The sequence below is a fragment of the Balaenoptera acutorostrata genome, chromosome 1, assembly GCF_949987535.1.
Source record: "Balaenoptera acutorostrata chromosome 1, mBalAcu1.1, whole genome shotgun sequence".
Lineage (NCBI taxonomy): Eukaryota > Metazoa > Chordata > Mammalia > Artiodactyla > Balaenopteridae > Balaenoptera > Balaenoptera acutorostrata.
The window spans coordinates 538,281-661,045 of NC_080064.1; the positions used below are offsets into that span (position 1 = coordinate 538,281).

A 122,765-nucleotide genomic window follows, 5' to 3' on the forward strand; every position below is an offset into this window, starting at 1 on the left:
ATGCAGCTGGGGTGCCCAGGGTCGGGGCAGGCCCGGTGGGGGAGGCGAGCGCGGCGGGAGGTGGCGGCTCGGGTGGCAGCGGCTCCCCGAGCCCTTCCGACGCGCTGAGCTCCCTGGGCAGAACCCCCTCCCGGCCCCCCACAAGCCTGGCCTCACCCTCCCAGTCCCTCCGCTGGGCTGGGCTGGGCGAGTCCCACCGTCCCCGCCCCCCCGCGGGGCAGGAATCCCCCCGCCCGCTCCGCGTCACCCCACTGCCCCCGCACTGACGTCCCGGGAGCTTGTTCAACGCAGGCCGCCCGCGAGGACTTTCCGCGCTGCGTCAGCAGAACGCACTCTGCCGCCAGGCCCTCGACACCTGACTCACAGCCTCAGCGGGGGCTGGGCCAGGGCTGGGGACCCCTTTCCCATACGAGGGAGTGGGGCAGTCAAGGGACCCAGAGGTGGGTGGGGGAGAGGTTGGCAGGACAGGAGATCTGGCCTGGGGACAGAGGGGCCAAGGGGTGTGGCCGGCAGGTCCTGGAACACCTGGCTGTCTCCCCTGAGGTTGCTCACTTGGCCCCAGGGGCTGCCCAGAGCCAGGAGCCAAGGGGCTGGGAGAAGGGTCTGAGGGAGGAGTCCTTCCCCTGTGGGTGGTCCCAGAGCCTCCCTGCCTCCTTCCAGGGGTGGAAGTGGGCTGCGCCCCATGCGGTGGGGGATGGAGGGCGAGGCAGAGCCCTCTCTCCTCCACCTGCCTGCTGTGAGCTGGGCCCACCTGCCCACTGGGACTGGGTCGGGGTCAAGGGGCTCTCCTGGGCAGCGTGCAGGCGGGAGGGGCGGCGTGGTGGGTGGGGGAGGGGCGGAGCTGGAGCACTGGCGCCACAGACGGACGGGTGGCCGGGTGGCCAGGTGTGCTGGCACCTGGAGAGTGCCGCTGCTGAGACCGGCCTCCGCTGGCCCGCCTGCCACGCCCCGGATGCCAGGGACTCCTTATCAGACTCCCCAGGCGTCAGCCCTGTCAGGAGGCTGAAAAAATACTGCTCGCCTCTGCTGGGCAGGACCCCAGGACCGTGCCCCGAGGGAGAGGGTCCTGTGAGGTGATGGAGGCCAGCGGGAGGGCTTGGAGAGAGGGCGGGAGCCATGCCAAATGAACCAGGCCATTCTGAGGCTGTCCACATCCGCCAGGAAGTGTTGGGTATAGAAACTGACCTTGCCCCGGATTGGGGACCCCAGTGACGCAAGGGCCGGTGCCTCACAGGGGCCAGCAGGATGTGCAGCCAGCCCGGAACCAGAGGCCGGAGCAGCGGTGGCCCAGAGACCAGACACACACCAAGGACCCCAGTGTCCCAGCAAGTGCCAGGCAGGCCACTGGAGGACAAGGGTTGGACAGGGCAGCCAAGCGGCACAGACGGCAGGTGTGCAGCGCAGCAGGCCTGCCCGTGGTCTCGGCTGAGGGCTTGTGTCTAGGACCGGAATGGCCCTAGCTTCTACCCCAGCCGCTCTCCCACCCAGGCTGGGAGGGGGCTGTGAGCACCGGCGGGGAGACCCCGGAGCCTGCCCCCTCCCCGCCCCAGCACACGACCACTCAGGCCCCTGGACGAGCGTTTATTGAGGGCGCCTGCAGCCAGGCCCTGCGGTCTCACAGCCTCCCGTCCTGGGAGCCAAGGACTCACAGGCCCCACCCCGGCGGGCCCAGCAAGAGAGGCAGGCAGCCACGGTGCACCTCTGTCCCCCTGGGGTCCAGCCACAGCTGCCGCCTCTTCTGCGTGATCCGGGGCACTGGTCACCGTCACCATCCCCCACCTGCTTCTGCCATTGAGGGGAGCAGGGCCGGGCCCAGAGCTGGGGCCCCACGGCAGGGCCCAGAGCCCTTGCTCCTGCGGGCCAGCCTGGGCCAGCTCCGGGCCCTCTGGGCCTCACACCCACAGGTCCTCCAGGCGGCCCTTGTTCTCCGACAGCGGCTCGCCCCGCTCCTCCTCAGGGAACGGGCAGCTGCAGGCGTCCTCGGGCGGGGGTGGCGGGGCCTCTAGGAGCAGCTGCATCTCTGCAGAGGGGCTGCGGTTAGCAGGCAGGCAGGGCCCCCCTCCCCGTCCCCAGGGCACAACTGACCTGGGGGCCGCGCTCTCTGCCTCCTCAGCTGCCAGATGTGCAGGCTGAGCTGGGTCACGGTCACGGCCAGGATGCAAGCGGTCAGGGCGAGGAGGATGGCGGTCAGCAGGCCGTGCGGCTCCGTGGGCGGCAGCCCTGGGCTGCACACGGCATCGTGCGTCTTGTTCCCGGGGAACGCGGTGGGAAACCCAAGCTTGGAGCAGCTGGGACGCACGGACACAGAGCCCTCGGTCAGCCCTCGGCCACCTGAGCAGCCCCTCAGCAAGGCTGCTGCCCTCCGAGCCGTCTGGGGGTCACTGCACCAGAAGGGACAGCAGAGGCCCCACCCTAGAGCCCGCCTGGACCACCCGGCCACTGGAAGTCCCCACCAGGACTCACTCTGCCCAAGGTTTGCAGCGGCCCTCGCGGCCCCCAGAGAAGGTCCCCGCAGCACAGTCGATGCACTCAAAGCCGAAGTTGAACTCCCCTGGAGACAGACGGACAGACAGACACAGGCTGCAAGGGCGGCTGGGGTGGCCGAGGTGAGACCCACCTGGTGTCTGGGTCCACAGCACAGGGACCCCCACCTCATCCGTTTGACAGGGGCCCCTGGTGGCCACAGGACCGGGACCTGGGATAAATCAGGTCCCCCGTGTGCCCCTTTCCAGGGCAGGCCATGACTCTGGGCTGAGTGGAGGGTCCCTGAGGGGATATGGGGGAGGGGAGGGACCTGCCTGCAGAGGCTGGAGGGTGTGTGGCGGGAGGAAGGGGTGGAAGCCGAGGCCAGGCAAGAGCCAGGCTGGGCCTTCGCTTGGTCCGGAGGCCAGAGGGCGGGAGACTGGGGAGGGTCCCGGAGAGAGGGGTGAGGCTCTGCCCCAGTCGCCTCTAGGCCCGGCCCCGTCCAACCTCACACAGCCCCCCCCCCTCCGCCCTCACTCCCCCGGCCCACATGTGCTCAGCCAGGCCTCCCCCATCGGGTCAGGGTGGGTGCAGGACCTGGGCGTAGTCAGAGCCAGGGCCTAAGGGCCAGACAGCCTCTGGATACCCCCACTGTTCTTCACAACCAGCACTTAGGCGGATCGTCTCTGGATGGAGAAGCTCAGGCCAAGAGAGAGAAGGAAGGGCTCCCAGAGCCACACCAACAGGAGGCACTGTGACCCCAATGTGGGCTGAGATGCTAAAGCCAGAGAGCGTCCCCCCTGCCCCGCCAGGGCGCTGCGAGACCCCCAGCGCTGGCGCCCACCTGCCCGGAGGACGTGTCCGTACCCCCCACTTGCGAGCTTCCTTGCACACCTGCTGCTGTGAGCTCCGGCCTGCCTGGGCCACCCCCACCTGCCACTTACCTACAGGCCGCGCCCACTGGCCAGGCGGACAGGAGTAGTACTTGCAGCTCTTACACTGGGGGTCTCCACAGTGGAACTCAGGCTGGACACACTGGCAGCCCAGCTCAGGACAGACCCCCTCAGCTGGGCAGGGGACAAACAGCCCTCTCAGCAGCTGGGCCGAGCCGCCCTCCCCGGGGCGCCCCGCTCCTGGCCCTCCAGGGAGATGGGGGTGGCAGGGCAGCCCCAGCGGGCAGCACGCCTGTCTGGAAGCCAGGACCCTGGCTCGGTCCAGCTGTGTCCCTCCCTCCTGGGCACCCAGCTCCTCCACCCACCAGGCCTGGCTGCACCCCCCAACTGTCCCAAGCTGCTCCCACCCAGGGTGGCCATGACTCGGCATGTGACCCTGAGCCGCTCCTGCCGGATAAGGGGGTCGTCTGGGAGACCTACTCCCCCTCCCCTGTCCGGGTCCTGCACTGCCCTCAGCTGCCAGGACCCTTGAGGCAGCCTGCCCGTCCCTCCCTGACCGCCGTCCATGGCTCTGCCGAACTGAGACCCGGACTCTCAGAGCCCCCTTCCCACTCCCCAGGTCCTGGCAAGGGGACACTCTGGGTGTTTTCCCTGCAATACTGTCCCCAAACTGACCCATTCCACCTGCCCCTCACCCATAGATGCAGGTCTGAGGCAGGGAGCTGGGAGAAAGAGGGGTGCAACCCCAAACTGGGCAGGAAGTGGCCTGAGTGATGGCCAAGGGCTCGCTCAGCCTTCCGTTCGGAAGGAACGGGGACAGCCCTCCTCCACCTCGGGACGCCAGACCTGCCTTGCGGAAGGCTCCTACACCCCTTGCCCCCCACCACCCTCCACCCCCAGGCCACTGGCCCGGTCTGGGCCGCTTCCGCCTCCCCGGATTGTGCTGGGATCAGGGCTCTGGACCCGGAAAACTCGCCCTGAGCACGGGGGGACGGGGCGCCGCGCTCTGCCCTCCGCGCAGGGGCTCCCGGCCCGCCTTACCTGGGGTGCACGAGCGGCAGCAGCGCGCGCTGGTCCCCGTCCCATGCAGATGGCGGCCGGGGCCGCAGCTCAGACCCCCGGGGGGGCGCTGGGCCAGGCCCAGCGCGCAGAGCAGTGCGACGCCGCACAGGGCCACGCGCGCGACCCTCGCCCCCATGGCACCCGCGGCACCCATGGCCGCGCGCGGCTCCGCGGTTTTAGGAGGCCGGCCCCTCCCAGACACGCCCAGACCCCGCCCCGCAGGCCGACCCGCCTCTGCCACTCCCCAAGGGGGCCCGAGGAATTGTTCCCGTGGGGGACCCCCAAGACTCTGCGACTCGAAATCCAGGGCATGGGCAGAGGTTTGCGGCAGTGAGACTGCTCTGGAGATTTGCACGGCGGGGCACGTGTCATCACACGTCTGTCCAAATCAAGGGACGCACGGCACGGAGGGACCCTGGTGTCAACTAGGGACTCTGGGTGACATGACCTGTCAGTGCAGGTTCGTCGTGTGTAACAAATGCACACTCTTTGGGGATATTTATGGGGGGTAGGCTTCCCCTCACTGTTGCCGTGAACCTAAAGCTGCTATAAAAGATAAATTCTTTTTTTAAAAAATTCAAGGGATGGGAATTCCCTGGTGGTCCAGTGGTTGGGACTCAGTGCTTTCACTGCCATGGGCCCGGGTTCGATCCCTGGTCAGGGAACTAAGATCTGGCATGCCCAGAGGGGACCCCAAGGGAGAAGAGAAGGTCCCATCACAGGCTGCAGAGCACCTGAACACGGAGGAGGGGGGCGTGCGGGAGACCCACGTGGGGGGGTGACCTTGGGGGATTCCTAAGTGATCATGCCCTCTGGCCCAGGCATTCTTGTCCGGAAACTAAACACGACCCAAATGTGTGTGCCTGTCGGGGGAAACACCGCACGTTCCCGCAGCCGCATCGTGGGGGGGGGCGGGGGGGAGGGAGTCAGAAATGTTTTCTATGTAAAACTTGTGGCCGCAGGGCCTGAAGGAACTGGAGTGTGGGTGGGCACCGGATGCGGGGTGGCAGACGGTGCCCTGAGTCATTGGGGGTGGGGTGCACCCCCAACAAGGGTGGACTCAGCAGGGGCCATTCCTGGCTGAGCCCCCTCTCCACCTTCCTCAGGGGGACCCCATGGGCTTTTAAAGATCTTCTCTGGCGCCCAGAGCAGGTGGGATGAGGCACTTTATCCTCTGTGAAGCCTCCAGACCCCAGACCCCACACCTACCAGAAGTCCTCGAATCCCAGCACTGAGCAGCCTCAGAACCCATCCAGGCATCAGGACAAGCCCCCTGCCCCCGCTTTCTGGAGATCAGAACAAGCTGCCCGCCCCCCACCCCAAACTGGCCAACTGGGCCTGGCCGGGCTCTTGACATGCAAGCCCCCTCACAGCCACACACACACCTGTGCGCTGCAGCCTCGCTGATGCCTGCTGGGAAGAGCTGGCGAGGAGAGACCAGGGCATTGACCGAACCCTGACGCTCGGGGAAGAGGGCGCTGCCCAGGCTGCAGCTCTGCTGGGCAGATGTCAACCCAGATCTCCCCACACAAATCCCGTCATCCTGGAGGATGTGGACGGCCGGCCCCGACGGAGCTCTTGAGCCACAGAGAACTCAGCCTCCAACTCACCGTGAGACTGTCTCTTGTCTGTCTGAGCCTCAGTTTCCCCACCTGGCACCAAAGGGCTTGGGGGCCCAGCCTCCCACAGGAAGCCTCCCCAGATTGCTTGGCCCTCCAGTTGAGGCTTGGTACAGGAGCAGGTGGAGACCTCTGGGAACGCTGCAGGGGTGGGCAGTGGGGTGCCAGGAATGTGACTCTGGTGGCGCCCACGGGCTGGAGGTGTGTTGCCGGCTGTGACCTGGTGACCTGGGCAGACCCAGAAGACTTGGTTTGAGACCCTTTGAGACCTGCAGCTGCCGCCTCACCAGATGGGGCAGCTGTCCTTTTCAGAGGGAAATGACAGGGAGTAGCAGTTTTGTGACTCAACTCCTGTTCTCAGGTCCCAGGAAGCGCAGGGCCCTCCTCGGAGAAGCAGCTGGGCCCTGCAGGAGAGGGAGCGGTGTCCAGCACAGCTCCGGCTGCTAGGGGGTGACGTGAGGCCACGCTCTCGGAGGAACCCCCAGACCTCGGCTCAGCTCCTAGATGGGGAGGAGGGTCTGAGCCATCCCTGGACCCCAGGGAAAGGTGAGGAGTGGAGAACCCGGCAGTCCTGGACCTTCTGCGTGTGTTAAAGGCCTGAGCAGTCCGGTCTGTACCAGGATGGCGTCACCCCAATTCTGGTAAGCGCCTGAGAAAATATGATAAATCCCCTACAAACGATGCTTGTCCGATGAGGTCATTTCTGTTGGCCCTTCTGGAAGCTGGGCCAGCCCAGCAGGCACCAGGGGGCAGCTGTCTGCCCGAGAGGGGCTGCCAGCCGCGGCAGCAGGAAACCAGAGGCAGGGTTGTGTGTAACCAGAGGCAAAAGCGCCGTCGGGGACGGGGCCGGCGTCTGCCCCCCTGTCCCTGAGGCTCCGGAAGGCCCCTCCCACACAGACACAGGGTTACTGCGGAGCTTCTGTAACCAGGCACTGTGGGGAGATGACTTCTATCTGCTCGCGGTATTTTCCTGTACTCTTTGAGCAGCTCGCCACATTTTTCATCATTTGTCTCAGCTCACACAAGTGACGCGCGTTCACGGGGCAGAGGGTCCCAAGCAGAGTCCAGGGCTTAACCTGGAGGTCTGTGGGGGGAGGATGGGGAGCCAGGTGGGGCCCTGGAGCAGGGAGGGGCCAGGGTGGGTGCCTGTGGGCCCCCCGGGGGGTGGGGGGAGCTCTGGCGGGGTTTCACGCGGGAGGGGCGGTTGTCAGCAGAGACAGGGAGTAGAGAGCGTGCTTAGCGGCAGCAACCAAGGAAAGTGAAGGTGACCAGCCTCCTTCCACCCACCCGTCAGCTGTTCAGAGGTGGAGCCACCAGGCCGGGGGCAAGGTGGGGGGCTCGTGGCCTGGGGAGCAGCTGGGAAGTTTGGGGAGGAAGCCCACGACCTTGACCTTCCATTCCCCAAGGACCTGGCCCCTCCCCCAGGCCCCTCCATCAGGTCCCTTAGCCTCTCTGCACAGCCTGTACACTGCCCAGGGACCACAGGCCCCAGGCCAGTGGTGCCTATCTGCTGCCCATTTCCAGGGACGTATTGTGTTCACCGCTGCAACCCGAGATCTTTCCAAGAACACGTGGATGGTTCGGTCTTCCCTTTGCCCCCGGGAGGTCCGAGGGACCAGCCAGGGGTCAGAGGTTTGAGGAGAGGTGGGAGGGCCTCCAGGGCAGCTCAGCGGAGAAAGCCAGCCTGAGAAACTGGGGGGCGGGGGGGGAGGCGGGGGGGAGGCGGGGCGGGGCGGGGGTGCAGTACACGTGTCAGGGGCGGACCTTTGGGTGCTGTGAGGGCGCTGGCCTGTGGCATGGTGCCCAGTCTTGGCCTGCAGGTGGGTGAAGGGAGGGAGCACGCTGGGAGCTCAGAGGTATGCGTCTTTGCCAGGTCCACCAGCGGGGGGCCTCGGGCTGTCGCATTTCTCTGCTCCCCCCTCCCACCCCCACCCCACGCCCAACCCCCCCGCCCAGCACCACGGTGGTCTTTTATTTCCGTTCGTAGTAGCTCTTAAATCTATCACAAACCCCGAGGGAGCCAACTATGGGATGTCTATGGGCTGTGGAGCGTTTCCACGCTGGCCCGGGGCTCCCTGCGCTCAGCTGAGCCGTTTAACCCGCCCGCCTCGCCTGCACAGAGGGGCGCTGGGGGGCGGGGGGTGGGCCACAGCCCACAGCTCAGTCCTGTGCCCCCGGGGCGGGTTCGGCCCCAAGTCTGCGCAGCTGCCAGAGCAGGGGCTGCCCCCAGTGCCAGCCAGCGGGCCTGTCCGACCACTCGGCCTTGTACAGCCCACGCTGGTGCCCACGGACGCTTGGGTTTCCCACCCGGGAACCTTTTCACATAAAGCTGCACACTTTGTTCGCGCCCAGGGTGGACGAAGGGTCAGCCCAGTCAGGGCCTCCAGTTTCCCTGAGACACGGAGCTGGCCTCAGGGGATTCAGGGGCCCTGCAGGCATCAGTGGGGGTCCCAGGGTCACCACACACCCAGGTCTAACAGGGCGTGGGGTTTGAGAAGAAACAGACACTCGTGCCCCCTCCCGGGAGGGGCCCCAGAGACCCTGAGGGGTTGTCCTAAAACCCCCTTTGGGACCAGGGCCTCAGGGTTCCCTCCCACTCCCGCTAGCACCCAGCCCAGCAGCCCCTGCCAGCCCCTCCCAAGTAGCCCCGGAGCGGGTGCCTGGGGTCCACTAGGCCGGGTTAGCATAGCATAGCGCTTGACAGGCAGGGCTCACGACTCCCCAGTGCACTTATTTTGGCTGCCACGCGCCCCAGAGGCCCTGGGATGTGCCCGGGGAGCAGGACAGCAGCCCCGGCGTCTCTGAGGGAACCGGGGGAGCCCCTACCCCACACCCGGCCCCCGTGGTGTGCAGCCCTCAGACCACTGGTGCCAGTCAGAGGCCCACATTCGCCAACATCGTTTATTGGGGGCCCACCCTGGGCGGGGAGTATGCACAGCATACGTAGCAGGGCCCAGGGCGTCAGCCCAGGAGCACCTAAAACGGCACAGGGCGGGGGGACGGGGCGCCAGCTCCTACGCCAGCGGACGTCGCTCAGATCTTGGCCAGGCTGGAGTTGGCATCGGCGTGCTCCTCTTGGATGGGGGTCCGGAAGCTGTTTGCCCCTGGGGAGGAGGAAGGGGTGCAAGGTGGGAGGTGGGAGGTGGCGGGGGTCCCACGCCTCCCGCAGACAGCGTGCTCTGGGGCCCGCTACGAGCACTCACCGGGGGGCTTGGGGGCGTTGGGCGTCAGCCTCCAGGCCCTGTGGTGCAGGAGCAGGGCCAGCGCGGCAGCCACGGGGGCGAGCAGGCCCAGGCCCAGGCCCAGGCCCAGGACAGCAGCCAGCTCGGGGCCTGCGGGGAGGCAGGGCCCGCTGGGGTGGGGTCCACCAGGGAAGGAGCCCACCGCAGGAGGGCCGCACCGAGGCCAGAGGGCAGCTCCACCCGCCCTCCCTCCCCACCCCACCCCCCTTGGGCTGGGGGAGGGCCCTGCTGGGGCGAGGCCAGGCCCCCTTACCCTTGGGGGGCTCTGCATGGGGCGTGGAGGGCCCCTGTGAGGCCCTCGGCCAGGTGGTGGTGGGCTGAGCGGGGGTGGACCGGGCTGCGGGGCCCTGGGTCTCCCAGGCTGGTGTGAGTCGGGGGCTCCTGTCCTCACAGACAGCGTCCGAGCTGTTGCTGGCCGCCCGCAGTGTTCGCTTTCCTAACGAGGTGCAGCTGAGCGGGGCAAGGGTGTTGATCAGGCCAGAGTGTCCCCCACCCAACTCGTGCCCCACCAGTGAGACGGGCCGAGAACGGGGGCAGGACCAGGGAGATGTGAGGAGCGACGGGGGTCCACCGCGGGTCACTCAGGCAGCATCAGAATCCAGCCCAAAGGCGGCGAGGAGAGAGGCCAAGGGCCCTGCCAGCCCCCAGGAGCCTGGGCCCCCCGGCCTCCCCCGCCTGCTCAGCCTGCTCCCCACACCCGCTCCCCTGACCTGTCCCCACCTGCGCCTCTCTCTCCCAAACCTCTGCCTGCTCTTTTCCTGCTCCCACCGGGTCAGCTCAACAAGGACAGGGGCCCCTCAGCTGTGAATGAGTGAGGGTCTCACACCCTCCCGGGCCTGGGCTGGGGTCTCACGGGCTCCCCACTCCAGCCCAGCAGGAAGGCCAGTGGGAGGAGGCTGGGCCAGGGCCGAGCAGGGGTCATGGGGGCGGGGCAGGGACCATCGTCAGGGGGCCTATCATGGGGGGGAAGGGGCCACGGGGTGCCGGGCCCCGGAGCTCCCAGCCAGCAGCCTCCTACTCCCAGACCTGACCCTTGGCTCCCAGACCCCAGGCCGCCCAAACCCTCCAGCCCCGGGGACACTCACTTGGTCCAGGGCTGGCAGGCCTGGTCGTTGCCCAGGGAGAAGTGTCCTGGTGGGCACGGGGCACAGTCTGCAAAAGAGTCAGCAGGCTCTGCCCATCTGCCGCCCCTGGGGGACCCAGACGCTCACCCCCCAGGGCCTCCCGCAGCCCCTCTCTGCCTACATGCCATCCACTGGCCACGACCTGGGAGGCCCCCAGCCCCTGTCTTGGCCTGACCTGCTGGGGGGAGAGGGCACTCGGCCAAGGCTGGGGTCGGGGTGCTGAGGGGAGGTGACAGCGTGTGAGGGACATGCTCCTTCCACATGGTTCCAGAGGCCCCCCTCACCAACTCCACGCTTGTAGCCATAGCCGTCCTGGGGCTGGGTGCCCGGCCTGCAGCCGCAGACCGTGTCTCTCGTGGGTGTGCATCTCTGCTTGGGCTCGCTCCCACTTCCTGGGGGTCGGGTAGGGTGGGCGCAGTTAGTGGGGAGGCCAGAGGCACAGAGCAGGCTGGAGGACCGAGGCTGAGGGTCTGCAGCTGGCTCCCCCAGACCAGCAGCCCCCTCGCAGCCGGGTGGCCTCTGGTCCTCTCCCATCCCCGGATGCCATGTCCCTCTTGGCCACACGGCCCCAGGGGTCACCCTGTGGCAGCTCTGCCCGCCCTTGCCACCCCTCCTCCAGCCTGCACAGGACCCTCTGTGGTCCTTGACTCTGGGTCTCACCCACCCAGCCACGTGGCCCTGGCCCTCTGGGAGGGGGAGGTGCCCTGTGGGTGGCCTCAGCTGACTGTGGGACTCCTGGGGCAGGGGAGGGCAGACCCCGGCGTGGTCTGGGGTTTGCTCCGAGGCCCCGTGTGACGTGGGCACCAGCGGGGCCGGGGCGCCTGGCGGTGCTCACTCTGGTTGCACTGTGTGCAGGGCTTGCAGGCCTCGTAGTTGACCGCCTCGTTGTAGAAGCCGGGCTCACACGGACGGCACACCGTGTCCCGGGCGTGGGTGCAGCGGCTCTCCATCCCATAACCTGCCGCGGGAGGCCGGGCTCAGAGTTCCCCACGGCCTGGCCTTCCCCGCAGCAGCCCCCGACCGCCTCTGGCTGGCCCACCATCCCAGGCGTGGCTCCAGGTCACCCACTCGCCCTAAGTCCACTCGCGCCACGATGCCTGCACCACGTGACCCCATCTGTAGGTCCCTACCTCCTCATCCCTGTGTCCCCTGACCCCGTCTCCTCATCCTGGGTCCCTGCAGGCACCCCTCCCCAACTCCACGTCCAGGCCACTCACCTGGCTGGCACTCCTTACAGCACCTGCTGCCACTGGGGTAGGTGTCCCCAGCACAGCTGATCTGGGCCGCAGCGCCCAGCGCGAGCCCCAGCAGCAGGAAGGCCGAGCCCGGCGCCCTGGGTGGCTGGGCTCCCACGCGCATTCTCGGCTCCTCTCAGCCCCACAGCTCGGGAGTCTGGGGTTTTTCCTTGCAGGATGTGGCTATAAGGGCTGCGGGGGAGGGGTGGGGAGGGCAGGAGGAGGGGACCAGGAGGAAGGAGGCCCCAGGAAGCGCTGGAAGGCAGCCTGTCTCCCGGCCCTGGGCTTCTCTTCCGCCCTGGGTGCCAAGGCCCCCAACCCCGCAAAAATGGCCATGGGCCTCAGGCTCGGCCCAGCCAGCAGCTGCAGTGTGCAGATCTGGGGCCTGAGTGAGGACCCACAGCCCCCCGACCCCTGCCAGGGCCACCAGGCCAGGTCCTCCAGCCCAGCTGGTCTGCACTGACCCCTCCCACTGGACCCCGCCCACTCCTGTCTCACGGGGATACTGGAGCCCCTTCGGCCAGGCATCCCGGCTGTCCCCCTGCCCTGCCCTGTCCAGCCTGGCCAAGCTGCCCAGACTGGGATGGTCCTGGGATCCCTCTACCTGGCTCACCCCTTCTGGGTCCCCCCTCTCTCTGCAGGGCAGACCCCTCAAGAGGAGCGGGGGGCCCACACTGATGCCAGTCCTCACCCCTGCCCCACAGAAGTGTGCCCAGAGCACATGGGTGAGCCAGGGCAGCACACTGGGTCAGGCATCAGGTGCAGGGGGAGGGCTGGGGGTGTCCAGGGCTCCAGGGCACAGTCACTGGCCCAAGTGTCCGAAACTAGCTCGGACCACTGTCCGCAGCCCTGGTGGGTCAGATGCCTCATGGCCAGTGCCCACAGTGAGTGCGCAAGCATGTGAGGACGTGTGTGAGGATGTGTGAGACAGAGCAGCTGAGCATCCGTGAACACAGCAGGCATCAGGGACTGAACTCACATTAGTGCCCTAAACCCACAGGTGGAATCCTGATCCCCGTGCAGCTGTACTGGGAGACGGGGGCCTCTTAGGAGGCCATAAAGGCTGGGAGGGGTCACAGGGTGGGCCTGATCCAGTGTGACCTGTGTCCCTACAAGAGGAGGAGGTCAGAGCACAGACACGCACAGGGCACGACCACGTGAGGACACGGGGAGGAAAAGGGCCTCAGGAAACACCTACCCTGCCCACTCCTGGGTCTCTGGACGTCCAGCCTCCAGGACTAGCAGAGGGTAAACGTCTGTGCTGCAAGCCACCCGAGCAGACCGAACACGTGCTGCTGGGCAAGCCCTGCCCGGTGCCCTGGGGGTGGCGTGTGCCTGGGAGCGTGTGCCAGACGTGTGTGCAGCACGCGTGTGTGGCGCTGGCTCCACATGCCGGGATGTGTGTGTGCTGCTCCCATGAGCACCTGGGCATGTGCCTGGGGCGGGGGGGGGTCCCGTGAAGACAGACTCTCTGCTCTGCCCCCTGGCCGGCCAGGGGCTATCTCCCTAAAACTTCTGGAGGCCATGCCAGGCTCTCCCTGCGCCACACCCACCCCGGGTTTGGGGTGTTCCCACAGCACCGCTGGGACAGGAAAGAGAGCTCCCATGTCCTCAGGACAGGTGGGGAGGGCCTTTGTGCCGGCCCCCCGTGGGGCACGAGGGAGAAGGAGCACAGGTGCCCACGCACACGTGTGCACATGCTCCCTCCCAGGCGAAGCTCTGATCCTGGTGGCCCAAGGCAGGGAGGCCGTAGTGTGTCTTTGGTGCTTTTAAATCTGAACCACGAGACAGGATTATCTGCTTAATGGTTAACCTGAAGTTTCAGGCTTGTTGGGGGGGTGGGGAGGGGGGGCCTCCCGCAGTGTCTGGAAACCCCCCTCCTCCTGGGGGCACAGGTAGGATGTGGGGCTCCCTGCCCACCTGCGGGAAATTCCGCCAGCCCGCTCCGCCTGCACCTGCGGGCAGGGGCCACCGCAGGGTCGCCGCCCTCAGCCTCCAAAGAGAGGGAGGGTCCGTGGGGGAGGGGCAGAGCGCCAGGCAGCCTGCTGTGCACACGTGTGCGTGCCCATGTTGTGCCCCGTCTCCCACTGACGGTGAGAAAAATTATTTTAAGACAAACCATAGCCGCTGAGGTGGAGGTAACTCGGGGTCTGGTGGGCAGCACCCCACGCCTTACGGGGGCCATGGCGGGGGAGGCCGCCCGGCCCCTGCCCAAGGCCCCGACTCCAGGCCGCGCACGGGCAGGCCCGCACCTCTGCCCCAGCGTCCCACCTGCTGGTGGCCACCCGCCCACACGCCCAGAGCCACGGGCCCCGCCCTCCCAACCCGCCTTCTGGTCTCAGTTCTGAAAACAGTCTTTCCTCTTGTTTGTCTGGAAACCGGCCCAGATGTCGCAACGCCCTGCTCCTCTGCGGCGGCCCCTCCCCACGCTGCTCGGAAGCAGGTCACGTGGGCAGCTCAGGGCGGCCCCTCTGCCCAGCCGGCCCGAGCCTCCGGACCCCCTGGCCGGGTGAGCCGTCCACCGAGGCACCATGGGCCACGGCTCAGGGCTCTGAGGGGGGCGCGGCGGGGGCGGCGGGGGGCCAGGTTCGTGGGTACATAGAGTGGAGACCCTCCCTTGTCATTTAACCCTCACTGCCCACACTCCCCCCAGCCCGCACCCCAGCCAAGCCAGCAGGCATGCCAACCCCGGGGGAAGGGCCCGGTGTAGTGGTGGGACCGCAGCCGGGGGGACCAGGTCTTGCCCCTCCCGCCAGAGGCTCCTGACCCCCCAGGCCGCCCCTCCCCGCCCCCCCACCACGCCCCAGGCCAGGACTCTGGGCGGCTCTTGGGGACTCCCCCAGTTCTTTGCCCCCAGCCCCACGCCCTGGGGGCCCAGGGCTTGTCCTCAGAGCCCCCCCTCCACCCCAAACTCCCATTTCCTCCCAGCCCCTCCCAGATGGCCTCACCCAAGCCTGGACTCCAGCTCCTGACTTTAAATCTGCAGCCCAGACCCCCAACTCCCACCCTGCAGGCGGCCCCTCCTTGTCCCCCACCAGGACGCCATCCCGCCTGGCCAGCCCCATGTCGTCCTCCCCGGTGTCGCAGGTGACCACCGGCGCTAGCAAGCCCCTGTTCTAACCAAACCGCCCACCGCAAAGCTTCAAGTGGAAGCCGCCTGGCCACAAACATCCGAAGTATCATCTCCGTGTTTTTTTTCCCACCAAAAAAATGAAGCTGGGAGAAAAAGGCAACTATATTTTAAAGTAAATTAACGTGATTCCTGTCACCAATATTCGCGTTTCCTCGGAGACTGAACGCCACGGGGCCGCCGGCTGCTGGTTTCCAGCAAAGCCTTCATCTCTCAGTTTTCAAGGAAACGGCAGGAGCTGCGTTATTTCCCACGCTGTGGCGAGCCTGTAGGGCCTGATGTGGTCAGTGCCTCCGGCACAAGGGCTCCCAGTTCTCAGAAGCGAGAGGCAGCGAGTACGCGGGAATGGAAGCGCAGCCAGACGGCAAGGGCGGCGGGGGGCCCGGGGCGGGGGGCGTGGGGGGTGCGGCCGCGGCTCAGAACTCCTCGTGCACGCTGCGGGCATAGTCCACCAGCTTGCTGCCCGTGAAGAACTCGCTGTACTTGAGCACCTCCTCGGGCTCCAGGAAGTGGTTCTGGTTCTCATCGGCGATGGCGATCATCTGCTTGGCCTCGTTGAGGGCGCTGAACTCGTTCATGGGGTCCATGTAGTCCTGCAAGGGCACCGGCTCAGCCCCGCCACAGCCCACGCCGCCCCGGGCTGAGGCGTCTCCTCACGTTCAGCCCGCGCCCGGCCACGCGGCCGAGACCCCCCGCCCGGAGGACGCCCCGCGCGGGCTGGCATCCCTGCCTCGGCAGGGCTGTGATGCCACAACCAGCTACAGGAGGTGAGGCCTTGTTTGAAATACCCTGTGAGCTGGCAGGACAGAAGCTGTGGGGCAGGGAGGTAGGAGTATTCTAGAATGTTCTGGAAGGTGGGCGCCAGGCCGGAAGTGGCTCAGGGCCAGGCAGCCTTCACTGGCATGGGTAGCTCCCCGCCCACATCAGGGTGCCCGGCCACGGAAGGGCAGGACAGGGAGAAGGCTGGCCCTGGAGCGGGGCACACGCACGCGGACCGACTCGGCCGCCGGGATGGCAGGGCTGACGGGAGGGAGCTCCGGAACCAGAGGTCCCGCCAGCTGTCAGCAGGCATCAGAGAATTCTGGCTAAAATGAAATGACTCATCCAGCGACGGGGAAAAACAAGCCCCACGCAGCACCTACACACGACACCAGTGAAGACACTCCCGAGGCAGGAGGTGGGTCCAGGGGCGCGCGGCCTTCCTGCCCCAGCGTCCGGCCAGGCCGACCCTGCTTCCCGGAGCGGCGGGCCCCACACCCACCTCCAGCTCCGCCATGGTCACGATCCCGTCGTGGTTGGCGTCAATCAGCTCCTCGAACTCTCTCTTCCTGTCTCGCACCCAGCCGTCATCCACGTCCTGGCCCTGCTGGTTCTCCACGGTGCCCACGGGCAGAGAGATGAACTCGGACAGCGAGAGCTTCTTGTCACCATCCTGGTCTGCGGGACACGGGGGCAGTCGTCAGACTCCAGTGGGCGCGGGACCACCGAGGCCACTCAGGAGAAAGCTCAACTGATGGGGCTTTGCTGCCAGGTTTTCAGTTTGCGCGGTTTCGGCCTGACCCCAAACAGCGGCTGGACAGCCCCCCCAGGCCACCCAGCCCAGGACCGGCCCGTGCTGCCCTCCGCGGCCGGGCCTCACCCAGGTCCCGGATGATCTCCTTGACCATGAACTGCAGCATGCCGCGGCTGTGCTCGGGGTGCAGGAACGACAGGAACTCGCTCTCCGTCAGCAGCAGGTCCGGGGGCGGGTTGTCCGCCTGATACCAGCGGTCTTTGAGGTTCTCCAGGACTTCCTGTGCTGAGAGACGCGCATCCGTCAGGACCTGCGCACACGGGACCCCTGCACGCATCCAGAAAATTCCGAGACACGCAGCCCGAGGACGGGGGCGGTCAGCTCGGGATGTGGTGGCACCCGGGGCCAAGGGCCTGGCCCTCGGAAGGGTCCTCAGCCCCCGGGGGGCAGATACACAGACGCCCCAAGATGCAGACGCAGACCCTCAACCAAAACAGACCCCCCACCCCGGACACAGACCCCCTCAGACACAGCCCCGCCCCGGCTTGTTCCTGGGAAGCAGGCCGCCAGCTCTGTGGGAACAAAGGCACACTTGCTTCCCTTCCGTCTCCGCCCGTGCGTGCACTGTCCACCGGGCAGGGCTCTGAAGGAAAACTCAGTTTCCAGATATGACTCACGCGTCCCCTGCGCGATCCCCGCTACCCCTGCCACTGTGGAAGGCCCGGCGCGGGGCCCCTGGGGCCGGTGGTCGGTGACGACCTGGGTGTCCCGCCGGGGAGCGGGGAGAAGCCGGCGCAGCGCTCCGCACGCTCACCCGGGGCCCAACTCCAGCTTCCGGCTGGGAACAGGGACGCCCGGGCCCGGCCCGGTTGCGACAGGGAGAATCCCACACAACGCCTGTGGCCTCACACCTCGTGCCTTCTGACGGACAGAAGAGCCGTGGCAACTACAGGTTCGCCCACTGCCTACCTGCCCGGCCACAGGGACAGGAGTGGCGGGACGGGCACAGGCTTGCCGTGTCTACCCGGAGCCTGCGAACGCAACCTGATCTGGAAAAAAGGTCTTTACAGATGAAATTAGTAAAGGATCTTGAGACGAGACCACCTGGGATTCAGGTGGGCCCTAAGCCCAGGTGTCCTTGTATAAGAGGAGATGAGATTGGAGAGCAGTGGCCACAAGCAGGGACGCTGGCAGCACCAGAAGCTGGAGGCGGCCTGGAGGGACCCCGTCCGTGGTGCAGGGGACGGCGGCCCCGGGGGGGCCCACCGAGCTCAGCCCTCCCCCCACGCTCTCCCCCCTCTGGGACCCTCGACAGCTGCTTTTCATTTCTGATGCCCCAGAGCTGTTCACCCCCTGTGCCAGACTCATGAACACACGGGAGTGAGGTGAGGGCTGGGCGGGTGGAAACACCATGAACTCCAGATCCAGGAAGAACACGTCCCGACCCCACACACCCCCACGGGAAAGGGCGCTGAGGACGGACAAGCAGGCACAGGCGGCCGGCAGCCGCCCCAGGAGCCAGTGCTAAATCCCCAATGCTGGCAGGAGGACAGGGGCCCCCCCAGGCACCTCTACAGGACACGTTCAGGGGACAGCCTGAACCCAGGACAAACAGTGGAAACACAAAATGGAGACAAACATAAAAATGGCCAACAACCATTTCAGGAAGAAAATAACATCTTATTTACAGGGTTTAAAAACCAGCAGAGGGGCTGCCCTGGTGGCGCAGTGGTTAAGAATCCGCCTGCCAATGCAGAGGACACGGGTTCGAGCCCTGGTCCGGGGAGATCCCAAGTGTCGTGGAGCAGCTAAGCCCATGCGCCACAACTAGTGAGCCTGCGCTCTAAAGCCCACGAGCCACAACTACTGAAGCCGCGCGCCTAGAGCCTGTGCGCCACAACTACTGAGCCTGCGCTCTAGAGCCCACGAGCCACAACTACTGAGGCCACATGCCACAACTACTGAAGCCGCACGCCTAGAGCCCGTGCTCCGCAACAAGAGAAGCCACCGCAATGAGAAGCCCGCGCACCACAACGAAGAGTAGCCCCCGCTCACCACAACTAGAGAAAGCCCGCGCGCAGCAACGAAGACCCAACGCAGCCAAAAATAATAAATTAAATAAATAAATAAAACCCAGCAGAACCAAAATCCTGGGTGACACCACATGAACTACGAAGGAGGCCTCTATACCGCCCAGAACAGAGTAAAATGGTCTTGACTTAGACTCTGGTCAACAATACTCTGAGAAGAAAAAAGTAAAGCTGTAAGATACAAACCCCCTGCCCACAATGGGCAGCCCCCATGGGCACACCTGGAAAGCTGGGTACCCCATTCACACCTGTCAGGCCACCAGACAGGGTCATGTGACTGCTGAGAAAAGAAAGTGGGGTCTCTAAATCCCACACTAGCAGAGGGAAAGATGAAAGGAAAAAAAAGAAATATCAATAGAAACAGAAATGAGCTTAACTCATCTATTACCAAGAAATTCAGACTAGCTCACAATATAAAGCTAACCTCTACGTAGTCCATAAAAAAACAAAATGCTTTGGAAAAACCAAGTCTCAAGGGCAGTTCACAGGTGAATTCTACCAAACATGTGAGGAGGAGGCCATACCAATCTCCACAATCTATTCCAGAGGAGAGAAACAGAGTGAACACTTCCTAACTCATCCTGTGAGGTCCTAACACTAAAAGCAGAAAGGACACAAGAAAACTACAGACTGATGTCTCGCAGGAATATAGACGCAAAAACATTCAACAAAATATTAGCAGATCAAACCCAACGACGTACAAAAAGAATTACACATTACGACCAAGTGGGATTTATCCCAGGTAGGCAAGGTTGCTTCAACGTCTGAAATTCAACTGATATTCACATCAACAGGCTAATGAAAAGAAATCACGTGGTCGTATCAATAGATGCAAAAAAGCATCTGACAAAAATCCAACACCCATTCATGACGAAAACTCTCAGCAGACTAGGAACAGAGGGAACTCGTCACCTTGATAAAGAACATCCACAAAAAACCTACAGCTAAGATCATAATGGTGAGAAAGTCGAAGCTTTTCCACTAAATTCAGATTTAAAGCAAGGATGGCCCTTCTCACCACTGCTCTTCAGCGTCGCACTGGGAAGTTCTAGCTGATGCACTAAGACAAGAAAAGGAATAAGAGAGACACTGATTGGGAAGGAGGAAATAAACCGTTTTTGTTCAATGATGTCACGATCGCCTATGTAGAAAACCCAAAAGAATCGACAAGAAACTCCTGGAACCACTGAGCAAGCACAGCAAGGCTACAGGATGGAAGGCTGACATACAGAAGCCAATCGCTTCCCTGCACAATAGCAGGGAACAAGCGAAACTTGGAATTAAAAACTAAAGAGCAAGTGCACACAGAAAGAAGGCACAGACTGCAACCCTGATGGCAGACAAGAGAGTCCCGTGCTAAAAACACCGACCCTGACAGAGAACAGTGGCGCCCACAGCACATCTACAGACATGACAGTAACGAACATCCCTGGACCAAAGAACACAGCGGCAGCCCTCACAAAGCCGAGGCGGGAAGGGCCACAGACACCAACAGGAGGCCATGACACAACCCCGACGGCCAGGTGGACGTGAGACAAACAGGGTAGCGCCACAGGTACAGAGACGTCCCAGTAAAAATCCAGCACACACGTGTCCATCACAAGAAAACGACACGCTGGATGACAATGGCAGGGACGACCCGCTGAGTAAAGACCGAACAGGAGAACACAGGAAGCACACGGCGCTCTGACAAAGCCCCCAACGAGCCGAACTCGACACCCGGCTGCGAACGAACCCCCGGGAGGGACGGGATGGCACAGAGCTGGACACAGTAACCAGTGAAGGTCACAAGTACTCTTCAGTGGCGCCTCAGGACTTAGCTAAAAGGCATCAAATTTTGTACCAGGGAGACGGGTTTTTAAAGGAACGTCTCTGAAAAGCTAAGGGGAGAGCTGGCCGGGACCGCGGCCTCCAGGCACCTCAGGCAGGAGCCCTCACTGGCCTCACCGACTCCCGGGGTCGGGTCTCGTCTGACGCTGAGGACCTGTCCCAGCCGAGACTTGCTTTCCGGTGCTTCCGCCACCTCCTCCCCGGAGCTCAAGCCCACCTGAGGCCACCGGCCGCCCCTACCCACCCACGGCACCTGGAGGGTCCTGGGGGCTCTGCCAAACGGCCCCGCAGGAGCGCCCGGCTGCGGCCACACCCACCTCGCCCACTTCCCTCTCAGCGTCTGTGCTGCCACATGCGCCACACTGGCCACGGGAGGCCGAGCCCTTACTCTCTTCATCGACGTTCAGGTCCCACTTATTCTTTATCTTATCGGCAACTTCTCTCTCATCATGGCCTTTGCTCGCCAGAAACTTCACCTTGTACTCATCCCATGACACACGGCCTGAAAGAGCAAAACAACTTGTTAGGAGGTTTAACAACGAACGCTTTTTTTTTTTGGCCGTGCCGTGGGGCACGTGGGATCTTAGTTCCCCGACCAGGGATTGAACCCGAGCCCCTTGCGCTGGAAGTGAGGAGTCTTAACCACTGGACCACCACGGGAGTCCCAACATCGAACATTTTTAAAAAGACGCATCTAGTTACTTTAAGCCGTTGATCCAAAATCCTTGTGATAAGGGCATCTGTAGAGGCAGCGGAAGCAAAACACGGCTCCAAGCTTCACGCCAGAGCCTAGCCCCGCGGTACTCGCCTGGTCCTCGCCTGCACGGCAAGCTGGCGTCTGTCTCCCTGGCAGCACTGGCAGGCCCCTGCTGCCTCTCACCTCCTGTTCCTGGGCCCTCGGCCTGGAGCCCCACCCCCACACACACCTCCAGGCACCGCCCTCCGCCGGCAGCCTCAGGCCACCAGGGTCAGGGCGAGGTTGGCCTACCGTCACCGTCGGGGTCCACGGCACGGAAGTGTGCCCTGCTCTCCGCGATGGCCTCCTGGAAGTGCTCGGCCGTCTTCTCCATGATCCAGTGCTGCATCTCCTTGGCACTGATCCTTCTGTCGGTGTTCAAGTCCACCCTACAGGCCCACGAGACGTGTCAGGCGAGGCCTCCAGGACCCCGACAGACGGGTGGACGGACAGAAGGATGGCCAGAGAGGTTCTGCAGGCAGCCGCAAAACCACCATGAACAGCAACACATCCCACCCAACGGTGACGCAGGAGAAGTCGGGGGGATGTGGGGGACACAGTGGGGGAATCAGGGAGGATGCTGGGCAGTGTCACTACCCCATCAGTCTCGGGACCACTGGGAGGGGAACAAACCTCCCCCCCCTGCTGCAGGACGGGGAGAATCATCAACCCAGTTCCACAGACCCACACACTTGGGACTCACGATGAGTCCCTGGTAACAGGACCGGAGCTCAGACACCGGAGTGCAGTCGTGTCTACTCGCACAAACACAGCCAGCGAGACAAAGAAACAGCTGTAGGTGCAAGTGTGCCGGCAGCTGTACACTCCGCACACACTCACGTGCATATGGGGGTGTGTGCATGGCTAGTGCACACCCGTGGACATGGCTCAGAACACACGTGCATGCATGGGTCGGCACACACACACATACACACAGGAGAGGACTACAGACAGTGACACCCCAGCAGCAGCGCCCACACCCGCTGCCGGGGCCTGGCGTCTAAACCCCACTCTCCGGTGAAACGAACCAGCGCTCCCCGGAGAACTGGCTGATTCTAGGGCTGAGGCAGCAACACAACAAGATGAAGCGAAGCTGGAGCGGCTGGCAGCGCAAGGAAGGAAGGAAGCGCTCACGAGGGGCGGGGCGTGGGAGGGGAGAACTACGATGACATCCGGGTGGCCAAGGCTGGCACGAGGTGAGCGGCCAGACCAGCAGCGCGAGCTGCGCCCCCGCCACAGTGCAGACGCCGCCCACGAGGCCGCCCTCCTCACGGGACTCTAGGCCACAAGGCGGGTCCTCCCCTGAGCTTCGCTCCCACCCCCGGGAGGGTGGGCTGCCCCCGAGCGGCTGTCAAAGAGACCGGAGGACAGGACGAGGAGCGACTCTCCTCGGCAGACACCCCGAGCCAGGTGACCAGGCCGACAGCCCCCGTGACGTCGCGCGGACGTCAGGTGCCCTGATGTGATGTGACGCGAGCGCCACCTCCCCTCTGGGCTCTTCTTTCCAAAAACCACAACCCCTGTCTAACCAGGAGAACACACAGCAGACAAACCCCAAGTCAGGGACATGCTACAAAACACCTGAGCGGTCCTCCTCAAAACCGTCAAGGTCACGAAAAAGTCGGCCCCCGGATGGGATCCCGGGCAGAAAGAGGGCCCTGAGGCAGCGCATGACCTGCAGCCTGGGGCGCGGGGAACAGCAACGGAGCGCCGTCGTGCCTCAGTTTCCACACATGCGCCTCGGTCTGCACCTTTCTGTAATCCTAAAACCACTCCAGAATAAAAACCTCACTTAAGAAGTGCTGTGCAACATTACTTCTGTTTGTTCAAAGCTAGGTCTGAGGCTACGCGTCTGACCTGCCCCGGGCGGGGGGCAGGGGCGGCAACAGCAGCTGGCAGGGGCCCCACAGGGCCCATGGTGGCACCTCCAAGCGGGACGGCTCTGGGGGGTCTGAGTGGGAAGGTGAACACGGGCTAGGCGCTCCCCGATGACAACCCTGCGAGACACGGGACGTGTAAGGAAGACACACGACACGGGCGGATGCAGCCGAGCGCAGCTGCAACGGCCCCAGGACACCCTGCCCCCCCGCATTTCTCCGTGATCTGCTCTCCGCACCTGAACCCCACTCCCACCCCCAGAGCGGCTGTGAGGGAGGCTCTGTCACCACTCCTCCCCACTCCAGGGGACCCCTCGGCCCGGTGCACGCGGCTGGCCCTCCTGATCCCTGGAAGAAGCCACGCGCCCTGCGGCCCCGCTCACAGCTTTCCTCCTGGCTTCACGAGCCAGTGAGGTCTGGGCGCCGGCCGAGGTTTCGGTCACTTCAGTCGCTGACAACGATCAGTTCCTCAAACTGGAGAGGGAGCACCCAGGGGGCCAGGCCGCCGGCTAGGTGCATCGGGGGACCACTGCCCCCGGCCCCGGTCCCCCACTTCACAGATGGGGACGCTGCCTGAGCTGGTCCCCCGGCCGCGTGACCCCCGTGTGCGCGCACAGCCCCCCACAAGAGAGTCAGTCTCCTTTCTGAAACCAAGAGCCACCCATCCTGGGTCCTGGCACGTGACCCTGGCGGCCACCGTGTCGCCAGTACCGAGAACCTGGGACCTGCCAGGCCAGCGCTGAGGCAGAGCCCCGGACCAGCCCACGGCCTGCGGGCACCTAACCCACAACGCGTGCAGACAGCAGACCCATCGGGCCTGGCGGACCCATCCGGCTGGTGTCCCCGGGCCAAACCCCTCACCCTCCCCACCACCTGCCCCGTGGGCCCTGTTCCCCCATCACCTCAACCTGTCATGGCTCCAGGCCAGCAAAAGAGTACAGCCCCGTCTACACACGCTCACTGGAGGGCTGATGGCGGAGCGGAGCCGACGGCCGGCCGTGCCCAGCAGCAGCTCCGCATGCGTGTGGCCAGTTGGCTCCGCGCCCACGGGCCCTGCCTCTAACTGGCACTGCGACCAGTCCCACGACCAGCAGGGTGCTGGCGCCTCAGCCCCACGCAGCCCTCCCCACGCCCTCTGAGCCCCTGCCGGACACAGGGCGCAGCTCAGGGCTGCACGTCCCGCGGCTCAAACGCTGCCAACTTCCCAGGAGCACGTGTCACAGCGCCAGCTCCGCAGCACGTCACCGAGGGGGGCCTCGTCACCTCTGCGCCGCGCGAAGCCCGGACTGGACCAACAGGGAGGCCGAGGCCAGCCACCCCACGCGCCCCGCAGGCCCCGCCGGCACCTACTTGGAGAAGATGAGCATCAGCTTCCTCCGGCTCCTCCGAGGCCCCGCGTCCTCTTCAAAGCCGCCCGCGTCCTTGCCCAGGAAGACCTCCTGGTGGAAATCCCTGTTCAGGTGTCCGTCCATCTCCAGCTTCACCCCGTTCAGGTGGTCCGGAGGCAGCATCTCGTTTTCCTCCCTGTTAGCCGCCCTCTCCCGGGCCGACGAGTGGTTGGCGGGCCGGGCGGACGCGTCCATCACGAGGACAGCCCCCAGGAGCCAGAGGCAGCGAGGGGCCAGGCCGCCGAGGGGAGCCTGCCTGGAGGCCATGGTGCCGGGGTCTGCGCTGCAGGAGGGCCTGCGGGTGTGGCCGGGAGCTGGGGGAGGGGGTGGCAGGTGAGGAGGTGGTGATCGCAGCCCGCCTACCACCCAGGGCAACGCAGGAGGCCCTGCAGCTGGCACAGCTGCCTGCAGCCAACGCCTGAGGCTGCCAGGTCCCAACCAGCACTTAATGGTCCACGAAGAGGATCCAGGGCCACCGGCTGACGGAGCCCCAGCAAATGCTTCGCTAAAGACACGTTGACTTTGTAGCACAAAAGAGAAGTCCTTGGTTTCCAGGACCTATGCTGGGCACCCTGTTTTCTCCTTTTTCCACTCCCCCCTCCAACCATGATGAGGTGGCCCTGCCTCAAGGTACGCCCCGCACCGCTAACCCTGCCCCTTCTCCAGGCCCACCGCAGCTGTCCCCAGCACGGCTGTCCTTGGAGGCTGGCCCCAGAGTCACCGTAACTCACTCTCCAGATGCCAGCTCAGCACTCACGAGCTCCGGGACCTTGACTAAGGCACCTGCCCGCCTCAGCCTCAGACTCCCCGCCCCAAGGCTTTGTGAGGGCCTGGTGCCAGCGAAGCCCAGACCCAGCGGGCCGGGAACCACCCCTCCCACTCCCCACCTCCATGGCCCTTGTGCACACACACGTACACACGTAAACACAGCGTATACACACACAGGTGCACACACACAAGTGCACTCACGCACATATACACGTATGCACACACATACACAGGCAAGCATACACACGTACACACATATACACATGTACGCCCACATGTGCTCACGCGCACACAGACACAGGCGTCCTTGCTCATGTTCACACACACGAACACCGAGAAGGCCAGAGTGCCCAGGAAGTCTGTCACCCTGGGCGTGCCCAGGCTTGGCGGTGAAGGAACAAGGCCACCCTCTGTCCACGTCAGGGATCCCAGGGCCACAGGCGCTCACACCCAGCACTCGGCCGCCCGGCCTCTCCCACACCTGCTCCTCCCCCGGGCCGCCTGCCTTCCTCCCCCGCCCCCGACCCTATGGCTCCTCCTCCAGGTCCCCTCCCCACGTCCCACTGGGCTCCTCCGGACCTTCCTGCCCCTTAACGTGTTCCTCTCGGAGCTCGTCCACCCAGCAAACACCTGCCGGCCCTCCCAGGTGCCGCGGAGGCCCCCCCTCCAGCAGGCCTGACCGGGAGCCGCAGAGGGAGGCCCCCTCAGGCCAGGGTGGTGTCCAGGGTGAGGCACGAGGGGTTCGAACCACGGTGCCCTCCAGCAGGCCAAGCAGGCGCCTGTGCTGGCTGGCAGCGCAGCCCACGGCCAGGGCCACAGGCTCTCCCCGGCTGGCAGCCGCCACCACTTGCTTCTCTGATGCCTCCTTTCTACCCTGCGTGCTCCTGACTAACGTCTCCCCTGGCAGGGGGACACCTCAGTCAGTCTGACAAGGACAGAGTAAAGGGACAAAGCAGGTGACTAAATAGTTAATCCCACTAAGGGATCATAAATAAAGGAAAAAGCATGGGAGACCCCTGTAAGTTAATGATCACTCTAGAAAGCAGGTTTGCTTAACCACAAAACCAAGCAGGCTTGCTTAGCAACAAACCATGCAACATAAGCACAAGACATGCCCCAGGACAATAAAATGGTGGAATGAGACCCACATCCTGCCCAGTAAGGTCAGTAAGTTAATGATTCCTAAGACACGCTCCTCTGCGCAGGCTAAAAACAAAAATATAAGGAAAAGGTGACACTATACTGAAACCTGAGATGCTTTACCATATTTTAGTACGCGTTACCGCCTTTTTGCTCATTTCCACTGTGCCATGACAGTCCCAGTTTGACAACGTAGGGACAAGAAAACTCCCCGCCCGACGAGGAGGAGGAACTGGTGATGGAAGGGTGACATCTACTCAAGCATGAGGAAGAAGGTGGTCTTCTCCCCTGCCCACCTTCCTCTGGCTATAAAAATGTAGCTTAGTTCTCAGGGCAGAGCTCCCACCTGCCCGCTTGCATCTCTCACAAGCGTCCTACAGTAATAAACTCTTTCCTAACTGTCACTCTGCTGCTCAGAATTGTTTCTGCGCCGACACAGGAGAACCTTCGCTCTACTGTCTCCCGAGACGCGTTCCGTCGGTTTCAGGTCCTCTGGGCCCAGGTGCTATCTGGACCCCTGGACGAGATCCTGCTCTCCCAGCTCAGCTGGCTCATTCCTTGGAGGAGCAACTCGCACGGAAGGGCGGCCTCATGTCCCTCTTCCCGTGTCTGTGAGGGCCTGCACCCTCCCCACACCCACGAGAACCCACCAGCTGTGCTCTCTGTGTGGTCGCCATCCCCCGAACCACGTTTACTGGAACTCCCACTTGTCCCTCTCTGAGGGCACCGCCCCAGCACCCATCACACTGTCCACACAGCAGGCCTTTCTGCTCTGCCACGATGCGTATATTCCCCAAGCCCACGAGCAAACCAAGACAACTTCCTCCTGGCCTTAACGCCACTCTGCTGACTGGTGGCCATAAACACCAAACAGACTGGACTTTTCTTCTGGGAAGAAGTCAATCCCACATTCTGCTTATCTTGATGGGTAGTACAGGGAATGTTATTTACATGATATTTTGCACAAAGAGTAACCCCAAAATAACCGTGTAGGCATCAGAAGGTGGGGCACTTTCCTCCCCTCCATTCACAACGTTTCTGTGCTGTGGTGAGCACAGGAGTCAGCCGCTCACTTCCCGCCCCAGGGGAAGAGATTTCAGAGCAGGGTCTGCCCCGCTGACTGGGGGACCCATCCCGGACTCCTGGACAGCCCTGGTGCCCGCTCTGGTGAAACTGATAAGAACATCGTCGTTAAAACGCAAACGCTTTTTCTAAAAGCTCCGTCCTCGGCCTCAGGAGTCGCACACGGCGTTGGCAACGACTGCCCCGGGCCGAGCCGGGTGTCCCGGGCCTCACCCGGACTTCGGACCCTCCCCACCCCCCGAACGGCGGGGCCGCGGCCGCCGACCCGGCTCCACCGACCCCCGACCCCGGCATCCGAGGGGCCCGGCCGGCAGCAGGTGCCGGCCGCCCGAGGCCCCGTCGGCCTGCGGCGCGCCCCCTTCCCGCCGCCCCGGGGCCGGGAAGGGACTGTCACGTCCTGGGACCCTCACTCACCGGCCTCCCTCGCCGCACCCAGGATCCGCCGAGCGCGACCCGAGCGCCCGCGACGCCTCCAACGGGCCACCGCTTAGGCCGCGGCCATCATTCTTCCGGGAAGAGGCGGGTCGCAGAGCGGTGCGACCTCCCCACGCCGATGCCGGCGCCGCCATCTTTCCCCCGGGCGGAAGCGGCCTCACCACTCTCCCGGGCGGCCAATGAGGAGCGTACGCGGGTCCACGTAACCCGACGGCGCGGCCCGCGGCGCTCCCCGCGCCATGAAGCTGCTGCGGCGCGCGTGGCGGCACCGAACGGCGCTGGGCCTGAGCGCCCTGGCGCTGGGCGGCGCCGCGCTGCTCTACCTCGCGCGCTGCCGGGCGCCCGTCGACCCCGCCGCGCCCGTGCCCTTCGGCCCCGCGCGCGCCGCCGCTTTTCTGGCAGTACTGGTGGCCAGCGCGCCGCGGGCGGCCGAGCGGCGCAGCGTGGTCCGCAGCACGTGGCTGGCGGCGCGGCGCGGCGGCCCCGGGGACGTGTGGGCGCGCTTCGCCGTGGGCACTGGCGGGTTAGGCGCCGACGAGCGGCGCGCTCTGGAGCGCGAACAGGCACGGCACGGCGACCTGCTGCTGCTGCCCGCGCTGCGTGACGCGTACGAGAACCTCACGGCCAAGGTGTTGGCCATGCTGGCCTGGCTGGACGAGCACGTGGCCTTCGAGTTCGTGCTCAAGGCAGACGACGACTCGTTTGCGCGCCTGGACGCGCTGCTGGCCGAGCTGCGCGCCCGCGACCCCGCGCGCCGCCGCCGCCTCTACTGGGGCTTCTTCTCGGGCCGCGGCCGCGTCCGGCCCGGGGGCCGCTGGCGCGAGGCCGCCTGGCAGCTCTGCGACTACTACCTGCCCTACGCGCTGGGCGGCGGGTACGTGCTCTCGGCCGACCTCGTGCGCTACCTGCGCCTCAGCCGCGAGTACCTGCGCGCCTGGCACAGCGAGGACGTGTCGTTGGGCGCCTGGCTGGCGCCGGTGGACGTGCAGCGCGAGCACGACCCGCGCTTCGACACCGAGTACAAGTCCCGTGGCTGCAACAACCAGTACCTGGTGACGCACAAGCAGAGCCTGGAGGACATGCTGGAGAAGCACCGGACGCTGGCACGCGAGGGCCGCCTGTGCAAGCGGGAGGTGCAGCTGCGCCTGTCCTACGTCTACGACTGGTCGGCGCCACCCTCGCAGTGCTGCCAGCGGAAGGAGGGCATCCCTTGACCGCCCCGAGCAGGGCCGGGACGCCCGGCTCCCGACGCTGCTCAGCCATTCTGCTGCGCGTGGCGGTGCGTGGAGGCCGGACTGAGTCACTGGGGGCTGCCCGCCGGCCTTCCACTGGTGAAGCTGACAGCTTCTGGCTGGTCGTCAGCATGAGGCCGGCCCTCGAGAGGACCCAATTTCCCTGGTGACCACGGGCCAGATGCCAGGCAGCAGTGGACAACTCCTAAGCCCCGCCTCCGCTAAGCGCCCATACCTGACAGCCTATCCGAGAGCATCTTGTTCTGCGTCTGGGGCCAGCATCCTGTCAGACAGAAATGTCCTGTCCCTGGATTTCAGCATTTTGCCTGGACGTGGGCGAGTCAGCAGGCAGCCCCGCGGGGCCTGACCACTCAGTGTCCTCTCCCAGGCCGGCGCCAAGGAGCCAGAGGATGGAGCTGACAGGACTTGCAGGACATGACCCCAAAGAAAAATGCCCCACCCCTCAGGGCTGGGGACAATGTCGTGTCCTGCCTCCACTGTATTGACCATACACCTGCACCTGCTGAGGGCTGTGACCGCTGTTAACTGGGCCCTGGCACTTGGAGACTGGCCATGTGATGCAACCCAACAGCTTTTATAGAAGTTACTGTTGCTTTATGCGGTTAGGTCACCTCTTGCGTCTCCTGTTGGTATCGCTTGTCACATGTACGTCTAGGATTTAAGTTCGTTTTATGTGAGTCAGCTTTCATGGTATTTTGGTCTGTGTGTTTGTCTGGAGTGAATTCGTGGTATGTGTAAATCAGAGCTTGCCTGCTATTTATAAATTTTGTGAATTTGCGAAGATAAGCGTTTGAGTTGAGAGTGGGGGGGTTTCATATATTTTGGTATTTAAGAGCTTAAGGACTTTTCTACGAGAACTTGGAATTTGTGGGTTAATCTGTTTTTCCAACTTGAATTGTAGACCCATTGCTGCTTAAGAGTTGAAACATGGAAGAACTCATCCACCTCTCTTCCGTTTACACGGAAAGTGACCCCATTGTCTCTCTCTAAAAACACTTTTCTTTAAGGCTTCCTCTCGGCCGCACAGGGCAAGTGTTTCTGGAAGCATTGATGAGGTTTCCCAAAATCTGTCTTGAGACAGCCTTGCTGTGGCATGTCCCCTTGGGGACACAGCAGTTCGTGGCACCCTTGCACATCCCCAGAAGGTTGGGGCTTCCTCTTTTCCCCGTTAAATGTGAAAAGTGAGCACTGTGGTCATTGCAGAAGTTAAATAAAGTGGCTCCCGGGAAACGGGGAGCCCTTCTCAGGCTGGGGGTGTGAGAAATCTGTGCATATTCTGTCTGGGTCCGGGCTGTGCTGCCACCTGCCTGCAGCCCAGGCTCTGGGGCACTAGGAACAGGAGGGCACAAGTCTTTGACTCGCCTGTTTACTGCCATTCCCGAGCCCTCTCAGGCTGTGGATTTTAGGAGCGGTATCTTGGCCCAGGTGGCTTACACATCAGACGGCTCTCTCCTGTGGCTTCTGGAGGCTGGGGGCCTGCGATCGGGGTGCCGGCGTGGTCGGGGTCTGTCAAGGCCCTCGTTCTGGCGTGCAGAGGGCCACCTTCCTGCCGTGCTGTGGTGGGGGAGCCAGGGCGAGCTCTCTGCAGTCCCTTCTTAGGGCATTAATCCCCTCATGGGCCCCCTCACCCTGATCCAGACGCCACTGCACCAGGGCATTGGGGCCTCCATCTGATTTGGGGGGCACAGTCAGTCCATAGTGACAGGTTTGGTTATTTTTGTCTAAAGGTAGAAGAATAGCAAGAACTCTGGGTCTCAAGGGCTTCCCTGGTGGCGCAGTGGTTAAGAATCCTCCTAGCAATGCAGAGGACATGGGTTCGAACCCTGGTCCGGGAAGATCCCACATGCCACGGAGCAGCTAAGCCTGTGCATGCCACAACAACTGAGCCTGCGCTCTAGAGCCCGCGAGCCACAACTACTGAGACTGCGTGCCTAGAGCCCGTGCTCCACAGCAAGAGAAGCCACCGCAATGAGAAGCCCACGCACTGCAACGAAGAGTAGCCCCCTGCTCACTGCAACTAGGAAAAAGCCCGCGCGCAGCAACGAAGACCCAAGGTGGCCAAAAATAAATAAATAAATAAATAAATAAAAACTCTGGGTCTCAGGCCAGAAAGAAGGGGGTGGTCTTGTGGTTGGTGACCTGACCACGATTCTTCTGCCTTGAGAAGGCAGAGGCTGGACAGCAGAGGCCCCAACCTCTGACCCGGCTCTGATTATGAGGTGTGAGCCTTGCGCCAGGACTGACTGCGTGGCTGAAGGTCTGGGGACACCAGGGTGAGCAGGATGGGGCCCTGCCCTCCACTGGGTGAGTGCTGAGGGATGCTGGCCACGGCAGGACCCAGTTCCTGCTGACCGTCTGGGATGATGGTCCTGGGATGTCTCGCCTGAACCCCGGGATTATCAGAGGAATTGGTGGGCACACATGTCCGTTTCTCAGAACAGGATAAGGTGCCTCGAGTGATGGGAGGACCTGCGGAGGCTACGTGGCCAGGGCAGAGCCGCTGGATCCTCAGATCCCTGCCCGGCACCAACGTCCAAGACCCCCTGGTAAAAAATCAAAAATTCCAGGCACCTGTCTTGGGGGTGGGGCACTTGTGAGCTTTGGCATTTAGTTGAACCGTGTGAAAGTGCCAATATGCAACCAGTTTTGACCTACAAAAGTGGAAATTTCATACTGTTCAACCTGAAACATGAAATTTCAGAACAACACACACACCCTGGGCCGACGGTGCCTGTCCACACTGTGGTTGATGAGAGGCCAGCATGTTGGAGCTGAAGGCCAGGATCCCTTCCTAGAGGGGCCCACAGCCACCCCATCTGTGTTCCTGGAGCCCGTGCACGGGCCCCACGTGGGCGTCACGGAGCCCAGCCTGCCACCGGCCTGGAGGAGTCGGCCCTCCTCCAGCCTCTGTCTCTGCTCCTGCCCCGTCTGGCCTGGCAGGTTCTCCTGGCCGGAGGGCCAAGCCCTCACCCTCCCTGCCTGCTGGCACCATCCCCTGCATGTGGACCGGCCACGGCGTCCCCTCCAGGCAGCCCTCCTGGTCTGCACCTCCCATCCGCCAAGGCACTTGCCATGAAGTCCACGCCATCTGGGCATGGGTGCCCTGTGGACCAGGGGCCGAGCCCAGGCCGTCCCGGGTTCAGGAGGCAACAGGTCCTTAGGAGATGGGAAGTCAGACCACCAAACTGGCTTTTCTGGGGGAATTTAGGGTACAGGACACCTCAAGTGGTGAACAGCCCATGGGGACCCAAAACTCAAAGTTTAATTTAAAAATACGATACGACATCACTAATTAATAAAATAGAGAAACGTGGGACCCAAGAACCTAGAGGACACGGTGCCCGCCAGGATGGCCCAGGCATGGGGGCTGGTCTGAGGCACCCCACTGCTGGGGTCACCACACGGCCACAGGTGGGCCCTCTCCAGACCCCCCCAATCCTGGGTCCACCTGCTGTGGCTGGGTTAGCAGGACCAGTGATGCGGCGGAGGCCAGGGGCTCACCCAGGACACACGGCTGCCGGAAGAGACCCGAGGACAGAAAGGGGCCGAGGCTCCCCTCAAGTGGGCCCAGAGGGGCGCCTGCCCTCGGTGCTGGGGCTTCCCGGCCTCTGGGCCCTGCAGGGCAGGCTGGCGTGCAACCTGCAGCTGGGAAGAGCCAGCCGCCCAGCCACCCCCTTGTCCCTATGCGCTCAGCCAGCCCCTGACTCATCCCAGGGGGTGGCGGCGGCCTCCCTTCCCTGCCCACCCCCCAGTGTCGCTGTATATACCAGGTTTAGCCAGTAAGTTCTGGCCTTGGGAATGTCCCCCAGCCTCATGTGCGCATGATAAAAATAGAAACATTCAGATTCAAAGACCCCTGGTGTTTGAAGAGCCGTAACCCTGGGGGGCGGGGTTGTCTGTGCCCAAAGCCACTTGCTGGATCTCGGAGGGAGACATGGGGAGGGGGCGATGCGGGAGCCCCCAGGATGCTGGCCCCACTTCACCACCTCCAAACCAGCCACTGAGCAGTGGGGCTGCTGGGGGCCTGCAGGGAACCCCGGAGAAGCCCAGCCTGGCAGTTGGAGCAGGAGGAGCCAGCAACGGGACTTCCCTGGTGGTCCAGCGGTTAAGACTCTGCACTTCCACCGCAGGGGGCACGGGTTCAATCCCCGGTCAGGGAAGTAGGATCCCACAAGCCATGCAGCACAGCCAAAAAGTAAAATAAATAGATAATAGATAGAAGCCAGCAGGGCAGCGGGGGACCTACAGCCGCTGCCCCGCAGCCTGAGCCACCACGTCGTGGGCTGTGCTTGGCCCTGCTGCCTGTCCCCCCGTCACCTCCCCACACTCAGGCTACTCTCCCGGGCTCCGGGCTGCAGTCTCCTCTGCCCTCCACGCCAGGCTCACTCCTGCCCTGAGCCTCCGCCAGCCCTCTCTCACTCCAACATCCCTTCCTCGTCCTCGGGGAGGCCCGTCCAGGTCACCCACCAACCGCTCCCCCTGGCCTCGTGCCTTCCCCGGCCTTCACCTGTGTACCTGGCTGTCCCAGGGTCTGTGCTGCCCCAGGAGTGAGACTGACCCGGGAAACAGGAGCCCCTTGCCTGCCGCCTGCTGGGCCCAACAGCTCGGAAGACGCCTCCCGGGAAGCAGAGCTGGCGCTGCTGGGCGCCCGGAAGCCATGGCTCGTGCTCAGCCAGCCCCGGGTCCTCAGGATACGGAGTGCTGCTGCGTGTGGGTCCTCCTAGGACGTGTCCCCATCCCCTCAGACCTTCTCCGTCCACCCACCTGCCTGGGGGGGGCCCATATTTAGCTGTGATCAAGGTTCTCAGGGGCCGGCTACAGGCTGTGCTGTGTCCCCCAGAAGAAGTGTCAGGTCCCAACCCCCAGGACCTGCAAGTGTGGCCTGATTGGGAAGTAGGGTCTTTGCAGGTGTAACTAAGGTGAGGACAGCAGGTGCAGCCCTACTGTAGTATGACTGTGTCCTCGTAGGAAGAGGAAGCAGAGACCCAGGGAGGAGAAGGCCCTGTGCCGACGGGCAGAGTCCGGAGCGACGCAGCTGCCAGCCCAGAAGTGCCCTGGCGGCTGGCTCCAGCAGAGGCCCAGAGGAGGCCGGCAGGGGTTCCACCCAGAGTTGCAGAGTCTGCTGAGCCCTGGATTTCAGCCACAGGCCCCAGACTGTGGGAGACGCCATTTCCCTGTGGACAAGCACAGCTCCGACGCCACCTGCCCGGTCCTCCCAACTCCGGGCGCTGGGCGGGTGCCTGCCGGGGCATCCCAGAGCCCTCAGCCACTGGCTGAGCCCAGCCTCCGCCACCTCCCAGGGCTCAGCACAGACCCTGCCATCTGGGGGCACAGGGCCCTTAGCGGCCATGCCAGGATCCCCGCGGCCTGTGCCTCATCTGCCTGGCCCCACGTTCCCGCCATCCATCGGGCCCCCCGTGCCCCCATGGACTGGGTCTCAGCCCCGTATCCGCAGGGTCTCACGGGGGCGGCCAGCCCTCTTCTCGGGCCCCCTGCCCCAGGCACCCTGTCCACATCGTGAGACCACTGACCCTTGCCATCCAGGGCCCCATGGAGCCCGCAGCAGCTGCTGCAGACAGGCCTAAAGCAGGCCAGCTGCCCGGCCCCCAGCGGGGCCCCCCTCCAGAGCAACTTCAGAGAACCCCAAGGTCAAGGTCACATCCAGCTGTTCCTTGGTGCTTGTGCTCTGGTTCCAGGGGCTTGACGAAGGGTGTGGGCTGTTTTTCCTCCTTATAAACACGCTCTGGGCTGAGCCGACATCTCTCTGCCACCATGAGTCCAGGGAGGTGGTGAAAGGCCGCCCGCCCACCTGCCCAGGCCCCCAGGCCTGGGTCGCCCCTGCGGTCACCGTCCCCACAGCCCTGGGAGCTGGAAGAAGACCTCTCACCCATCACCTGGCCTCTGTGGGCGCCCACCACGGCCAGCCTGGGCCCCCCTGGCCCCCCACCTCGGTTCTGCCCCCCCAGCTCCTCCCTCTCCCCCCACCCCCTCCCCCACTGGCCCCCAACCCCCTCCTCCGACCCCACCCCATCTGTGGATGGTGCTACTGGCTCCCCACCCCTCCCCAGCGCCCCCCTTCAGACCTCACGGCCTCACACAGAGGCAGCACTGCCCACCACAGCCACACTGCGGCCAGGCGACCCCTCCGACGGCGCTGACCACTTCAGGGATCTCCCAGAGCAAACAGCGACCGGCCGCCCCACGCGTCCCCAGGGTCCCTCCTCGGCTGGGAGTCCCGGGAACCCATCCCACCCTTCCTCCCCAAGGACCCTGAGCCTCCCTTGCCGTGGGGCCCTGGATGGGTGATGAGAAGAGAGCAGGAGGGGAGTGGAAGACGGCCAGCCTCAGTCCTCTGCTCGGGCCACAGTGACCAGCAAGACCCTCAGTGTGACCTTGTGGACGTTCCGCAGCCCGTGGCTGCAGCACCGGCTCTGCCCGGGGCCCGGGTCTGGTGGGAGTCACAGCGGAGGCCAGTGGCCAACGGCCGAGTCCCGAGTGATACCCCTCCCGGCTCCTGGAGCCCCGGAACAGGACGCGAGGAACGAGTGACGTCAGGAAAGGTGAGCAGTTCCCGTGGCGCTGGGGCAGGGCCAGACCCCACTCTGGACGTCAGCCTCAGTCGGCCGGGTCAGAAGACCGGGCAGAGGTCCGCCCCTGGCCCAAGCACCGGCAGGCACCCCGGGTCCAGCCACCGCCACCCGACTGATGAGGTCTGCCCAGGAGACGGAAGCGGGGGCCTGGGGGTACCCAGGAGGTGGTAGGGTCACGGGTCTCTACAGAGGGGTCTCCACTGGAGCCTAGAGATGGCAGCTACCCGAGAGCACACCCCCTGCCCTGGGAAGGGGGCTCTGGTGGCCAGGTGGGCAGCTGGACCCTGGAGCTTAGGAGGCCTGGGCAGTGGGGACAGGAGTGTTAGCAGGGGGCAGTCTCTGACCTGGCCACTCGGCAGGACATCAGGGACCCTCCACACGATGCCCTGGGCTCACAGCTGGTGGCCCATTGCCGCTGGCCCCGGGTCATGCCTGCTGGCCGGCCTGCAGGGTCCACCGGGCAGGGCTCAGCTGGCCACGGCGCTGGGTGGCGCTCAGGGCTGGGGAGGAGCCAGGAGCCAGGGTGGCCGTGGGGACCAGACAGCAGTTGACTCTGTCCTCTAAACGCCGAACCTCCACGGCCCTGCCGGCGGGACAGGCGCCCAGGGAGGGCCCTCGTCCAGCTCCCACTTCCCACTAACCCAGGGCCTGACCCGGCCCGGTGACCCAAGAAGAAGAAACCCCAGCCCCGGCCCCTCCCTCTGGTGGCGTCTGAGGGTCTCGGCAGCCCAGCCCACGAGGGGGCCCGGCACCCCCGGCTACAGCCGCCCGCCCGGTCCCGCGCAGAGTGCTGGGCGGATGGCCAGAGCCAGGCTCGAGCCCGGCCAGCAGCGCCGGGTCACCGTGTCCGGCCCTCTGACTGTGTTCCCAGACGGACCCCCGCCTGCACCTCCGGCCCCAGAGGCGAGAGCGGGCAGCCTCCACAGTGAAGGCCAGGCCGATCCCGCTGCGGGGCCTGGTGCGGGCGGCAGGGCCGCGGGGCAGCAGCAGGGGCTGCTTCTGGAGACACTTCGCTTCAGAGGCGGAGCTCTGCCCGTGACGCCCCTTCCTGTTCAGTCCTGTTCTCACACGCCCGGGTCCCACCAGCCGCCCGGAGGGGCTGCGGGCACAGGTGGCCATCTCTCCTGGCCTGGCCACTGCCCCACTGCCCCAGGTGTGCATGTGACTCCAGCTGTTGCAACACCAACGTCATCGCACCAGAGGAGCCCATGAGTCACGGCCCCACAGCAGGGCTGCACCCAAATCCTCCCGAACGAGGGCCCTTGGTCCCCACGCCCCAGCCCCCGCCAGGCCTGCCTGCGTGCACCACAAGACACGCCGGCAGACGCACCGAGGGGCAGGCGCGCTGATGGCGGCACGCACAGGCACAGGTGTGGGAGTTGCCAATACCCAGGCGGGCTCCCCAGCCTGTGTCCACCCAGCTCCAGGGCTGGGCCGGGGGAGGCCCCAGGGGCTGGGCCAGGGGAGGCCCCAGGCTGCTGGAGGCGTCAGCTCCTGGGTGAGCTCAGGCACCCTGGGCCGGAGACCCAGCACCTCGATGACCTGGGTCAGGGCCCCGAGGTCATGCAGGGCTTGGAGTGGCCTGAACACGGAGCCCAGAGGGCACGCTGGCCGAGCCCAGTCAGCGAGCGAGGGCCCCCCGGGTGCAGCCAGGTCCCAGGTCAGAGCGCTGAGTGCAGGCTGGAGGCCTCGGATGAGATAAGGCTCCCTGCTGCCCGCAAGGAGCTTCTGCCCCAGGACAGGGGCCGGGAGCCCCTCTCCCCTCCCCCATCACCCAGAGTCCCCGGCCGTCCCGGTGAGTCCAGCTCCAGGCCCTGGGCAGTGGCCCTTCCCCACCCGGCGTCCATGGCTGTGCGGCCACCAGCCCGACTGTGCAGCACGACGGCCTCCCCAGCTGGACCAATGCCAGCGGGTCTCCCCAGCGCCAAGGATCCTGACCGTGGCTGTTCCTGAGCTCAGGGACCGGCCAGCCAGGGCCTCCAGCCACCGAGGCCTGGACACCTGCTCTGTATTCGCTCCCGAGGGTCCTGGTGATTCAGCTCTGCCAAGAAAGCCCAGGCAGGCCACAGGGCGGAGAGAGAGGACACACAGAGACCCCCACACGCGTCACCCAGACACCAGGGACCACGGGGAGCTCCGCTTGGACCACAGGTCAGGGCGGAGCTCCCAGAGTCACCAGCGCAGCCACCACCGGGACACGTGGGGTCAGCACGGCGGGCCCAGGTACACGCAGACCCAGGGAGAGGCGCACAGCCACACCGAGGACACGTCCACCCAGGTCCCAGCGGGCCCCCTGCGCTCCCCACACCCACACACCCTCGGGCCGTTTTGGGTCCTTGGCCCAGGCCACAGGAGTCAGAAGGTCTGGGCTGGCTAAGGACGGGGCCCCGGTGGGGAGAGGCAGCCCAAGCGGCCCTTGGAGCAGATCCCTGCGCCCAGCCCAGGCCCAACCTGAGGGGACGAAGTCACACCCAAAGTTGGGCACTGGCCACAGACGGCCACAAAAGGCTGCAGAGGGCCGGCGTGTCCTGGCCGCACCCTGAGGACCTCACCCTCCCCGGAGCCCCAGCCCAGGCCAGGTGGGCAGCCTGTCCTGCAGGCCTCACCCCGACCCTGTCCCATCCGCAGCCCTCAGAGGGGACCAGGGGCCACCCCTGCCCCAGCCAGCTCCTGCGGGGTGGAGCGGGGGGGAGGGAGGGGGGCCGGCAGCTGCTCCCGGACCTGAGAGAACTTCGAACTACCCTGAGCCAGAGACCCACATTCTTGTCTGCACGGAAACTGGACAGCAGGCCGAGGGTGCCCAACCTGGACACACCCGCCCCCGGCACCCCAGGGCCGCCTCAGCCTCAGGGCCGGGAGGGGCGGTCAGGAGCAGCCCGGCTGCGGCCGGGGACCAGGGCTTGGGAGGCCAGGGCTGGAGTGCTCCCAGGAGGAAGCGCCCTCCCTCCCGGGAGCCCCCAGCACAGCAAGTCCCCAGGCCCGGCTGCAGGCAGAAGGGTCAGCCACAGGTTCTGGGAAGGGAGCCTAGAGGGGCCAACGGGGTCAGCCCAGCACCTACCGCTGCTTCAGAGCAGGGCTCGGGGTCAGGGCTCAAGCTGAGGCCGCCCAGCGCTGTGCTGGCCACCCCAAAGCCCAGCTCCAGAACCAGAGTCCAGGACAGAGAAAAGAGCCCCGTCCCCAGGCCCCCAACCCGGAACCCCCAGTGAGCCTGAGGGGCAAGAGCTCCTACAACCCAACCCAGGAGCCCCTGCTCCGACTGGCTGGGTGTGACTGTAAGGGCCCAGGGCCCAGGGCCCAGGGAGCTTAACAAACACCCCAGTTTGGGTCCGGCTCCAGGAGATGACAGGGCTGAGAGAAAATGATGCCGCTGAGTCCAGGGCGGGGCCTTTGGGGGCTTCACCCCACACTGGCCCCTTGTCCGCACTGGGAGGACAGCCTGCGTCTTTGAGGGCCACCCCAGCTCATGCCCCTGGGCCCGCCGATAGCAGCCACTGCCGCCCACCCCAGCCCCCCACTTCTTTGCTTCTGCTCTCCCAGCGCCGGGGCCCAGCTGGAGACAGCACATTCCAAGGGAATTAGAGCTAAGTGGTTAATGACCTCCCATTAGGGGCAGAGACCGGGAGGAAGAAGAGACAGACCGGGAGGCGGCGGAGTCGGGCGCCGGGCGCGGGCCCTCCGGCCCTGGCCACCTGCCCGCAGAAGCCCCGGGCGGCCGGCTTGTCCGTCCTCTCCGTCTCTCTTCTCCTCATCTCCTGTCTCCCGTCTGTCGCCCCAGCAGGGCCTGGCCCCGACCTCTGTCATCACAGCCCCTCGGCAGGTCTGGGTGAGGAGGTGAGCCCTGCCCCCTCCCGGGCCGGGCGGGGTGGGGGGGACCGGCCGGTGTTGAAGGACAGTCAGGAGAGGCCCGGGGGTGGGGGGGGGTCTGGTCCCACCACTCACAGCCTCGGTGAGCCCCGTACACGGGTGGGAACACAGACCAGTGCCTGCGGCCAAGCTGGGCTCCGTACAGCAGTCCCAGGAGGCCTGGGCTCCACGGCCCACACAGGACCTCGGTGATGGGGGGGTGGGGGGCGGGGCGGCCTGCAGCCTCCCCCGACCTCCCAACAGAGACCCCAGCGCGCCACTCACGCCTCCCCCTTGCAGGCGGCGGGACCATCCCTCTCAGACCAGGCCGGCAGCGCCATGAAGCCGAGAACCGCCCCCAGACCCGGGGCCCCTGATGCCACCCAGGGGGACCAGGGAGAGAGGTGGGGACGGGTCAGCGGCCAAGCCCGCCGCTGCATGGACTGGCGCCCTGCCGGCACCAGAGCCTTCCTGCCTCATTACCCAGCGGGCTGCAGGGAGGGTCTGGGGGAGCGGGTGATAACCCGCCCCACTCCCCACGCCAACCCGAGCTGGCAGACGGACGCCCGAGCCCCTGCCCTTCCCTGCTCAGCCTTGGAGACGGCTCTCCGGGCCCCCCTGCGGCGGAGCTGATCCCCCACCCCCAAGCCCCAGTCATGGGCGGAGGGGCCAGGTGCGGCCGCCCACCCAGGGCCCAGGTGCCAACCAGCGATGGTATCTCGGCAGCTCTGCAGAGACCCGGACGTCCACGACCGACCAATTTACATTCTTCCGTCTGAGTTTGAGTGGTGCGGGCAGGGGCCGAATCCACAGGACCCACAGGCAGGACCCCTGTCCAGGCCGCTCTGACCCTGTCGCCGGGGGAGGGGGGGGACAGCCGCCAAGGAGAAGGTGGCGAGAAGTAAGGTCCCTGGGGGAATGAGGACGCCCGGGCCGCGGGGACACCGTCCGCGTCTGGAGGGTATGAGGCTGGTGGCCAGCACACCTGTCTGCTCCCCACCAGCCCCGTGGGGCGCCCCGCCTCGCCCTCTGCTCCCCGACACGCACTGTGCCACTCACCAGCCTCGAGGCCTCCCAGGGCCTGTGAGTGCCCGCGGGCTGCTGCCCTCTGAGGCTGGACCGGCCCTGGGCGGGCCAAGCGGCGGCCTGAACAGACACCTGTCCTTGTCCTCAAGGTAAAGGTGGCCCCCGGCAGGCACAGGGGCCGTGGGGGACACGCCCCGGCTGCCAGGGTGCTCGGCCGGAAGCTCCACCTCCAGGGCCAAGCCCGTGCCCGCACCCATGGGTGCCCTGAGGCCGCTCCACGGCTGCTTCTGGCCCCACCCTCCCCCACCCCTGCCCCTACAACGCCGCAGCGACCAGGCGACAGGAAGGGCTGGGGGCTCTTTATTGCTGTGACCCCAGGTTCACCAGAGGGCAGCGGGGTGAGGGTGACGGCATCTCCCCCGCGGCCCATCGGCCCCTCACGTGCCCAGGAGCAGGCCGGAGAAGCTGGAGCCGCTCTGGACGGTGAGGGCTGTGCCGGAGCCGTTGTCCACGAAGACGGAGGTGTACTGTCCCGCCTGCAGACACCCACCGTGGACGTCACCACCCACAGGGCCCGGCTGCCGGCCAGGCGGCACCCAGCCCATGCAGTGCCCGGGCCGAAGCCTGGAGGCCCAGGACTGCCCCCCGTCCGCCGCTGCCCCACCGGCCCCCGGCCTCACCTGCAGCTGCAGCAGCCCCTGCACGTGCACCGTGAAGACCCTGCCGCCGCTCTCCAGGCCGGAGATGGCCTCCAGGGACCTGGACGCGGGGCCGCAGGGGTGAGGGCACAGTGGCCGTGGGGTGGGACCCCCCCCGCTGCCGGCGCCCAGAGACTCGCGTGCTCCCGCCCCGGTGCTCACCGCAGTCCTCTGTGTTCAGGGCAGCCCCCCTCCGTGGGCAAGATGGCCCCCATGCCCCTCAGGACGCCCCCACGACCCCTAGGAGGGCCCACTCACGTGTGGCGATGGCACAGGGACTCGATGCAGACCAGCACACGCACTGTGTCCCGGGCCCGCAGCCGGGCCCTGCCCTGCAGCTCCCTGGGGTCTGCGGAGACAGGCCAGGTCTGCAGCGCCTTCAGGGAGGACGGAGCAGGGGGGACAGGGGCTGGGGGGCTTCGGGGCACACTGCGGGTTGGGGAGGGTGGGCGTGAGGACCCGTCCAGCCCCCAGGGGAGTCAGGGTGGGAGCAGGAGGCGCCTCTGCAATGGGACCCGGGCCTGGGGCCTGTAACGTCGGGGGCCACCCGGAAGGCCAGCCCCCACCCCCCCACATGCACCCTGGCCTGGCCCCGCTCACCCACGTGCAGGCTGGCGAAGAATTGGAAGATGGCGGTCACCGGGGCCGTGAACCGACCGGAGGGCAGGCTCAGGCCAGACCCCCGAAGGAAGGCACCCTGGGCGGTGGGCTGAAGGGACAGCAGGGGGACGCAGGCTACAGGGTCTGGACCCTCACCTCCCACACCCAGCCTGGGGGAGGAGCCTGAGACCAACAGCCCCCAACCCAAAGAGGCCCCAGGTGGGCAGGACAGAGGGGTGACCCGTGCGTCTGCACCCACCCAGGCCTCTGGGCACAGATCGGGGCCCCAAGAACCTCCACAGGGGAGGGTGTGCCTGACCCTGGCCACCTCGGACCCCTCCCCGAGCCTCGGCGGGGCGTGTGCGGGTCCAGGGTCGCCCGGCGGTAGCTGTGGGCCTGCTCGCCTGTGGGGCCCGCCCAGCGTGCTGCCCCCCAGCTGGCGCTGCTGGGGCCTGAGTGCCCGCAGTGGATGCCCCCGGGCCGCCCCCCACGCCCGCTCACGGCCTGGAAGCCCTGCAGCTCCACCAGCGTCCTCTTCTCCACCAGCACCGGGCCCTTCAGCCGACAGTGGAAGGCCTCGGACACCAGCCACCTCTCCGTCCCCTCGGGCAGCAGGGGGCCCAGCAGCGCCGAGGACCGACGCTCGGTAGCCTCTGCGGGGACGGGGTGGAGGGGCGGCTCGGCTCAGCTTGGGGTACCCCCAGGGTGACCTCCTGAGCCTCGCGAGAAGAGTGGGCGGAGGGGGGCCTACCCTTCAGCATCCCCTGAAACTCCCGAAGCACAGCTTCCTGGGTGACATCCGCACCGGGGGGTCCTGGGGGGCCAGGGGGGCCAGGAGGCCCTGGGGGGCCAGAGAGGCCTCGCTGGGGGGAAGCAGGAGAAAATGAGGATCGTGGTGGGACCCACAGCCATTCCCATCCTGCGCTTAGACCCCGGGGCTCACCGACTTCTTGTCCTGGCCTCGGCACCGTTTCTTTGAGGCCCCATCATCGGGGCGCCGGACAAAGTTCAGCCATGTCATGTGGGCATCTGTGAATTCAGGCCCTGAGGCCTCAGGCAGCTGAAGGGTCAGAGGACAGGGCTAGAGTGCTGACCACCAGGCCCCGCTGGGCCCTGCCCCACTGCCCCCGGGGGAGAACAGGGAACCGTGGGGCCCTGGGCAGACACAAGGAAGACGGCAACGGGGCACCGCAGGCCACCCCCGGGACTCAGGCCAGGGCCCGACGTCCAGGAGCCTCGGGTCTGCTGCTGTGTTGCCGCAGCCGTGGCCCCCTCCTGCTGCTCCCAAGCAGATGGGCACACCCGTGTGCACACGGGGCCGGGCCCCACGTGTCCTGACAGGGGCCCAGCCCCGGCTGAGGCAGGCAGTGGTGGGCAGGAGTGAGCTCTCCAGAGCCCTGTGAGGCTGGGGGCAGTGGGCAAGGTCCCGCTCTGTGCTGGGCATCGGGTGTCTGGCTGGCCAGGATCGGACCCTGCGAGCCCCCCTCCTTCGCCGTTTCTGCAGCAGGGCCGCGGGAGAGGCAGGGGCACGCCCAGCCCCAGGGTCAGAGGACGAGACAGCGTGTGCCGGGGGCTTGGTCCCGCTCTGCGTCCGGGTCTGTGTGCCAGCCTCACACAGGTCCCTGAAGTGGCCAGGAGCGCAGCAGACTCTGGTCTGGCAGGAGAGAGCCACTGCCACGAGGCCAGTGGAGCCCTGGCTACTCCCGGAGAGCCGTCCAGGCAGGCAAGAAGAGGGGTCCTGGCCAAGGTCCGGGCCAGCGGTCAGCCCCCAGCGCCAAACACGACGAAGGCCCAGGCTCCCAGGGCAGGCCTTTACCCTGGGGAGCTGGGAGGGGCCCGCCAGGGAAGGGAGAGGAGCCAGGAACTTCCGAACATTCCAGGTCCTCGCTTCTGCTATCCGCCTGTTCCTCTGGCCGCCACAGACCCAAGCCATGTTGGAGGACCCGGGGGGGCCGGTGGGGGAGGGGCCCAGCCCCAGCAGGAAGAGCAGGGCTCCTGACGCCTGGGGAGGGCCGTCTTGTGGCAGGGGTGGCATGGCCAGGGACACCCCCTTATCTGCCCCCAGACTGCCCTGCCCTGGCTCTGGAGGGGCAGGCCGGGCAGGGTGGGCCAGGCAGGGCAGGAACTGTCCCCAAGGACCCCTCCCCCAGGAGCCTGGCTCAAGAGCTTGCGTGCCTGCCCCAGAGCCTGCCGGCAGCCCACTCCCCTGGCAGCGGGGCCCGAGGAGGACTCACTCTCCTCAGCCTACCCAGCTGGAAAACGGCGCCTCCGGCTCCAATGGGGCCGCGTGGGCCGAGAGCAGCCGGGACGGCCGCCACGGAGACGCCCTCGGGAGGCGGGAGGCCAGGATCAAAGGCTCGAGGGCTGGCAGGGGGCCTGAACCAGCAACTGCCGCCTCACTCCAGCGGCCACCAGGCCTGCGCTGCTGGGGTCAGCTGTAAGATCCCCTCGGGGAGCCCCAGCCCGAGAGGGTGGAACCCTAGGGCTGAGGCAGGTACAAGAAACTCCTCTCAGAGGGCCGGGGGCAGGCTGGGCCGGGGGCCTCCCAGGCCTGGAGCACGTCCCATGCCAGAGGCCGTAGGGGGTGCTGGCTGCCCAGCAGCGGGTCAGGCAAGGGCTAGCCTTGGCCTCACCGGCGGCGGGAGTTGGGGCACCCGGGTTGCAGCAGGGGCTCTTAACTGGCTGCCCGAAGCACCTCCCCAGTTTGCAGTCACACCGAATGGCAGCAGGTTGCTCAGGGCGTGATGGTCCCTGGGGCTTCAGAGGGTTCAATGCAGCCCGCCAGGAAGCCCCTCCACGCCCCCACCCCTCCCCAGGCCCAGAGAGGGTCCTCGAGGCCGGCCCGATCCACACTGCTGTGACCTCTGCCCAAAGCCCCGCCCAGACGGGGAGCGGAGGCCTGGAGAGTCCAGCGGGCAGAGCCTGCAGGTGGGAGGATGGCGCCCACGTGCGCCCAGACCCTGCATACCTTGGGGAAGCCCAGTAGCCCCTCGCTGCTGGACGTGGTGGCGTTGGGGGCTGCGGGGTGCTGGCCGGGCTTCCGTGGCCTCTTGGGCTCCCGCCGGGCCCTCACGCCCCCGAGGAGCGTGAGCTGCGGCCAGAGGAGGGCCGCGGCGGCCGCCCAGACCCAGCGCATGTTGGCTGCCGGGTCCGGAGCCGGCAGCGGCTCAGTGATGTGAGCCCAGGCGCCCGAAGGCACTCAGAGCCCAGGCGCGGGGGCACAGCCCCGAGGGCTGCCCGGCCACCACTGGTGCATGTCTGCGCAGGATGAGCCGGGCTAACAAGGGAAGCGGGAGGACGCGCCCCTGTCCCCGCAGGTTCCCTCGTGAGCAGAGTGCCCTTGCCGCCCGCGCTGCCGCCAAATAAACCTTCCCCTCCTCCCCAGAGCTGGCGGACTCCAAGGGGGAGGGCTCACGGGCGGCCCGGGGCGTGGATGGGGGCGGAACCCACACTGCTACTGCCCGAGGGGCGAGGCTGGGCCTCCACCCCAGCCCCTTCAGGGTGGGGCCCCGAAGCCGCGGGCGAGACGCACTCCATCACAGCCCCTCAGCCGCTTCCTATGACCCCTCTCCTCACCACCTCTCCCGGACCCTGATCCCTCTGGCCCCGCTCCCGGGAAGGGCAGGGTCTGGAAGCAGGACAGCCGACCCACCGGGCTCCCAGCCTGTCCCAGCCTAGGTGACCTGGGGTGAGAGGGGCCAGCAGGGGAGACTGGTTGACCTCAGAAGAAAGGTGTGGCACCTGGCTGCCCCAGAGCCCTTCTGCCCCCTCCTCTTCTTGGGGCACAGGGCCCACCCTTACTGAGGGGCTGCCCTCACCCAGCCAGGCCCCTTGGGCTCTGCAGTCCCCAGGCCTGTCCCCCCAGTGGCTGTGCACAGCCAGACGAGCCAGCCGAGGAGAGCAAGTGACAGTGGGCAGGTCCCCAGGGGGAGCTGGGGCCCCTCCTCACCTCTGGGCTGCAGGCAGCAAAACGGCTGTAGCCAGGTGGCACCCACAGGCTCCGGTGGGGGCCCGGGTGGAGGCTCGATGCCTAAGGCAGGACCCCCATGGCCAGCCACCCCTCCGCTGGTGCAGCCCGGGACTACGGGCCGTCAAGAGCTGTGGCTGGCCCTCAAGGACCTGCTGCCTGCAGCCCAGCCTTGAGGAAGGTGGCATGGCTCACTACCCTGGGGGGCAGCACAGGAGACCCTCCAGACCCTCCCCCACTGGCAGACGTCCAGCAGGAACAACGGGGAAGGAGACCCCGGCCCCAGGCCACATCTACAGTTGGCAGCTACAGGCAGAGCTGCCCCAGAGACAAGCTGGGTGGGACGACGTGAGGAGCGTCTGCCCGAGGACACCCAGCCCCTCCCTCCTGGCTCAGGTGGAGGTGGTCACCTCCCAGGACAGCAGCGGCCGGCCCCGGTGACTCCTGAACTCAACGTGGGGGGTCGAGTGTCCGGCTGGTAAGCCCGGGTCTCGAGGAGGTCATGCTGCAGAAGCCCCCTCTGCGCCATCCCCGCTGGGACCCTCCATGTGACCTGCGGCCAACAGCCGGCCAAGGGGCTGCCAGACAGACCCCTCCTCTCCCAGGCTGGGCACCTGTGTCCTGCTGGCCTGGGCCATGTGGACACGGCCGCCGCGCCAGGCTCCGGCACCAGCCCGTGGGTCCTGTGGGTCCCAGCTCCCCCAGTGAGGCTGGACCAAAGGGAGCCTGCTCGAGGCATCCACGCCTCCCAGCCACAGCCACCTACTGCCCGCGGGGAGGCTCAGGTCAGCTGCCCGCGACCCGACCGTGGACACAGCGCCTCCACAGGGGAGGACGGGACCTCGGAGCCCCGGCACAGCCCTCAGCAGGCCGCCTGCCCACCGCCCGGGGGCAGCCGCACCAGCCCCTCAGACCGAGACCTCCGAGCTGCGTCTGCCAGGTGACACCCCAAACCCGGGCCTGCGAGAACCTTCTGAGGGAGAGACACAGGCCCGACAGGACAAGGTCATCTTTTATTTGGGGGTCACATCAGACAGCAAGCCGCCACGGGCGCCAGTGGGAGCCTCTGTACAGCACAGATCTGCTCCCACCGTTGACTGGTTTTTAAAAGTTGAGATTTCACACACAGAAAAGAAAAAACACGTGTCAAGTAATTTCTAATTCCCAAACGTTCCGCCTCCGAAGAACCTCAGGAAACGCGGCGCGTCTGGAAGGGGCGCCAACCTCCACAGATGCACCCTCGGGCCGGCAGTGGACGGAGGGAGGTCTGGCAAAGCCGCACCCATCGGGGCCCGGGCCCAGCAGCACAGCACCACCCCGCCATCGGGGTCCACCGTGGGTCGCGGGACACCCAGCTGCCCACGGGCTACCCAGTACTGGGCAGAGAGGGACCTGTGGTATACAGACCCCAAAAGCACAAAATTTAGGAACAAAGACAAAATGAAAGACTCTTCTTCACAAGAGCGGGTTGAACACACACAAGCGGTAAATCAAAGAGCAATTTTAAATAAGTTGATCAAAGAACAAAGAACGTCAAAGATGCACCAACACCGGGCTGCACGCGGCTTCCCTGCCGGCCTCTGGAGTAAGGTCACAGGGTGTCGTGCGGTGGCGCCCGGACACGGCGCCTTCCAAACACCGTGCAGGGACGTCATTAGCAGAGACGAGAACAGGGAGACGTCGGCGATTCAGGAGGCGCAGGCCCCAGGTCTGAGACGGCGCCCACCGGCACTGCCCCTGAACCCGGGTGTCCTTCCCGGGCGGCCAGCCTCTAAGAGCCGGCCACGGATCCGCTGTGAAAGGGAACATGTGAGCCTGTCTCCAGGGCAAACCAAAGAGCTGGACCACGTGTGTGGGAAGCCCCACGTGCGCAGAGCCCGCCCGGCGGGTGGGACCCCGGCGCCCGCTGGGAGGTCTCCTCCTTCCATTAGCGCAGCCAGTGGGAGCCCGCAGGAAGCCATGGGGGTGAGAAAGCCGGCAGCGTGAGCGCAGGACGCACAGCTCAGCCCCGGTGACAGCCTGTGGTCAGAAAGGAAGCAGATTCTCAACTTCAGCAAAACAGAGCACACGTGCTTTTTCCCAGGAGGAACCTGCTTCGTTCTAAGTGAACACAAATGCCGAAGCCCAATCCCCTGACCCACCCATGGCCGTCCCCGGCCAGCGGGCCCCAGGCCACCCTGCCGAGCCCCCGGCACTGCCTGCCGACTCAGAGCTCCACACTAAGAACGCACGCAGAGTGTTGGATAGGCATCGAGTTTTATATTTTTAAGTGACCAAATCTAATAAAATGAAAAACAGGTTACTAAAATAGGTCCAAAAGACAATACAGGAGATAAGCTATAAAACCAAAGCGTGAGGCCCTCTCGTGGGCATGCAGCCTCACAGCCCCAGACGGACGCCAGGGCAGAATGGGGGCTGGGAGTCTCGCGTCTCCTCCAAATCCAACTACACACTTCGGTTTTTGTTTTCCTTTTGAAGGTTTTTAAAAAGCTAACCCCAGGAGTCAGGCAGGCCCGCCCGGTGCTCGGCGGCACGTCCAGCCAGCCCGCGTCGAGCTCGGGCCCAGCGTCCCTCGCTTCCGACCACCTCTGCTGGTCGTGGCGGCGGCTCACTCCTGTGCTATGCTTCTCAGCACGTACTTGACCGTGTAGGCGAAGGCCGCAAACCCAACTATAACAAACAAGTTCGCCAGGGCACCGCCCAGGAGTCCGTGGTGCCGGTTGGCCTGCTGGAGCCCCGCGAGGTGCGGCCCAGCCCCCGGCGCGTGCCCGTTGAGGAGCGGAAGCCCGTGCTGGCCGTGGTGCGTCTCCCCGTCTGGAACCACGTCTGGTAAGGGGAGAGCCTGGGGTCTGCTACTGAGTTCGTCTTGTGCTCTCTGTTTCTGCTTAATTTCCTAAGATAAAAACAGCAAGAAACAAGGGTTGGTTGAAACAAGCCAGCTCCTTCAGGGCCAGGGAGGGGACCGCGGTCTACCACAGAGACCCTGCAGGGTCGGCGGGCAATGGCTGCACACGTTTCGTCCTGACAACTGCCCTCGGAGGCAGTGCCGCCGCTAATCCTGTTTAACAGACGTGGAGGCCACGTGACTTGCCCAAACCGCCAAGCCTACGCCTCACGAGCTAGGACTGAGCCGGGTCTGAGCTACTCTGAGCCACCAGGGCCCCGACCTCTGTGCGGCTCAGCCTCCGGTTCACGGCCGGGTTCTCTGCTCCGGCACCACGACCAGCAAGCATCCCTGCCTCTCACCCCCGGCCCACCCAGGACCTCGCCAGACCCAGTGGCCTTCCCCTGACCTCTCCCCGTCTCCGACCCACCATCCAGCCCCCAGGCCCCGGAGGAGAGGGTCAGGTCTTTGCACCTAAACACGTCGCCCCCACTCCCAGTCTGCAACACAGGGACACACAGGAGCACACGTTCTCTGTGGAAAGTATCGAATCCAAGTGTCCCTGACGTGGGGAAAGCAAAACTAATGGCCAACTTTCACTTTCTTACCTCCACAACTTCCGGAAACAATTCACAAAACACTTTGTCTTTTAAATTAAACACTAAGCTTTGTGCAGCCAGTTGTCTTTTCTAGGAAGAAAAAAGGAGAAATATCAGCCCGAAGGCTAATTTCAATTCTTCCACATTCTAACAAGAGACGGACTGACAGGCGAGGGCTGCGGTCTTCACGCTGTGGAAAGGACTCCACAAGCGTGCTCCTCGTGACAAGCTGACGTGCGGTCTCCTAAGGCTGTTACCTTCCTGCGGCATCCGCTGATGATGCCAGACCTGACCCCTGCTTGACACGGGAGAGACATGAAAGCCCGGTAACGAGGAGTCGCCGTCCCGACTGCGCACACCCGCTGTGGAGACCGACCGCACTGCCCCCCTCCCGCCCCCCTCCCGCCCCCGCTCACTGTGAAGTCCGACGTCTCAATGCTGCCCAGGGTGGGGCCCTTCTCCACCATGAAGCTCAGCAGCCCCGTCAGGATGGTGGAGACGGACCAGGCCGGGTTCCACGTGTCTGGGTGGAAATCCGTGATGGAGAGACACAGCCTGAAGAAAGGGACCCAGTCAACGGGGTGCACACCCCTCAGCACCCCAGTCCCACTTCAGAAGCACCCGGACGCCTTACCTCGTGTTGCACTTAAATCTTCCATTGGGAGTTATCATATAAATACTAGGAGGTTTAAAAGGAAATTCTCTGGGAAAAATTAGTTTTCCATGATAATAGCCACCTGTATCAGAACAGAGAAGGAGCCTCGTCATCGTTCAGAGCGCGCCAGGCCCGCACCCTCACCGCCCTCGGGGGCCCGGCCCGGCCCGCCCCGCTAGGTCTCCCCACCCCCTACCCACCAGCCGACCATCCCTGGAACTCACACACCTCACTGGGGCTCACGCCCACCAACCTGGGGGGGCCCTTACCCCCCATGCCGACTACACGCCCCTCCTCCACCCTCGCGCGCCCCCTCCCCGAGAGCAGAGCATCAGGACAGAGCCTGCACAGGCTGCTCGCCGGCCCACGTCCACCCCGCGAGTGGCAGCTCTTCCGGTCCCCTCACTCCTGCACCACCTGCCTCTCCTCCCCCAGACCACACCCAGCAGCAGGCGAATGCGCCGTCATTTCCCCCCCTTAAGAACAAGTGAACAACGAAACTCTGCCCCCCGCTCCCCTCCAAGCCCTGCCAATTGCTCCCTCTCCTTTATGTAAAATTCCTGGCCTTGAAGTCACGACATGCCCGCGGGGCCACGTGACCCCATCTCAGGCCTCACTACCATTCCTCAAGGCCCCACCCGAGCCCGGCTCCTTCCGGTGTCCCCACCCCACCCCCGTCACTGTCACTCCTGCTCCGGAACGCGCTGCGCCCCGGCCACACCATCCTGTCCACACGACACCGCGAGTCTCAGAACCAGGCACGGTGACTCCCCTGGTTTTATGATTCTAAAAAACTATTTTAGCTATTCTAGGTCCTTCGCCTTCCCGTGTAAGTTTTAGAACCAGTTTTTGAATAAGCCTGTACTCACCTACAAAAACCTCTGTTAGGGTTTTAATGGGATGTTGTAAAACCTCTAGACACAGATCAACACTCGTGTACTACCAGGAAGCCCGCCTGAACTGTGAAACTAGTGTCGCAGTTTCGGCACCGGCAGAGCCCAGCGCAAGGACCGGGTCAGCGGGCAACCGACACGGAGCCAGACTGACGTGGACACGGGAGGGAAGGGTCAGAACATCCAGAAGTCAGAGGAGCAAATGAGGAGGGAGCCAGAGTCCACACAGGCCCAGACCCTGAGGCCTGAGAGCCAGCCGCCAGATGCGGCAATTCTGAGGGTCCCTCCGAGACCCTGATGGGAACAGGGTCGGCAGAGGATGGCACTGCAGCCAGCAGAGCCCTGAGCTGAGGAGGGGACAGGCACCAGGAGAGGACACAACAGCAGGTGCTGAGGGGAAAAGGGGAGCAGGGCAGTGGGGGGGGGGGAGCGCAGCGGAGGAGGGGGAGGGCAGCAGAAAAAGCTTTGGTCTCCGAAGGAAACCTTGACAAGGAGGATGACGATTTTCCCAGCCTGACGACAGGGAACAGCAGGGACACAGAGGAGAACAGATGGGGCAAATGAAAGCAAGAGTGACAGGGTTGGGTTTGGAAAAGGAGAGCCTTTCATCTAGGTCAGAGGGGCTGGGTGGACGGGGGTCTCCTGCAGCCCCAGCCACCACACCGCTCGCTCGGGGCTGCCCTCTCCTCTCCCTGCCACCTCTACCCTGCCCAGGTGTCAGCCTCACTTACGCCACCAACAGTGCTGGCTGGTCCTGGGGGCGGTGTGTGTGTGGGGCTCTCGTCACACAATTAGTAAGCAAGTGTTCACTACTGTATGGGAAACACTAAAACCACAAAGAATAAGAAAACTTTAAAACCAGGCATAATCCTACTTGCGAGAGAACACTGCTCATTCTCGGTACCTATCCAAGTTCGCTAAAAACGTATTGTGCGTCTCTTAAGTGTTTTAACACGAGCTGTGCAAGCTGTTCTGCAGCCTGTCTTCCGCCCTTTCTCCTGGAACCCCACGCAAGGCCATCGCCGAGCCCGTTACCCTGTGGTCATGACACGCCCACCCTATAGATACGCTTCTGCACACTGTTTCCCTAGGGCAGGTCATCCCCCAACAGGGATTCCTGGGCCACAAGAGTCCCACGAGGCTAGTGACTTGTCTGCCCAACTACCCACAACACTCCTGGGCATCCAGAGCACCCACACTTCCTCCCCAGCAGCACGGGTCCTCCAGTGGAATCGAACGCACAAGCCCACAGTAGGAAGACACAAGTGCGCTGCTCCGGCCACCCAAAATCAGGAGCCAGGGACTAGAGTGCCCACCTGGCCACGGCTCTGCCCCAGGCTCCACCACCCGGAGGCTGGTGCCAGGCTCCCCTCGGGCCCCTGGAGACTCACTGACAGGCAGCCCCGAGGTCTGTCTGCAAACACCAGAGGATGCCGGGTGGCATCGCCTGACCACCGCAGGCCCTGCGGCCCCTACACCTCAGGGCCCTACCCGCACAGGGGGCCGCCCCTCAGCTCACCGGACTCAGCACAGAGTGAGCACTCAGGAAATGACCTTTCTTTCCTTCAACAGTACACATGTTGGTCTTACTTTTTCCCCGTCTGTTCTCCCAGCTCTGATCCCACTGACGTCAGAGGCTGGGTAAATTCGATACTCACAGCAGCCCCTGAAGACGGAGGCCCATGGGCAAAACCAAACTGAGCAAACCCCTCTAGGACTTGCAGGAAACCAGAAGGGGCTCCACATGCGTGCGGTCTACCTCACGCACATCCAAACCAGAAACAGTGTTATTTACAAATAGAAAGTGTTTCTCAGGCAATGGCAGTTCTGAACACAGACACTTGTTCCTCTAACTCGGGGCAAAGACTTACCTTCGTAGGGAGTCATCTCAGGGCCTCGGACCACATAGTGCCTGAGGGAGGGAAGAAAATGAGTTGGCTTTGGGGACGGCAAATTCTCCAAAATCTGAGTCACTCCAAGGCCGGGGTTTTTAGCACCCACCCGAAACTAGACGTTCATAGACGTTCAGTAGGTGAACTGAAGGGTGAACCCTACCAGCTACCCAGCTCCCCAGTTTCTCCAGCTGCTGGCGTGTTAGCCGCTCTGTAACGGGATCAGAGAGGCTGCGTCTCCCAAGTTTTCCCACAGAGTACTTTTTTTTTTTTTTTTTTTTAAAGGATTTTCTTATTTATTTATTTATTTATTTATTTATTTTTGGCTGTGTTGGGTCTTCGGTTCGTGCGAGGGCTTTCTCCAGTTGCGGCAAGCGGGGGCCACTCTTCATCGCGGTGCGGGGACCGCTCTTCATCGCGGTGCGCGGGCCTTTCTCTATCGCGGCCCCTCCCGTCACGGGGCACAGGCTCCAGACGCGCAGGCTCAGCAATTGTGGCTCACGGGCCCAGCTGCTCCGTGGCATGTGGGATCTTCCCAGACCAGGGCTCGAACCCGTGTCCCCTGCATTAGCAGGCAGATTCTCAACCACTGCGCCACCAGGGAAGCCCCACAGAGTACTTTTGTATCCACAACACAATATGCAAAAAGCTAATCCTCTCTAACCGTTAACGTCAACTGACGATTTAAAAATTAACTTCAGGGCTTCCCTGGTGGTGCAGTGGTTGAGAGTCTGCCTGCCAATGCAGGGGACACGGGTTCGAGCCCTGGTCTGGGAAGATCCCACATGCCGCGGAGCAACTAGGCCCGTGAGCCACAACTACTGAGCCTGCGCGTCTGGAGCCTGTGCTCCGCAACAAGAGAGGCCGCGATAGTGAGAGGCCCGCGCACCGCGATGAAGAGTGGCCCCTGCTTGCCGCAACTAGAAAAAGCCCTCGCACAGGAACGAAGACCCAACGCAGCCAAAAATACATAAATTAAAAAAAAAAAAAATTAACTTCACAATTTATTCTTGAGACGTACCTGAAATCTGGTATTTTTCAGCATGCCCAAATATCATGCAGTAGCTAACCCGGGAACAGCTGGAGACACGCAGAGGCTGGGTCCCCGGCCCTGACGTCCTGGAAGAACCAGACTCGACCTCAGAGCAGCTGCCCTCGAGCAGGAGGGACAGGGACAGCCCGTGATTGTCACCAAAGTCCTCACACGCAGGGAGCCTCAGACCAGGAGCACCAGCCCCATGGCCTCTGCTCTCCATGCAGATACACGAGGCCTCATCTCTACATCAAGAAGCGTTTGAGCTTATGAAATTTTTTTTTTTGGCCGCACCTCTCGGCTAGTGGGATCTTAGTTCCCCGATGAAGGACTGAACCCGGGCCCTCGGCAGTGAGAGCGCAGAGTCCTAACCACTGGACCACCAGGGAAGTCCCTGAGCTAATGAATCTTCAAAAAAGACAGAAAAGCACAAAGAAGAAAGTAGACCTAATGAAAAATACCACACCAGACACACTGTGCACAGGTCAGTAACCACCCCCTCAGGCACTGCTTCCCACCAGGACACTGCGACAACCCCTACCGTCTGCTGCCTGATAACGTCTGACTCAAAAAATACTGTCGTCCTATGTCAGCAGACCAAGAACACACCGAGGAACGCGGCCTTAATTTGTTCCTGCTCCCGGTTCCTGTGCCCAATCTGAGGACACCGGGAAGGGCCTGGGACAGCAGAGCAAGGAAGGCTTGGAGGACAGGCCTCTTCCAAAAAAGCACGCTCTTCTCCCAGCTGAAGCGACAGACACGCTCAGCTGAGCAGAGAGGCCCACGCAGCAGGCCTGACGCTGCCGTCCTCAGCCAGCGTCTGGGAACTGGATTCCAAGGGGTTCTCATCACCCCAAAGCATCTCAACTACTTGTGCAAAAAACGTGGTTAACGCTGAAGGGAAGCCTGCTGTCCTGCTAGGAGTCTGGAATACTGGTGGGCACCAGGCAGAGGTGCCCGTGCCCCACGCCACTGAAATCCCTGGTGCTCAGTCCCGAAAGGGCTTCCCTGGCAGCTGCACCTCACACGGCTTGTCACAGCTGGCCGCAGGGGAGGGGAAGCTTGCGTCTGGTCTCCAGTGGACTCTGCCCTGCGCCTCTTCCTTTGCAGTGGGTCCTCCTAGCGAATGATGGAGCGTAGGACCCGACGCACATGCAGCAGGGGCCCACACAATGAGGATGTTCCCCTCGACTGCCATGGAACCCATCTGTCCCCCTGCCAACTACGTCCCAGGGGCCACGCTTGGTTTTTGTCGCCTGGGGGCAGGGAGAGCTCTGCTGCGACACTGACGCCTCCCCCACATGCCAAGGCCAGCCTCCCCCTGGGACCCTCCACCCCACCTGCCAGCGCTGGCCCTTCTCTGCAAGCCAAGGGAGGAACGTAGACCCAGGATCCTCGAACACCTGTCCAACTTGGAAAATACTTTTTAACTCAGATCTCTTTTCTCTGGATTTTAAAAAAATTTCTAAGTATTTGTTAAGAACAAAACATAACAAGGAGAAAACGCTCCTTAATATTTCAGCTCTACACTTTGTCTCTCACAAAATCACCAGCAAACCTGGTAGGGGCAGCTCTTCTACAACATGGCGAGAGTCACTATGAAACGCATATTCACAAGACACAGGGCTGGAGCATCAGGACCCGTCCCCCCCGCACCAACTCGCCAAAGACAGGGCAGCTCACAGCACCAAGAAGCCAAGAGCAGAGAAGCAGAGTCTAAACGTGTAGCTTCTCCAACAGCCGTGAGGCCTGCAGGCCCCAAAGCCTCCCCCAGCAAGGACCTCCTCTCTGGCCCCGGCGGGCAGGGGTCAAGGACAGCCCACCACATCCCCGTCTGCTGCCCACCGTGGAGACAACCGGACAGCGTCTACAGGCCTCACAGTCAACTCACACCCGCCAAGGGCGCAGGAGGCCCTTCCCTGCGCCAAGATGGCCCACCCGGCCCACGCAGCCCAGCCAGAGAAGCCGGGTGACAGGCGGTGTGGGCGAAGGAGGACGCAGAGCCTTACCACTCAAGGATGTTGGAAGGGAGGGGCTCGGCACAGATGTAAGGCACGGGGTCCTTCTTAATCCGGAGGTAGTCCTGCTTCAGGCGCTGGGTCGCTGTCGTGGGTGCTCTCTTAGCGCTGTTGCTGCTCATCTGTGGAAGACAAGGGTCCACGCTGACGAGGACAGAGGTGTCCCCTGCCGCCCTCCCTACAGGCGGCCTCCGCCACCCAGAGTCGAGGCCCATGGGCCGCGCTGACTTGCCCGCGCCCTCAGACACCCGCGGGCCTTGCGGAGTCCCCTTTCCTGTCTGCCCCGCTAGGATCTTCGCTGACACGACGTCATCAGACGGAAAGGTTAAGAAAAACCCTGCAGCCCCGCTCCTGCTTTCAAAGAAGCTCCACGGGGAGAAAGAGCTCTATCTGCAAGGGTCGCGGGAGGGGCCCTGACCGCCTGCCACGTGGGCATCTCCCCAGCGCCATGCTGGGTGGTACCACTGCCCCGCCACGGCCCACCGAAGCCCGTTGGGAAACATTCTGCAGCACACCTACCACGGGTCACAGGTGGGTGGGAGGAACCGAGGAGCAGAGGAGAGCCTCTTCCTGGGACTGGAGAGAGAGATGGGGACCCCAGAGAGACTCGGGAAGCGGCAGCCGGACGGGCAGAGATAAGGAAGCGTGCTGCGTCCAGGACACAGCACTGGGGCACCGCGGCAGGTGAACAGCGGCCGATGAGGCCAACCAGGGATGCGAGGCCAGGCCGTCAAGCGGTGCCCACAAAGACTTTAGGCCCAAACCTTAAGGCAAATCAGATCTTCTGTTAGAAAGGTCAGGCTGGTGGCCCAGCAGAGGATGGATGGGACAGCATGGGACAGACAGGATGGCACAGGACAGCACTGAAGGCTGGGGACGGGGAGGGAGGGAGCAGCCATCATTCAAGGCAAGAGACCTGGCCTGCTCAGGGGACCCTGGGACACCTCAGCTCTGCTCCAGAGGCGGGAGGGCGGGATGGGGATGCGGAAGACAGGGCTCCCCACTCTCACGGGCACCAGAACGGCTCCAGCTCAATCCACTTAACGTACTAGAATTTCTCACAACGTGAGGTGGAAAGGCAAAAAGGTTCTACCGCTAAAAATAAAGCGTGAAAGCCACTGGTGTAAAACACGGTGGAGACAGAGGACACACCAGGGTGTGCAGCTCAGGATGGAAAGGAGTGTCCAGGCTAGAGGGGAGGCCAACTGGACGGGGCAGTGAGGGAGGAGTCACTTTGCCCGTGTTCCCAACCTGTCCCGCCGCAGCACCGGACGACAGTGGCCAGGGTCTCCACCTGGAGCCGCTCCCCGCACTGGGCCGGCCCCCCCTCACCTCAGCCAGGGGCCTCTGCACGCTCCTCCCCTCCCGTCAGTCTCTGCCCACGTCGCCTCATCAGAGGCCACGGACTCCTGCCCGGTGGGGTCCTCCGCAGAGCTCCCTCCCCACCAGGCGACGACCAGGGCTCGCTGTCTCACTCTGCACCCCCGGGGCACCGGCAGTGGTCCCGCCACACGCATCACAGCGCAGCCCTGCTTCCTGCTCTGGGGCCCCTAACCCTCAGATCCCCATTCGCCCCCACTCTCCCCAGCCCCACCACACCCCCCGACGCAGGGCCCGCTGCGCTCTGCCCGTCAGAGACCGCGAGACTTCCGCCCAGCCTCCCGGAGCGCAGTCTCCCTGCATTTCAGTCCGTCCCGTTCGCTGAAGTCAGGTGACCCTTCTCCCCGCACAGCTCTGATCGCAACCCTTCAGGACGCACCCAGAACTGAGCAAATAAACGTCAACACCTCCAGCACCTGCCAAGTCCTCTCAGGAGCAGCCCCAGACCGCCCGCTAGTCCCCGACCCCCAGGGCCCCTGACACGGCCTGAGCCGACCCCCTCCTCATCCCAACCACACGGCCACTTCCCGCTCCAGCCTCTACCGGCAGACGACTCGCCGAGGCCCTGGTCGAGTGCCTCCACGCCACCCAGCTCCGCTCCGCACAGGTGACCGCCAGGCCCCAGCACACACCACTGGCCGGTGTGCCCCCTGCAGGTGGCTAGACCAGCTTGGGGGGAGCGCTCCCCCCGCAGCCCCGCCCCAAAGGCCGGAGAAGCCAAGGGGACCAGGGCGATGTGTAGTGACAAACACAGCGACAGTCCAAAAGCAGGGCCACCGCCCAGGACTCGTTTCTTTAACTGCTCGCCGCAAAGTTAACTCTGCCGACGCAAAGCAGCTCCCCGGGGTAATTCAGACACAGCCGTGCAGGCCTCAGTCAAGCGGCCAGCTGGGTGCTTCACGGAGGGTCGTGCACGGCCACAGAAAATACATAAAACAGATCCTGCCCGGCTGGGCGCAAATGCACTTTTCTCTCGCTTTTGCTTCCAAAGCCGACTTGCAATCCAGCTACCGGGTCCCTCAAAGGAAAGGGCTCCCTCTGCGCAGCGCCCTCAGGCCCCTCTGGGTGATGTGAGCTGGCCTCTCCCAATCTGCCCGTGCGCTCAGACCAGGCGCCTCCACAGACCACGAAGCGCTCCTTGAGGTCCCTTCGGGCAAAGTCCCCACGGAGAGAGCACGTAAGGCGTGTTACACTGAAGGAAACAGGGCGCAGACGTCCAAAAACAGAACAGAACAAGAAACGGCCCGAGCACGAAACTGCAGGGCAGAGAAGCTGAAGACGGGCAGCCTGAGCCAACGTCTCGGGCACGGGTCCCTCCGGGACCGCGGGGAGACAGACGCGCCGCCCGCCCCTTTCTCCCGCTCGGCGGCCGAGTGCTCCGGTGACGGTGCGGCACGAGACCTTGGCCTGACCCGCCAGAGAGCACGTGACACACCCGTGCCCGGGACTCGCATGGAAGTCTCTCCCTTCACCAGCAGGATTGCTTCACAGGCTGGACGGAGGCCCGGGGCTGATGGGGGCCGCCCCGCCGCCACTCCCGCACCTGCCAGAGATCGGCGCGGCCAAAGTGTGCAGATGACTGAGCGCCAGTTCCAGGTGCCGAGATCCAACGGTGCCTGCAGACATGCGGGACCTTTCAATCAAGCGAGACCCTTAAGTTCCTCTCCGCGGAAACGAGCCTACACCGAGGGCCCCTCACCTCCAAAGAACAGAGCCCCGACCACCTCCCTCACTAGCTTCGCTTGCCGCCCCCTCCACCGGCTGGGGCCTGACCTCTCTGTTTCATGCCTGGGCCCGCGTGCGGTCGGGAATGCATGGGAACTAAACACAGACCAACTAAGTCGTGCTAACTGGAAAAGGGGCGAGACGCTTACACCTGGCCAGGCGGGAGAGCGGGCGTGCACAGGTGAGGAGCCGGCCCAGGGCCCACTCCGGCCGCCCGGCGTGGAGCTTCCCACTCTGACCGCCCGGATTTTCTCTCAGTTACCACCCCAAAGGCGTCAACCAGGCACGCTCACTGCTGGGGGGACGTAAGAGGCGGTCTGGGGTCCTAACTGCTCGGGGATGAAGCGACGGCGGGCTGGACGGCAGTCACCCCATCCCAACACGGATTCCCAGGACAGTTTACGAACCAAGCTCTACGCTGGCCTGTCCTGACGGCGGCCGCAAGTGTGCCACTAACGGGAGGCCTTTCCGTGGGACGCCAACCGTGTAACCACCCGAATCCCCAAGCTGGCCGGAGGGAGGACGAGCCGCCCCGGAGCCCCGGGCGCCCCGCCGTAACCGAAATCGGGTTCCGCGCACGGAAGCTCCAGGCCGGGCCCCACGAGCGCGGACGGGGCAGGGATGGGCCGTGCGGAGGCCCCGCGCCCCCCGCCCGCCGCTCGGGCCGGCTCCGGCGGGGCGGACGCGCGGCCGAGGCCCCGGCACAGGCCCGCGGCGCGTGCTCACCTCTCCCCGTCGCCGCACGTGGGCCGCCGCCTCGCTCAGGCTCGCCGTGCTCGAGGCCAGAGCAGGGAGCGGGAGAGTGGGGCCCGCGCCGCAGAGTTGCACCGCGCCGGGACCGAGCCCACCCCGACTGCCACCGCTGCCGCCGCTGCCGCCGCCGCCTCTGCTTCCAAGATGGCCGCTCGAAGGGGCGGGGCCATCCCCGCTTCCGGTTCCGGGGCGCGGTTAGTTTGGGGGAGGTGGCGACCGCTCTAGGCGGCCGGGCGGATGTCGCCTGCGTCTCGCTGCCGCCACCCGCCCCAGGAAGCGGAAACAGTCGGCGCATGGGCAGTGGCTTGCAGCTCCGCGGGGCGGGGCTCGAGCCATTCTGCACGTCTGGTCGGCCAGCGAGGGCCCTCTGGTTGATCCTTCGGCCGCAATCCTGTCCGGCTGGCGGCCCCGGGGAGAGTCAGCGGCCGCAGCGGACCGGGGCCCCCCACCCAGCACGTTCCCCTCCTCACGACCCTCGGCCTTACGCGGGAAGACAGGTCCTGTTAGAGGGTGACCCCCGCGGTGCCGGCGTGAGCCCCGCCTGACTTCTCTGGGACGCCGACCCTCCCACCGGCCCCCTTGCAAAGGATCGGCCCAGTGCGGACTGGAGGGCCCAGTTCTTGTGCCCATTTAACAGGAGAGCGCGGGAGGCACTCTGCGTCCCCGGGCCTCAGTTACCGAACCACCCGGGGCCCTGAGAATCGAGTCCTGGGTGTCCTTGTGTGGCCGCGGTGTCGCGTGGGACCCGGAGCCCCTCCAGAACCTGTGCCAGGTGGGGTCCGCCGTGGGAAGCCTGCCCAGCCCCTGCCCAGGGGGAGAGCTGTCCTCATAAAAAGCGTTGCAGTGTTTCCCGACCGAATTTTCTACCCAGCCCATGAATAGGGTCATTATGCACCGTGGATGCCGCACTGAGGCTGGCTTTCCGCTCCCACGGTCCCCTCCCTGGCCCTGGGGGAGGGGGAGGCAGAGCAGGGCGGTGGGGCGGCCAGGGAAGGCCCCGGGGAGCAGAGGGTACTGCCGCTGGGACAGCATCGAGACAGCCCTGACCACGGGGCCTGGAGGTGTCGTCTGCACCTCACATCTGCCTTGGGGGACACTGGGGGGCACGTGAGGATGGCACACGGGTGGGGTTCTGGAAGAGGGAGGGCTGGGCAGCTGGGCAGGCCGACACACTACCCTTCCTGGTGAGTGGGGCTGGGGGTGCCCACACAGGCTGTGCCAGTGCCGGCTCAGCTCTGAGGCTGGCGGTGGTCATCAGCCAGGACCCATCCAGAGGGGCCGTCGCTGGGCAGAGCACAGGGCTCCGTGCAGCAGAGCTGCGGTTCAAACCCCGAGTTCTCACTCCTGACCACGACCCTGACTGCGTCTCGGAATAGACCACCGGGCAACGGGGTAACTGACCACGTGGCGATTGACGGTGGGCTCCAAGCACTGACGGGTCTAGCCATGGCCACTGGCAGAGGGCGAGCGGGTGGCCACGCTCACCCCCGAGGCTGGCCCACCCAGGGCACCTCAGGCAGGATCTCAGCGGCCACTGCAGGGCTGGCCCCAGGCCCGGGGCGGAAGCAGAAGGAGTGCCTGTCGTCCCTCGGCCCAGCACCAGGCAAGTCGGCCCGTGGGAAGCCAGCCTGCTACGTCTCTGGCCCCCAGTGTCCCCCGGCGCTGGCCCTCCCTCGTCCTGGGGAGGCTGGCAGTCCCCAGGCCCCACCTCCTGCTGCCACGCTCAAGAAATAGCTCAGCCTGCCCTTCACTCCCCCGCCTTCCCCCCAACCCGGGCTCTGCCATCCCCACACAGGGTGGGCCCAGCTGTTTTTAGCTCACGGAGAGTTCTACAAGGGAGGCCACCATGAGGCACCAGGGTGTTTCGAGCACAGGTGTGGGGCAGACCCACAGCCGGACCCTGAGCCACACACGGGCAGCGTCACACACTCTGCCCACCGCAGCCGGCCGGAGCCCCCTCTGTGGTGGCAGGAGCCCCTGCCTGCCACTGCGGTCAATGCCTGGGGGATGGAGAGTTTCTGCAGTTGCACTGAGGAGGCCCCTTACCCTCCGGCAGGCACGGACTCCACATGGTCCAGCCCCAGGACGGGGAGGATGCCCCCACCTGCCCACCCCCCCAGGAATCCCGCACACACGTGCAAAGCCCATGGGCTCAGACTTCACGTCTGTTGCACCGGAATCCCCCCAGGGCCAACTCTGAGCTGTCCCTGAGGGTGGGGATGCCCACAGGCGTGGAAGTGGAGCCCAGGCACCCGCAGTCTGCAGGGCAGTCCCGGCCTGCAAGGGGGCGCCTTGGTGCCTCTAGGCCCAGCCTAGGTGAAGGCCACCACTTGAAGGCCCACTGGGGCCGTGCTCAGCAGGCTAGGGCCAGCCGTCCTTCTGGGGAGAGGGCGGGGGACGGGGGCCCTCCACCTGTCCCTTCTCTAATCCTTTCAACGTACAGTTGTCAAGGAGGGGCCACATGGGCCCATGTTGTGCGGGAGCTGGGGACGCCCTGTCCTGCCCCAGCCAGCACCTCCTGCTCCTCCAGGGACTGGAGGGGCCTGGTGAGGCAGGCGAGGGGACGGGCCCAGAAGGGAGGAGGGGGCTGCTGGCCTCGCTGCCACTGGATGCAGTCTCTGTGTCTCTGCCCTCTCAAAGGCAGGCTCTGGGGTGGCCTCCTCAGGAGGAGGAAGGAGGGGCTCTGACACTGGCCCAGTGACATCAGTTGGTCTCACCTCTGAGCCTCGAGGAAACTCAGTCCCACTTTGTACTTGAGGAAACGGGCTCAGAGAGGTTGAGTAACTTGGGCAATGTCACACAGCCGATGAGTGACAAAGCTGTGATTCGCACTCACGCCCAGGTGAGTCCAGGACCAGCTCTTCCCCAAGTGTGACTTCCCTCTCCCAGAGGTCCCCTCTGGCCATCTGCCTCCTTCCAAAGCCACGAGGCTGGTGACCTCACACCTCCTCAGAGCCAAGGCCCCACCAGAAGGGCCTGGTGGAGGTGGGGGCTTCCTCCCTCATCTCAGCCCAGGTCCTCAGCACCGATTTGGGGTGGGGTGTCAGGAACCCAGAGCCTGTGTGGGGAGGGGCAGAGGGCCTGAGCCGACCGCTCAAGCCTGGGACCAGGCTGAGGGTCTGGTCCTTTGGGATGGCGAGGCCTCTGGGTCATCCTAGAGCCATGTTGGGTCCCCCAGCGTGTCACCCTGGGGCTGTCCTGCCTTCAGCACACTGGCTGGCCTCATGCAACCACACTGAGGCCGAGGGTTTCGGCATCCGAGATGGTGTGTCCCCAGGGTGTGGTGTCATCTTCGGGGGTGGTGCACGGCCTCAGTATCTCCTGGGAGGCTGAGCTGTGGGCGCCACGTCCCACCCAGGCCCCGACTCCTTCCCACAGTCTGCGCCTGTCCCAGGGGCTGGGCAGCCAGCCCTGGGGGACCCCTGTGTTCTGGGAATGCAGGCCCCTTCCCAGCGACCCTTGGCCACAAACACCTGTGGTCAGAGGCCTGGCAGGTGGAGGTGAGCAGGCCAGGCTGGAGGAGAGTGGACAGGGGAGGGGGCGTGCAGGGTCTGCTGCAGCGGGGGTCCCTCCTCGCCCTCCAGAAACCTCGGGCCCCTCACCGGAGCCAGGGCCAGGGCCCCAGGCCTGGCTCCAGGAACCCGGGCAGGAAAGCTTCCCCCGGGGAAGGATGCCAGTGCCTGCAGCCAAAGGCTTCCCCTTCCAGGACCAGAGCAGGTGTGACTGCCCCCAGCCGGGCCCCTCCCCACCACCACGCCCCACGCCCAGCCTGTTATAAATAGGAGGCTGCCTGGCCAGCGCCGGCCGCGGCCCGCTTTGTCACCTGCTATAACCACCACCAGCACCGCCAGTGTTGCAGCCACCCAGCACGGGAGGTTGGAGGCACCCACACAGGGAGCGCCTGAGGTGGCCCGTGGCCGGGGCAGTTGGGGCAGGCCACCTCTCGGGGTCTCCCCTGCCTGAAGTGGAGGGCCCACATCCCACATGAGAGGGCAGGGGCTCCCGTACACACCGTCATCACGCCACCCCCCTGACAGAGGGCTTGCTGTGTGTGAGAGGTGTGTGTCCGTGCACGTGTGTGTGCGTGCGTGGGCCGCGTGAAGGGGCCATGCACCCTTGCTCCTGGCACGGCTGAAGCGTTGGGGACCCGCGGTGCCCACACTCGCCCCAGCGCATCCGCCCTAGTGTCGGGACCCCGCCCCCTGTCTCAGGAAGCCCTGGAGGTGCCTGAGTCTCCAGACCCGCCCTCCTCCTGCCCCGCCAGCTCCAGCGGGGGTGGGAGGCGGCCGGTACAGAGTCCGAAAGAAACTTCTGGAGCCCCTTTTGCCTCGCGAGTATCACAGGGCTGATGGTCGTGCCTTCCCTGTGAGGGCTCAGTGTGATCACGGGCCACACGTGTGGGCAGCGCTGTGACCCGTGTGGGACCCACCATCAGCACCCCGTGCTGGCACGTGCCCCTGGCCAGGCCACCTCCACAAACCCGAGGCCTGGGCCTCACGCAGCTGGCTGGCGCTCGGGTGTCCAGCCCAGCAAGTGCCAGCTGAATGCACCAGGCCCTTCCTCTGGCTCAGCCCCCTCCCCAAGCGCCAGCCCAGGCCCCATTGGCTGGAGGGGCCAGAACCCAGGGGGCTGCACCCCAAGTGTGAGAGGCCTAATGATTCAGACCAAGATGGGGACACTGTGGGAAGTCCGCAGGAGGCCCGGGCGGTAACTCAGTGCGTGTCCCGGACCGGCAGGCCTGACCTGGTCAGGGCTCCTGCGCACTGGGGGACCTGGGTCCTGGGACGCTGGAGCCTCCGGGTGGGAGTGGGGGCCGGGCAGGCCTCGGGTCCCCCTCCTTGCGGCCCTCAGATCCCCACCACGTCTGGCCCATCAGCCCGTTGCCTACTTTTCCGGAAGCCCGAGGCCCATGATTGGAGCATCCCTGGGGACTCAGCTCGGTGGACGACACCCCACCCCAGGCCAGCAGCGCCCAACGGTCTACAGGCCTGACCCTTGGCCCAGATGTGGCCAGACCTGCCGGGCTCCACCGGCCCCAGTCAAAGGGGCCATTGCTGGCCGCCGAGGGTGGGGAGAGGCCGTTGAGGCCCAGAGTCCCGTCAATCCCCAGCGCTGGGCTCGAGGCCCACCCTGAGCAGCTCACCTGGCTGCCCCTCCCCAGAGGTCCCGGCCCCACTCGGCAGAGAGCAGCAGAGGCCCACCCAGCCTCGAGCCTGCCTGCAAACAAGGCCAGGCGTGGCCTGGACACCATGTCCCCTGCTGTCCCTGCCCCACCGCCCAGGCTCGGCTCTGGCCATGACAAGACACACCCGCGGAGGCCGCCTGGTGCCCCGCCGGTCATCACAGGGGAGGGCCGCGGCGTCGGTCCCAAGTATGGACCAGCTTCTGATGGGGCCTCTCGAGCCTCAGCAGGCCGGGCTGGGCCACTGGCGGCTGAGGGACGCGACGGTCCCGGGAGTTCCCAGGGACAGAGAATGGAAGTCGATGGCACGGCCCCGGGTGGGGACACCTGGGTGGGGTCAGACCGGACGGTGGGCTGGGACCCCACTGAGGCTCGCTTCTGGGATTCAGGCTGGAGCCGTGGCCCAAGCAGCTGGTGGGGGGCCGGGGACCCGGACATGCCCCCAGCTGCCGCCATCGCCACCACCGCCACCGCCCGAGGAGGGGCGTGGGGAGAGGCTGGTGGAGCTGCACGCCTCGTTCAGGGAGCTGGTCACCTTCTTCTGCACCATCCGCCTTGTCTGCTCCAGCCAGAACCGCCTCAAGACCGCGTCCTGGGCGCTGCTGCTCGCGGGGGCCCTGGGCCTGCTCTGCTGGCAGTTTGGACTCCTCTTCGAGCAGTACTGGCGCTACCCGGCCATCATGACAGTGTCCATACACTCGGAGCGGAGCACAGCGCAAGCTCTTCCCGTCGGTCACCCTGTGCGACATGAACCCCCACCGGTGAGGGCTGCGGCCAGCTTGGGGGCCCCTCCCCAGGTGCAGTCACAGCGGGAGCCCCCATCGTGGACGACTTGCCTTCCCCAGACCTGTGCCCCGGGAGCAGGCTAAAGGGCAAGAAGAGCCAGCGGAATCTTGGTGTGACCACTGCCACCCTGGAGGGACACTGAGGCGCTGGGCAGCCCAGGGAGGGGGAGGGGGGCGGGGGACTTTCCAGAAGGGCAGGCCCCCCGAGAAGGGAGCAGGGCAACACTCCAGGTGGCGAGGCAGCCAGAGCAAAGACAGGGAGGGGCCGTGAACGAGCCAGAGGGTGGTGGGGTCCACGGTGGGTGGGGCAGGCAGGCCGGGGGTCTGAGTTCCCTCTGCAGCCACGGCTCCCGATTCAGAACCCCCTCCTAGGCTGCTGAGGACAGTGGGGGATGGGGGTCGCTCTGCTCTCCGCGATACCCGGGTCAGTGCCGTGGGGACCAGCGTGGCTCTCCCCGCAGTGCACGTGGCTGTCGTGGGGACTCGGGGCCTGGCTCTGACTCCGCTGCCCCCCACCCTGGCCCTGCCCCCAGGCCGCACCCAGCCCGCTGCCCCCTGCGGGCGCTGGACAACTTTGCCCGGGAGAACATCTACTCCCTGTATGGGTTCAACTTCAGCGACAGCGTGGACGTCCCGGGGGCCGAGGCCCCGAGCCCACCCTCCAGCTGGACCACGGGATCCGCCTCCAGAGGCTGAGCCCCCTGTGGGGCCAGAACAGAATGGGCTGCAAACTGGTGAGTGTCCCAGCCCTGGGAGGTCTGCATGGGACGCGGCAGGTCGGAGCCCCACGCTGACCCCGTGCCGCCCAGCGTAACAGCACCGGTGGCGACTGCATCCAGCAGGCCTACTCCTCCGGCGTGGCGGCCGCCCGGGAGTGGTACCACTTCCACTGCGCGAACGCTCTGGCCCTGCCGCCTGCTGCCCACGAGGACAGCCACCACAGCCGCGGCAGACGCTTCGTCTTCTCCTGCCGCTACGACGACCAGGACCGCCAGGCCCGGTGAGTGCAGGCGGGTGGCTGATCGCCCCGCCACGTCCCATGCAGTGGTCTGCCGGCCCCACGGCTCCCTCCAGAGATAAGGCAGCTGTGGTCCCCTCCCTGCAGCCCCGGGGCTGCACGCAGCAGGGTGATGGGTCGGGGGCATGTGCGGGTCTGAGCGTGGCCCCTGGTTCCAGACGCTTCCAGACCCCCCACCACTCCAGCTACGGCAGCTGCTACACCTTCAACGGTGTCTGGGCCGCGCAGCACCCCGGTCTCACCCACGCTGAGTGCCAGCCCGGGCCGGGTGTGGGCGGGGTGTTCAGGCCGGCCTCCCCCAGGCATCAGCCTGGTCCTCGGGCCAGAGCAGCATGATCATCTCCCTCTGCTGTCCACGGAGGCCGGCATCGAAGTCACGATCCACACGCGTGACCACACGCCCTTCCTGGAGCACCGGGGCTTCAGCATCCGGCCAGGGACGGAGACCACCGTCGGCATCCGAGAGGGGCTCCAGGGCAGGGCGGCAGAGCTGAGGCGCACCCCCTCCCCCCAGGACGAGGTGCACCGGCTCTGGAGCCCCTGTGGGCACCGCACAGACAGCACGGGGGGCGTGACGTGCAGCTACTGTACAACACCTCCTGCACCAGGTGGGTGAGGCTGGGCGTGGGGGGCATGAAGGTGGGGGAGGGGCCCAGGGAGGAGGTCGGGGAGTGGGGGGTGCTAAGGCAAGGAGCGGGAGCTGGGGGGACGGACAGGCCAGTGGGAGGGAGGTGGGCAGGCGGCAGGCAGGCAGGCCCGGGAGAGGGGCGGCTGTCCTGGACCCACAGCTCCAGTCCCCGCTGTTCCCCCAGGCCTGCCTGGTCTCCTGCTTCCAGCCGCTGATGGTGGAGACCCGCTCCTGCGGCTGCTTCTTCTACCCCCTGCCTGCGGGGGCCCAGTACTGCATCTCCGTGCGGCGCCCGGCCTGGGGTAGGCCCCCACCCCGCCGGCCTGCGTGGGCTGAGGGGGGCAGAGTCCCAGGCTGCCCCGTCAAGGGCAAACCTTCCCACTGCCCCTGGGTCACTCCTAGCAGGTTCACCCATGACCCCCTCCCCAGGTCACTGCTTCCGCTGCCTCTGCAAGGACCTGGAGACCCACCGGCTTCCCTGCACCTCCCGCTGCCCCCGGCCTTGCAGGGGAGTGGGGAGTGCCGGGGTGGGGTCCACCGGAGGCACCTCGCAGGGATGTGACGGGGTCTGTCTCTCCCAGGGAGTCTCGTGCAAGCTCTCCGCTGGGACCTCCAGCTGGCCTTCCTCCAAGTCAGCCGTGAGTCCCGGAAGCGGGGTGAGGGGTGGGCTCGCAGTGGGGCCTCATGGGCAGAGAGCCCTCCCCGGACTGACCTGTGTCCCCGAGGCCCTGCCCTCACACTGCCCCGCAGCGCCCGGGGAGGGGCCGCGGCCACAGTGAGCCTTGTGTGTGCAGGGCAGGCCAGGTCCCCGGAGCCCGAGCCCCAGGTGGGTGCAGCCCCCTCCTGCTGAGGTCACATCCTGGCCGCTCCCCCTGCCATCCTCGCCCTCCAGCGCCCCCAGGGAGGGCCCCACCAGCAGGTCCAGGGCCCTGCCCCTCTCGCCTGTGCCCCGCCACAGGAGCAACCTGGCCAAGGTGAACATCTTCTACCAGGAGCTCAGCTACCGCGCGGTGGACGAGGACACCAGTCCACTCCGCGAGCCACCGGGCCTAGCAGCGGGGGGGGGGGGGCAGGGCCGGCGCCCCGGGACACGCTGCTCACCGCCCGCCGACACCCACAGGTGCCGCAGCTGCTTTCAGCCACGGGCAGCCTCTGGAGCCTGTGGTTTGGCTCTTGCGTCCTCTCAGTCGTGGAGGTGCTGGAGCTGCTGCTGGGCGCCGCGGCCCTCGCCCTGCTGCTGTGTTGCCACCAGCTCCGCGGGGCTCGGGGCCAGCCCAGGGCAGCCACGGGGGTGCCCGCTCCAAGTCAGAGGCCGGCTGGTGGCCGGGTAGCTGCAGGCATGACGTCGAACGCCCAGGGGCCCAGCTCCGCCTCCCACGATGTTGCAGGGGCTCCGGCAGGGGTCTTGGCTGGAGGTCAGCCTGGTGTGGGCCCCGGAAACTCCTGACACCTGAACCAGCCTGCGACTGGCCTGACCCTGGGAGCTGTGGCAGCAGTGGGCTCTCCCGGCTGCCCAGGGCCGGCCAGTCCCGCCCCACAGGGCCCCCCCCGGCCAGCCGAGCCAAACCCGGGGCCCAAGAAGCAGCGGCACCGGAGCCCGAGGGCGGGCAGGCGCCAGGCGCTAGCACACGGGGCCTTCCTTAGCGCAGCTGCCTGCCCGGCGGTGACCTCACAGGGCTCAGGGAGGCCCGGGGTAGGGAGCAGGGGGGTGTCCCCACCGCTCGGGATCCTCGCGTTCAGGGCGTGGCGGAGCACCTGCCCGTGTGCAGGAGCGTGCGCGCACGCGTGAGGTGGGGGGCGCCCCAAGGGAGTGTGTCTGTCTACACCTCCGTGTAGGCGTGTGCAGGCATCGGGCAGAGCCTCCCTCGCTCAGGGCCAGTGGGAGGAAGGGCAGGGCCAGGCCCGGGCGCTCAGTGACCTGGGCCCGTTTGCAGTAAAATGGATGATTCTACCCGGTGGCTGGAGTGTGTCCTGCCGCGCCCACCCCCACCCCACCCCCCACCCCACCCCCCTGAGCGAGCTGAAACCCTCAGGCCACACCTCCACCTCCTCAGTCATGGACATGGTGGGAGCTGGGGAACGGGAGGACGTGGGGCCAGAGCTTGCCCATGGGACCAGGCCAGGTCCAGAGCGTCCTCGCCGGGTGGTGTCCACCCCAGAGCAGGGCAGAGGGGCCAGGGAACCGGGTATCAGGAGTTGGTTTTAATCAAAGCAGCCCTGGCTTCCATCAGGCCGCCGGCGGGGGCACCGGGCTCTGGCTTACATCCTTTGGGGGCACGACTGGTGCTGTCCCACACAGGGCCTCCCCTTGGGGAAAGCAGGGGACACAGAGACCGCCCCCCTCCCCAGCCGAGACAGAGCAGAGTGAGGTGGGTGAGGCGAGGCGGCAGGTGCAAGCGGCCGGTTTATTAATCGTGATCTGGAACGGAGGCGGGTCCCGCCAGCCGAGGCCGCAGCAGAGGCCCTGATGCAGGCAGTGGGGCGGGAGGTGGGGGCAGAGCTCAAGCAGGGAGAGAGGAAGGCGTTAATGCTGCTCTCTAGGGGTCACAGCCAGCAGGCGAGGGAGCTGGGGGCCCAGTCTGCACCCACCTTGCTGCCCATGGGGCCTCCCTGGGCAGTCCTTGCATAGTGAGCAACCGACTGGCCTTGGCCTGGCCGAGGGCCCGAGCTGGTGAGAGGCCCAGCCAGTGCCCCAGGGCTCTGGGAAGGGGAATGCAGAAGGCATCAGAGGGCCCTGGGGAGTGAGCCGAGGCCCCATGGGCCGAGCCGGCGGTGGGGGGTAAAGGCTGGTGAGGAGGCAGGGCTGAGCTGCAGGCGCCTCCCCTAGCAGCAGGCAGAGCTGGGGGTCAAAGTGGTCCTTGAGTCCAGAGAAAAGACGCGAGACAAAGTGAGAACGAGGTCATTGTAGAAAACCCCTCAGTCCGTGACAAAGGAGACAAAGAACATCGGATGCAGGGGTGGGAAGAGCCACACCCCTGCCACCCGCTGTGGGAAAAGGCGGGCGGGGCGGGGCGGGGGGGGGGGGATGGGCGGGGCTGCGGGGCACGAGGGCCTGCATGGCCAGCCACACGGCCTCGGGACATCCGCACCCAGCCAGGGCTGAGGCCCCAGGCCAGAGCCCCCCAAGCACCCAAGAAGCCCAGCCTGGATGCTGGGGTCACTAAGTGAGGTACGCGGGTTGATTCCCTGGATGGGTGGCCCCTTCTGCCCTCGCCACGTGCTGGCGGCCAGCCGCCAGCCCCAGGGCCTAGTGGAGGGGTTCCGGGGGTGTGGGAGGGCCCCTACTATCAGGTCAGTGTTCTTGGGCAGTAAAGTGGGGGCACAAGGTGACACAGGCCCTGAGGGCAGAGTGGGGCACCAAGCGGCATGGGCCCCAGGGATAGAGGGTCATGAGGTGACAGGGGCCTGGGGGAGCAGAGAGGGGCACGAGGTGACGTGGGGCCTTGAGAGTGGTTTGTGACACGAGCAACCCAGGCCCCCTAGGGAGGGGTCACCCGAAGACACAGGGTCCCTGGGTGGGGTGATGCAGCACCTCCCGGGGGAGACATGGAGCTTCAGAAGACTCAGTGCTGGGGTCCTGCTCCGGGCCATGGGGGTCAGGGCAGCTCCGAGCGGGGCGGAGCAGGCAGCAGGGCTCCAGGAGCTCTGGGGCTCTCGGGAAATGGGCCGGTGGGGGTCCCGCCAAGGCCCGGCCGCCCTAGCTCTCATCCAGGTGGAGGCTGATGAACTCCTGGATGCACCTGCGGAACTGGAGCTCGGTGGGGCTGCTGCCAGCCAGGGGGCCCGGCTGGCCGGGGGGCGCCTCGGCCTCACGCATCTCCTCGGCCATGCGCGCCAGACGGAGACTGGAGGAGGGAGGGCCACGTGAGGCGCTTCCACCCGCCGCCCACTTCCCGCCACCCACCACCCCCCGCCACCCCCCGTGCTGTGCTCACAGCGTGACGATGTCTGCATTCGCCTCCTGCACCGCGATGCTCAGTGGGTCCTGCTGCGTGTGGTCCAAGGCGTGCTGGTCCGCCCCCCGCTTCAAGAACAGGCAGACCTGGCTGAGGGCGGAGGGGCAAGTCGGGGCGGGCCCTGGGCAGGTACTGGCAGGCGACCGGGGCCCACGGGGGCGAGGGGGGTGGGGGAGGGGTGGGAGGGGGGGGTGGGAGGGGAGGGGGAGGGGGAGGGGTGGGGCGGCCCACCCACGACTTACCCGGTGCGGCCCAGGAGCGTGGCATGGTGCAGGGGCGCCCGGCCCCGGCTGTCTCTTTGGTTCACATCTGCTCCATTTTGCAGGAGGAATTCACAGATGATCAAGGAACCCTGGGGGGTGGGGGGGGTGGGTTCAGACCAAGCGGAGCCACAGAAATGGTCCCTTGCAGGGTCCCTGTCCCCCCACCCCCCTACCCCCCACCCCCACCCCGACGCCACCCTGGGCACCCCAGCAGGACCAAGACCGGTCCTCAGCGGAGGGCAAGGGCCCCACGTGCGCGCCGTGGAAGGGTGCAACCCTGCGCCCACTTACCCCCAGCACAGCCTGCACCAGCGGCGTCTTGCCCTCGTCCTCCGCGTCGGCCCAGTTGACCTCGGCCCCTTGCGCCAGAGCCGCAGCCAGTGCGGGGAGGTCTCGAGTGCGCGCCGCGCGGTGCGCCAGCAGCCCGGGGTGCAGTTCGCGCACGTCCGCCAGGCCCCAGGCCTCCGCCTCTCCGTCCGCCTCGCCGCTGGACTCCTCCGACGCGGCACCCTCTGCGAGGAGCGGGCGGTCAGGGCCGGCGACCCGGCCCGCGGTGGGGGACAGGCGGGCCCGGACTGGGGAGCTGCGCACCCACCCTCCTCAGCGACGCGGTCCACCACGGAGCCCGCGCCGAAGGCCAGGACATCCGAGCTGCCGTCGGAGCTGCCCCCTAAGCCGCTGTCGCTGCTCAGACCTGCAGGGTCCGCAAGCAGAGGAGGCCCTGAGCGCTTCTGACGGCCCCCACGGCCCGGCGGGAAGACTGGCACCCCACCCGCCCTCCGGGGGATGCTGGGGGCTGAGGCAGAGGGGAGCCCTGCCCAGGGTGGGAGAAAAGGGGAGAGAATCAAGTAACAGCCTGAAGGAGCCAGGATCGCCGGCCCCCCAGGAGCACAGCCACAGGTGGAAGCCCACCCTCTCAGGTCAGCCCTAGCTGTGGCCAGTGCAGGCGGGGCGGTCACCGCCCAGAGGTGGGGTCTTTGCCAAACCCCAGACACAGCCCCAGGCAGCAGTGAGCGAACTTGGCCCTGCTCACCCGAGGGCAGCCCTCACAGATGAGCCCAGGCTGAGGGATGGTGAGACAGCGCCCTCTGCTGCCCGAAGGGACCCCCGTCACCCCAGCAGCCCGGCCAGTTCTTGGCCCCAACCTACGCCTTCTGCCCGCACGCCCCAGGCCAGTGGGTGCTGACAGACGGTTAACAGGGGGAGAGCCCTGACTTGTAGCATTTGCACCCCAAACTCCAGGAGGGGTTGGGGAAGATGCACACAACTGTCTCTCGGGATCCGGTCCGGCCCCCAGCAGGCACGTGCACACGTGCATGGGCACACGCCCACGCATATACACACGTATGCACACGCACTCACACGCGTTCACCTGTGTGCACAGTCATGCCCTTACACACACGTTCCTGTGTGCACACAGCACACACGCCCACATCACTCCTGAGGGTCACGGCCCCAGCCTCCAAGCCAGTGGCCAAACTACCCCTGGCCCCTCGAGATACTGTCCCAGCCTCAGCCCTGCTTGACCTCCAAACTCTCCCCATCCCCCGACCAGTCCCTCCTGCGAGGAAAGCCCGTCCCTCCGGTCCCTGAGCGAGTGGCCGCGGCTGTCCCGCACTCATCCACCCTCCAGGCGAGCGTGCCTGGCCCCTGCCACGCTGCCCCGGCTGAGCGGGGGGGGTGGGCAGCAGGGGACTTACTGCGTGGACCGGCTGCAGCAGCCCCCGCGTCGAAGTAGGAGAAGAGGGAGTCCAGCTCATCCGGGCAGAAGAGGGAGTCCCTGCGGAACCTGGGCTCTGTGGAGCCTGCAGGGCGGGAACCAGGCCGCGGTGGGAGGTGGGCAGAGCTTGGGGTGCCCGTGAGCCCTGCCCCCCTCCTACCCCCCTCACCCCGGCCTCCCTGGGATCCAGGGTCTGGAGGCTCACGCCCTGCCCAGGCCTGTGAGCTGGGGCGCACCTGCCAGCCCCTCCCACCTGAGCACAGAGCAGCCACAGAGGGCGGGACGGGCTCCATCCGGATTTTGCCGCGGCGGGTGGTGTGGGCACGGGGGGAGCTGTGGTGGCGCTGGCACTTCTGCGCCCGCCAGCGCCGTGGGGCCTCCCGGGCCGGTGCCGAGGGCGGCCTCCGCACGAACTTCTTTTCCACATATTTGTCCTTGATCCAAGCCTCCTTGTCCTGCCTGGACCAGGACCGGACGTGAGGCTGCACTCGTGGGCCGGGGGTCCCCTGGCCCCGCCCAGGCTGCCCCCGACCTCACCTGGGGCTGCTGGCCGTGGGCTTCCTGCTGCCCGGCCCCTCGCACTGGGCCTCGTAGATCCGGTTCACGGTGCTGTTTCCCAGCTCACACATCAGCTAGCAGGAGAGGGTGGTGCGGGCATCAGCCCAGCTCACCGAACGCCCCCCAAGCTTGCAGACCTGGCTCCCGCCCCCCGCCCCCCAGCACCAGCCATCCAGCGGCCTGTGACGGCCCCCCACACCTTCAGCAGCTCCGGCTCCCACGAGTCCAGGGTCAGGGACCGCACCTTGGAACAGTGGACGCCCAGGCTCCTGGATGGCAAGGCGGGGGGAGAGGGAGTCAGGGCACGTCTTGGCCCCCGCGCCCCACCTGGCCGCCCAGTGGTCCCACCTGTGGATGCCCGAGCACTCGATGCAGAGCAGCACGCCCAGGTTGATGCTGGCCCAGCGCGGGTCCGGCTGCCCACAGTCGCCGCACTGGCTGTTCCCAGCCACGTGCTGCACGCGCTGCAGCACACTCTCGCCCTTGACGCTGCGTTCCCGAGAGTCCGTGGCAGAGTCGATGCTGCTTGTGGACGGGGACGCCGTGCGGTCCAGCCTCTGGAGACAGGGGGAGGGGTCGCTCAGCCCTCTGGGAGCTCCAGCCCCAGTCTCCCCAGCGGGGCCCCTCCTCCTCCCCAGACGCAGGTGCCGGCACAGGCCAAGGCCCCTGAGGCCCGAGCCTGCGCCCGCATGTGTGCACGCACACTCACGTGTGCGTACACACAATGCACACACGTGCTTGCGTGCGGCCTGCGGGAGCTGTGCATGCGTGTGCAGGGCGCTGGAGGGCCCACCTCGCTGTAGCAGCTGTCAGGGCTCTCCCGGTAGGCGGATGCGATGCTGGCTTGCACAGCCTGAACCCACGCCTGCCGTAGCTTCTCCGAGTCGGCCTGCAGCATGCAGCTCCTGTGGGGAGGGGGCCGTCAGGCCGGGCGGGCAGGGGCTCCCTCCGCACCCGCCCTGGGCTGGGCCTCCTCACTTGGTGGGCGACACGACCTCAAAGCAGAACCTCCGCTCAGTGTCCTCACAGGGCTTCACGGAGCAGAGCCGGAGGTCGTCCACCACCACGGTCAGCACGTCCTGCGGGTGGCACCGCCGTGGCCCTTGCACTCAGCACCCAGCCCTGCCCCGCACCGACCGCCCATCCACTGCTCCACTCAAGAGAGGCGGACCGGCTGAGACTTGAGTGGCCTCTGTCCCTGGCCACTCGGGCTTTGGTGCCCATCAGCGTCCTCAGCCCTGTGACGCCCCCCACCAATCGCCCACCCCAAGGCCCGGTGGGGAGGCCCCGGGCGTTGCTGCCCTGGGCCCAGCGCACCTTGAGCTTCTTCTGGTAGACCAGCTGGCTGTTCTGGATGGAGAACCAGCGCCTGGGCAGGGGGATGGGCCAGGAGGGGTCAGGCCAGGCCGGCCCCCATGTCTGCCCTGCACCCCCTGAGGAAGGGCCCTCCCTTACCGGTTCCACGTCTTGAAGGCGTTGCTGGCCCTCTTGAAGAGGTAGCCCTCCATCACCACACCGCTGGGAGCGTCCACGTCAAACTCCACCTTGGGCTCATCGTAGGAGAAGTCCTGGGGGTGGTCGGAGCCCGGCCCCCAGTGAGCACCCGCCCGCGGCTGCGGGGACACTGCCGGCCTCTCGGGCTGCCCCAGAGGCAAGGTGGAGGGGGGGTCTTCACAGCCGCTTCCTGACCCGAAACCCCGTGGGGGCAGACGCCTCCCGTCACAGCTGGGGGCCCGGAGAGCTCCAGCCCCCACCCCCCAGCCTGGCAGAGAAGCAGGCCCTGGCATCAGGAAGGAAGCTGCCCCCCATTCACGTCGCCAGCTGGGCTGCCCCGGCCAGCCTGACAGAGCTCCATTCACGCGGGCTGGGGAGACACTGAGCGTTGTCCTGGGTGCCCGGCAGTGGGAGAGGAGGCCCAGCCACCTGCTCCCCTGGCTGAGTGGGGGCGGGAAGGGACAGCTGCAGCTGCTCCCGAAGGGGACGCAGGGGACGCAGGGGACGCAGGGGACGCGGTCCCAGCTCAGCCACCTCGGCTGGAGCGGACCGCGCTCTGGGAGCTGCTCAGGGCCGCCGTGCCGGGGCCGTGGAGGTGTCCTTGGTGCTGAAACGCCGCGGGGCGGGAAGGGCAGAGGCCCTGCCCACCGGGGGCCCCCTCCCCCCAGGGTGGGCGCCCACTCACCTGCAGCAGCGTCTGAGGGCGGGAGCAGGAGAGGCGGGAGGGAGAGAGAGCCAGTGAGTGAAGCCCTGCCCCCTCCCTGCGGGCTGGGGACGGCAGCTCCCGCCCCAAAGCCCATCTCTGCCCCGGGCCGCGCCAGGCCAGCTGTGGCCGGCCAGACGAGGCTGCAGTAGAATCCCCGTCCCAGCTGCAGCCGCAGTGTCTGTGGGCTGAGGGGGCTGGCGCTGGCGTCTAAGGGACCGTTCCACTGTGCTGAGACCCTGAGGGATGGGGACCCCCGCCTCTGACTGCAGTTCAAAGACGATCAGAGTCAGCCTGAGAGTGGGTGGGCCTGGGAAGGGACGGGGCGCGTGTCTGTGCGCTGGGCCCCCCAGGTCCTTGCATGGAGCGGGGTGAGGGGCAGTGGACCCAGGGCCCCTCGGGGGGCGGCCAGGGCTGCAGGGCCTCACCCGCTGCTGGATGGCGGCGTGCTTGCGCTCCATCTCCCGCTTTTCCACTGCCGAGTCGATCACCAGCTGGTCCAGCTGTGGGAAGGGGCACAGAGAGGGACGTGGACCCCCTCCCCTGACAAGCTGGCCCCGGGGCCCCCTCCCCACAGGCTCACCTCAGCCGCCAGCTTCTTCATGTAGGGGTCCAGCTGGTGCAGCAGGCTGTAGCCCTGCTGGAAGAAGCTGTACTGGGCGTGCATGAAGGACAGCATCTGGGGGGTGGGGGGGGCACGCAGGTGAGGCCCCGCCCCCAGGGGCAGTGGCCGGGGCCCCAGCTTTTGCACCCACACCCAGCACGCCTGCGGCACGTGCCTATACTCGAGGGCAACCCCTCCCCCTCATCCAGCACTCACAGAATCCAAAATCTCAAACTTCTTCTTGGCCTGGAGAACGTTGATCTGCCAGGGGAGGAGTGAACAGGTGAAGGGGTGTCAGGGCCAAGGTTGGGCCACGACCTGGACCTTGCCACACTGTCCACTCAGGGTGCTGTGGTCCCCCGAGACCTCCAGCTCATCTTCAGCTCCCTGCACAGGTGCGCATCCATCCTCTCATGGTCGCAGTTCAGGACACTGGGTCCCTCCCACAGGCAAAGCCACAGATTCTCTCCCGTGCTCCAAGTCCCTCCAAGGCCTGCCTCAGCAAGGTCTTCGAGGCCTCCGCCCCCGCAGCCCACAGCCCTGGCTTGTCCCTAGCCCATCCCCACCTCCGGGCCTTTGCGTGGGCATCCGCCCCCCATGTCCGTTCCCAAGCATCTCAAGTTCTCTCAAGCCAGAGGGGCCCCTCCAGACACCAGCTCCCCATCTGCAGGGACACGGGAACGCCCGGGGGCTGACCTGGAGCACGTAATCCAGCGCCAGGTGGCGGAAGCACTTCCGGGCGAGGATCAGGGCCCCCGTGGCCTCCTCCACCTCGTGGGGCCGGTGCCTTGGGGCCTGGGCATTCCTCACCAGGGACAGCTCCATGTCCTCCCGAACTCTGTCGAACTGCTTCTTAGTCTCCTTAAACTTCCGCACATCTCTGGAGGCCGGTGGGCGTCAGGCCAGGGGGTCCGAGGAGGGGTGCACATGGGGTCTCCCATCTCTCTGAAACGCTCTCCCTGCTCCCCGCCCCTCTGTGCTCCAGAGCTCCCGCCCCGCTCCCCCACCCCCGCAGCCATCGCTCCCTGCCTCTTCCTCCTCAGGCCCCTCCCCTGAGCTGGGGCTCCCTCCCCCTTAACCACCTCACTCCCAGGATTGGTCCAGCCTGGGGTGACCCCCAGCCTCACCCCGGACTCCAGACTCTCCACTCGAGGGGTCCCCAGCTGTACACACAGCACTGGGCTGAGACCCCTGCCAAGGCCCCTGGACCCTCCCAGATCAAGCGTAGCTGCGTCTGCTCCCCCTTCCAGCGTGGGTGTCACCCCGACACCTCCCGGGGCCGGGAGAGGCCAGGCTCCCTCGGGGCCACTCACTCTTTGACGAAGTTGTGGAGCTGTTGCCGCACAGACCTCTGGGCCTGGTCAAACAAGATCTGGGGGCAAAGGAGGGTGCGGGCGTCAGGCGTCTGTCCCCACATGACCCCAGAGGCCAGGCCCCTGTCCCCTCAGGTGAGAACCAGGGAAAGGCCCGCCCAGCCCCACCCTCACAGAGCCGGCCTCACAGGGTCACCGGCCCCCAGGCCTGGGTCGGCGGCCAGAGGCGACAGCTGTGACCACCTGCCCGTCCCCCCAACCTGGCTCTCAGCCAGACTAGAAGCCAACGCTGTCCCAGATGGACCCCCTCCTATGGCCCCCCCACATCAGCCCGGACAGGGCAAGCGCACACAGAGTCCCGAGGGACACCCATCGCCCAGGCCTTGGGAGGCCACGTGGGGGATGCCCAGCCCTGCAGTAAGAGGGATGGAGCTCCCGAGTAATCTGGCCTGGGGGCAGGGTGGGGCCTCCCTGCAGCACCGGCTGGACCCGGAATCAGATCCCTCGATGCGGAGAGAGCACTGGGACCTGACCAGGAACAGACAGACAGACACATGGGGCAGGACGAGCCATCCGGCGCTGGTTTATTTCTGAACTTCCCCTACAGGGGATGGGCCCCTTGTTTAGTCTGGGGCTCTGGTTTCCAGGCCACGGTCTGACCACCCACGTGTGCCTCGGTCTGTTCTGTGTGTCCACACTGGGGGCCCCGAGGGGCTCGAGGTCACGCAGACCCAGCCCGGGTAGCAGCGGGGTTGGGAGTCATCCGGTAGCTGTGGGGTCAGCCTGGGAGATGCTTCCATCGCCTGGCCCATGACCCCTGCCGGGTGGCCCTGGATGACCCTCTAAGGCCTTGCCCACCCCAAGCCCCCGCTGCCCTCAGCCCCGGGCAGGGTCGAGGTGTCTCCCCGCTGGCTGTCCGGCCCTCACCTGGGACACAGCAGTGTCTCAGCGAGGTGCCTCCCCCACCGCCCGCCCCTGCCAGCTCAGCCCACACCGGGCCAGCCCAGAGCCTTCCAGGCTGGGCGGGGCCTGCAGGGAGCCCGCAGCGGTGGGGGCGGGGGCTGCCTGGGACGACGATCAGGAAGCCGGGTGGGTGGGCCCTGCCCTCTCCTCCCCTCCGCCCCCCCCATCGCCCCCACCCGGCCAGGGCTCACCATGTGGTAGGTGACCATCTCCTGCAGGCTGTCTCCGAACCTCTGCAGACATTCCTGGGGGCAGGGTGGGTGGGTGGGGGAAGACCCTTGCTCAGATGGGACGGCCGTGCCCCCAGTGTCTGGCACCTCCCACCCACAGGCCAGAGTGGCCCCCGCAGCCCAGCGCAGACGCCCACCTGCTCCCAAGGCCAGGGCACCCTGAGGGGCTGTCTGCCCACGCCCGCCCCTGACTAGAGGTCAGAGGTCAGCTGCCCCCTCACCGAGATGACGGTGTCGCCCTGGCACTGCTGGGACAGGTCGCGGACGCCACTCACGAAGAGCCTGTTGGTGGTGACGTAGGCCTTGCCAGCCTCGATCACGCCACTGCACAGCTTCACCAGCTGCGGACAGGACGATGGATGGGGCGACACTCACGCCACCAAGAGGCCAGGCCACACGGGCAGGGACCCAGACAGGGCAGCCGGAATTCAGCTCAGGGTCCATCAGTGCCCATGACACAGCTGCCCCCGAGCAGCCCAGGGAGGGAAGGGAAGGCCACTGCCCGCCCGCCTGCCCACCCTCCTGAGCCCACCTGGCGCTGGGGGACAGCTTGGCGTGCCCCAGGCCTCGGCTCCAGGGTGGGAGGTGGGAGCAGGGGAGGGAAGCCGGAAGCAGGGAACCCAGGGCCGGGGGGTGGGCGGGGGGGCGTGTGGTCCCGGACAAGGTTCAGCAGGACCAGCCGGTGAGGGGCTCAGGGCTGCCGCCCCTCCTTCCTCCCTCTGGCTTTGAAGCCTGTGCCCTCCTCCCTGCCCTGCCTGTGCCCTTGGCCCCTAACCCAGGCACTCGGAGGCACAGCCCCCTGGCAGCTGCCCCCACCCCCCGCCAAGGCCCCCCACCCTGCTTGGCTTGGCGGGAGGAGACCCGGTGTGTGTGTGGCATGTATACCCCGGTACGGGTGTGACAGGCCGGTGATGGACAGGCCCACGTGCTGTGCACACGCACACTCGCGCTCACACTGGTGGCCGTGGGTGAGCTGGGCCAGGGCCGCGCGGGGGGCAGGGAGAGTAGCCCCGGGCCCTCCGTGTGCCCCCAGGCCCCCCTCACCTTGTCCAGTTTGGCCTCGATCTCAACCACGTCCGTTTCCACCTCGTCGATAGTTGCCCTGCGACAGCGACAGGGTGGCTGGAGACCCGCCTGCAGCGAGCCTCCCCCACCGACTCAGCTCGGCCTCGCCTCCCGGGCACCTCCCCAAAGGGGTCAGCGGTGGGAAGGGGCTACTCTGCCGACGGCCACTGGCCCCTGCAGGCCCACCTGCCTCCACACGCCCCTCAAACAGACCAGGAGGTGGAGGCTGGCGGTGAGGGGACATGGAAGAGGGAGGTGAGGAGGGGGCAGGACTGGGACGGTGACTCCAGAGCCGCAGAGCCACCAGGGCCCACTGCCACCCCAGGCAGATAGAGGCCCCCATCTGGGGTCTGTGGATGGGGGGAAGGGGGTGGTCAGACAGGTCCCTAGCACAGAGGGAGGGGCCGGGGCCCCGTGGAGGTGCACATGCAGGGCCTCGCTGGTCACCCCCCCGGCCCAGCCCCTGCCCCTCTCCAGGGCTCAGAGTTGACCCCAAACCCCATCTGGACCCCCCCACCCCTCAGCTTCTGCTGCAGCCCACCCTGGCCTGGGGCTGGCAGGCGCTGGGCAGACCTGTCTCAGCAGAGCCCGCAGCCGGGAGCTGCTCCGCGACACTGTGAGCCGCCTGCAGAGGCGTGCCCCTACCTCCTGCCTACTCCCCAACCTCAAAGTATCAAGTAGGCCCTGTCTGCCTGGCAGGAGCAGTGGGTCAGACCTCGGAGGAGCCCACTCCCAGGGGGGTGGCCTGACAATGGGGCTGCCTTGGGGAGGGAAGAGTTAATGTATGACATCACCAGAGAAGCCAGTGGACGGAGAATCCCGGAAGGCAAGGCGAGAGGCAGATGGATCAGGCACGTGACACCCCCCAACACTCCGGGAACAGGAAACAGGGAAATAGGGCCAGGATCCTGCCCTCCCCACCCCACTCAGCTGGCGAGCTGGGCCCATCTGGCCTCCTGGGGACCAGGGACAACAGGGAAGGAGCTCCGGCCAGCGGCCAGAGGCAGGGCCAGGGCCAGGGCCAGGGCAGGGCCGGGCAGAGAGGAGGCTGTCCAGGTCTAGCGGCCCCTCGCTGGCCCCTCGCGGCCCCCGCGGCTGGCAGAGGGCACGTTCCAGGGTTTCCCAGGCCTGGGGGGGAGGGACTTAGTCCCTCACGTGGGGTGCAGCTCCGGATGCCCTCAATTAGGAGGTATGGGGTGAGTGCCAGGCTGCCCCGTCAGGGCCCGTGGACCGTCCCACCACCCTCCTCCTCTCTGAGCAGCCCCTATCCCTTCCCCACGGGCCGAGGGGCGTCTGAGTTCCAGAGAAGGAAGGGGTCAGAGGGGATGTCTGCTTGGACCGGTGGTGGCCCACGGCCCGCAGGTGCCCCCGCCTGAGACTGCAGGACCCTGACCGCTGCTGTAGCCTCCCCCTCCCCCTCCCCCTCCTAGGGTCCCAGGGCAGGGAAGGACCACCCACCCAGAAGAGGGGGACGCAGCTCCTGGAGGCCCAGCCACCCCAACTGCCCTGGCCAGCTGCGTGGAGAGCTGTCACCCTTGGGCCGCGATGGGGGGTTGGTCCCTAGAGAGTTGGTGAGGGTGGGACGCACCAGGTGCTGACAAGTGTGCTCACGGGGACCAGGTGGGCGCTCAGCAGAGTCCGTCCTGGGGGCCCCACGCCCCTCAGGTCTCTCCTCCCCACCCCCATGGACCAAGGCCTCCTCTCCTGCTCTCCCTCCAGGATTTCCTCAACAGCTTGGATGCTGGGGAAGAGGGTGAGGCCAGCTCCCCCACCAGAGCCATGACTCAGCGCCTGAAGCCCCACCCAGGGGAGGGGGCACCAAGAACAAGGGGTGAGCGGCACCCCGCCGGCCTGAGAGAGTCTGGACCCCTCCAGCCACGTGCATCCCGGGGCTGTGGGGCTCCCCCAGGCCAAGAGCGCGTAGGCAGGGTCCCCCTTCCCAGGGCTGGGGCTCTGCATCGCTGACCACACTCTCCTGCCTGGCCCCGCCCTAACCCCCTGCCCCCAGGCTGGCCTCCAGGAAGTCCAGGTTACATCCTCAGCAGCGCTGACGAGAGGACCCCAGAAAAGCCTCAAAAGCCATTACATCTCAGCCCAACCAAAATCCACCCGGTGCAGCTTCTGTGGCCCAAGGTCGGGGGATCTCCTTGGACCCCAGCCTGGGCTTGGCTGGGCACTCTCAAAGGAAGCCTGCCAAAGCCCAGGCGCTGCTGCACCCACTGCCGCACCGTGGGTGCCACCGGCGAGCGGGCTGGTGTGGGAGGGAAGGCCTGGAGGTGAATGGGGTGCCAGTGGCCCTGATCCAACCAGGCAAGCTGGGCCTGGGCCCCTCCGCGATGGGGAGGAAGAGCACGAGGCTTCTCAGCCAGGGGCCAGGGTGACGCTGGGGTGCTTCAGCCAGGACCAGGCCCCCAGCTGAGGCCCCGGCTACACCTCCGCCCACCGCCTGGGCCGTGCTGGGGGCCCAGGATCACAGGTGCCTGAGTTGCTTACACCCTCTCCCTCAAGCAGTCAGGAACAGAAGATGGGAGACCACAGAGGGTGGCCCTCAGCACTCTGCCCAGGGCCTGGGGCCACTCTCTGGTCCAACCCCTACCCCTCATCCAGCCTTCCTTGGCTTTTGTTGCTGACCCCTTGTGTGGCGGTTGGGCAAGGGGCTGGCTCTAGGGAGTCAGGGGTAAGGGCACTGGTGCTGAGGCCCGCCAGGCACCCACACACAGGCCCTCCGGCTAACACACCCCAAAGACCCAGCACACGCACGCGCACACACGCACGGCCAAGTGCGAGTGTGCAGAGGCACGGCCGATATGCACACATGCCATCAGACATGCATGCACGCAGCAGCGCAACTCACACGCAGACGGGTGTACTCGTGGATACCGTGTATAGACACGTACCCCGTGCTGAGATCCACACAGGAACAAACTAACATGTGTTTAGTGCCTAAACTGATACTTTTATGATACACACCCACTATGCATCTGTATTGACACCCAGAGGTGACACATGCACACGTGTGCGTGCACCCATCACTAGTCTGGACGTACGCATCAAGCAGCCAGTCCAGGGGTGCAGCTCACCCACACATTCACGTCCAAGGTCTGGCACCTCAAGGGAGGGTGCAGAGGGGCAGAACTCACACGTGTGCACCCGAGCACGAGCACAAGCATGAGCACCTGACACACGGGAGGTGCCCCGTTAAAGCAAATGCGCGCGCAGCATGAACGTGTCCACACGGATAAGCCCGCCTGCACTCCCAGGAAGGACTAAAAGCACAAACCCAGGGCCGGCCACAGCGCACAACCTCCACCAGTCCCTAGAACCCAGTCTGCTCTGGTAGCCCCCACCCCGCCAGGTGCCTAGGTCACCCCTGCCAAGCAGCCGCCCGAGGCCCTAACCGAGGCTCCAGCTGCCTGCCCCCTTGACTGCTCTGGGCACGCGGACCAAGACAGATTCCATGGGCAGACGCCCCACGCACCCAGACGACCCTGGCCACAGCCGGGCTGCAGCGCCCGGCTAGGTCTCAACCCTGTGCAGGTGGCTAGCACGGAGGTGCAGACACAAAGCGGGGCGGACACTCCCACGGAGAGGTGGCCGCGCCGGCGGCCGCCCCGCCCCACGCGCGCACCCTCCGCGCGCGGCGAGCAGCACAAGGGGCATCTTTTGTTCCGGGCTCTCGGGCCGGGGCGCTGCGGGCTTTGTACAAGACGTGTCCTCCTGCTCTCGCCTCCGGCCCCGGCGCCGGGCACAAAGGCGGCACCGGCGCCCCCGCCCGCGCCCATCCCCCGGCGGCCCCGGGTGCCCCGAGGGGCGGCGACCCCGCGGATCACAAAGGGCCGCGCCGCGCCCCGGGGGCGCACCTGAAGCGCGGCGAGTCCTTGATGCACTCCTCGAACTCCACCGTCATGGCTGCGGCGGCGCGAGGCGCTCACTGGCACGAGGACCGCGGCGCCCCGAGCGGCATCCCCTGCCGGCCCGCCCGCCCGCGCCGCGCCGCGCCGCGCCGCGCTCGGCGCCCGCCCGCTCCGGAACGAGGCCGCCGCGCCACCGCCCCGCCCCGCCTGTCACCGCCGGGGAGCGTCGCCAAAGTCCGCCGCCCGCGCGCGCCGTCCGCTGTCACCGCCGGGGAACGTCGCCAAAGTTCGCCGCCCGCGCTCGCCGCCAGCTGTCACCGCCGGGGAGCGTCGCCAAACGCCCCGACGTCCCGCCCCCTTCGGGCAGGCGGTCGGAAGTGTGGGTGGGCCCAGCAACAGCCGCGGGAGCCGTCGGGCCCCGCGCGTTCCAGCGATCCGGCCGTTAGGCAACCCGGGGGATTGGCAACAAGCGTTCGGCCGGACTGCGGCGGGAGGATGTGGGGGGGCGAGTGGCCGCGGGAACGTGCGAGTCTGCGTGGGGCTGTCTCCCCTGGGTCGGCACTTTGCACCCGCTCCCTAAGTCTGGCCCCGCCTCCGCCCCCGCCCTGGGCGGCCAAGCGAGGCTGCCTGGGCGGGGCGAAAGCCCAGGCGCAGGCGCGGGAGCGGCTGGGGGGGGGGGCGTGACCAGGCTGGGTGCGCGGGCGCGCGCAGGCGCAGCCCCATGTGCCGTCCCAGTCCGCCTGGCGCTCCGCGGCGTCCGGTTCCGCCTGGCCCTCCGCCTGCCCCGATGCCGGGTCCGGCCTGGCCATGGGCGCGGGCTCAGTGCGGGCGCGCTACCTCGTGTACTTCCAGTATTTGGGCACGGACTTTAAGTACGTTCTCTGGGCCTCCCACCCGTGCCCGCAATCCCCTCGTGTAGCCCGGCGCCGCGGGGAGCACGCGAGCTCGAGCCGGAGAGCAGCCGACGGCCGGCGCCCGAGGGGTTGGAGGGAGCTAAGTTTAGGGCCCGCACCTCCGGCCTCGGGCCCCGGCCTTCCGGGGATGGAACGGCCGCCTTTGGCCGCAGAAGACGGGACGGGCGGGGTCCGGGGCGGGGCGGGGCGGCCTTGCGCGCTAACCTCCGCCCGCCCTGCCCACAGCGGGGTCGCGGCAGTCAGGGGCGCCCAGCACGCCATCGGAGTCCAGAACTACCTGGAGGTGAGCTCCGCCGGCCCGCGCCAGGGAGGGGGGAGGGAGGAGGGCGACCCGGGGGAGGGGCAGATGGGAGCCCCGCCCGCGGCCTCTGTGCGTCCCCCACCCCCCTCAGGAGGCCGCAGAGCGGCTGAACTCGGTGGTGCCGGTAAAGTTCACTATCTCCAGCCGCACGGATGCTGGGGTCCATGCCCTGAGCAACGCGGCGCACCTGGACGTCCAGCGCCGCTCAGGCCTGCCCCCCTTCTCCCCTGAAGTCCTGATGGAAGCCCTCAACACCCACCTGAGGCACCCGGCCATCCGGTAAGCACCTCTCTGCTCTCCCGGAACTCGTCCACTATGGTGGAGGCGGGAGGTGAAGAAGGACTCTGTATCTGGACAGAACTCCTTGGGGGTGATGGCAGAGATGCCAGGGTGTCACATGGACGGGGAGCGGGTTATTCCTGGCCTTGTTCCCACAGGGTACTGCGGGCCTTCCGTGTGCCCAGCCACTTCCATGCCCGCCACGCAGCCACGTCCAGGACCTACCTGTACCGCCTGGTTACCGGCTGCCGCAGGCCTGACCAGCTGCCCGTGTTTGAACGAAACCGGTGCTGGGCGCTTCGGGCTGAGTGAGTGGGTGTGAAAGTGAGCCTGAGGGGCTTGCCAGGCTCGCCTGGCCGGCCATTCGCTCCTGACCACTCACCTGGCTCCCTGCAGCTGCTTAGACGTGGCTGCCATGCGGGAGGCCGCCCAGCACCTCCTGGGGACACATGATTTCAGGGCCTTCCAGTCGGCGGGCAGCCCGGCCACCAGCCCAGTGCGCACCCTGCGCCGAGCCTCCGTGTCCCCCGACCCTGCCGGCAGCCCCTTTGTCCTCCCCGAGGAGAGCAGGTGAGAAGGGCAGCCTACACTCTGGTCTGGAGGCTGCAAAGGCTGGATTTAGTTCCGGCACCTTCCCTGGTGGTGCACTGGGGGCTCCCTGGGCACCCGTCCAGCCTTGGGGGAGAAGGAGGTGCCGGTCAGCCGAGTGGTGTGGCCCCAACACCTGTGAGCCTGCAGCTGTGCCCTCCCCTGGGCTAGGGTCCTGCCAGGCCGGGGGGGCAGAGGGCAGAGAAGGCTGCCTGCCCTGCCGAGAGCTCACTGCCCCGTGGATGGATCCAGGTGGAAAGACTCCACTGGGGGAGAAGCACCAGGCCAGTGGTTCGGGCCCAGGCTGGCAGGGGGTTGGTTCCACTGCCCCCAGCTCTGTCCCAGGGGCCTCCGGCCAGACCGCAGCTACTGACTTCCAGAGCCTTCCCACTTAGGCCCAGCACTGAAGGGAGGAGGAACTTTGCACAGCCAGCTTCCAAGCCTCCCACTCCTGCTAAAGAGCCCAAGCCTCAGGGCCTGAGTCCCTGGGAGAGGAGCTGGCCACACCACCTCCCTCGCCGCCCCCGAGCCCACGCCAGGACCTCGGCGTCCTCCTGCAGCCAAGACCCCGGAGGCGCTGCTGTCCCCGCTCCCAAGCAGCAGTCCTCTGGCTTTAGTCTCCCTTCCACCGGTTTCATCTACAAGGGGTTGGGAGGGAGTAGGTGGGGCCCCTGGGGTGGGACGCGGGGAGACCACACTGGAGGGTTGAGGCTGCCCTGAGGCCCAGACCTCATGGGCGCCTGTGTCCCCAGGCAGTTGCGGTTCTGGAGCCTGGAGTTTGAGAGCCAGTCCTTCCTATACAGACAGGTGGGCTGTGTCCTGGGGCCCTGCCGGGGGTGGGGCCTGGGGCTCAGGTGGCTGCAGCAGTCTTCACCTTGGGTCACAGGTGCGGAGAATGACATCTGTGCTGGTGGCCGTGGGGCTGGGGGCTTTGATGCCTGCTCAGGTGAAGGTGATTCTGGAAAGCCAGGACCCCCTGGGCAGGCACCAGAGCCGTGTGGCTCCCGCCCACGGCTTGTTCCTGAAGGCGGTGCTCTACGAGGGCTTCGGTAAGAGGTGGTGGCGTGGAGAGGCCCCGGCTTGTGCCCTGTTGACTGACGGCCCCCTCCCAAGGCTGAGTCCTTGCCGCGGGAGGGGCTCTCAGTGGCAGTGCTGTCCCAGCAGCTGGGACTCCAGCCTGTGGCCAAGAGGAAAGCCAGAGCCCAGCAGCCCAAGCCCCAGCCTGGCCCTGTGGGGAGGGAGGCTGAGAGGGCGTTCCAGAAGGCAGCAGAGGGTAGAGAGGGGCTTGAACTCTGGGGCGAAGGCAGGGGGCTCTGCAGTCCTGCTGAAGGCTCTGGCCTGGCCCCTGCAGAGACTGTCACGCCCCCAGGATGACCTGGGGTCTGTTCACAGGTCCTGCCTCTATGTGCCCTCAGAGTCCACAGCACGGAGGTCACAGGTGACCCCCTGATACGCAGCAAGGTCAGGGCAGCTGTGGCACACTAGGCCCAGCTGCTGGACGCTCCCAGCTCTGTACACCACCGTGCATCACACACAGACCACAGCAGGCCCCACGCCTCCTGTCAGCCTGGACCTGCCACAAGTCCCCGCCTGCCCGGGTGGGCTGCCAGAGGTGGGGTGCAGGAGACAAGCGCAAGCACCGGAAAGCGAGACACCCAAACAGCCTGTGGTGGTTTTTACTGGAAATCACCCCGGGAGCCCCCCCCCCATTTCCTGGGAGCCCAGGAGCAGAAATAAAAAGTGAAAAGCCCCCCAGGTCCGTTTCTTTCTTCAGCCAAAAGCAGCCACTCGGCAGGTGTGTGGCACTGTGGTCTCTGCACAGATGAGGGTTGTAGCCAGCTGTGGGCTCCACACCCGAGGACACAGGGAAGACCCAGGGTGCACACGGTCCTGGCAGCGGGGCCTCAGCTGGCCTGGGGCAGGCCCTTCTTGAGCAGAGACGTGAGATAGCTTCCCAGCTCCTCGTCCTACAGCCACAGGCAAGAGGGGCCGTTGGTCCAGGTGAGGCAGCCCAGGGTAACGGGGTGACCCCACCAGTCCCTCACCTTACCTGGTAGGTCCAGGAGACCAGCAGCACCTTGGTGCCTGGGTCCTCCGAGTGGGCAGCGGCCTGAATGAGGATGGACTCCACGGTCACGGAGCCGTCAGGAAGGTGCTGCACGCAGTGGTCCTTGAGGACGCTGCGGGGAGGCGCGGGGAGGCACGGTGAGCCCTGCCCGGCGCCCCGCCCCCCGGGTCCGGAAGGCGCGGCCGCAGCGTCTACCTCTTCAGGTGGCTGTACACGCGCACGGCTGTCTCCTGCTCTTTGCGCGTGTCGTGCAGGTGCACACGGCAGGTGAAGCGCAGCTGGTGCTCGGCCAGGCCCAGCTCCTTGAGGGCCTGCTCTGAGGACACGAGCCGGAAGTTCTGTGGGGCAAGGGCAGGTCAGGCACAGCGGGGGCGGCCCCCACCACCCCCAGTGATGGTTGGCACTCACACTGTCCTTCATGATCAGGGTGCCATGCAAGAGCCGGGGCTTCTTGGCGTCAGGGAGCAGCCCTGTGGGGAAGGGGCAGCGGTCGGAGCTGTCAGCGGGGCCCCCTGCCCAGCAGCCGCCCCGCCCCCGCTCAGCGGGCCCTGCCGCTCACCCTGCGCCATCTCCCGCTTCAGCAGCCCCAGCGAGACGCCCACGGGGATGCTGGGGCTCGTGGGCAGCGTCACCGTCTCGCCGTTGGCCGGCATGTAGCAGCTGACCCCTGGGCCAGGGTGTGGAGAGAACCTCAGTCCAGGCTGGCGGGCCCCGCCTGCACCAACCCTGCCCGCATACCCTCCGTATCACCCAGCCCGCCCTGGCCTGGGCTGCCTACGGAATTCCTGCTCGATCTTCTGCTTCAGAAACTCCATCTTCTTGGCCTCGCCGTGCACCAACAGCACGTTCTCCGGCTCCGCCTGACCCACCAGCTGCATGATGCCCTTGGCGTCCGCGTGGGCGCTGAAGGACATGTACTCCACCTGCATCTTGACCTCCAGCTGCGGCATCACGGCAGGCAAGCCATCAGCACAGGCGGTGGCTCCGAGGGCCGCCCCCCACCCCCCCAAAGAGGGTCCACAGAGCTGGTGAGGGAGGGTGAGGACTCACCACCTGCCGCCCCTCCATCTCCAGCTTGCGCTGCCCGCTGAGGATCTTGTGGCCCACGGTGCCCTGCACGCAGTAGCCGGGCATGATGACCTGCAGGAGGGATGGACGGACGAGCAGCTCCCCTGCACCCCCTGCCTACCACCTCGGGGCTTCCTCCCGGGACGCTCCCCCCACCCGGCCCTCTGCCCACCTGAACCCAAACCCTTGGGGGAGGCCCCTCCCCCTTCCAGGCCCCACTGCAGACCAAGGCAGGCTCAGGGGTCTCGGCACAAGCCCGCCCAGGCCTGACCCCCATGATGGCTACTCAGGAAGCTGGGGGCTTTCTTGCCTGGTGCAGACGGGCCAAGACACAGCAAGAGTCTGAGCCTGGGTCCGACACCAGTCCCCACGGTACCAAGCCTCCTCCTCCTCCTCCTGACAGCAGCAACGTCCCCCCAACCAGGGGGAGCCCCTGCCCCTCAACCTCGCCAGCCCTCCAGGGAACCGGCCCTGGAGCCCAGGCCCCTCACCATGTTCTTCTCGTTCCCTGCCCACTTCCTGAAGATCTGTAGGGACTGGCCGGCATGCAGCATCCCCGGGGTGGCAAACACGACCTTTGGGGCAGGTGTGGGGACAGTCAGGGTATCAGATGCCCCCCTGCCCTCAGCCTTCTGACTGCTGGTCTTCCCGGCACAGAGGCGCCCCGCTCCCCTGCGCGACTTGCTGGCAGGGCCCCGGCCCAGCAGAACCCCACCCCCAGCCGGCACTGGGCCGCACCATGGGGCCCGGGCTGTCGGCAAACGCCCGATCGAAGGCCTTGATGTGCTTGAACTCAAACATGTTCCTCTGCACAAAGGTCTTCCGGATCTTCTGGTTGGTCCAGGGGATGAAGAGCTTGTAGTAGTGGTTGGCCTTCTCCGTCAGGCCCGTGGAGAAGTAGATGGGGGCCTTCAGGTCCATGCGCTCCCTGTGGAGGACGGGGCTGGTGGGGAGGCTGCGGGGCAGGGCTGGCCTGCAGCCCCCATGTGCCCTCAGCCTGGGCTGGGTCCAGTGCCAGGAAGGGCGCTCCCCACCCTCTCTCACCCCACAGCCAGCAGGGCAGGGCCTCCAGAAACCGTCCCGGCCACACCTACCAGAAGGTCTCCAACAGGATGCAGAGCTCCTGAGCACGGCCCAGCGCAAACACGGGGATCAGCACCTGCGGGGGGTGGGGGTGGGGGTGGGGGTGGGGGTGGGAGGCCAGCTCGGGAGAAACCCCTGGCCACACCGCCCAGCCATCGAGTCCACAGCTGTGCACACTGGCGGACAGTTGCTCCCTGTGGCCACCTTCTGAGAAGACCAGCCCTGCCAGCAGCTCTGATGGCCGGAGGCCCCATGCAGACTGCGGGCAGCCCCCCACATTCTGTCCCAGCACAGCCTGCCCAAAAGTGACGATGGTGGACGCTCTGGATTGGGATCTGAGACACGAGCGGTAGATGAGCCCCCGCTAAAGGGTCTTCAGGGGAATTTGTCTTCCCAGTGCTGAGCAAACCTTCCTCTCTCTATGCCCAGAACACAGCACCCCTGCCCCTGACCACATGCCGGGGCAGCCGAAAGACCCGTGCAGCGTGGCCAGAGGCACATAGCCAGCCCCGCCTGGGGCACCCGCCGCCCACCAGCTACCTTCCCGCCACGCTCCACGGTCTCATGGACCTTCTTTAGGAAGTCTCGCTCCCGGCAGCGCTTAGAGTCTCGGATGGTGGTGGCGTACGTGGATTCTGTGATGAGCAGGTTGGGGCGGCACTTGTCAATCCAGGCGGCTCTAGAACACAGCGGGGTGTGGCCAGAGTGGACAGTCCACACGGTGGCGAGGCTGTACACAGCCATGGCCCTCCTGGACCCTCCAGCAGGCAGCCTGCCTCCTCTGCACAGGCCCAGGCCACCGTCGAATGACACAGGCAGCACTTGAGGGGACAGGAGAACACCCGGGGACAATGACCCGCAGACGGCTCCGGAAGCCAGCACATCCCTCAGGGTCGCTATACCCCTGGGGGGACCCGCCCAATAGGATGAAACAAATGTACTGGCCTACTTACCCCAAATGCCGGTCTGGGGTCATGTTATAATCCCCCTGGCAAAGAATGTGGCAATGAGGAGGGTGCCTCCTTCCTCTGCCCGGCCAGCCAGCCCTTCCTGTGCCCCGAGTGCTTCCACTGACCGTGTACACCACAGACTCTGAGCCCACTTTAATCTGGAACATGGCCGCCCCCAGCACGTGGCCCGCATAGTAAGCCTTGATTTCCAGCTCATCGTCCACCTACAGAGAAGAGGGCTGACCTCAGGTCTGCAGGCTGTGCCGAGCAGAGGGCAGAGGGGCAGGGAGGTGGAGCCTGGGGCAGTGGTGGGTGCAAGTTGATGACATCATTCTAGCCTTTCATCATCCCTGTTTTTTCATACACGACATCCAGTTCTCAATCAAAAGCAGACACAAGAGATGAGACAATAGGGATGGAAAGAAGAGGAACAACAGTCCAGAGAAGCAGATTCAGGGCTCCTGGAGTTTTCAGACACAGGCTTTAAAAGGATTGTGATTAAAATCTTCAGAGAGAGAAAGAATTAAGAATGTTGGCAAAAAACTAGAAACTATTAAAAACAGTGGAAACTGTAAAACCAGAAACTATAATAACCCAAGTTAAGGATTCAAAAGAGCCATACTATCCCAGGCAACCTATATATTCAATGTAATCCTTATCAAAATACCAGTGGCATTTTTCACAGAACTGAAACAAATAATTTTAAAATTTGTGTGGAAACACAAAAGATGCCAAATAGCCACAAGAATCCTAACAAAAAACGGAGCTGAAGGAATCACGCTCCCTGACTTTATACTACAAAGCTACAGTCATCAAAACTGCATGGTAAAGGAAATTGGAGCTGGAACAATCAGGCTCCCTGACTTCAGAGTATATATACTACAAAGCTACAGTAATCAAAATAGTATGGTACTGGCACAAAAACAGAAATATAGATCAATGGAACAGGACAGAAAGCCCAGGAATAAACCCACGCACCTATGGTCAATTAATCTATGACAAAAGAGGCAAGAATATACAATGGAGAAAAGACAGTTTCTTCAATAAATAGTGCTAGGAAAACTGGACAGCTACATATAAAAGAATGAAATTAGAACATTCTCTAACACCATACACGAAAATAAACTCAAAATGGATTAAAGACCTAAATGTAAGACCAAATACTATAAAACTCCTAGAAGAAAACATAGGCAGAACACTCTGACATAAATAGCAAAGGTATTTTTTTTGGATCCACCTCCTACAGTAATGGAAATAAAAACAAACAAATGGAACCTAATTAAATTAAAAGCTTTTGCACAGGGACTTCCCTGATGGCACAGTGGTTTAGAATCCGAGCTCCCAATGCAGGGGGCCTGGGTTTGATCCCTGATCAGGGAACTAGACCCCACATGCATGCCGCAACTAAGAGTTTGCATGCCACAACTAAGGAGCCCGCTGGCCACAACTAAGGAGCACACGTGCTGCAACTAAGGAGCAGGCGAGCCACATCTAAGGAGCCCACCGGCCGCGACTAAGACCAGGTGCAACCAAATAAATAAATAAATAAAATATATATATTTAAAAACACAGAAATGCAAATCAAAACTACAATGAGAGGGGCTTCCCTGGTGGCTCAGTAGTTAAGAATCCACCTGCCAATGAAGGGGACACGGGTTCGAGCCCTGGTCTGGGAAGATCCCACATGCCGTGGAGCAACTAAGCCCATGTGCCACAACTACTGAGCCTGCGCTCTAGAGCCCGCGAGCCACAAATACTGAGCCCACGTGCCACAACTACTGAAGCCCATGCGCCTAGAGCCCGTGCTCCAGAACAAGAGAAGCCATGGTAATGAAAGGCCTGCGCACCTCAACGAAAAGTAGCCCCTGCTCGCCGCAACTAGAGAAAACCCGCACATAGCAACGAAAACCCAAAGCAACCAAAAATAAAATAAATAAATAAATTCTAAAAAATTAAAAATAAAAACAATGAGGTACCACCTCACACTGGTCAAAATGGTCATCATCAAAAAGTCTACAAATAATAAACGCTGGAGAGGGTGTGGAGAAAAGGGAACCGTCCTACACTGTTGGTGGGAATGTAAAATGGTGCAGCCACTACAGAGAACAGTATGGAGATTCCTCAAAAAACTAAAAATAGAGTTGCCATATGATTCTGCAACCCTACTCCTGGGCATATATCCAGAGAAAACCATTATTCGAAAAGATAAATGGACCCCAACGTTCACTGCAGTGCTATTTACGATAGCCAAGATATGGAAGCAACCTAAATGACCATCGACAAATGAATGGACAAAGAAGATGTGGTACAAGGACTTCCCTGGTGGTCCAGTGGTTAAGGATCCACCTGCCAATGCAGGGGACACGGGTTCGATCCCTGGTCCAGGAAGATCCCACATGCCGCGGAGCAACTTAAGCCCATGCGCCACAACTACTGAGCCTGCAAGCCACAGCTACTGTGCCCACGTGCCTAGAGCCTGTGCTCCGTAACAAGAGAAGCCCCTGCAATGAGAAGCTGACACACCGCAGTGATGAGTAGCCCCACTCACCACAATTAGAAAAAACCCGCATGGAGCAACAAAGACCCAGCGCAGCCGGGGCGGGGGAGAGAGAAAAAGGGACCTCCCTGGCGGTCCAGTGGTTAAGACTTCACCTTCCAGTGCAGGGGGTGTAGGTTCGATCCCTGGTCGGGGAGCTAAGATCCCACATGCCTCGTGGCTAAAGAACCAAAAACCATAAAAAACAGAAGCAATATTGTAACAAATTCAATAAAGACTTTAAAGATGTTCCACATCGAAAGAAAAACAATCTTAAAAAAAAAAAAAAGCTGTGGTACATATATACAGTGGAATAATACTCAGCCATTAAAAAAATGAAATCTTGCCATTTACAGCAACATGGATGGACTTGGAAGATATTATGCTAAGTGAAATAAGTCAGACAGAAAGACAAATACTGTATGATATCACTTATGTGTGAAATCTAAAAAATACAACAAACTAGTGAATGTAACAAAAAGGAAACAGAGTCACAGACGTAGAGAACAAACTACAAGTGGGGAGAAGGAGGAGAGGAAAGGCAAGACAGAGGTGGGGGATTAAGAGGTACAAGCTATTACACACAAAATAAGCTACGAGGATATACTGTATTACAGGGAATATAGCCAATATTTTATAGTAACTATAAATGGAGCATAACCTTTGAAACCTGTGAATCACTATGTTGTCCACCTATAACATATAATATTGTAAATCAATTATATATCAATTAAAAAAAAGAATTCAACAGACAAATTTAACAACCACTTACATATAATCAAAAAGAGAACTGACGAACTAAAATATCTAGTAGAGGCTATCCAGCATGAAGCACAGAAAGACAAAAGGACGATGAAGGCTCTGGAGAAGCAAGACCTACATTCGGCCTGGAGAGAGCAATGGGCAGACCCGGAGGCCTCAAACCTGAGCAGGCGCAACAGGACGAGAACAGGTGGGGCCAGCATAGCACCCCGCCGAAGTCCACAGGAAAGGACATAATCCCACAAGCAGCCAGAGAAAAGATTCTCTTCCAAACAGCAGATGGGAAGACACATTCAAAATACTGATAGTAAACGCTGCCCTAGAATTCCGAAGCTAAGGGGAAAAGTCTTCAACATTTGCAGACAAATAAAATTTGAGAGCATTCATCACCAGCAGATCCACAATGGTGTCCTTCATCCCAAATACAAAGTGAAGAACACAGGCAGCAGAGGGGAACAGCGGGAAAAGCAAACAGAGACGGCGCCTGGCAAATCTGACTTTACCAGCATCAGCGGTGAGGTCCCAGGGGTCTCGCATGCTGAGGGAATTAAAATACATGGAAACAAGAGCCAGAGAGTCAGGGGAGGAGTAAATGCATTTGAGGTGCTCTGAGGCTCTTGCATTGTCCAGGAAAGAGGCAAAAGCTCCAAGTACCTTAGAGCTGTGCTGTCATGGATGTGTTTTGTAATCTCTACCACTACAAAAATTATAAAACAATATTTAATTACTTACCAAATACAAGGAGAAATAGAGTTTTAAAAAGTCAATCCAGAAAAAGGCAATAAAGGAAATAAAGCATAGAACAGGCAGCACAAATAAGAAGCAAATGGCAGGAGGATACAGCTAAATCCCAAATATTACCCATACAGTCCAAACCCTCCACCTACAGGACCGGTTATCAGGCTGGATTAAACCCAAACTACTTAAAACGTGACGCAGAAAGAGAGAAAGTACAAAGATGGGAACGGAAGCCCCGTGCAAACGCTAACTAAAGGCGGGGGAGGGAGAACGGTGACCCGTTCACCAGAAAGGTGGGCTCAAAGGTAAGAGTGCCCTTGAGGAGAAATGCACTACTTCATCTCGACAAAAGGTTCAACCAGGATAAGATGACCCCAAATGTTAGACACGTGGTAACAAGCAAAACCCAGACTCTGAGGAGAAGCAGACAACTCCGCGAGCCTTGTGATAAATTTCTCCACATCTGAGGTCACTTTCCTGCCTCCTCGCTGGCCCGCGGACAACTGTCACCGAGCCACAGCCCACACTCCGGTCTGCGTCCCGCCCAGCCTGCCCCCCGCCCCGGCCCTGTCGTGCTCACGAGGCACAGGTGCCCTCTCCCGCCTCTTCAGTGCGCTCAAGCAGAGCCGGGGAGCAGCAGAGGCCCTGCCGAGTGCCGCATCCGCCTCCGGGCAGCTCCCCGCCGGCAACAAAGCGGGGTGGGGGGGGGGGGCCTGACCTGCACCGTCTGGTGGAGGTGGACGGCCACCACCTTCTTCATACAGTCCTTGATCATCTGGGACGTGAAGAAGTTGGCCTCGCCCTTCTTGTCAACGGCAATCTTGCGGTAGTCCTCCAGCAGGATGGGGCAGATCGCCTGGGTGGGCTGGGTCATGTAGATGGGCCCATCGTAGCCCACCATCTCACTGAAGTAGGGCAGCGCCCCGCAGTGGTCCAGGTGGAAGTGGCTAGGAAGCAACACGGGTCAGCCCGGAGCGCCCTCCGCACCTCCCCCCGGGGGGCACCCGTCCCCTCGCTCCTTGCTGGCTGAGGGCCTGCTGTGCATCAGACGCCGCGGAGCAAGAGGGAGCAAAGGGGACAGCGCGCTGTGGTCCTGGGACTCAGCGCCTGAGTGTCTAGTGATGCCACCAACAAGCCGTTACTCTGGGGTCAGCCTCACACTCCGGGGAGGAACAAGGAGGGGCTCAGGGGGACACATATCAGGCGTCGCCATTTGGGTGGGTGGGCGGGTCCTGGGGAAGGCGCCCACCTGATGATCACGCAGTCCAGGAAGTCAGTCAGCCGGCCGCTGCGGGTGATGTAAGAAAAGTCGGGGAAGCGCCTCTGTGGGGGGAGGGGAAGCGTCAGGATGCCACCGGGGCTCAGGAGACACTGGGACAGCTGGGGCTGCGGGCACGGCCCCCGGGGGTCAGGCTGAACCTGACCCCCACATCCCCACCCTGCAGGCCCACCGAGACCGCCAACGGCTCAGAGCCTCGGAGCGTGCAGGGAGGGGGTCAGCTGCCCAGCTGGTACCTGAGCCGGCAGCCCCGATCTGGTACAGACCGGCCCCGCGCCGGTGCCCCACCTTGCTCCCCTCTGTGGGTCAGAGCCTGAGACTCCGAGGCCCGGGTCCATGTTGGTCATGCCAGGGAGCAGGCTGGGTGGCAGCCGCCCGCCCGAGGGACTCACGTCGTCACTGAAGCCCATGTGCATCCCGCAATCCAGCATGACGTTCTTGCCCGCAATGGAGACCAGGATGCAGCTTCGGCCCACGTCCTGGCCAGCCCCTGAATGGGAGGACCGGTGAGAGGGGCCGCCACGCTCCTCTCCCCGCAACTGCCCCTGCGAGGATGGCCCCAGCCCCAAGGCCAAGGCCCAGCCGCCTGCTCCAGACCCCGAAAGGACCCTCTGGGCCCCGGCCCTGCAGAACTCTCTGCGGCTGCTGTGTGGACGACGTGTGAGGTGAGAAGCATTGCCACCTCTGCACACGGGCAAGGGAAACGCACAGGGAGGGGACAAGGCACCAAGGCCACCTTGGACCCTTCCCCATGGCGCCTCCCGCCCTCCAGCCGCGGGCCCTGCCACTCACCTCTCGCAGCAGGGGCCCACAGGCTAGAGGCCGGGAGCTGAGTAAGGGGTGCTGGACCGTGGTCCCAGCGCTCAAGAGAGGCAAGCCAGGGCTCCCTGGGGCCTCACCGCCCCTCCCGAAACCTTAGCTGGGGCCACAACTGAGCTGGGACCACCAGCCGCCTCCTGGTGGTGCCACTGCAGAGGGACACCGTGCGGCTTTAGCCCAGCCACGGGGAAACATGGCCCTAGCTGTTCAGCAATGACCAACTAGAGTGGCCGCAGTACAGACGCCCCACCACTGGGCCCCCTCAGGTACCCCCAGCCCAGACCTTAACCCGAATCCCATCCACAGTCCTGACCTCCAAGCCCTGCCCAGATGCTCCAGGCCCAGCGGGGCATATCCCGGCCACCTCATACGGCCATCTGTCACCTCCTCTAGGGTCTGGGGGCCCAGAAGGAAAGGGACACAGCCTCACAAGGCCCGATGACAGCAAATGACCTATTTTTCATCTTGGATCCTACAAGCCTCCCTCTGCAAGGAACCTTCTGAACCTTCTGTTAGCACCACATACACCAGGGTGACCAGGCCACCGCCCAAAGCGGGCTGCAGCTGGTCCTCAAGAAGCTTCAGTCACCTGTGACAACGGCAGGTGAGAGCAGCCACGAGCTTCACCTGTGTGCCTCAGGCAGCCCAGCCACAGACAGTGGCCTCGAGGTCTCTCACAGGCCTGCTGCCCCCACCAGGATGTGAGCTCCCTGAGGGCAGGGTCTCAGCCTGCTTCCTACTGCACCTCCAGCACCAAGCCATGCCCCGCTCAGAGGCACTGCAGATATGTGTGGGAGGGAGAAGGGCCGCCCCTCTTCACAGACAAGGATGTGAAGTCCCAGAAGTCACGGGATCCGCCCACGGCACATGACTCCTAAGCGTGGGGCCAGGGACAGTTTTCCGGACTCCGGAGCTCAGCTCTGAGGCACTGGCCGCCTGCTCCCAACAGGAACACCCACAACAATCCCAGGGAGTAAAGACAGTGGCCCAAACTGGGCAGGAGAGGTGGGGACAGAGCCTGGGACACACAGGAGGGTGGGAAGAAAACAAGGAGACACGTGGCCGCAGGGAGTTTAGGTTCCAGGTGGGGGGTGGGGTGTGTGTGTGTGTGTGTGTGTGTGTGTGTGTGTGTCTCCAAGAACACGGACAATTACCACCTAGATAAACTTGCATTCAGGGAGATCAGCGCCTCAGGGAAAAGTAAGGCAGGGAAGGGCACACAAACTTCCAGTCCTCCCAGAGAAGACAAATTCCGAGCAGGGTGGAGAGGGAGAGCTGGGATGAGAGGGGCAGCTGTGCAAAGGCCCTGTGGTGGGAGAGACCAAGGGGGTCGAGAGGCAGAAACTGGCAAAGGCAGATGGTGAAGCAGAAGTAGTTCTGCTCTGATGGTGCTGTGGCTGAGTGACCTTGGGGGCACACCCAGGTGCAGATCTGGGGTAGACGAAGCAGTAAAAAGATAGGACCATTCAAGAATGAGCGGTGACAGAGCAACTAAGCCCGTGCGCCACAACTACTGAGCCTGCGCTCTAGAGCCCGTGAGCCACAACTACTGAGTCCGTGTGCCACAACTACGGAAGCCCGCGTGCCTAGAACCCGTGCTCCACAACAAGAGAAGCCACCACAATGAGAAGCCCACGCACTGCAACCAAGAGTAGACCCCGCTCGCCACAACTAGAGAAAGCCCGCGCCCAACAATGAAGACCCAACGCAGTCAAATAAATAAATAATAAATAAATAAATAAATAAACAAACCTTAAAAAAAAAAAAGAGGATGAGCGGTGAGAAAGGGGCCACCTGGGAAAGAGTCAGGCTGGAAGGAGGATCCTGCAGAGGCCTCTGGAGAAGAACCAGGCGCGGGGAGAGCGCGGGGCTGAAGCAGCCAGAGGAGACCCGGAGCCAACAGCTAGGAGAGGCCGTGGGGGTGACGACACCTTTAGTGGGGTAGGATGTGCGCTGTGACCCAGCAGGCCAGGGGCAGGGGTGTTCACTGCAGCTGTCAACAGCTCAGTGTCCACGCTGGGGGCTGGGTGGGCTACTTTGAGGAGAGCTCACCACAAAAGAAAAGATGTGGAGCTGCGGGGGACATCCCTAGGAGAAGATGCTTCCAACACACGTCCAGGGCAGGGGGCAGGTTCCCGAAAAGCCCCTGGCACGTGTGCACGGAGACCCCCAGCTGTTTCTGATTCTGAGCGATCTTTCCTCCTTCGCACTGTTCTGTACTGTTTGAGCCTTTAAACTGTGCACTTACATCTTTTGCAAAAAGCAAAGTTTTGGGATGCTGTTTGTTTTTTTTTTTTAACGCTGCGGCGGTCAAGTAAAACAAGGGCTGACTTGGGGTGGACCGCAAACGGGTAAACGGGTAAACGGAGGCTGCAGGGAAGTGGGACGCGAGACAGATGGAGGAGGTGGAAGGGCAGGAAGTGGCGAGGATGCAGAAGCAGAAGAAAGGCGCCCTAAGCACCGGCTCCGGGCAGGGGGCCGCGCGCCGAGGACGACACGTCCCGGGGTCCCCGGCCCTCCGAGCCTCCCACCGGCCTTCTTCGGGCGCTCCTCCCCCGCCGCGCCGCACTCACCCAGGGGCGTGACCCTGATCTCGGGCATCCTGTCGGGCGCGCTCAGCGAGCCGGCGGGACCACCACTGCCTCACGAAACCCAGGCGCCTGCATCCCGGACGCCGCCATGCGCCTCCTACTCGCGGCGACGCACTGCGCAAGCGCAACCCCAAAGGCGCCAGCTTCCGGCGCGCCCGACGGAAACGCGGGCCCGCGCATCGGACCTTCTGATTGGGCGGCCGGCAGCCAATCCCGGGCGGTGGGACGGTGGCCGGGGGCGGGGCCGCGGCCTCCACGGCGGCTGCGCGGCGCAGGTGAGAGGCGGCGGTGCAGGTGAGAGGCGGCGGTGCAGGTGAGAGGCGGCGGCGCAGGTGAGCCGGACGCGATGGGGGTGAGCCGGCCACGGTGGGGTCGAGCTGGCGCTGGGGAAACCCAGCCCAACCGAACCGGGCGTGGGAGGGGGCGGCCGAGGACCCGGCTCCTGCGCTGGCCCGGACTCCGGGCCCCTGACCCATCCCTGGGCCTCAGCTGGAGCAGGACCCACCCGAGCCCCGGGTCCCAGCTCGGCGCCACCCGGAGCCCCCTTAGTAGGCGAGACTTGCAGAACTTCCCGGACAGGGCCCCGCTCCCACCCGCTGGGGCTGGGGTGCCGGAGGGTTGCCCCCTTTTTCCTGGGGTCCCTCAGCTTGGTGCCAGCCACAGGGCTCCGGTGCTCAGGCCGGCCTCAGGACGAGCCCTGACCTTGGGACCGTGGACTGCCCCGGGGGAGCCTTGGCGGCGCCCTGCATCACCTTCAGAGCTGGCAGGCTGCCCGCCCCCGGCCGCGCCGCCCCTGCCCTTCCTGTTGTTTCCAAGCTCTGAAAGGCTGCTGGCACCTCCTGTTGGCTGCTGGCTCAGGTTCTGGGCAGGAAGGCCAGGCCCACAGGATGTCTGGTGACCAGGAAGGTAGCCCTGAGGGCCTCAGAGGCCATCTGCTTGGTGGACAGAAGACTGAGGGCCTGAGAGAGGGTAGGGGTGTTCTGGAAACCTCCGGAGTGTTACCTCCCTGAGGCCAGGCCCGGCTGTCCCCCACACCTGAGGACAGGGTGAGCTCACCTCTGGGCACTCCACCCAGTGCCAGGCATGCGGCCGAGCCGTGGGGCCTGCAGGGCCTCAGCAGCACCTACTGGGCCCCATCAGATGCTCCCAGCAGCCTGGGTAGTGGGCAGGGAAGGGTGTGCGGGCCCATCTTCCCCAAAGATGTAGGACAGGATCTTAGAACAGTGCATGAATTGCTCACAGAGTGGAAGGCAGACCCTGCCCAGGCACACAAGTGTGCTCTCCTGGCTGAGCTTTCACCACACCTCGGGCGACCGGGCTCCCACAGTGCTCCCAGCACCAAGAGCACAGGGACCCTCATGCCGCCCAAAGTGGTGAGAGCTTGTCCTGGACATGAGGTGAGACACAGCTGAGTCCCCAGGGCCTGTCAGAGCCACACCACAGTGCAGGCCCCAGGCACCCAGGGAGGCAGGGGCTGAGGTGCCCAGCGGCACCCACTAACACTTGGGCACTTGGGTGTTTGTGGAGTGACTATATGAATGTCAGCAGAATCCAGAGCAGGCGTCTGGCCTGGGGCACTTCTGGACTCCCTGGGGCTGGGGGAGGGCCTGTGGTCCAGCTGCCCTTCTGTGTGGGATGGGCACAGTTACAGTAGGAGTGAGAAGACTCGTGTCTGTCCAACTGTCGGCAAATGCTGACCCCGCAGCCTCTGCTCTGGTTGTTGCGATGCAGCTTCAAGCAAGGAAGGGCGTGGCCCTCCGGCTTCAGCCCACAGTCTGTCTCTCCACGGTGCTTATCCTTTTACGTACTGTGTTGGACTTCCTGTCTTTGTTATTATCACACACACACGCATGCACACACACACACACCTGCCACTAGGATGTCGCCTCAGCGGGGCCGGGCTGTCGGTCTCACTCACAGTGCACTGGAGTGGGCGCCTGGCTCTGGGTGGGGACTCAGCACATACTTCTCCAGTTACTAGGAACAGACATACACTCAAGAGAGACAGACTATAAACAAGCAAGAAAACCTGAGCAGAGATGCCTCCCGCAAGTGAGACGTGGTAGTGGTTTGACAAGTCTGAGTGTCAGGGGGGCCGTGCTGAGAGCTGTGGGCCGTGTGCCTGGCAAAGGGCCTGGCTGGGCCAGGCCCATGTGTCTGCGAGTGTGTGACCCGAGCAGAGCAAGGTGGGCTCCAGGGGAGGAGGGGCTGGCCTGGGGATGGGGGTTACTGTGGGCTTTCACTGGGAGCAGTGGGGCCCCAGCTGTTTCTTTCCAGCTGCCCCTCCCTCCCTCCCCGAAGTAGCGGCCCAGGGAGGGAGCCTCCTCGCCGGGAGACGACCCACAGCCTGACTCCCTGTGTTTCAGCTCCTGCGGAAATGGATGACTTGGAGTCAGAGTTTAATCTGAAAGTCGTCCTGGTCAGTTTCAAGCAGTGTCTCAATGAGAAGGAAGAGGTGCTGCTGGACCACTACCTCGCCAGCTGGAGGGGGCTGGTCAGGTGCGTGCGAGGGCCTTCCCTGGCCACGCGTCCCACTTGCATCCCGCCGGCACTTGTAGGCACCTGCCGGCCCGGTGCTGGTCGGCTGTCCTCACTCGCGGCCCAGCCGGTGGGGGGCGCTCTCCCCCGCACCTGCAGCTGAGCGCCTGCCTCCCTCGCGCAGGTTCCTGAACAGCCTGGGCACCATCTTCTCGTTCATCTCCAAGGACGTGGTGGCGAAGCTGCAGATCATGGAGCAGCTGTGCGGTGGCCCCCAGCGGGAGCACTACGGCACCCTGCAGGCCATGGTGGCCTACGAGCTGGGCAGCCAGCTGGTGGACCTGGAGCGGCGCTCCCGCCACCCCGACTCGGGCTGCCGGACGGTGCTGCGGCTGCACCGCGCCCTGCACTGGCTGCAGCTCTTCCTGGAGGGCGTCCGCACCAGCCCCGAGGACGCGCGCACCGCCGCGCTCTGCACTGACTCTTACCACGCCTCGCTGGCCGCCTACCACCCCTGGATCATCCGCCGGGCCGTCACCGTGGCCTTCTGTGCACTGCCCACACGCAAGGTCTTCCTGGAAACCATGAACGTGGGGTCCCCCGAGCAGGCCGTGGAGATGCTGGGCGAGGCCCTGCCCTTCATTGAACGCGTCTACGACATCTCCCAGAGGCTCTACGCCGAGCACGCCCTGCTGGACCTACCCTAGGGGCTGGCGGGCCCAGGTGGGGTGGGCTTCCCCTAATCCAGAGCTGGGTGGGGGCAGCCGGGACCCATCAGTCCCACCGTGGAACTTTCTGGGTCCCCCTGTGAGCTGAGCTTGTCGGGAGCCACTCAGAGCCTCCAGCCACTGCAGACAGGCTTCACGGAGAAGGCAGACGCTGGCCGTCTGCTCCACGCCCGGCCTCTCCTTTGCCCGGGCATCTCATCTTTATCCTCAGCTCAGTTACACCCGTGTCCAGTCAGGCCTCTCCCGGGTGGATGAAGTGCAGGAAGCAGGCAGTGGGGGGCAGGATCAGGGTTCATGGAAAAGCTGCCCCTGCCTGGGGGTCAAGTCTGTGAGCTACGGGGAGTCATGGGGCCCAGGACGCAGTGTCTGCCCAGCTGGGCTGCCTTGGGCCCCTCTGTAACGGCTGGCTGTCCCCAGGACAGGGAGAGAGTCCTGGGCAGGGGTCAGCACTGCAGGCTTTCTCCCCGCCCATCGCCGCCTCCTCAGTCAGGGGCCCACGTGTCCTCGGCAGTGACAGCAGGACCTGAAGCCCCGAGGGAAGGCCTGCCCTGCTGCCACCGCCCTGCACACATGCCAGCGGCCACCTGCAGCCTAGAGTCTGCACAGCACAGCCCGAGAACCCCCAGGATCCCAGGACTCCTCTGGGCCAGTGCTGGCCTCTCCCTCCCCAGCATCCAGCGAGATGCCATGTTCCCTCTTCCCTGCCCCTTACTGCTCCATCCCTGTGGAGCTCAGGAGACCCAGGATGACATAGCACAAGGGAGGGGGCCTCGACCGCTTTGCCTCAGTGACAGGCTGGCAGGTGGCCACACCCAGCCCGGCCATCACCCAGTGCTTGGGGGCCTGGCCCCACCCGCTGCCTCTTCACTGTGAGGCCAGGACCTCAGGTGCCAAGGGGACATTATTCACCATGAAGCAAATGTACATAAGTGCAAGCTTTCAGGCACCCTTAGAAGCTGTAATACGGGTGATGGGTTTTCCAAAATAAATAAACTGCACTTAGCAGAACTACTGCTCTCCAGGACGGGGGTGTTGGGTGTGCCAGGCACCTGCTGCCAGGCAGTCAGGGCCGTGTCAACCACAGGGACGTGAGGTATGCCCTGGCCAGTGCTGGGGTCCTGCCCGTCTCTGTGCACGCTTCAGCCCTGCCAAGTCCCATCTGTTGCAAAGGTCCACAGTATCCCCACTTTACAGGTGAGAAAACTGAGTCACAGGATCACCTAAGTGGCTGAGTTGGAAACGTAGGTCTGAGGCCAGCCACACGCCGTGTAGAGAGAAGGAAATTTGCCTGGACTGCAGCCAGTGGAGGGGGGTGCTCGCGCCGTGGCAGTGGCCTGGACAGAAGGAGGATGCCTGTCAGGGAGGGTCCTCTGAGCCGCTGCCCGAAGGCCAGAACTGAAGAGCAGTGCCCAGCACAAGCCACCTCCCAAGTCCCCACACCCAGCGGGGACCAGAGTCTGGTATGGTGCCTGCAAAGGCCAGTGACTCTGGGGGAACAGCCTGGGGTTCCCCCGGGCCAGAGAGCGAGGGCTGCACGTGTGTGCACATGTGCGTGCAATGGTGCGGATGCAGGTCCTGCACGTGCGTGTGGCGTGTGTGCTGTGGCATGTGTGCGCGCCCCACAGGGCGCTGGGGACAGGCAAGGACTGGATCCCTAGACCACGTCCCATGAACGTTTGCCGGGCCCCACCGTACCCCAGGGCCATCGCTAGCCTCCCCCAGCTCCTCTGGGTGCCTGTGGCCTAGTGTCAGTGAGGCCCCCAGCCCCAGACTGGGGGAGACGGGTCCTCGGGCACCCAGAGGCTAAGCGGGAGCTGCTGGCCTGGCCCCCAGCTCCCCAGCACACCCTGGGGCTGACCTGGCTGCAGCAGCCCGTTTGGTTACGGCATTTCCTCCCTCGCTTGCCTGCCGCTCCTCAGGCCCAGCTGTGTGAGCCCGGCCCGCACAGGCAGGGCCCAGGCCCGTGTGAGCACGGCCAGCCACGGGGCCCCGCAGCTTCTAGGCCTTAGACCTTCAAGGTGCACTGTCCCCAGGCAGGCCGAGAGCCCACGGCCTCCCCCTCGGGACCCTCCCCGCCCCAGCCGCGGGGTGGAAGCCGGGCCAGCCAGCCATCCACTGTCCTCCTGGCTGGTCTGCAGGGCTGTGGGACACCCCCCCGCAGGCTGCCCCTGGGCCTGCCGAGGGAGCCACTCCTGCATTCCCCCGCCCCGACTGCCGACTGCCTCCCCAGGGCTGGAGGGAGTGTTTCTGTGCCCACTCCCTGGGGCACTGGCACCTCCAAGCCTGTCTCAGGCAGCCGGAGAATCCAGGCCCCTCTGGCAGACGGGTCCGGGGTGACTCCTCTCCAGGAATAGGTGGGTGCCAGGGGCTTGGGCACAGGCAGGTAGCAAGGTCGCAGTCAGTGGCTGCCCAAAGCCTGCCTGCCCGGGTCACTGTCAGCCAGAGAGCCTAGTGGTGGCATCAGGATAAGAGTCCAATGTGAGCACACCTGTGGGGCCCAGGAGATGGAGGACGTCTCCAGGGCCCCGAGCTGGCAGGTGAGGACAGGCAAGTGCTTTGCTAAACAAATCCTCCGCCCCTCCCCGCCCCGACTCCCCGTATCTGGGGCCCCGGTCAGTCTGCCCACTTGCTGTCCCTGCTGGAAGCTGCCACCTGCCATGCCAGGCCTGGCTCTCCTGGGCCTCACGGCTGTCCTGGGCGTCAGGGCAGGGGCCCCGCTGTGCCTGTCCCGGCAGCTCAGCCGGCCAGGGGACTACATGCTGGGGGGCTCTTCCCCCCTGGGCTCAGCTGAGGACGCTCTCGTCCCCTGGGCTGCTCTGGGCGCTGGCCACGACGATGGCCGTGGAGGAGATCAACAGCGGGTCCACCCTGATCCCCGGGCTGCGCCTGGGCTACGACCTCCTCGACACGTGCTGGGAGCCCGTGGTCGCCATGAAGCCCGGCTTGGTGTTCATGGCCGAGGCCGGCAGCCGCAGCGTCGCCGCCTACTGCGATTATATGCAGTACCAGCCCCACGTGTTGGCCGTCATCGGGCCCCACTCGTCCGAGGTCGCCCTGGTCACCGGCAAGTTCTTCAGCTTCTTCCTCATGCCCCACGTGCGCCCCCCAGCCCGCGTCCCCGCTCCTGCCCGCCTCGGGAGCCCCTGCGTCAGGAGCTGCCTTGGGCCCGCAGGTCAGCTACGGCGCCAGCACGGACAGGCTGAGCAGCCGCAACACGTTCCCGTCCCTCTTCCGCACGGTGCTCAGCGACCGCGTGCAGGCGGCGGCCGGGGTGGAGCTGCCGCGGGAGCTGCACTGGACCTGGGTGGCCGCCGTGGGCGGCGACGACGAGTACAGCCGGCAGGGCCTGAGCCTCTTCTTTGGCCTGGCTGACACCAAGAGCACCTGCATCGCGCACGAGGGCTGGGTGCCGCTGCCCCGAGCCGGCAGCCCGCGGCTGGGCTCCGCGCAGGGCCTGCTGCGCCGGGTGAACCAGAGCAGCGTGCAGGTGGTGTGGTGTTCTCCTCCGCCTGCACTGCCCGCACCCTCTTCAGCTACAGCATCCGCTGCAGGCTCTCGCCCAAGGTGTGGGTGGCCAGCGAGGCCTGGCTGCCCTCAAACCTCGTCATGACGCTGCCCGGCATGGACCGGGTGGGCACCGTGCTCGGCGTCCCGCGTCAGGGCGCCCAGATGCCCGAGTTCCCGTCCTACGTGCGGACGCGCCTGGCCCTGGCCACCGCCCCCGCCTACTGCGCCTCGCCGGACGCAGGGCAGCCAGGCCTGGAGGAGCACGTGGTGGGGCCGCGCTGCCCCCAGTGTGACCGCATCACCCTGGAGAACGAGACCGACGGGCTGCTGCACCGCCAGACCTTCGCGGCCTTCGCAGCCGTGTACGGCGTGGCCCAGGCGCTCCACAACACGCTGCTCTGCGACGCCTCGGGCTGCCCTGCGAGGGAGCCCGTGCGGCCCTGGCAGGTGAGGGCACGGGAGCTGTGCCACCAGTGCCCCCAGGGAGGAGGGACGGTGGGGGCAGGTCTGGGCCGGGGGGGGGCACCCCGCCCACCCCCACCCCCACCCCCACCCCCGCCAGCTCCCGGAGAACACGCACCACCTGAGCCTGCGGTTTGACAACAGCGGGAACGTGGGCGTGGATCACGACCTGAAGCTGTGGGCACGGCGGGACGGGACGCCCACACTGCGCACCGTGGGCACCTTCAACGGCAGCCTGCAGCTCTGGCACTCCCAGACGAGCTGGCACACGCAGGGAAGCCAGGTGAGCACCAGCCCTGCCTGAGGCAGCCCCAGTGCTCGCGGCAGTGCAGGGAGGGCCAGGTGCGCGGTGTGAAGGGCTTCTGCTCCTGCTGTTACGACGGCGCCAACTGCAAGGCTGGCAGCTACCAGCGCCACCCAGGTGAGCCCTCCGGGGGGCCTTCCCACACCGTCGCACGAGCGAGGGCGGGTCCCCGCAGGGTCAGGGGCACAGGCCTGGCTCTGAGGCCAGAGGCCGTGGCAGGGGTGAGGCTGGGGGAAGCCGACGGCCCCCAGCACCCCCCTCTCCTCCCCCCGCCCCAGACGACACCCTCTGCAGCAAGTGTGACCAGGACCACGGGTCCCCGGACTGGAGCACCGGTGCCTCCCCCGCCGGCCCAAGTTCCTGGGGCTGCTTCTGCTCTGGGCCTGGCTCTGGGCCTGGCTCTGGGCCTGGTGCTGGCAGCCCTGGGACTCTTCATCTGGCGCCGGCACAGCCCATGGTTCGGGCCTCGGGGGGTGGGGGGGCGCAGGCCTGCTCTGCCTGGGCCTCATCTGCCTCAGCGTCCTCCTGTTTCCCGGCCGGCCCAGCCCTGCCAGCTGCCTGGCCCAGCCACCGCTGCACCACCTCCCGCTCACCGGCTGCCGGAGCACACCCTTCCTGCAGGCGGCTGAGATCTTTGTGGGGTCAGAGCTGCCGCCGAGCTGGGCAGACCAGCTCTGCAGCCGCCTGTGGGGCGCTGGCTGGTACCTTCCCACCGGAGGCGGCGACAGGCTGGCAAGTGCCGCCCACGGAGGCGCTGGTGCACTGCCACGTGCACTCCTGGGTCAGCTTCGGCCTGGTGCACGCCACCAACGCCACGCTGGCTTTCCTCTGCTTCCTGGGCACCTTCCTGGTAAAGAGCCAGCCCAGGGGCTACAACGGCGCCCGCGGCCTGACCTTTGCCATGCTGGCCTACTTCATCACCTGGGTCTCCTTCGTCCCCCTCTTTGCCAACGTGCATGTGGTCTCCCAGCCCGCCGTGCAGATGGGTGCCATCCTCTTCTGTGTGCTGGGCATCCTGGGCACCTTCCACCTGCCTAAGTGCTACCTGCTGCTGTGGCGGCCGGACCTCAACACCCCTGAGTTCTTCCTGGGAGGGGGTCCTGGCGATGCCAGAGGGCGAGGCGGCAGTGGGGGCGGGGAGGAGACTCAGGGAAAAAACAAGCGACCCCTGACCCAGTGACCTCACCCCAGTGAACTCATACGTAGTCAAGGTGCCCCCAGACTGAGTCCCTATGCCGCAACCTGCAGACAGTGCTCCAACTCCGCTGCGACTCCCCAGCCCTACGTTCTGCTGACCTTGACCCCACAGTGACCTCCAGAGTGCATAAGGGGCCTCAGCTCCGTGGGATCTCAACCCCTGGGGCCCCAGAGTCAGGCTCTGTCCCTGTACCAGCCAAGCCCTGGCCTGCACAGGTGACCCAGCGCCACTGTTCCAGACAGAGGCTCATGGAGGCTTCCTCGGGGCCCCCCGTAGCCCAGGCTGAGCGTTCAGGAAAGCCCCCAGCCAAACCATGTGAAGGCAAAGCTGGGTACCACTTGCCTGGCTGGGCCCAGCCTGGGGCCCCCACCCAGCATCCTGTCCAAGCATCGTAGGAGTGGGAGGTTGGTGGGTGGGGTGGGACTTTCTTGACCCTTCTGCAGGGGTGTGTGCCTGACTGTGGGCCCCAGTGCAGGGCAGAGACCCGCTCAGGAAGGAGGGGGCACCCAGCTTCCTTCTCTGTCCCTGGTCAGTGAGCCAGTAGAATGTGGTCAGTCACCTCCAGCACCGCGGACAGAGCCCGGCCTGGGTGGGGGGTCAGCACCAAGGCCAGCACCAGCCGCAAGGACAGACCACCCCTCCCCCCCGCCCCCCCCCCCGCCCCCACCCCAGCACCACGGACAGAAGACCGCCCGCCAGGACTGCTGCAGCCAGGGCCTTGTCGCTGAGCTGGCACCCAGAGGACAGCACCCAGCCAGTCCTGGGTCAGCTCTCGGCCGGACCCTGGGGAAGCTGACCCGGCCCCTGCACCCCAATCTCCTAAAGTGGGAAAAAAGAGACACAGATCACACGTCAGTCCCATAAAATTAAATGCTTTTTAGTGTTTAAAATAGCATTTACACAGAAGCAGCTCTATTAACTATCCGGAGGACGCTCCAGCTCCATTCGGTATCTACAGTGCAGACGTGTGCAGGCCAGCGACGCTGGGCGGGAGCAGCGTGCGTGCGTGCGTGCGTGCGTGGGCGGGCGGCCACCCCAGGACTGCGGGGAGGGGCGAGCTGGCCACGCCCTCTGCCCCAGACCCCGCCCCGGCAGCAGCTGTGTGCATCTGTGACCCTCGCCCTCAGGGTCACCTTCCCTCTCCTGCCATCTCCCCCTCACCGTCCTCCCGCACACCTTCCGACACACCGTGTGTCCCTGCGGGGTGTGGGGGGGAATACATGAAACTCTGCTCCAGTGGCTGGGAGTGGGGGACAGCTGACTTGGCCGCCACCCCGTGGAGCACACAGGCCAGGCAATAAATAAATAAATTAGATCCCTACCCTGGGCAGCCACAGAGAGGCCTCGGGGCTAGGACCCTACCCCCGAGAGGGCCCCCCACCCCGGCCTGGGCAGGATGGGGGGTGGGGCCTGTGAACCGGGTGAAGAGGGGGGCCCAGGCCTAACGGCCACCTCTCAGCTCAACCTGAGGCCCTGTGCACAGCACTGTGGGCGAGTGCGGGTCCCTGAGGCACACGCCAAGGGGGGCAGGTCAGACCTGCCTGAGCACAGGGAGATGGAGGCCCCCCCACCAGGGTCTGCACAGACACAGCTGCTCTGGCCAGGAGTGGACGGGCTGCCATCCAGGTTACGGTGGCCTGGGCTGCCCTCAGCCCCTCCCCTCTAGCCTGCTGCCACTCTGGCCAGGCCCAGACCCCATGGCACAAAGCAGAGGCTGGTCTGGCCCAGGAAGGCCACGAAGGCCACAGCTCCAGGTGCAGCACCCTCCTGCAGGGGCAGCAGGACCGCTGGCTGCCCCACGGCCAGGCTGGAAGCACTCTCTCCTTGGTCACATGATATCGACGAAGAACTCACAGGGGTTCCCCATGGCCTTCTGGAAGGACTGGCGGCTGCCCGTCAGCTCTGGGGGGACAGCAGCCAGCTCCCGGACAGGCGGCCCCCCAGGCGGCCCGCCCACCACCGAGTACGCCTTTGTCAGTGGGTGCAGCGGGGGGAGCCCTGGGGCGGCGGCCGAGGCCTGGCTGCGCGGGCTGCTGCCACGGCTGAGCTGGCTCGCAGGACGCTCCCGCCAGCCGCCGCTGCCCACCCCGCTGGGCACTGTGTGGTCCGACTCGCTGCCACTGCCCCCAGCTCCAGCCGACCGGCTCTCCTTCTCGCGCCCCAGGGCCCGACGGCTGCTCCCGCCAGCGCTCCGGGTGGACCCACTGCTTTTGCTTCCTGGGGTCAAGAAGGGGGGAGAGGAATGGGACGGTCAGTGCCAGGCCTTGCCTCTTCCAAGACAGCCGGCCATTGCGAAGACAACCAGGGGCAGAACCTGGTGGTCCTGAGCCGGGGTGCAGGTGGAGGGGGGGAGCCATGCAGACACGAGGGCTGGGCCGGCCCCGCCCAGGGAAGCAGGAGCAGCTACAGCAGGCCGGAGCGGGGGGGTGGGGGGGGGGACGGGGGTGGTGCAGGGGGGGCAGTGGCAGACAGGCAGGGACACTGGGGCCAGCTCAGTGCCCCCACTCCTCACCCCAGTGCCTGAACCGAGGGCCTGGTCTTGCAGCTGAGAAACTGAGGCCCAGAGAAGGCCGTGTGTGCTCGGCACACCTGCCGGCCATCTTGGGCTCCCCACCCAAGACCCGCCTTTCATCTGACCCCGGAGCCCTGGCTGGCCACTCGGCTCAGCCCCTCCTGGGCTCAGGAAGTGTCGGGAACCTGAAGACGCCCACTGGCTGGGGACGTGCCGGGAGGGACGCCGGGCAGGACCCTGGCTTACCGGCCCCGAGGGTCCGTTCCGCTAGTCCTTCAGTCTAAGGCTTGCCCAGCACAAAGCAAGGGATAGATGAGTTACACAGCAGGCCCGGCTGGGCACCCACACCCTGCTACCAGGGCGTGACCCCGCCGGCTGGGCCTGTCCAGGGTCCACAGGTGCCCAACACGGCTTCCCCTTGGACACCGCTACCCTCCGATCCACTCTCCTGTCTCCTCATCCCTTTCTGGGTCCACTGGGCCAGCCACCAGACCTCTCCCCGGACGCTGGGGGCATGGGCCCACGGGCCTCACTGAGCCCACTCAGCCTCGGGACACTTCCAACAGGTCCCCTCCTCAGGGACACCCCAAGCTTCCCGCTCAGCTGCCCCACACATCCCAGCATCGGGCTGGGCCGTCTATGAAACTGTCACCTCCGGCTGCAGGTGGAAGGCGGAGGTCTCTGTCCTCCACTGTGTCCTGGGGTCCCCGTGCCGCTCCCCCACCGGGGCCACCACACCCCGACGCCCCCATCCTTCTCACACCACCTCCGGCCTCTGCCACGGCTGAAGCACCGGCCCCCACACGCAACCCCTGCAGCCTCTGGGTTCTTCTCCCTGGCCCCCTTCGACCACTCGCCCCTTCTAGAAGGAGCCACCCAGGGCCCAAGCAGAGAGCGGATGGGAGCGCACAGGGCGGGGGAGCCGGCACACAGGGCAGGGCCAGGCGGTGGGGAAGGTGTGGCGGCCGGGCGGGAGGCCCTCACCTTCACTCTGCTGACTGCCAGCACTGCCGCTGCCGTAGCCGAAGCCGGGGTCCTGATACGCGGGCGGGAAGCAGGGTGGGGGCCCCGGGTACTGGTAGGGGTAGCCCTGCCCCAGGGGCCAGGGGGCGGCCGGGTGGGGCAGCGGGGCCAGCGTGTCCTGATCCGAGGCCCCGCTAGAGCCGCTGTTGAGGTTCAGGGCCGCGAGATCTGCGGAGGGGGAGGCGGGGGTGGGGGTGGGGGTGAGGGCGGGGTGGGCGGGCCCTCTGGGGACCCCGCCCCGCAGCCCCTACTCACTGCTGCACAGGTCCCCGAAGACGTAGTAGCACTGCTCGGAGAAGGTGATCTTGTTCACCGTGTGCCGCAGGAAGCCGCGCTTCAGCATGCTGCTGGCGTACTTGCGCGCCTCCCGCCGCTCACGGAAGCCCTCCAGGTGCGTGTACAGCCAGTCCACCACGTCCGCCCCTGGCGCGGCAGGCGGACGTCAGGCAGGGGCCCCCGGCCGCCCCGTCCCCGCCCCGCCCCCTCTGCTGGCCCTGGGACCCTAACCGATGACGGCGTTGGCGATGGTGATCTTGAGCCACATGCGGTCGCGGATCTCCAGGCCTGAGTCCGGCAGCTGCATGACCCGGACGACAGCGCCCATGTCACTCTTCACCGTCAGCGGCACTTCCTCCAGCTCTGCAAGGCACGGCCTCCTCCTCAGCCCGGGTGGCTGACAGATGGGGTTGGGGTCAGACGGACCCCAGGCCCCACCTGCCGCAGCCCTCAGAGGCCAGGCTCTGCTGGCCCAGTGACTGGGGGGTCCAGCCCCACTGCTTGACAGCCCCGCAGATCAGGGAGGCGGCACGGGGGTGGGCCTTCGTCTCCTACCCTGCAGGCGCTTCCTCAGAATCTCGGGTCCAACCAGGACGAGGTCCCCCGGCCCTGCAGACCGGAGCCCCATGGGCGGAGATCGGGCCTCTTCAACCCCCTCCCCCGCGAGCTCAGGGCTATTAGTCTTGTTAGTGGCAGGAAAGCAGGATGAGGGCCCCACGCAGACAGCCGCCCCTCCCCGCCCCGCACACAGACCCCTGGGCTGGCCGGGCCCCTCCAGGCGTCTTCCGCCTCCGCCACGTGAACAGAGGCCGGGAGGAAGGCGGGGCCCAGTCGGAGCCGCACGCGTCTGACCACGCGGGCCTGGCAGCAGCGCAAACGCTCGAGCCTGGCACGGCCCTCGGGTGCGACTGTGCCAGGTGGGCGCCGCGGCCAGGCCCTCGCCTGGGGCCTCAGTTCCCTGATCTCGTGAGCCGCCACTTACGCGGAGCGCCGGGCACCGAGCTGGTTAGTGAGGACGAGCTGGTGCGCGTGACGGCGCTGGAGCAGGGGCTCGTACCGTAGCGGGGCAGGGCTCCGGTCAGCGCCGCCGTGTGGGACAACCAGGCGGCCGGGTCGATAGGCCGGACGGGGTCAGCTGGGCGGCCACCGCGCGGCAACAAACAGACGGCGGGAGAGAAAGCAGAGCACAGGGGCGCAGAGGAGAGAGGACCTTCAGGCTGCGCTGGGCACCCCCCGCCCCCGCCCCGCTGGCCCCGTGGGGTCACTCACCCCTCGGGATGGTGAAGTAGCTCCGGGGCGTCGGGTCCCAGCACTTGGCCACAGTGAGGCTGATGGGCCTGCGGGGAGGGCGGGTCACACGGCGAGGCCCTGGGGGGACCCCCCACCCCTCAGCCCCCGCCCCGCCCGCCCCGCGCCTCACCCTGTCTGAGACACGATCTCCCGCAGGACCCGCACCGCGTCGTCGTTGCTCATGTTCTCAAAGTTGACGTCGTTCACCTGGGGGCGAGGGGTCAGCGCGGTGGGTGCGGGGGCCGGCCCCCTGGCCCCCCGGCGGCTCCCCCGGCCCCGCACCTGCAGCAGCATGTCACCCGGCTCGATGCGGCCGTCGGCGGCCACGGCGCCGCCCTTCATGATGGAGCCGATGTAGATGCCGCCGTCACCCCGGTCGTTGCTCTGGCCCACGATGCTGATGCCCAGGAAGTGGTGCCTCTCTGCAGAGAGGTGGGGTGAGCAGGTGCCCCCCATCCGAGGACCCCGTGCCCAGCCCAGGGACCCGCCCCGCCGAGGCCTCACCCATGTTGAGCGTGACGGTGATGATATTCAGGGACATGGTGGAGTCCGTGATGCTGCTGAAGGAGGAGGCCTGCGGGGCGGCGCCAGGTGAGGGGCTGCGGGTGCGACCGCGGCTGGGACCCACCTGCCCGCTCGGGCCCACACCTACCCGGTCTGTCTGCCGCAGGCGCTGCTTCCGCCGCCGGCGCTTGTGCTTCCGGATGAGCCGGGAGGAGGTGCTCTGCTCCGTGGAGCTGCTCAGCCTGGAGGGGTTGGGGGTCGGCGCAGAGTCAGGGCCTGGCCACCCCCTCCCCCAAGCAGCTGGGGAAACTGAGGCCAGGGGGCGGGGGTGGGGCCAGACCTGGGGAAAGCCGCCCCCCCAAGACAGCGAGCCACCAGCAGGGACCCTGCCCACACGCACATGCACACGGACACACGCGCGCGCACCTGCGCACACGCCCCGCCCCGCCTCGCGCCCCCGCCCTCGCCCACCGGCTGGTGTTGTCGTCCTCCTCCGAGTCGATGAAGCTGCTGGACTCAAGTTCACTGCTCAGCACGGTGGACGCGCTGTCGGGGGGCAGCCCCAAGTCCCGCCGCCGGTCCCCCCTCGGGTGCCCGTTGGTCCGGGCGGCTGTGGGGACAGCAGGGAGGGGGGCTGGCCGTGGGGTCCCCTGGAGGTCACGGGCGGCCCTGCAGCCTCGAGCACCTGTTGACCTGGGAGCTGGCAGGGTGACTGCTGGGTTGCTGGGGGAGCCACTAGGGTCCTGGAACCTCTGCCAAGGGACCCCCGCTGGACAGGGCAGTACCTGGGGGTCAGCAGGGGCTTGGGGTGCCCTTGGGGTCCCGGGGAGGTCAAGGGTGCGGCCTCGTTACCCTCCTCGCGGTTCCGGCGTCGGGCTCGCTCCCGCCGGTGGCTGACCAGGGACTCCGTGCCGGTCTCGTTGTCCATCCCATCTCGGCTGCCGGCCACATTCGGGCTGTGCCGACGAGGGGGGCTGGGCTGGGGCGGCCGGGCCACTCACGCCTCGAACGCCCTCCCAGCTCCTCTGCTCCCCTCGTCTGGTGGGACCCCGACTCCAGCAGGGGCCCCCATCCGCCCGCTGGCCTGCTCCAGGCCTCTCCGCCCGCCCCTCCTCCGCTGACCAGCGCCTACTGACCGCGGGTCCCTGCTCAGCTGCCCCTCCCCACCCCTACCAGGCCTGGCAGGACGCAGGCCCCTCAGAACCACTGGGCTCAGCGCCACCCCTCAGAGTCCTTACTGGAAGGAGGGGGGCCGGGAGTCCCCGATGCCACCTGTCCGCTCGAGAGGCGGGGGCAGGTCTGCGTGGCCGTCAGTGCCCTGAGACCCTGCATCCGAGTGTGTGCCCTCAGCCAGGACCAGCTGCGGAGGAGAGCAGGGCTCAGAGACCAGCTTCCAGATGACCCTTGGCAGGGCACCGGGGCACAGATGACCAGCCTCCTCCACTCCCAGCAGCCCAGGGCCCTCTGCCAGCATCCCGTGGACTCACCCAGGAGACCACGCGGCCGTTGAAGCAGGGCAGCCTAGCATTATCGTCGGAGATCTCCTCCTTCACAACCCTGCGGGCGTATGCAGCCGTGAGGTCACTGCAGGCGGGCCTGCTCCCAGAACTGGGCCCTGGAGGAGGGCCCCCAGCTCGTCCGGGGGGGCGGGCCACACGGGGCATCCAGCCACACGCCCAGGTGTCAGCCTGTGCGGACGCCCCCACCCAGCACTTCCCTTCCCAGGAACCTTTACCATCCTTCCAAGGGTCCCTTCCAGGGCCCAGGTCCAAGGGGGCCCAGACACTCCCGGCACCAAGAGTCACTGCCTGGACGGCCCTAAAATGCGAGTATCTGCCTTGCTCTGCGCCTCTGTGCCCCCCCCGGCCTGTGGATGGTGAGGGCAGAGCCCACCCCACCAGCCTAGAACAGGGCCTGGTCCACAGCAGGCCTCAGCAAAGACGCGGACGCAGTCAGACCCCACAGACACGGGCAGCTCGAGAGAGCACCACACGCAGACCCACGCGCACACACTCCGAGCGCAGGCCGCCGCCCTCCTGGCCCATCGGCCCAGCCAGGGGGATGGAAACAGACCCCCACTCGTGGCACCAGCCCAACTCGAGACCTGGAAGGGCAGCCAAGCCCAGGGCCAGCTGGGCCCACAGAGAAGCCTCAGGCCCTGTAGGGCAGCAAGCCCCACCAGCCACACCCACTGCCCAGCGGCTAGCCCTGGCCTATCCTTTAATGCTGCCCACAGTCAGGTGGGCTTGGGGTGGGGTGGGAGAGGCAGGTCACCAAGGGCCAGGGCAATGCTAACTGGGAAGGAGGCCAATGACCCTGGGGTCAGAAACTGGTTGGGGAGGTCCAGGTGTCAGGTTCAAAAGGGTGAGGAGGGCAGCAGGGGAAGGGCCACGGGGCAGGGTGGGCAGTGCTGTGGCCCAGACACATCCCACACTGCGGCCTCCCGGAGGCCCAGAGAGCAGGGCAGGCAGGGCGGGGCCTGCAGCAGGAGTGCCCCGAGGCCCTGCCCCCTGGAGGCCAGCCCTGCCCGGCGTGGCAGGTTCCTACACCTGGGACTTGGGCCCAGTGCAGAAACAGGAGCCGGGAGACCAGGCGGGAAGCGGCCTTGCGGCCCGCTGGGCCCAGACACCGCGACTCGGCTAGTCCTCGGCAGCAGCAGGTGGCACACGACGCTCCCACCCACCAGGAGAGGGCCCAAGGCCTCAGGGCAGAGTGGACGGAGGAGACGGGCCAGCCTGGGAGGGAGGGGGCACCCCGCCAGGGTCCTTCGGTGACCCCCCCAGACGCATCCCAGGGCCAGCCACACAGGCACAGATGAGGTGGACAGAACAAGGGACAGAAAGAGTCATTTCTCAGGACGCCCCTCTCCCCAGTGAGGAGGAGACACTGTGCTTCTGGCCCCCACTCACGCAACACAGTCCGGCAGAGCTGAGCTCTGGGGAGGCCGAGGCCCAGCCCAAGATTTAGTCAAGGAGGCCACACCGAAGGCTGTCACCCCAGGAAGACCTGCGGTGGCCTAGGGACGCTTGGGGTTCTGCCAGCTGCAGCCAACAGACAGGGGGCTGCAGCAAGCCCTCCCGGGGGCCCAGCAGGCCCCGAGCACCATCTCTGAGTGACTGCGGCAACAGAGACCCGGGAGGGACCTGGTTCCCACTTCACAGCCCAGGTGGCCTGGCCTGCAGCCTCCCCTGCCGCCCCCCCGCCCCCGCCCTTTCTGACTCACACCATGGGGCCTGCCTGGCTCCCCCAGAGGCGGACACCCCAGGCAGGGGGGCCCAGGAGCACCCTGAGTGCCCACACGGCCAGGGCCTCCAGATGACCCGCCGCCCGGGGCTGCCTGAGGCCCCCATGTAGCCCACCCACACACGAACGCCCCTCCCAGGGCCCAGAGGCCCTGCTTCCCCGGCCCTCTCCAGCCTGCGAAACGCACACCTTGCAGCCTGCACTACGGCGCGTCCTGCCCTCCGCCGGGCGTTGGGGCGCTGAGGGGCAGCTAGGCCGGGACAGCAGGGAGGAAGGGGCAGGTGCCCCAGCCCCCAGGACAAAGGGCACAGGGGCACAACGCTGCCCACCCCCGGCGATGGCCAGGGATAGGGACAAGGTTGGGGGTGGGGTTGGGGGAGGCCTCGGCCAAGCCTGGGGAAATGCCCCCCACACAACCCCAGGGCTCCCTCCCGAGCCGGGCCTCCCGGGTCTGAGAGCAGACCTCAGGAGCGGTGGTCAGTGAAGACACTGAACCTCGTGGTGGCCACCCAGGGGCACCCCCGTTGGCATCTTGCCCACAACCTCAGAATTCCTGGCGAAATCCCAGTTACCCTAGAACTTGGGCTGCCCAGCCCCACCCGCTGCCCCCACAGACTCGCCCCGCCAAGCAATCTGCTCAGAGCGGGGCCCTTGGAGCTGAGTCAGGGGCCCAGGGGGACCCTTGGGCTCCCAGAGGCCCAGTGGGATGGCCCCAACTGTGTCCACAGAGGCACAGGGTTCCCCCATGGGTCGGGGTCCTCAGCTCCCACAGAGCCTTCCTCTGTCCCCTCACTGCCTCCTGCCCAGCCTCAGGCTCTGCAGGCCTCAGGGTGAGCGGGTCCCAGTCCTCCAAGCCCTGCCACAAGCTCCGGGGGGTGACCCAACACCACTGGGGGCACTGACCCCAGATGGCGGGCAGAGTGGGAGCTCGGGCAGCCTGGGCCAGGCCAAGCGCAGCCCCCCACTGCACCCCCCAGGGCCCACAGACAGATGGCCCCACAGGCCAGAGCTCCTGGTGCAGAGATGCCGGGGCCAGGGCCACTGCCAAGTCCAGCCAGGCCTGGAATCGGCAAGGCAGCCCTGGCAGCAGAAACCTGTGAGCCAGACACCCTCACCCTCTGCCGCTCAGCCCAAAGGTTGGGCCCAGACGTCTCCCTGCACTGCCACTCACCAAACCCGACGCCTGGCACCTCCAGGCCAGCCCAGCACAAGTCCAGAGACCCTCCCCAGCTTCGCTGGGACACAAAACCTGTGACCTGCATGGGAAAAGTGGGAGGTGGGCACAGGACTCGCCACCCACTTAGCCAAAGATGCCCGTGGGGAGTGGGACCCGGCCCAGAGCACGTGGCGGTGGCCACACCTTAGACTTAGTAAGGGAAAGGGTTCCCTTCCTGGCCAGCCGTGGCCAGGAACTCAGGGCCCAGCCCACAGTGGGCTGAGTGGTTGGGGCAGGAAGCCCAGGCTCACCAGTTGCCCTCATAGTCCCCAATCTGAGGCCACCCCTCTTATGAGGGGGCTGCTGCCCCAGCCCAGCCAGGACCTGCCGCCACTTTCCCCAACCTCCAGCTACATCCACTAGGTATCTAGGGTGAGCCTCCAGCTCTCGTTTATACTAAAGTGTGAGTGACTATTCAGCCCCTCCCAAAGGAAATTTATTACACTGAGTAAATGATTCTACAGAATAAATAAAACTTGGAGCTCTGTAGGTAGACCTCAGGGGAGGGGAGGAAGGAGGCAGATCCTCTCCAAGGGTCCCTGAGGCCAACAGGCCACAAACCAGAGGTCTTGGGGGTGGGGAATAAGGTGAGCCTCCCCTGCTCTGTCTGCCCATTGCACCTTCCAGAGTCACCCCAATCCCTCCCCCTGTCCCAGTCCAGTTTACTAGCCCAGTCTTGTTCTCTCCCCCCGCATCCCAGTCATGCTGAGACAACCTGAAGAACTCCTACTCGTGCTTCAAGACTCAGATCTCCCTGCCCACTGACCTCCTAGGTCAGGGCACCCATGGGTCCTGCAAATCCTCCAGTAGGCCCAGCCTCTGCTGGGAGTGCACCTTGATGGGGGCAGAGGTCTCTGCAGCTCAGCAGCTACCAGACGGAGGACCAGGGTCAGGGCCCTCAGGATGCACCCCAGATCATGGTCCAAGGGCAGCAACCTAGGGGGCTGGGCACACACTGTGCCACACATTCCCTGCTGGTTTTGGTTTGTGACAGAGTGTGTGTGACTTCAGTAATTTTTGTTGAAATAATAAACTAAGTTAAAAACAAAAGCACCCTTTCACATACCCAGTACTCACAGCCAAAGCAGAGCAGACCCAGAGCAGTGAGACTGCAGGAGATCACCCAGCGAGGGCAGGCTCCCCAGATCAATGCCCCACCCTGTGGAGCCCAGCCTGGGGGGAGCTCCTAACATGAGCCCGGCAGGGCTGGGGGCTGCCAAGAGCACATGCCCCCTTCTCTGCCTCTCCCTGGTGTTGGGGAGGTATGAGAGAGTCCAGCTGCCCACATGTCCCTCAGGCCTTCCTGAGAGCCACAAAGTGGCCTCAGCCTGACCTGACCTGGGCCTGCCCAGGGCCCATGCAAACCGCAGAATCCAGGAAATGGCCTCAATGTCAAAGTCCCGAGACGCAGCCACAGACAAGGACACGGGCTGCCTGAGGGCACCCAGGCACACCTGCTCGGCGCACGAGGCCTCTGCGTGCCCCCCCCCGCCCCGCCCCCGCCCCAGCACCGCTGAGCAGGGGACTCAGGTTACCCGTGGCTGTGCCGGGTCAGGCCTCAAGCGGACAGCCAGCCTCCAGCTCACCGCTCACCGTTCCAGAGGCCCAGCCCAGCACAAGCGGGAAGTCCCCACGGCCAGGACAGCCACCACTAAGGGCAGACATGGGGACGCTGACACAGAAGCTGCCCCGAGTCAGCAGTTGGCCTGGGCCGCTCCCAGGAACCCAAGTGCCATGTGGCTCAGCAGGGACAGAGGCCCTGTGGCCAGCAACCCCAGGGCAGGGGCGGGTGGAATAAAGCCCCACGTTCCCCAGTGACCCTTGACCTCTGCCCTGTCCCGAGGGCCCTGGAGAAGGTGGTCAGGAGGAGGCTATCCTGAGCCTCCAGAAACGTCTGCAGACCCCAGCAGACAGATCTGTGCCCCTGTCCCAGATCACCTCATTTCCCCCATGCTAACTAGGGAATCCACTGGGTGGCCGGCACCCTGTCCCCACCCCAACCCCTCCCCCCCCAATACTCGGACACTCCTCTGACCCCAAGCCCCATGAATCGCAAGCTCTCCAGGCCATCCCTAAGCATCTGCCCTCCACATAAGGGAGGCAGAGAACCCTGAGCCTGACAGGTGCCAAGGTGGTATTTTCGAGGTCGACCTGGACTACAGACCTCCACCGCAAGTCACACACACTCAGGACAGGACCCAGGGCAGGTGGAGAAGCCAGGACCCTCGCCTGCCCACCGTCCAGAGCTCTCAGGCTCCTGGGCAGGCAGTCAGGGGCCCAGGCGTCCCCTGCTCAGGGCACAGACAGGTGGGACACACCTCACCGGGGTGCGCAGGCACGGGGAGGCACCGCCCGGGTCACAGCCCCAGGATCTGCCCCGCCTGGCGCAGACAGGTGCCCACACGCGCGCCCGCGCACAGGCCCTGTGGCCCACTGACCCGAAGTCCTGGTCCATGGACTTGAAGAAGAATTTGTAGGCGTGCACGGGCCGGTTGCTGAGCACGTTCTTGAAGTCGGCCAGCGTGACGCGCTCGGGCGCCACGGGCAGCTTGACCAGGTACGGCGTCTCCTCCTCGTCCATGTGATAGATGATCTTGGTCTCCGCCATGGCGCGGCGCTCAGGCCCGGCCCGGGCCTTGGACGCGGGCGCCTCCCCGCCGCCGGCCCGCGCCCCGCCCGCGCGCCGCTCCCGGCCCAGCCGCGACCAGGCCCCCGCGCCCCCGCCCGGCCGCTCCGGCCCCGCCCGCCCTGCCGGCCTCAGCCCCGGCCCCGGCCCCGCGCACACCCCGGCTGCTGCCCCGCCGCCCGCGGCCACCCATGCGCCCCCAGCCCGGGACGCAGGCAGGGAGGGCGCGAGGCCCGCCGCGTCCGTGCGCCCCGCCGCCGCCCCCTCGGGCCGCGCGTTAAAGGGACCGCGGGCCCTGCTGCGCGCGGCCGCGGGGGGCGCCAGAGAGCGGCGGGCCTGACGTCACCGGGCTGCCCGCGGCCCGGGGGCGGGGCTGCGCACGCGCGGGCGCGGCGAGGGCGGGGCCTCCCTGCCTGCGTCCAGGCCCAGAGACCCTGGCGCGCGCGTCTCGCGGCCGCGGCGTGCACAGGCCGGCAGCCCTCGGCGCCCGGCTCTCGGCCCTTGGGCGGCCGGGCGCGCCCCGCGGGGAGGAGGTGGGTGGGGGCCCTCAGGAAGCTCTGCACCCGGCCTGGAGCCCTTGGAGGGATTCCGCGCGGCCAGGCTCCGGTCCTCCTTCTCTTCAGAGTCCGGAGGCGCCGTGGTCACATCGGCGGGCCGCGGGGGCACCGCGGGAAGCTGAGAATTGTGTCCGGGCCGGAGCCGACGACACTCGGTCACATTGCGCCCCCGTGCCAGCTCCGAGCTGGCGCGCCCTCTGCCGGGTCGCACGGGGGTTCCGAGAAACACGGGCCAAGTGAATGCCGGTGCACGCGTGGACGAGGGAATTTAAGTGTGAGCACGTGTATGTGATGCTCAGGCGACAACGGGGTCAGTGCGGGCAGCTGTGCGCACGCAGGGGCACGGTGCTTCTGGCAGCAGGTGTAGGGATCCTTTTCCCGGCCGCTGTCCATCGAACCTGCCTGGGGTCCTCCTGCCTGGGGTCAAGGGAGACTCGGAGCAGCGCCCCTTCGGCTGTGAAGGGTCCAGCCCAATGGGGAGAGCGGCTCTCCCTCCCCCACCCAAGGAGGAAAACTTGAGGCCACTAGAAGGAGGTCCACGCTGGCAAGAGTGAGAAGGGAGAGGCCCTAGGATGTGGCCTGAGAGTTTTGCCGGTGGGCGGCACATGCTGCTGTGAGGCCCGTCCCCAGCGCCCCCCCTTGAAGCTGGCTGGAGCTGGGACTCTCCCACCTGTCAGGTCACGACCATCCTCACGCAGTGGGCCAGCACAAGAAGAGACCTCATTAGTCCATCACTGACTGGAGGAGCCAGAGTTTGGCCATAAGTCCCTGAGTCCAGGCCGGGGACCACCCCCAGGTGAGCCTAGGCAGGGGTCCTGACCTCCACTCCCCTGGGCTCTGTGAGGTGGGCACCCGCTCAGCCAAGCCTGGGCCTTCTCCCCTCGGGGCTCAGTTTCCCCAGGCAGGACTGCCTTAGAGGAAGGGTACACCATGGCTCTCTTCTGGGTGTTCAGGGTTAGGAAGACTCTGAGAGCTCACCAGGGGACCAGATCCCCCAGGCCAGGCACAAATGGCTGCCAGTCACACAGATGCAGGGGCTCTGATGCCTCAGCTGCACTCCTGCCTCTGAACCTCTCTCCCACCTGACCACCT

The 122,765-nt window shown here is 65.4% G+C and overlaps 13 protein-coding genes across 26 annotated transcripts; 5 read left to right on the plus strand and 8 right to left on the minus strand.

Annotated features, from left to right (window-relative positions):
* Positions 1-1,628: 1,628 nt before the first annotated feature.
* On the minus strand, positions 1,629-4,554 carry TNFRSF18 (TNF receptor superfamily member 18). The gene is made up of 5 exons (XM_007166261.3): positions 4,398-4,554; positions 3,408-3,530; positions 2,464-2,551; positions 2,086-2,288; positions 1,629-2,020 (listed from the first exon to the last, which is right to left on the minus strand). The coding sequence occupies exons 1-5, from the start codon at positions 4,552-4,554 to the stop codon at positions 1,893-1,895; spliced, it is 699 nt and encodes a 232-aa protein (XP_007166323.1). The 3' UTR covers positions 1,629-1,892.
* Positions 4,555-9,043: 4,489 nt separating this feature from the next.
* TNFRSF4 (TNF receptor superfamily member 4) lies at positions 9,044-12,276 on the minus strand. Of its 3 annotated transcripts, XM_057556336.1 has the most exons (7): positions 11,621-12,276; positions 11,239-11,361; positions 10,688-10,795; positions 10,365-10,431; positions 9,533-9,729; positions 9,241-9,369; positions 9,044-9,141 (listed from the first exon to the last, which is right to left on the minus strand). In XM_057556336.1, the coding sequence occupies exons 1-7, from the start codon at positions 11,760-11,762 to the stop codon at positions 9,071-9,073; spliced, it is 837 nt and encodes a 278-aa protein (XP_057412319.1). In that variant the 5' UTR covers positions 11,763-12,276; the 3' UTR covers positions 9,044-9,070. The 3 variants fall into 3 exon arrangements, with proteins under 3 accessions (XP_057412319.1, XP_057412324.1, XP_057412328.1); XM_057556341.1 differs by lacking the exon at positions 10,688-10,795; XM_057556345.1 differs by lacking the exon at positions 9,241-9,369.
* A 2,579-nt stretch (positions 12,277-14,855) lies between these two features.
* On the minus strand, positions 14,856-27,766 carry SDF4 (stromal cell derived factor 4). Of its 2 annotated transcripts, none has more exons than XM_057554572.1 (7): positions 27,608-27,766; positions 24,165-24,516; positions 21,190-21,326; positions 20,519-20,703; positions 16,408-16,561; positions 16,030-16,205; positions 14,856-15,361 (listed from the first exon to the last, which is right to left on the minus strand). In XM_057554572.1, exons 2-7 carry the CDS (start codon positions 24,467-24,469, stop codon positions 15,185-15,187), a joined length of 1,134 nt encoding a protein of 377 aa, XP_057410555.1. In that variant the 5' UTR covers positions 24,470-24,516; positions 27,608-27,766; the 3' UTR covers positions 14,856-15,184. The 2 variants fall into 2 exon arrangements, with proteins under 2 accessions (XP_057410555.1, XP_057410561.1); XM_057554578.1 differs by having other exon boundaries at positions 16,408-16,566; positions 20,590-20,703; positions 27,608-27,765.
* A 50-nt stretch (positions 27,767-27,816) lies between these two features.
* On the plus strand, positions 27,817-30,130 carry B3GALT6 (beta-1,3-galactosyltransferase 6). Its single transcript, XM_057554588.1, has one exon. The coding sequence runs from the start codon at positions 27,868-27,870 to the stop codon at positions 28,840-28,842; it is 975 nt and encodes a 324-aa protein (XP_057410571.1). The 5' UTR covers positions 27,817-27,867; the 3' UTR covers positions 28,843-30,130.
* A 10,554-nt stretch (positions 30,131-40,684) lies between these two features.
* Positions 40,685-45,024, minus strand: C1QTNF12 (C1q and TNF related 12). Its single transcript, XM_007166259.2, has 8 exons — positions 44,607-45,024; positions 42,582-42,698; positions 42,390-42,501; positions 42,140-42,291; positions 41,639-41,747; positions 41,297-41,387; positions 41,021-41,099; positions 40,685-40,876 (listed from the first exon to the last, which is right to left on the minus strand). Exons 1-8 carry the CDS (start codon positions 44,772-44,774, stop codon positions 40,778-40,780), a joined length of 927 nt encoding a protein of 308 aa, XP_007166321.2. The 5' UTR covers positions 44,775-45,024; the 3' UTR covers positions 40,685-40,777.
* Positions 45,025-47,842: 2,818 nt separating this feature from the next.
* Positions 47,843-61,062, minus strand: UBE2J2 (ubiquitin conjugating enzyme E2 J2). 4 transcript variants are annotated; one of them, XM_057557583.1, is made up of 8 exons: positions 59,411-59,602; positions 56,099-56,343; positions 55,571-55,701; positions 52,508-52,548; positions 49,723-49,825; positions 49,505-49,643; positions 49,098-49,178; positions 47,843-48,498 (listed from the first exon to the last, which is right to left on the minus strand). In XM_057557583.1, exons 3-8 carry the CDS (start codon positions 55,699-55,701, stop codon positions 48,214-48,216), a joined length of 780 nt encoding a protein of 259 aa, XP_057413566.1. In that variant the 5' UTR covers positions 56,099-56,343; positions 59,411-59,602; the 3' UTR covers positions 47,843-48,213. The 4 variants fall into 4 exon arrangements, with proteins under 4 accessions (XP_057413566.1, XP_057413573.1, XP_057413575.1 ...); XM_057557590.1 differs by lacking the exon at positions 56,099-56,343 and adding an exon at positions 58,503-58,592; XM_057557592.1 differs by lacking the exons at positions 56,099-56,343; positions 59,411-59,602 and adding an exon at positions 60,839-61,062.
* Positions 61,063-61,639: 577 nt separating this feature from the next.
* SCNN1D (sodium channel epithelial 1 subunit delta) lies at positions 61,640-68,959 on the plus strand. Its single transcript, XM_057538786.1, is given in 14 exon segments — positions 61,640-65,323; positions 65,325-65,374; positions 65,377-65,416; positions 65,938-66,138; positions 66,244-66,404; positions 66,581-66,690; positions 66,725-66,994; positions 66,997-67,034; positions 67,235-67,352; positions 67,480-67,562; positions 67,632-67,688; positions 67,956-68,069; positions 68,071-68,085; positions 68,171-68,959. Coding segments are annotated over 14 exon segments (2,097 nt in total). The 5' UTR covers positions 61,640-64,810; the 3' UTR covers positions 68,498-68,959.
* A 565-nt stretch (positions 68,960-69,524) lies between these two features.
* ACAP3 (ArfGAP with coiled-coil, ankyrin repeat and PH domains 3) lies at positions 69,525-84,305 on the minus strand. 3 transcript variants are annotated; one of them, XM_057544266.1, is made up of 24 exons: positions 83,780-84,304; positions 79,899-79,956; positions 79,076-79,195; positions 78,816-78,869; positions 77,662-77,720; positions 77,045-77,228; positions 76,565-76,609; positions 76,328-76,423; positions 76,173-76,247; positions 75,727-75,738; positions 75,003-75,115; positions 74,865-74,916; positions 74,526-74,626; positions 74,341-74,452; positions 73,896-74,104; positions 73,747-73,816; positions 73,527-73,621; positions 73,243-73,448; positions 72,970-73,074; positions 71,865-71,963; positions 71,561-71,781; positions 71,249-71,358; positions 70,986-71,096; positions 69,525-70,895 (listed from the first exon to the last, which is right to left on the minus strand). In XM_057544266.1, the coding sequence occupies exons 1-24, from the start codon at positions 83,824-83,826 to the stop codon at positions 70,748-70,750; spliced, it is 2,502 nt and encodes an 833-aa protein (XP_057400249.1). In that variant the 5' UTR covers positions 83,827-84,304; the 3' UTR covers positions 69,525-70,747. The 3 variants fall into 3 exon arrangements, with proteins under 3 accessions (XP_057400249.1, XP_057400266.1, XP_057400257.1); XM_057544283.1 differs by lacking the exon at positions 71,865-71,963 and having other exon boundaries at positions 83,780-84,305; XM_057544274.1 differs by lacking the exon at positions 75,727-75,738.
* A 113-nt stretch (positions 84,306-84,418) lies between these two features.
* Positions 84,419-87,605, plus strand: PUSL1 (pseudouridine synthase like 1). Its single transcript, XM_057544300.1, is given in 8 exon segments — positions 84,419-84,645; positions 84,913-84,970; positions 85,080-85,267; positions 85,426-85,575; positions 85,664-85,837; positions 86,608-86,697; positions 86,699-86,904; positions 87,271-87,605. Coding segments are annotated over 8 exon segments (966 nt in total). The 5' UTR covers positions 84,419-84,580; the 3' UTR covers positions 87,306-87,605.
* Positions 87,591-99,870, minus strand: INTS11 (integrator complex subunit 11). The gene is made up of 17 exons (XM_057544292.1): positions 99,732-99,870; positions 96,732-96,829; positions 96,310-96,383; positions 95,779-96,007; positions 91,150-91,248; positions 91,028-91,062; positions 90,615-90,753; positions 90,086-90,150; positions 89,730-89,919; positions 89,483-89,566; positions 88,974-89,063; positions 88,702-88,864; positions 88,483-88,590; positions 88,332-88,393; positions 88,119-88,261; positions 87,906-88,035; positions 87,591-87,822 (listed from the first exon to the last, which is right to left on the minus strand). The coding sequence occupies exons 1-17, from the start codon at positions 99,757-99,759 to the stop codon at positions 87,760-87,762; spliced, it is 1,800 nt and encodes a 599-aa protein (XP_057400275.1). The 5' UTR covers positions 99,760-99,870; the 3' UTR covers positions 87,591-87,759.
* Positions 99,871-99,968: 98 nt separating this feature from the next.
* On the plus strand, positions 99,969-103,963 carry CPTP (ceramide-1-phosphate transfer protein). 3 transcript variants are annotated; one of them, XM_007166253.2, is made up of 3 exons: positions 99,969-100,062; positions 102,116-102,248; positions 102,412-103,963. In XM_007166253.2, the coding sequence occupies exons 2-3, from the start codon at positions 102,127-102,129 to the stop codon at positions 102,932-102,934; spliced, it is 645 nt and encodes a 214-aa protein (XP_007166315.2). In that variant the 5' UTR covers positions 99,969-100,062; positions 102,116-102,126; the 3' UTR covers positions 102,935-103,963. The 3 variants fall into 3 exon arrangements, with proteins under 3 accessions (XP_007166315.2, XP_007166314.2, XP_028023773.2); XM_007166252.2 differs by having other exon boundaries at positions 99,982-100,081; XM_028167972.2 differs by having other exon boundaries at positions 99,988-100,101.
* Positions 103,964-104,082: 119 nt separating this feature from the next.
* On the plus strand, positions 104,083-109,050 carry TAS1R3 (taste 1 receptor member 3). The gene is given in 11 exon segments (XM_057534011.1): positions 104,083-105,761; positions 105,763-106,051; positions 106,128-106,443; positions 106,446-106,909; positions 107,025-107,207; positions 107,240-107,345; positions 107,507-107,594; positions 107,596-107,704; positions 107,706-107,932; positions 107,934-108,349; positions 108,352-109,050. Coding segments are annotated over 11 exon segments (2,571 nt in total). The 5' UTR covers positions 104,083-105,459; the 3' UTR covers positions 108,423-109,050.
* A 232-nt stretch (positions 109,051-109,282) lies between these two features.
* DVL1 (dishevelled segment polarity protein 1) lies at positions 109,283-121,226 on the minus strand. Of its 4 annotated transcripts, XM_057539887.1 has the most exons (16): positions 120,929-121,225; positions 115,519-115,588; positions 115,270-115,391; positions 114,884-114,987; positions 114,503-114,641; positions 114,180-114,273; positions 114,032-114,101; positions 113,810-113,949; positions 113,658-113,734; positions 113,507-113,574; positions 113,220-113,372; positions 112,469-112,600; positions 112,217-112,384; positions 111,923-112,129; positions 111,185-111,224; positions 110,510-110,643 (listed from the first exon to the last, which is right to left on the minus strand). In XM_057539887.1, the coding sequence occupies exons 1-15, from the start codon at positions 121,096-121,098 to the stop codon at positions 111,214-111,216; spliced, it is 1,725 nt and encodes a 574-aa protein (XP_057395870.1). In that variant the 5' UTR covers positions 121,099-121,225; the 3' UTR covers positions 110,510-110,643; positions 111,185-111,213. The 4 variants fall into 4 exon arrangements, with proteins under 4 accessions (XP_057395839.1, XP_057395748.1, XP_057395789.1 ...); XM_057539856.1 differs by lacking the exon at positions 111,185-111,224 and having other exon boundaries at positions 109,283-110,643; positions 120,929-121,226; XM_057539765.1 differs by lacking the exon at positions 111,185-111,224 and having other exon boundaries at positions 109,283-110,643; positions 113,295-113,372; positions 120,929-121,222.
* Positions 121,227-122,765: the final 1,539 nt, after the last annotated feature.

Bases quoted from the DNA above. Each gene is read 5' to 3' on its own strand.
- INTS11 (XM_057544292.1), bottom strand. From the start codon at position 99,759: ATGCCCGAGATCAGGGTCACGCCCCTGG. The intron at 89,567-89,729 runs GTGCGGCCCAGT...CCTGCCCCAAAG, and splicing joins CCGACAGCCCGGGCCCCATG to GTCGTGTTTGCCACCCCGGG. The intron at 89,064-89,482 runs GTGAGGGGCCTG...TCCCTCCTGCAG, and splicing joins CAGGGAACGAGAAGAACATG to GTCATCATGCCCGGCTACTG.
- SDF4 (XM_057554572.1), bottom strand. From the start codon at position 24,469: ATGGCCTCCAGGCAGGCTCCCCTCGGCGGCCTGGCCCCTCGCTGCCTC. The intron at 21,327-24,164 runs GTAGGTGCCGGC...GTGGGCCTGTAG, and splicing joins CTGATGCTCATCTTCTCCAA to GGTGGACTTGAACACCGACA. The intron at 20,704-21,189 runs GTAGGCCAACCT...TTGCTCTTTCAG, and splicing joins CGTGGACCCCGACGGTGACG to GCCGTGTGTCATGGGATGAG.
- DVL1 (XM_057539856.1), bottom strand. From the start codon at position 121,098: ATGGCGGAGACCAAGATCATCTATCACATGGACGAGGAGGAGACGCCG. The intron at 114,988-115,269 runs GTAAGGACTCTG...TCGTCGGCACAG, and splicing joins TCCCGGCCCCCCTCCTTCCA to CCCGAATGTGGCCGGCAGCC. The intron at 114,102-114,179 runs GTAGGTGTGGGC...GCCGCCCCGCAG, and splicing joins GCCTGCGGCAGACAGACCGG to GCCTCCTCCTTCAGCAGCAT.
- ACAP3 (XM_057544266.1), bottom strand. From the start codon at position 83,826: ATGACGGTGGAGTTCGAGGAGTGCATCAAGGACTCGCCGCGCTTCAG. The intron at 74,917-75,002 runs GTAAGGGAGGGC...CCCCCTGCCCAG, and splicing joins GCCTTCAAGACGTGGAACCG to GCGCTGGTTCTCCATCCAGA. The intron at 71,359-71,560 runs GTAAGTGGGCGC...CCCACCCCCCAG, and splicing joins TGGTGCAGGCTGTGCTGGGG to GGTTCCTTGATCATCTGTGA.
- TNFRSF4 (XM_057556336.1), bottom strand. From the start codon at position 11,762: ATGCGCGTGGGAGCCCAGCCACCCAGGGCGCCGGGCTCGGCCTTCCTG. The intron at 10,432-10,687 runs GTGAGGGGGGCC...ACTCTTTTGCAG, and splicing joins TGGCTACAAGCGTGGAGTTG to ACTGTGCCCCGTGCCCACCA. The intron at 9,370-9,532 runs GTAAGGGGGCCT...GCCTCCCCGCAG, and splicing joins CCATGCAGAGCCCCCCAAGG to GCCCCGAGCTGGCTGCTGTC.
- TNFRSF18 (XM_007166261.3), bottom strand. From the start codon at position 4,554: ATGGGGGCGAGGGTCGCGCGCGTGGCCCTGTGCGGCGTCGCACTGCTC. The intron at 2,289-2,463 runs GTGAGTCCTGGT...CGTGCGTCCCAG, and splicing joins CGCTGCAAACCTTGGGCAGA to CTGCTCCAAGCTTGGGTTTC. The intron at 2,021-2,085 runs GTCAGTTGTGCC...GCCCCTCTGCAG, and splicing joins GCAGAGAGCGCGGCCCCCAG to AGATGCAGCTGCTCCTAGAG.
- B3GALT6 (XM_057554588.1), top strand. From the start codon at position 27,868: ATGAAGCTGCTGCGGCGCGCGTGGCGGCACCGAACGGCGCTGGGCCTG.
- UBE2J2 (XM_057557592.1), bottom strand. From the start codon at position 55,701: ATGAGCAGCAACAGCGCTAAGAGAGCACCCACGACAGCGACCCAGCGC. The intron at 49,826-52,507 runs GTAAGTCTTTGC...GTTCTGATACAG, and splicing joins TGAGATGACTCCCTACGAAG to GTGGCTATTATCATGGAAAA. The intron at 49,179-49,504 runs GTGAGCGGGGGC...TTTTCTTCCTAG, and splicing joins TTGAGACGTCGGACTTCACA to AAAAGACAACTGGCTGCACA.
- CPTP (XM_007166253.2), top strand. From the start codon at position 102,127: ATGGATGACTTGGAGTCAGAGTTTAATCTGAAAGTCGTCCTGGTCAGT. The intron at 102,249-102,411 runs GTGCGTGCGAGG...TCCCTCGCGCAG, and splicing joins AGCTGGAGGGGGCTGGTCAG to GTTCCTGAACAGCCTGGGCA.
- C1QTNF12 (XM_007166259.2), bottom strand. From the start codon at position 44,774: ATGCGCTGGGTCTGGGCGGCCGCCGCGGCCCTCCTCTGGCCGCAGCTC. The intron at 42,699-44,606 runs GTATGCAGGGTC...CTGACCCTTCAG, and splicing joins GGCTACTGGGCTTCCCCAAG to CTGCCTGAGGCCTCAGGGCC. The intron at 41,100-41,296 runs GTGAGTGGGCCC...CCCCGCGTCCAG, and splicing joins TCCCTGTGCCATCGCCACAC to GTCCCTGGAGGCCATCTCCG.